This window comes from Crocuta crocuta, unplaced genomic scaffold (genome assembly GCF_008692635.1).
Source record: "Crocuta crocuta isolate KB4526 unplaced genomic scaffold, BGI_CrCroc_1.0 scaffold24, whole genome shotgun sequence".
Taxonomy (NCBI): domain Eukaryota; kingdom Metazoa; phylum Chordata; class Mammalia; order Carnivora; family Hyaenidae; genus Crocuta; species Crocuta crocuta.
In genome coordinates, this window is record NW_027530974.1 from 9,030,901 (window position 1) to 9,175,079 (window position 144,179).

General features: G+C 43.6%; 2 protein-coding genes and 2 long non-coding RNA genes across 7 annotated transcripts; all 4 read left to right on the forward strand.

Annotated features, from left to right (window-relative positions):
* The first annotated feature begins 1,472 nt into the window (after nucleotides 1-1,472).
* On the forward strand, nucleotides 1,473-16,255 carry LOC144236388 (uncharacterized). Of its 3 annotated transcripts, XR_013336513.1 has the most exons (4): nucleotides 1,473-1,630; nucleotides 1,972-2,064; nucleotides 6,808-6,928; nucleotides 16,023-16,255. It is a non-coding gene; the product is annotated as an uncharacterized LOC144236388 (long non-coding RNA). The 3 variants fall into 3 exon arrangements; XR_013336514.1 differs by lacking the exons at nucleotides 1,473-1,630; nucleotides 1,972-2,064 and adding an exon at nucleotides 6,582-6,627; XR_013336512.1 differs by lacking the exons at nucleotides 1,473-1,630; nucleotides 1,972-2,064 and having other exon boundaries at nucleotides 6,669-6,928.
* Nucleotides 16,256-21,956: 5,701 nt separating this feature from the next.
* LOC144236369 (uncharacterized) lies at nucleotides 21,957-74,846 on the forward strand. Of its 2 annotated transcripts, XR_013336495.1 has the most exons (3): nucleotides 21,957-22,054; nucleotides 24,546-24,721; nucleotides 73,506-74,846. It is a non-coding gene; the product is annotated as an uncharacterized LOC144236369 (long non-coding RNA). The 2 variants fall into 2 exon arrangements; XR_013336494.1 differs by lacking the exon at nucleotides 73,506-74,846 and having other exon boundaries at nucleotides 24,546-24,956.
* A 32,249-nt stretch (nucleotides 74,847-107,095) lies between these two features.
* LOC144236444 (N-acetyllactosaminide beta-1,6-N-acetylglucosaminyl-transferase-like) lies at nucleotides 107,096-132,892 on the forward strand. Its single transcript, XM_077770092.1, has 2 exons — nucleotides 107,096-108,079; nucleotides 132,637-132,892. Exons 1-2 carry the CDS (start codon nucleotides 107,155-107,157, stop codon nucleotides 132,681-132,683), a joined length of 972 nt encoding a protein of 323 aa, XP_077626218.1. The 5' UTR covers nucleotides 107,096-107,154; the 3' UTR covers nucleotides 132,684-132,892.
* Nucleotides 132,893-136,654: 3,762 nt separating this feature from the next.
* LOC144236344 (N-acetyllactosaminide beta-1,6-N-acetylglucosaminyl-transferase-like) lies at nucleotides 136,655-137,745 on the forward strand. Its single transcript, XM_077769978.1, has one exon. The coding sequence runs from the start codon at nucleotides 136,717-136,719 to the stop codon at nucleotides 137,743-137,745; it is 1,029 nt and encodes a 342-aa protein (XP_077626104.1). The 5' UTR covers nucleotides 136,655-136,716.
* The last annotated feature ends 6,434 nt before the right edge of the window (nucleotides 137,746-144,179 follow it).

Genomic DNA, 144,179 nt, shown 5'->3' on the forward strand with positions numbered 1-144,179 from the left:
AAGGGGATGAATCTTGGTTCATCTAAGAATTAGACTATTCACTGATTTCACTGCTTTCCCTTTTGTTCAGAAGTTTTGTTTTATTATTATTTTTGTTCTTATTGAGGTATAATTGACATACAACACTATATTAGTTTCAGGTGTGCAACTATAACGAAGTTGTACTACGTATGTGTATGTATTATGAAGTGATGATCACAGGTATAAGGCAAGCTAACATTCAACACCATGCATAGTTAAACATTGTTTTTTATTTAAAAAAATTTTTTTTATTTGGGAGAGAGACTGTGTGAGCAGGGGAGAAGGGCAGAGGGAGAGAGAAAGAAAGTCATAAGCAGGCTCCAAGCTCAGCGCGGAGTCGGATGTGGGGCCCAGTCCCGCAATCCTGGAATCATGACCTGAACTGAAATCAAGAGTTGAATGCTCAACTGACTGAGCCACCGAGGTGTCCCAAGATTTTTTCCTTAGGTCGATAACTTGTAAGATCTACACTCCTAGAAATTTTCAAATATGCAATGCAGTATGAACTAACTATAATCTGTACATTATATTACCATGACTTATTTCTTTTATAACTGGAATTTAATACCTTTTGACCCCTCCATCTATTTTCCTAACCCCCAATCCCCCTCTGGTACCAATCTGTTCTCTGTTTTTTGTTTGTTTGTTTGTTTTTCAGATTCCACATGTAAGTGGGATTCTGTGGTATTTGTTTTTCTCTGTCTGATTTCTTTCACTTAGCATAATGTCCTCAAGGCTAATCTATGTTGTCCTAAATGACAAGATTCCCTCTTTTTTATGGCTGAATAATATTCCTCTGTGTGTATGTATATACACATACCACAATTTCTTTATCCATTTACCAATTGATAAATTGGTAAACACTAGGCTGTTTTCATATCTTGGCTATTGTGAAAAAATGCTGTAGTTAATATAGGGGTGCATATCTTTTTTTAACATTTATTTATTTGAGAGAGAAAGAGAGAGAGAGGGAGCAAGCAGGGAAGGGCGGAGAGAAAGAAGGAGTCACAGAATCCGAAGCAGGCTCCAGACTTTGAACCGTCAGCACAGAGCCCGACGCGGGGCTCAAACCCACAAACCACAAGATCATAAACTGAGCCGAAGTCAGACGCTTAACCGACTGAGACACCCAGGTGCCCCACATATATCTTTTTGAGCCAGTGATTTCATTTTCCTTTGGATAAATACCCAGAGGGGGAACTGTTGGATCAAATGGCAGTTCTATTTATAATTTTTTGAGGAACCTCGAATACTGTTTTCCAGGGCAGTTGTGCCAAGTTACATGCCTGTCTGCAGTGCACAAGGGGTTCTTTTCTCCACATCCTTGCCAACCCTTGTCATTTCCTGTCTTTTTGATACTGGCCATTCTTTTTTTTTTTTTTTTTTGAACATTTATTCAGTTTTGAAGGAGAAAGAGACAGCGAGAGCAGGGGAGGGTCAGAGAGAGAGGGAGACACAGAATCTGAAGCAGGCTCCAGGCTCTGAGCTGTCAGCACAGAGCCCGATGCGGGGCTCAAACCCAGGAGTGATGAGATCATGACCTGAGCTGAAGTCGGACGCTTAACCAACCGAGCCACCCAGGCACCCCTGATACTGGCCATTCTAACAGGTATGATTACTCCTCATGGTTACTCAGAATTTTCTGGGGGGCTGTATAAAAATACTGATGCTTAGGCCCCACTTCGGAGAGTGTGGTTACTTGGTGTACAGATTGATGGGTTTTGACAACTCTCCACATGATTCTAGTGTGCAGCCTGGGTTGAGAATCACTTACCTAAGCCAGTGAGGATTATTCCACTCCCCTCTTTGGTAATTACTTTAGGAATGAACACATGATACTATTTTTAGCCTCATAAGGAGAAATCTGCTTGGAGTGGGACATCTAGGACAGTTTGCCTCACTCTTAGAAAGGAAGAGAAGATGAGGTGATGTCTTTATTTTCTCTTCTAGGTTTTGGTTGTTACCCTCTGAAGACGTAAGGAGTGTGATGTCTGGAGCTGTGGCAGCCACCTTGTGACCATGAAGGAAGCTCCCATGTGCAAGGTACAGCTGAGTGGGATGACATAAATAATTCCGGTCTTTGATGATCTTGCTAAGCTGCTGAATTAACTGACCCCATAGCTGTCCTACCTCAGGACTTAATATGTAGTAAGTAAAAGCCATTTAATTTAGTTGGAGCTGTAATCATCCTGATATACTGATAGCTCTAAAAACAAGTAGGAACACTTATTTTATTTTATTTTATTATTTTTTAAAATGTTTTATGTATTTCTGAGAGAGAGAGAGAGAGAGACAGAGAGACAGCATGAGCAGGGGAGAGTGAGAGAGAGAGGGAGACAGCCTAAAATAGGCTCCAGGCCCCGAGCTAGCTGTCAGCACAGAGCCTGACACAGAGCTTGAACCCACAGACCATGAGATCTTAACCTGAGCTGAAGCTGGACGCTTAACCGACTGAGCCACCCAGGCGCTCCTATTTTATTTTATTTTTTTAAATGTTTATTTTATTTTTGAGAGAGAGACAGAGCATGAGTGGAGGAGGGGAGTAAGGGCAGGAGACACAGAAATCCGAAGCAGGATTTCCCATAAGAGGGAGGCACAGAATCCGAAGCAGGCTCCAGGCTCTGAGCTGTCAGCACAGAGCCCGACGCGGGGCCCAAACCCAAGAACAGTGACCTGAGTTGAAATCAGATGCCAACCGACTGAGCCACCCAGGCACCCTGGCACACATATTTTAAATGGGGTTCCTGGAACCATGCACAATGGATCATCCTGGGATCCTAAAGAATTCTGCGAGTATTCTATACGGATGTTTTATAAATAAGATTCTGTAATGGGTGTATATGTGTTTATGTAGAAAAAGTGTGAAGATACAATTCCTTTCATCTGTTTAAACTAAAGCAGTGCATTCATTTGCACTGAAATTTGAAACAAATTTCATTTTGTTTCAAAATGAATTTGAAACTGAAATTCATTTGAAACAAAGACTGGGGCAGACTTAACCTTTTCTACCTGGAAAACTTCTTATTTGTCTTGGATAAGATTGAACCTAAAAATAAGGACATTTTTTTTACAGTGTGTACAAAATCCTTAAACTGTCGTAAGATGTACAATTGGAATTTTTTACAACTCTTATCTTCTGAGTGATTATGAGTGCTACGAACTTTATTACCCCTTGCCTTGAAGATGTAAATCATTAAAATGTTACCATCATGTCAAGGTTGGCCGATCGTTTCTTAGAATTGTTCAGCGTTAGTGGCTGAAGTGTTTGAAAACTCCTGTACTCCAATCCGTTTTTCTCTGAAAGAATCCGGCCCTCCTTTTTACTGTTAGCTGTTGTGTTCATTTTGGGAGGTCATTTTCATCATTAATGTACACATCACCACCTGATGTACCATGAGGCCCTTTCACTCTTTTTTGCCTGTCTTACTTGTGCACCTGAAACTTTCACACCATAGCTATAACTCTAGTGCACAGGATTGCAAGTCATATTCAGGTTTAGGAGCGCTGCTTTGAATATCATATATTAGTGCTAGAATATTCATGTGCTGGCATACTATGCTTGACAAAACCATGTGATAAGTGATCGCACTCGTGGTTGCTTGCAGGAACTTGATTTTGGTCTAACATTCTTGTGTTTCCTAAGCATTACTGGCATATTAGTAAAGCGTGTGTCATATGCATCTGTTTCCTGGCTTCAACATGTGCCTACGTCTAAGAGAGGTATTACTTTTAGCCTGATCACCATTATTACAATGTGAAATTTAAAAATTCAAAGCCCCAAAGGCATTAAGTGTAACATTTCTGGTTAACTTAGGCGGATTTTCAAACATTCTCTCCATTACCAGATGGTTTAACATAGAGCTGAATAGAAAACAGGCTTACGGTGTAGGAAATATTCATGTGTTCTTATCTAAATAAGGAGGCTGCTATTCAGCTTCTTCTTCGGTACCAAGAAACCAATGAGATTTATAGACGTTATTACCAGTCGTAACCAGACGTGCCTTGTGAGAGCCACAGATGTAATATGTGTCCTCAGAGCCAAGTGCAGAGTGACAGGTGCGAAGTAATCACCTTTAGAGCCACAGCTCAGTTTGGGGGAGGAGCAGAATGCCAGGTCCAATTGCAGCCTGCTCTGCATCACGAGGGTTTCTGCAGTGCTTCCCAAATGCCAGTCCCCGTTCCTATGCCGTGCCCGTTGTTTTCCAAAGCTGCATGATCTGTTTAAATACAGTATACAGCCTTCTAAAAACCACTACTGTCGCACGTAGGGTCGTGCTCAGTTTGCAGTGGGGCGGAAGGTAGATGGGTTTTCCGAGCAGCAGAAGATGAAGGAAAGAGGCTCAGACTGGCATCGGAAGAACAGGACGCTAATGTCAGCCTTGCCACAGGCCACCTGCCCCATGTTTCTGGGTCTCCTCTCCTGCCCTGGAAAGCAAGAGTGTCACCCCGATGATCTCTGAGACCCCCTTCTAGGTCTAAAAGCCCCGTGAGTCAGATTCCTGTACCTGTCAGCTGAGCTCCCAAACAGCAGGCTGGACACTGTGGTTCAGGAAGGAAAACATACAACTGAGAAACACTAACACCCTTTAATGCATTCAGTCACTTTCATAGGAAACTTCTGTAAACGGTTCGGGACCCATGATGGTCCATCCTATTTTAGATTCATCAGTTAGTAGGCCAAACATTTTCATCTACTGCTTTCTCACTATGTACCCTAACTTACAAAGTCCATTACGTTCTCCTGACATGGAGATGATATACCGCTCCGTCTGATTATTGACACTGTTGAAGGGAGCTATATAAACACAGGCCAATAATATTCAGGACATAATAAAAATTATGACATTTCCTCAAGGGAACTGATTCATGCAAGCCTATGACTATATTACATATAATAATCATCAGAGTTAACTCTGCTGTTGGCTTTTTTTTTTTCTGTTATATTTTTAAAAATTTTTTTAAATGTTTATTTTTGAGAGAGAAAAAGAGAGAGAACATGAGTGGGGATGGGGCAGAGAGAGAGGGAGACACAGAATCCAATCGGAAGCAGGCTCCAGGCTCTGAGCTGTCAGCACACCCGATGTGGGGCTCGAACCCGCAAACCATGAAATCATGACCTGAGCTGAAGTCGGTCGCTTAACTCACTGAGCCACCCAAGTGCTCCTCTGTTGTGTTTTTTATAAAAAACAGAAATAGTCAGGGCACATGCCTGGCTCAGCCAGTAGAGCATGTGCCTCTTGATCTCGGGGTCATGAGTCTGAGCCCCACACTGGTGTAGAGATTGCTTAAATATGCTTTTATTTTTTAAAGATTTTTTTAAATGTTTACTTATTTTTGAAGGAGAGAGAGACAGAGCGTGAGTGGGGGAGGGGCAGAGAAAGAGGGAGACACCAAATCTGAAGCAGGCTTCAGGCTCTGAGCTGAACTCACAGACTGTGAGATCGTGACCTGAGCCAAAGTTGGACACCCATCCGACTGAGCCACCTAGGCGCCCCATTAAGTAANCTCTCTCTCAGAAATAAATAAAACATTTAAAAAAATTAAAAAAATAAAATAAAATAAAAAAGTTTATTTATTTATTTTGAGAGAGAGAGAGAGAATGCATGAGCCGGGGAGGAACAGACAAAGAGGGAGAGTAGAGACTCCCAAACAGGTTCCACGCTGTTAGCCCTGAGCCAGATGTAGGGCTTGACCTCACAAATCTTGAGATCATAACTTGAGCCAAAACCAAGAGTTGGATGCTTAACGGACTGAGTCACCCAGGCATCTCTTCACTAACCTTAAAACAAAAAAATCTTTAATAAAAAAATAAAAACAGAATTAGTCTTACAAAGCTATTTGATGTCTGCACAATCCTTTGTGCACGTAAGAATGCTGCATTTGAATATTAAAACGCACAAAGGTCAAATACAGAATACATTTATTTCTGTTGTCGGTACGGGAGCCTGGAAGGCCAGGAAGAGCCAGCCAATTCCCTCTCTTGCCTCGACACACAGCGGTGGTGAATATCATCAGCAAATTTAGCAATGACTGTATTTCCTAGTGTCTTTGGAGATTTGATTGTCTTTCTTTAGAGCTTATTACAATAGTTAAGAATCTTCAATATCTGGTCATTTTATTTTATTCCAGATAATCCTTTATGTTAGTGGTTTACATCAGTTTTTGCTTGTTTTCCCTGTGTGAGATGTAGAGAGCTGGTGGGAATTTTTGGTACGATAACCTTTGTCATCGTTAGTAATTATCTCCGGGTGAGGCAACATGGTGTGTTCTTTCAATTGTTCAACATATAGTCATAGAGTGTCTTTGGTGTGCCATGCCCTATTCTAGATTTGGGGAGCAGAACAGTGAAAATAAAGGACAGAAACCCCTGCCGTTTGGAGTTTATATTCTAAAGGGAGGAAACAGACGATAAACAAGATAAGTAAGTAAAATATATAGTGTGTTAGGCAATGGTATGGGCTAAAGGAAATCTAAATGAAGAAAGGGAGTTAGGAAGTCCTGGGAGAGTGCGTGATTTGCAGTTTAGATAGTAACATCTGCATCACCAAGGAAATCAGCAAGTGCAAAGGCCCTGAGGCAGAAATGTGACTGGCTTGTGTCGTTGGAGTAAGTAGGCAAAGGAAAGAGTAGTAACTGATCAGGCCAGAGAGAAATTGAGAAATGGTGGAGGCCTACGGGCTAGAGGTGCTCATGGCCAAGGGCCTCCTGAACCACCGTAGCTACGTCAGCTTTTCCTTGAAGGGGTTTGTGCCAAAGAATGACGTGATCTGACTCTTATTTTAACAGGGATGTCTTGGCTGCCGTGTCTCCAGAGGGGACAAGTCCGGGAGCAGGGAAACCAGTTTGGAAGCTGTCGCAATTACCACGAGCCCGAGCCCGGCTGAGATCACCTGGGGGGTGCTTTCAGGTAAACAGGAAGAGGCCTGAGTCGGAGCCCTGGGGTTCTCTGGTGGGTAGCCTCAGGGGTGTGCAGAGACGCCTACACGGCACTGCCTGAGAAAGGAGCCACCAAGGAAGTAGGAAGAGGCCACTGAATGTGGGCTCTGGGAGCCACATTTTCAGAAGAGGGAGGGAACGCCTGTTTTCAACGCTGCGGGTAGTCGGAGCAAGATGAAGACCCTCTGTGGTGGCATCTGAAGGCATGTCGCAGTCAGAAAGCCCCACAGTCGAGCCAGAGTCTCCCTGTGAAGCCTGGATACCTTTCAGCTGTTACTTAGCCCTCAGTGTCCTCACCGGTATGGAGGTGTGAGACTTCCTGCCTCAGAGTGGGAAGAACCTAAGAAGGTACTGTAGGCGCCTGGGGGCTCAGTCGGTTGAGCGTCTGACTTCAGCTCAGGTCATGATCTCGCGGTTCGTGAGTTCGAGCCCCGCGTCAGGCTCTGTGCTGACAGCTCGGAGCCTGGAGCCTGCTTCGGATTCTGTGTCTCCCTCTCTCTCTGCCCCTCCCTCGCTCACACTCTGACTCTCTCTCTCAGAAATAAATAAAGATTTTTTTAAAAAGTTGAAAAAGTTAAAACAAAAAAAGAAGATGATGCAAAGAAAGCATGAATGCATGGGCTCTGGCTGCCATACAAAATGCCATAGACCAGGGGGCAGAACAGAATCTGGAGGGAAAAAAATACCACAGACTGTGCGGCTTAAATCACAAAAAAATTATTTTCTCCTAATTCTGGAGACTGCAAGTCCAAGATCAAGGTTCCTGGCTGCATCCTGCTGCCTTCACGTTGTGTCCTCAAATAGGCTTTCCCTTGTGGTCCTGCAAAGAGAGATCTCTTGTGTCTCTTCCTCTTCTTCTTTTCTTTTTTAAAGTTTATTTTTATTTATTTTGAGAGAGAGATTGAGAGCAAGCAGGGGAGGGGCAGAGAGAGAGGGGGAGAGACAGAGTCCCAAGCAGGCTCTGCACTGTCAGCACAGAGCCCAACGTGGGGCTTGAACTCACAGACTGTGAGATCATGACCTGCTCTGAGATCAAGAGTTGGACCCCCAAACTGCTGAGCCAGGTGCTCCATCTTCCTGTTCTTATAGGGACATCAGTCCTAGTGGATTATGACCTCATTTAATCTTAATGATCTCCATACAGGCCCTGTTTTCAAATGCAATCATTCTGGAGTCAGAACTTCAACATATGAACCAGGGGAAGGGAGAGACACATCTCAGTTCATTATGAAAGCCCTTAATACTTTTAGTACTCAAAAAACGTTAATTCATATCTTATTTATTGTTGTTTATATTATTAACAGTTAAGTTTTTCTTATTTTTACAGTTTAGAGCAAATATATAATAAAACACACACTCAATTCTTACTTAGAAATTAAAAAAGTAATCTATCTTGCCCAAACAAGGTTTAATTAATGGTTTAAAAAACAACAATAAAAAACAAACCAAAAAAGAAAAAAAAAACTGTAAGAAAAAAGTTGGCCAATACTGCCATCTATTGGAATTTTGTTCAAAGCTCATTTGTGGGACTTAATTTATTCATATCTTATACGGTACCTTCCTCATTTTTCTCTTTCTAATGAGTGTAAAATTGGATGCTTTTGTTCTCGGTTTAATCCCACTAAAAGTATTCTGAGAAATACATACAGTTTCTAACATGATAAATTTGGTCTCTTCCTATTTTGAGGATCCATTCTGAATGAGACAAAGGTAAAGTTTAGATGAGAAGGTATAATAGAAACATCTTTACTTTTGGACACAGCTAAACATTTCATTAATATTAGTTCTTAGTTTTGTTTCTAAGTTATAATGTGTTTGGAGTTCTGGCTCACTTAATCCATGAACAAAGCAGGCTAGTTTCAAGAGCCTGGTAGTAGACAATGAAGTTTCAGGTTTTGAGCTGATGAATATTTGTCTGCTGATTCCAAGGACCAAGTTCCAATACTGCAGAGTTGATTCAGAAAGGACGCATGGCTGGGGAAAGGGTGTAGCTGGCATCTTAGCACAGTACCTTGGTAATATCAGTGTCCAGGGAGAGCGTAAATTGGCATTCTCTGCCTTTGCTAGGAAGAGAGTAATATAGGTATGGCTCCTATGTGAAATTTACCCAAACAGATGCGTGCATACCCTTTAACTCCGTGATTCCACTGTTAGGAATTTATCCTACAGATGTAGTTCCAAGTATGTGAAATGATGGGTAGATAAGTGTATCATTTTTTTTTTCTTACAGCAGAGATCGGAAATGATCTCAAGGCCAGCAGCATGACACTTTAAGTAAATCATGGTATAGTCATGTAAAAGGAATACCATTATGGTATCAGGATGAGGCAGTTTTCTGTGCTGAAATGGATGAATCCCCAAGATAATATTGTTAAGGAAAATAGTAAAGTACAGAGCTGTGTGTAAGTTATACACATCTGTTAGGAATTCTGTTTTGCTGTGAATAATCGTAACCTCCTGACAGTGGCTTAAGCTGCTTCTCTTGCTAATAAAAGAAAATCCAGACATAGGCAGGTTATGGCTTGTAAGACTCCCTGAGCCTCAGGACCCAGCTTTCTTTATTGAGTTGACCATCAAACCGAGTGGGCTGCTTCATGATCCAAGAAGGCTGCTCAAGCTCTAGTCATCCAGTACACAATCTCACTGGCAGAAAGAAAACTTTTGAGAAGTCTAACATGCACTTGGGTTTCCATTCCAGCATCTAGAACTTAGTTACATAGCCAACGTGATTAGCTAAAAGAAAGGATGTTAAGGGCACCTGGGTGGCTCAGTTGTTTAAGTGTCTGACTCTTGGTTTTAGCTCAGGTGGTGATCTCACAGTTTGTGGGTTCAAGACCTGCATTGGGGTCCAAGCTGACAGTGCAGAGCCTGCTTGGGATTTTCTCTCTTTGCTCCTCCCCCAGCTTGCACACGTGTGTGCTCTGTCTCTCTCAAAATAAATAAATACACTTAAAAAAATAAAAACAAGCCCCTCTGGAAAACATTGTGGAGGTTCCTCAAAAAATTTACAATAGAACTCACCTATGACCCAGCAATAGCACTGCTAGGAATTTACCCAAGGGATCCAGGAGTGCTGATGCATAGGGGCACATGTACCCCAATGTTCATAGCAGCACTCTCAACAATAGCTAAAACATGGAAAGAGCCTAAGTGTCCATCAACGGACGAATGGATCAAGAAGATGTGGTTTATCTATACCATGGAATACTACATGGCAATGAGAAACAATGAAATCTGGCCATGTGTAGCAACATGGATAGACCTTGAGGGTGTTATGCTGAATGAAATAAGTCAGGCAGAGAAGGACAAATATCACATGTTTGCACGTATAGGAGGATTAGGAGGAACTTGACGGAGGAACAAGGGGGAGAAGAAGGGGGGAAATAGTTGGGGAGAGGGAGAGAGGCAAACCATGAGAGACTCTTGAATGCTGAGAACAAACTGAGGGCTGATGGGGGTGGGGAGGGGAAAGAGAGTGATGGGCATGGGGGAGGGCACTTGTGGGGATGAGCACTGGGTGATGTATGGAAACCAACTTGACAATAAACTTTTTTTTTTTTTTTAAAAAAAGAAGCGTTGTTAAGTGCAGGTTTTTAGATGGACAGTAATGAGCAGCCATAAGTGAATTTGGGGCGCTATTGGAAGAAGTGGGAATGACTGTCGGGACAGGCACACGCTGTCTCCGTCGAGCTATGCTAACTTTTATGGGGTGGGGAGGGGACGTAAATAATATGTATCTGTATTTGTTTGGAAAGGGTTAGAATATCTAGAAATACACAAGTACCTAGAAACAATATCCTCTTTGCAAAGACCTAAATTGACTGAGGGAAAGGCCAGGAACAGAGGTACTTTTTGTGACTTACCATTTTGTATTTTTTTGAATTTTATGGTATGTCCATTTTTCCTATAAGGAAACTTTGAATGCAAAAAGGTGTCCGCTAATAACGCTAGGAAGTAACCATACTGCAATATACAAATGTTTCAAACGTTGCACACCTTGAACTTACACAGTGTTATGTCAATTGTATATCTGCTACATGTCAACTATAGCTCAGCAAACAGAGAACACATTTGACTTTGAGATTTTGCATCGGACCTACTTTGTTAGCTAGAGTTTCCCAGAAGGAATAAAGTGGGGGTGGGGTGGGGTGGAGGAGAGATGAAATCCCCTGAGTGGAAGAAAGACGAAGAGAAACAGGATTGTGTTTTCATTATGCCCACTGGGAAGGAAAGAGCTAACCAGACTCCGGTTGACTCACACCGCCCTTCACATGACTATGTGGCTGGCACACGTGTTTCTCAGCTGAGATGAGGCTTGATAAGAGTTTGCAAGAATGGACAGAAATAAAAACTCCGTGGGGGGTGGGGTGGGAATGAAATCATTGTTCTTTAGCACAGCAAACTTTTCCTTTCTGATATACCTGCACTCTGACACTCTCTGATCCATTTACAAATGAAAAATGCACGTTTGAACTTTGGAATCAGACAACCTGCCCAGAATGCTCTGATGCGTTGAATGCATTAAATGCACGCTGATATTTTCTTTCCTCCCAGAGGAAGATTTCAGGAGCTTGAGGAGTTTGCCCAATGCATCAGCTCCCTGCCTGGACTGGCCCCTTACCCCACTTGCTTGCCGATGCTTGAAATTCTTTAACGGGAGATAAAACCTCTCATTCTGCAATTTGGAGATAAATCTTAAAATCAGAGGGTAAGGTAAGCCACGTGAAAATGGGGCTGAAATGGCAAGCCATAGAATACGAAGGAGGCTGACAAGGGACAGCCAGCCTGTTGCCGTCCCCACTGAGAGAGAGGGAGTGTGGTATATGGAAGGTGCAACAGAGAGTGTTATCACACAACATGGTTATCTCTGGGCTCATGGGGAAGACAGCCAGCCTAAGCGCCTGTGATAGAAAGAAACAGAGTCTCTTAAGGGAAACCTCTGTGACCACAGTCAAGAGGCATAGGGGAAGAAAGGGAGCAGTTCCAAGGGAAAAAAGACCTGCATTCCATTCCTGAAGGAATATCCATTGCCTCTGGGGAATAGGCTTAACAATTTATGTAGTCAAAAGGTACAGACTCCCAGTTATAAAATAAAGAAGCTCTGGGGGTGTAATGTACAGCCTGGCATCAGTAGTTAATAACACCATATTGTATATTTGTTTTTTTGTTTTTTTTTTTAATGTTTTATTTATTTCTAGGAGAGAGAGAGAGAAAGAGAGAGAGGTCAGAGAGAGAGGGAGTCACAGACTCTGAAATAGGCTCCAGGCTCTGAGCTGGCAGTCAGCACAGAGCCCGACGCGGGGCTCGAACCCACGAACCGCGAGATCATGACCTAAGCGAAAGTCGGATGCTTAACCGACTAAGCTACACAGGCGCCCCCGTATTGTATATTTGAAAGCTGCTGAAAGAGTAGATCTTAAAAGTTCTCATCACATGCAAAAAAGTGTAACTCTGCATGGTAGATACTAACTGGATTTATCATGGTGATCATTTTATGCGATGATATTTGCAATATATGCAAATACTGCATAATTACGTTGTACCCTTGAACCTAATGTTATGTCAATTATATCTTGAAAACAGTGATACAGGTTTAGTAATGAAAGTGTTTTCTACCAGTGGACACTGGCTTAGGGCTTCCATTAACCAATTTAACTTTTTTCTCTCCACTGTGTTATGTAGATAAATATTCACACAACGTGTGAAGAATGTTGAAATAATCAGCACTGATAGATCTCCATATTAGTGTTTTTCTTAATTTAAATATATCATACTTTAATGTTTTATCCATTTAAAAATGGATTTTGAAAAGGGTTGGCAGTATCTTACAAAGCTGACCAATTTATCTAAGTTATGACCCAGTAAACCCACCCTTAGGTATTTACCCAAGAAACAGGGATGCATATGTCTTTGGAAAGAATTCCTGAAAATTTTTCATAGCTTTATTCAAAATAGCCCCAAACTGAAAACAACCCAGCTGTCTATCAATAGTAGAATAGATTAACCAATGGTGGGAAATTCATAAATGGAATATTGCTTAAGCTAAAGAGGGGATGAACTGCTGAGAAATACGGCAACGCGGATGACTTTCAAAAGTACCGTGCTGGGGCGCCTGGGTGGCTCAGTCGGTTAAGCTCCGACTTCGGCTCAGGTCATGTTCTCACATGTTGTGAGTTCGAGCCCTGCATCGGGCTCTGTGCTGACTGCTCAGAGCCTGGAGCCTGCTTCAGATTCTGTGTCTCCCCCTCTCTCTGCCTCTCCCCTGCTCATGCTCTGCGTTTCTCTGTCTCTCAAGAATAAATAAATGTTTAAAAAATTTTTTTAAAAAGTGCTGTGCTGAGTACAAGAAGCTTTATACAAAACAGTATGTGCTATCTTCTTGTGAGATAAGCAAAATTATAATCTATAGCAGGAACAAGGGAATCCATTCAACGGCTGCCTCTGGGAGGTTGGAGGTGGGGGTATGGGTTGACTGGAAGGTGATCTGCAGAATCTTTAAGTAACCTTACTCTACTGTACCTTGACAGAGGTTTGCACAGATGTATGGTATTCCTTGTAACTCCTGCATGGCCCACTTCAGAACTGTGCATTTCATTGTATGCAAATGTTACCTCAAAGGAAAAAGGCAGCAAACCAAAACTAGACTTGAATAGATGATGTGCATGTTGGAGAATGTGGGGAGAAGTGTATTGCTTTCTGAGACTTACTTTGATATGCATCAGAAAAAATAAATGAATTGGCGAGTGGATAAAGGGATGGATAGATGGATAAATGTGTAATAAAGGAAGTATTAGTAGAATGTAATTGTTGAATCTCATTGGAGAATATATGAGAGTTCATTGTAAAATTCCTTCATTTTTTGGTATGTTTAAAAGCTTTTATAAATAAAATGTTGACAAGGGTGCCCGGGTGGCTCAGTTGGCTCAGGTCATGATCTCACGGTTTGTGGGTTCGAGCCCTACCTCAGATACTCCGTATTGACATTGTTGAGCCTGCTTGGGATTTTCTCTCTCCCTCTCTCTCTCTCTCTCTCTCTCTCAAAATGAATAAACTAAAATTCAATTGATCTTGAATTTGGAGTTCTAGTAAAGAGCTTGAGCTCTGACCTTACATTATCTATGTTGGAGGCATTTTTGTGAGATTGGGGGTGGCCTGCAAGGAGATCTCTTGGCAGCTGTGAGACCTTTCATTGTGCTTTTTTGTTCTGTTGAAACTGGCACATACCAGAGCCTCAGAAAGCTTTTGAATGAATGAAATGAATGAATAGTCTGGCTTCACATCATCACAGGGGAAAGGGGAAAGGGGCTCATTCTAAGATATGGAAGTTGGGGCACCTGGCTGGCTCAGTCGGAAGACCATGCGACTCTTGTTCTTGGGGTCATGAGTTTGAGCCCCACTTTGGGCGTAGAGATTACTGAAAATAAAATAAAATGCAGAAGTTTGGCAGAAGGACAAATGGATCAAACAAATGGTGGGGCTGATGTCTTGCAAAATAGTAACTAATAGTAGCAATGTTTATCGATCTTTTTTATTTTTAAATATTGTTTACATTTATTTTTGAGACACAGAGAGAGACAGAGCACAAGTGGCAGAGAGAAGGAGACAGAATCTGAAGCAGACTCCAGGCTCCGAGCTGTCAGCACAGAGCCCGATGCGGGGCTCAAACTCACTAACCTTGAGATGATGACCTGTGCCAAAGTCAGAGGCTTAACCGACTGAGCCACCCAAGTGCCCCAACCAATCTTTTTAAAAAATTTATGGGCGCCTGGGTGGCTCAGTTGGTTAAGCGTTCAACTTTGGCTCAGGTCACAATCTCACGGTTCATTACTCTTCCCCTAAATGCATTACTTCTCAAAAACTTGAAAGTCTATTATCTTTTATAGGTTTCTATATAAGTAGCATCAAGACTGCCAAGCAGTTAAAGCTCTTTTGTTATTCAATATCTTGGGTATTTAAGGTTGTGTTTTCTTGGTTTTGCAATATCTTAGGATTGCTTCTTTAATAACAGAGTGGAAGTCTATTGTACAAGAGAGTTGGGGAGGCAAAGGTGTACCTACGGACAATGGGCTGGGGCAACTCAGAAAATCACGACGAGATTTTTTTCTCCTGGAAATCTCTAATTTTTCTTTATTTTAAATGACTTCTGGTTCAAATTTGACACCCCACTGTTAGGAACACTTCCTTCCCTCCCTCTTTCCTTCCCCCCATGTCACCTTCTCTCTCTCTCTCTCCAATCAAAGGAGATTCTTAAGTTTAAAAATTATTTATTAGCATTGGCCATGTGTCAAGCATTTGTGACACATTAATTAAGAAATAAGACAGAGGCGCCTGCGTGGCTCAGTGGGTTAAGCATTCGACTTCGGCATAGGTCATGATTTCACAGTTCACAAGTTTGAGCCCTGTGCTAGGCTCTGTGCTGACAGCTCAGAGCCTGGAGGCTGCTTCAAATCCTGTGTCTCCCTCTCTCTCCACCCCTCTCCTACTTGCTCTCTCTCTCTCTCAAAAAATAAATACACATAAAAAAAATTTTTTTTTAAAGGAAATAAGACAGACTCCAGACACAGCACTTTCTTCTCTGACCTCACACTCAATCAAGTCAATGTTTCTCCCCCCCAAGTTTTAAAAAAGTAAACTCAAATCATCTGAAAAGCTGGAAAATAGTATGCAAACACCAAGTATTCCTCATTTGAACTTAACTCTTGCTTATTTCTCAGATGATAGATAGATAGATGATAGATAGATAGATAGATGATAGATGATAGATAGATAGATAGATAGATAGATAGATAGATAGATAGATAGATAATGATAGTTGATAGGTAGATAGATGATAGATAGATAGATAGATATAAGATAGATACATAGATAATGCATAGATGATAGATGATGTGTGTGCATATGTGAATGAGAGAAAGAGAGAGATTTATACTTTTTCTAAGTCATTGAAAGTAAATTGTAGAAGCCATGATACATAACCCTGATATTCTTCAGAATGCATCTCTTCAAAATAGTACATCAAGGCTAGATCTTGAGAAGAGAAAATATTGTGTCTTTTTTTTTTTTAGCTAGACTGGATCATTGAAGGAGACTGTGATCTGAGCAGAGAATACAAGGAGAATGTAGGCTGGAGTTCTGGTAGCCATGGAGCCTGCAGTTTGGACCTGGATCGGATTTTCTAAGTGGCCCAACAAAATGGCAAAAGCCCGGGAGTAATGGCTCATTTCTGGATGAAGCATGTTCAGGCATAAGAGTTTCTTGTCAGGCTGGATTTGATGAATGAAGTAAATACATCTAACTAGCTCTGTCCATGTAGTGTGTACTCCAACCTCCCTTTAACTTCTCACAGTGAATCAAGAGTAATTTTGCACACCAGACAACTGGTAGAGCATCCACTATATTTTGGACCCACTTGAGTATCTAAAATACTGTATAGGGACGTTGTCACAATATAAGGAAATCTTCCTTGCATCTTTCCCTCTTTCCACCCCACCATTACATCATCGGGTAGCAACAGGGATTTTCAGCAATAGGTTTAGGAGCACTCTGATGTGGGGTCATTTCCAGGAATCAATTTGCTACAAATTGTAATTCTGTCCTCGGTTCAGTACATTGGTTTCCAGTGAAGTTATATCATCCATTGGTCAAGTATTGCCAATATTTCTGTTTAATGTACAGTATGATGACATCAAAACCAGTTCTAGATTTAGTCCAACGGTTTAAAATGTATTTTTCGGGGCACCTGGGTGACTCAGTTGGTTAAGCGTCCAACTTTGGCTTGGGTCATGATCTTGCGGTGCATGAATGTGAGCCCCATGTCTGGCTCTGTGCTGACAGCTCAGAGCCTGGAGCCTGCTTCGAGTCTGGGTCCCTCTTTCTCTCTCTTTGCCCCTTCCTCACTTGTGCTCTGTCTCTCTCAAAAATAAATAAACATTAAAAATAAATAAATAAATAAATAAATGTATGTATTTTCTTGTATAAAATTTTGGGGAAAATAATATTTTGAGATAAAAAACATCTTTTAGTTACACAGACTTAGATTTTTGTCACATTTATATGCCTTAATGTTCAATGTGTGTATTTACTACATTAGAGACTCAAGGCACAAATACAATTGTTCCATTTACTGCCACAATAAGCAACATGGAACATGAAAAATAATATGTATTCATAAAGAAGAGCAAAGATGGTACGGCACTATAAAATTAAGAAGGACATTACAATTGGACTGTATGGGAACAGCCTGACTGATTTATTCCAAGCGATGCATTTTCATCAAAACTCATACATATTCAGCGAGACAAATAGCACGCCGATGAATTCAACGGGCCGCCACTGAAACCGAAACATCTATTTCCTAGCATCTGTTTGCGGGAATTATGTAAAATATTTAATGCAATGTGTTTTCACTGCAATCCTATTTTTGTTTCCCAACCAGTGAATTTTCATTTAAATCAGTATGTTTACCTGAGCCCCGTGTGCGTGCAGTTATTGGAACTGAAATGCAGTTACAGATACAGACTACATGTCGGCGGCCAAGCCAATGCATGTTGATGCAACTGAGCCACTTTTCCAGGACGTGTATTCTGTTTCTCTAGAGAGAAACAGAGAGCCCCCTATGATGGTAAATGATCTTGATCGTGAGGGAGGGCGAGAAAGACTGGAGTCCTGGGCTGGAGGGAAATACCACAAGAGCAACAGCTCTCTTAAAACTTTGTTACTCAGGGCACCTGGGTGGCTCAGTCCGTTGAGTGCCAACCTCAGCTAGGGTCATGAACTTGCAGTTCATGGGATCGAGCCTGGTGTTGGGCTCTGAGCTGACAACGTGGAGCCTGGAGCCTGCTTTGGATTCTGTGTCTCCCTCTCTCTCTGCCCCTCCCCTGCTTGTGCTGTTTCTCTCTAAAATAAATAATCACTTTAAAAAATTATACAAACAAAACCAAAAACCCTTGTTATGCAAAGGGTGTCCTGTGGTCCAGCAGCGTTGGTACCCCTGGGTGGGGGTGGGAGTGGGGGGTTTGTTAGAAAGGCTGAATCTCGGGCCTCACCCCAGACTCACAGATTTGGAACCTGCATCTTAACAAGATCTCAAGAGAATTTGTTTGAACAGTAAAATTTGAGAAGCCCTGTTTTAAAACAAACTCTTACGGGGACCCAGGTGGCTCACTTGGTTGAGAGTCTGACTTTGGCTCAGGTCATGATCTCTTGGTTCGTGAGTTCAAGCCCCGCGTCCAGCTCTGTGTGGACAGCTCAGAGCCTGGAGCCTGCTTTAGATCCTCTGTCTCCCTCTCTCTCTACCCCTCCCCTGCATGTACTCTCTCTCTCAAAAGTAAATAAAAGTTTAAAAATAAAGTAAAATAAACTCTTTTTAAAATTTTTTTTAAATACTTTTTAGTTTATTTCTGAGAGAGAGAGAGGCAGTGTGAGCAGGGGAGGGTCAGAGAGAGAGGGAGTCACAGACTGAAACAGGCTCCAGGCTCTGAGCTGGCAGTCAGCACAGAGCCCGATGCGGGGCTCGAACCCACGAACCGTGAGATCATGACCTAAGCGAAAGTCAGACGCTTAACCGACTAAGCCACCCAGGCACCCCAAGAAGTGGTTTTCATAGTGTTCTCAGACATCATCACTACCTGGGAACTTGTTAGAAATGCACATCCTCAGGCCCTGCCCCAGACCTACTGAATCAGAAACTGTCAGGAATAGCACCCAGGAATCTGTATTTGAACAAGCCTTTCAGGCGATTCTTTTTTTTTTTTTTCCTTTTTCTTTTTCTTTTTTGGTTTTCCAATATCTTTTTTTTTTTTTTTTTTTTTTACAAATAGTTTATTGTCAAATTAGTTTCCACATAACACTCAGTGCTCATCCCCAAAGTGCCCTCCTCCATGCCCATCCCCCCTCCCCCCCACATCCATCAGTCCTCAGTTTTTGTCAGCATTCAAGAGTCTCTCATGGTTTGCCTCTCTCCTTTTCCCCCACCATTTCCACCCTTCTGAGAGAGGGAGACAGATTCTGAAGCAGCCTCCAGGCTCTGAGCTGTCAGCACAGAGCCCGATGCGGGACTCGAACCCACGAACTGTGAGATCATGACCTGAGCCCAAGTCAGATGCTTAACTGACTGAGCCACCCAGGCGCCCCTAAAATAAACTCTTAGGTGCACACAGTTATTTTTAGGGTGATGCTCAAAGTTCTAAGACAAGCCCTTTCTCCAGGGAACAAAGAGTTTGGTGGCACCAGCTTCCTTTACCTGCAAAGGCAGCCCCAGCTTCTTCTTTTCAGCACACACGCCAGACACATGTGTATTTTCTTTGTCAAGGCTCAGGCACCGGAGTGTGCAGAGCTGTCTTCTTTCGCCAGAGTTCACCACCATCACTAGTTTCTCTTCCTTTTATTTTCTCTCCTGTGAATTTATGGGCATATATATGTGTCAACACATTATGAAAACATACATGAGATATATATGTGTTAGACATCATGTGTGCTCTTTCCATTTATCTACATGTTTCTACTATCTTTCCTTGTCCATGTATGCTGGATGGCTTCGACCTTCGAAACAACCGCATAGTTCTCCCTGCTGTGGATACCCCATAATCTGTACAGCCCATTCCCCATTAGTGGACGTTTGGATCGTTTTGATTTTTGTTTCTACCAGAAACAGTGCCTCATGAACCTTCTTGAACATCTATTTTTGTGGCCGTGTTTGAGAATTTTATTTTATTTATTTATTTTTTTTGCTTCTGTATTTTTTTTTTTTTTTACAAATAGTTTATTGTCAAATTAGTTTCCACATAACACTCAGTGCTCATCCCCATAAGTGTCCTCCTCTATGCCCATCCCCCCTCCCCCCACATCCATCAGTCCTCAGTTTTTGTCAGCATTCAAGAGTCTCTCATGGTTTGCCTCTCCGTGTTTGAGAATTTTAGATCAGATTCCTAGAAATCTTCAGAGTCATGAAAAAGAGATAGAATAGCCTACTAGCACTATGCTGGCTCTCAGTAGTGATCAAATGAACGCAAACCGAATAATAGGGCCCCTCTCCTTTTCAGGCTAGCCAGAAGGTTAAAGACTGATACATTTTTGGTAGGAGTGCAAATTGGTGAAGCCTTTGAGAAAAACAGTTAAGCAACCTCCAATCAACAGGTTTAAAAAAATTTTTTTTAATTCTTATTCATTTTCGCAAGAGAGACAGAACATGAGCGGGGGAGGGACAGAGACAGAGTGAGGAAGATGCAGAATCTGAAACAGGCTTCGAGCTCTGAGCTGTCAGCACAGAGCCTGACGCGGGGCTCAGATTCGGGAATGGTGAGATTATGACCTGAGCGGAAGTCGGACGCTTAACCGACTGAGCCACCCAGGCACCCCTCTAATCAAAGTTGATGATGAAGGTCATGTGCAGGCTGCGTCCAGAGCTGGGGGGGGGTTGATTCTCAGACACCCAGGGAGGCCCAAGTCCCATGTCTTACAACTCTTAAACCTCTTTCATTTCCTGCCTGGGTTACTTCCCCTCTCGGAGGCAAATCCCAGGAGGGATCAGAAGAATGTGCTAGGGTGTCAGTGACCCCAATGAACCCACACTTCTACTGCCTCTTCCCAAAGTCTCCTTGATGCCAGGGCTAGCCTATGGTCCCATTCTTCTTGTGCATCGGGGTAACTTTATTCTGGTCATCTTGTTGCCTTTCCCAGAACCTGGCCCTTCATTAGAGCTGCTCAGGCCCTCTTGCCAGAGAGCCTGAGGTTGATTCCTAGGGAACAGGGGTTGAGTGAGTGGGTCCTAATCTCTCAAAAGGCCTTCATCTCCTTATGGGCACAGCTCATCTCCCTTCTAGAACCCTGGTCCATATGTCGTTTGTATAAGTAACAGAGAAGTGCACTCAATAACCTCTCACTGGGCATAACAGATCAGCCTTAAAAAAAATCCTATGCCTGGGGCGCCTGGGTGGCTCAGTCGGTTAAGCGTCCGACTTCGGCTCAGGTCCTGACCTTGCAGTTCATGAGTTCACACAGTTCCTGGAATATTCAAGTTCCCTGCTGCCGGACTGGAAAAAACTTCATAACACACAGGGCATTGGGTAGCGGTACTCAGAAGGGCACTGCCTCAATTGTGGGGAAGAACTAGCTCCAGATCAAAGGCTGTTCTGGTCTCACCTACAAAGTTAAAAGTAAGGCTCAGGGCAATGGGGCGGGGGGTGGGGGACTCGGTTAAGCATCCAACTTCGGCTCAGGTCATGATCTCACTGTTCGTGAGTTCGAGCCCCATGTCGGGCTCTGTGCTTATAGCTCAGAGCCTGGAGCTTGCTTCCAATTCTGTGTCTCCCTGCCTCTCTGCCCCTCCCCTGCTCACTCACGCTCTCTCTCTCTCTCTCTCTCTCAAAATAAATAAATATTAACAAAAAAACCTCTTTAAAAAATACTATGCGTTAGTGTGCTGAGACTCAGAGAAAGGGCCAAAAGGAGCCACATATGGCCCCTCACAGGTGTCCTTCAGCACCACCGGGGCTCAGCCGAGCATGGACGCCCTTGATGGGAAGGCCGGCCATGTCCAAGGAAAGTTTTTCCCCCAGAGCCAGAATAGGCGCCTACTCTCCACCGTGAGTCAAGCATGCAATGTCTCTCTCGCTTGTTGCCTCTCATCCCTGGGAGTGTATACACTTTGCTGTTTCTCCCTCTCTTCCCACTTCTTCACGGGGCACTTGCTCTATGCGGCAGAGACGAGGGCCCTCTTGAATTGGGAGAGTGGTTTCTGCCATGCCACGAGCAGCCCCTTTCGGGCCCTGACATCTGGGACATTTGGAATCACTTGTTACAGGAATGGTGCCCTGGCCGGGTCCTCGGGGGAGGACGGACAGGCAAGAGTGGACACGCTCCCATTCTGGGGCGATGACCGTAGGAAGCCAGGCAGGAGAGCAGCCTGCGAAAGTCTATTCGGTGAGCCTTGTCCGTGTCATTAACGGCACGTTATTGTGAAATAGACTCACGTGCATCAGACATGCCCTGTGCCCTCCTAACTCCGTCGGTGATCTCCTCACTGGCTTCAAAACGGAGTCCAAATTCTAAGCCAAGGCAAGGATGTGAAGGAGCGAAGGTGCCCATTCTCGCACAAGAGGTAGGAGAGAACGTCAGCTCTGGGTGCTGGAGGGAGGTGGGTAGCAGGTCACGGACAGGGGCAGCGTGAAGGGTGGAGCTCAAGACCTGGTCAATCAGCCCCTTTCCTCCAGGATTTGGGCGCAGCTGACATTGGATGAATGGATGAATAAATACCAAGGCCCATCCTCAAAGCCACAGAAACCTCCAACGGCAGGTATCAACGTGTGAGTGTGTGCAGAGGCTGGGGGGAGTCCGTTGCAGCCATTTGCTTTCATATTAATGGCAGTGGTGTGTGTGTGTGTGTGCGCGCCCCCGCACACGCACACATGTGTTGTGGGAATTCAAGGTAACGGAAGGACTTCTTTGCTGCTAATCAATCCACTTGTGGCTCTAAGGGTGTCATACACTTTCGTTTGAATGTATGACCGAGGCCTGTTTAATGGTAACCGATGCAAAGAATAATTCAATGGTATTAACCTTGGTATTGATAAATTAAAATTGATCTCCTGAGGCTTCTGAATCCGTAGACTAGCAAAAAGTCACGATTGCAACTTTGTAGTTGTGCTGTGTGCATTTCCAGAGTAGATATTTTGAATTCCAGCAGTGGGAAAGGATACTTTTTAGCTAGTGACAGGCCACCGTTATCCTGAGTTCTTGTGGCTCTGTGTGAGGGCTGTTTTTGTTGTTCAAATTTTGGTCAGAATTGGTTATTAAGGGAAGCCCTGTTTTGTGTCTATCAGTTTATTCCAGTGGATCATGCAGTAGTGTCTTAAACATAATATGATACATGTAAGTCTCCTTTTTTTTAATTAGGGGAGGTAAAAGCCTAGCATTAACAGTTTATTTTGATTTATGAATGTAGTTTATTCTTGAAACTAATGTCTCTTCAAATGGAAAGGTTTTTTTTCCCTTTATGGGAATTGTAAGTAATATTTAGTGCCTGAGAATGTTCTCTATAAAACCCAAGACAGAACACATAACAATGGCTCAAATGAAAATAGTTACATTAAGACAGAATTTGATTTGCAATTTTAAATGCCTTATAATTGGGGTATCAAAATGTAGTAAAACATTTGGCAAATATAACTTTTTAGGTGCCTTATATATTGAACAAGTTAGAAAGTGTTTATATTCACTATGTATTTCATTAATTATATCTACCTATATTCATATTACTTAAATGAATACTTTTAAAAAATATGTAATGTTCATTTATTTTTGAGAGAGAGAGAGAGAGCGTGAACAGGGGAGGTGCAGAGAGAGGGAGACAATCTGAAGCATGTTCTAGGCTCCGAGCTGTCAGCACAGAGCCCGATGCGGGGCTCAAATCCACGAACTGTGAGATCATGACCTGAGCCGAAGTCAGACGCTTAACCAACTGAGTCACCCAGGCTCCCCAAATGAATACTTTTTTAATGTTTATTTATTTTTAGAGAGAGGTAGGGGAGGCGGAGAGGCAGAGAAAGAGGGGCCGGAGGATGGGGAAGTGGTCTCCTCACTGACAGCAGACAGTGTCATGCAGGGCTTGAACTCACAAACCATGAGATCTGACCTGAGCTGAAGTTGGGTATTTAACCAATTGAGCTACACAGGCGCCCCTAAATTAATACTTAAAAAAAAAAAACACTTTTAGTTTTATTAAAAAGTAACACTTCTGGGAAACAAACAGGAATGATTTCGCAGGAACTGTAAGTAGCGGAGAGATGTCACGGAAGCGAGGGCTCGTCAGATCAAGTGTCTTCTACCTTCTCCGAGCGGCGACTTGCATCCTGTCCTCTGATCATGTCACCTCTCCTCCAACCCATGCAGAGCCAAGAGTGTAAAAGTAAAAATGTCCGTTAATAGTACTTTACAAAAATGTCTTTCATATACAACTGTGTGTGTTTTAAAAAATTGATTTTCCCACGGCCAAATCGGAAGTGCTATATGTCTGAATGTGTTTTTTAAAAGTTCTTCCGGCCGTTCTCCGTAAGCTGTCGGCAGTGACTAGGCACTATCAAGATGACGGAGAGTTAACTCCTTTTGTGGCATGAACTGGCTTTAGAACCCTGGCTGGATCTCAGGTGCCACGTGGGGAGCTGACCCCCAAGGGGCCCGTGGCTTCCCACCCTCCTGGAAGAGAATTTTGAGGCCCGAGGCTGTTGTTCATCTTGGCAAGTGAGCAGAGGTCAGGGCAGGAGGAAGGCCCAGGAAACCGAATCTCTCCTCCTTCCCCCCCATTCCATGTGCCCTCGAAAAAGAGGTAATCCAGAAATTGAGCCAGCTTGTCTAAAATAAGACATTTGGTCACCTCTGTGCATGGCCTTCTTCAGCAGATTTATGTCCACATCTAGTACGTAGGGCGAAGTTATTCTAAGCCAGTAGTGACTTTTAATTATGCAGTGTTACTGGTTTTCTTTGTCTTTATCAATTGACTTTGTAGCGTGCTGTTTGGTTAACCCTACAATGTGCAGCAAAACATCTGTCTATATTTCTTTTTTTAATTTTTTAATCTTTTTTATTTTTCAGAGAGAGAGAGAGAGAGAGAGAGACAGAGCACAAGTGGGGGACGGGCAGAGAGAGGGAGACACAGAATCCGAAGCAGGCTCCAGGCTCCGAGCTGTCAGCACAGAGCCTGATGCGGGGCTTGAGCCCACAAACTTCGAGATCGTGACCTGAGCCAAAGTCAGATGCTCAACCAACCCAGGTGCCCGTCTATATTTCTGATTTGCACTTTCTAGCAGCTAGACTAGAAGATAAGTTGTATGCATTACTGCTTAAGTAGAAATAACCCGTGCCCCTATTGCTAAAACACATATATTATCAATTTTCAAATTGTGGTAAAACATGGACACTTCATGGCTGATGAGCTGCTTACATACGTGTGTGGTTCATTTTCAACGCCATATCAAAATACGTATAATAAAGCTACTTTTAAAGTTTATGGTGCATTGTTTTATACTATCATGTAAACAATATTTTACATGTTCACTATGTTCTGCTATAAATATTTGTCGAAATATTTTGTCAAAAAGTGGGGTGAGTAGGCTAAATGGGCTGAGGAGTATTTGGGCTGGTTAAGTGAATCATCATACAAAGGCTGGAGAGCCGTTCATTATGGAATGCGCTTATTTGGTAAACTTTCAGGCCAGATCACCTCATAGGCAACTGAGGTGCAGATTGGTGGTTTTTGCATAAGTTTTGCATAAGTGCAGGAGTTGGGGATGTGATAGAAGAGTCACCTGACCCCGAGCACACTGACGGCCAGAAGCTACACTACGGAAGACACCCGGACCTTAAATTAACACGCATCCTCACTACAATAATGGTTCCTGTCCAACAAACAGGCATTTATTCAGCACTGTTGGGCACTGTTTTATAATACTTATCCATTGTGTTTATAAATAAGTTTTTTCGCAGGGGCGCCTGGGTGGCTCAGTCAGTTAAGTGGCTGACTCCGACAAAGGTCATGATCTCACAGTCCGTGAGTTCGAGCCCCGCATCAGGCTCTGAGCTGACAGCCCAAAGCCTGGAACCTGCTTCAGATTCTGTAGCTCTTCCTTTCTCCTCCTCCCTCGCTTACACTCTGTCTCTGTCTCTCTCTCAAAAGTAAATGAACAAGGGCAGCTGGGTGGCTCAGTTGGTTAAGCGTCCGACTTCGCCTCGGGTCATGATCTCATGGTTCGTGGGTTTGAGTCCTGCATTGGGCTCTGTGCTCACAGCTAGTTCAGAGCCTGGAGCCTGCTTCAGATTCTGTACCTCCCTCTTTCTCTGAACCCTCCCCTGCTCACGCTGTTTCTCTCTCTCAGAAGCAAATAAAACATTAAAAAAATCTTTAAAAAATGTAAAAAGTAAATAAACATTAAAAAATTTTTAAAAATGTTTCTTCTCCTCTAACGTAACTAATAAGCAGTGCTTATTAGTCTCTTCTAAGTAACTAATAAGGTGAAGGGGGTTGAGAGACCTCCAGTCACAAGGAGCACTGAGTAATGTACAGAATTGTTGAAACATTATATCGTATACCTGAGACAAGTATAACACTGCATGTTAACTCTACTGGAATTAAAATTTAAAAACAGTGAGCAGTTCACTATTTTCTGCTCCAAATCTCCATTATTATACATAGAGGCGCTCCTTACCACCAAGAAGCTCATAATGTATGAGGGTGGCAAGCTTTTTATAAGCCATCTTAGTAAGGATATATTAGCAAACACAATCACAAGGATCAACTAGAGAAGCAGGGTGAAAGCAGGAAGTCTGGAGTCAGGCCACCTGCATCCGAATCTTGATTCTGACACTTTCTAACTTACTGGCTGTGTGATCTTGGACAAAATACCTAACCATCCTGTGCCATTTTCTCATCTGCAGAAAAATAATTTTATAAGAGTTGGTAGTTATGAAGCACTTAGAAAAGCACTTGTGCTTATTAGTTGTAAAATACTGTTTCCTAAATAGAGTTAACATTAAAAAGACTATGTGGGACAAAGAACAGCAAAGGGTTAAGATTCTCACATGTGGATCTGGGAAATGTACCCCTCCCCTTCCTCAGCTATGGAGTTTGGGGAGGATCAAGCTCTTCCTGTAGCTCCAGGAATGGACCCTGATTGGTTCATCAGCAAATAATGCCTTTCTTCTCATTGCACTGATTGGTTAAGGAATGGGCAAATGACCTATGTTAGACCAATGAGAGAAAGGCTCTCGGGAATTGTAAGAGGCATGCCAGGGTAGAGTCTTTTTTCTTCTTGGGATGTTATCTTGTAGAGTGAAAATGCAAAGTCTGGACTCCTGGCAGCCATTTTGCTACCACAAAGGGCAAGCCGGGAGTGGAAAGCACCCCTACCCCTGGGTGTAGCCTGATGATGAAGATGACACCATGAGAGGAAGAGTGAGGAACATGGAGAATTTGTGTCTTTGATTATATTGCTTGAACTGCTGGATCGAACCTTACTTGAAGGCAGTCCCTTTGTAGATTTCTGAATTTTAGGAATCCATAAATTCCCCCTATGCTCAAGCAAGTTTGAGTTCGAGTGCTGTCACCGGCGACTGAAAGAATCCTCACTGCTTAAAAATATTGACTTTGTGGAGCAAGCAAAAGTCGTGATTCAACTAAGTTCTAGAAGTTTATCTACCTCTGCAGCTATGGAATTTCCAGAGAGCAGTGTGTCTCTAAGTGTGGTCTACAGACCACTAGCTCGACAGATGGTCCATGCAAAAGTTCTCCCGTCACACAAATTTTGGAACTGCTACCTACTGTAAACCCCTTTTGTAAATTAATGGTGATATGATCGTTTTAAAGGAGAGGTCCCCACAGAACAATCACTAACCAAACAGTTTCATGTTGTTTATCCTAGCATTTCCAGAACTTACTTGACCCACGATTACTCACACGATTGTCAGTAACACTTTAGGAAAGGTTGGGGCAAAGACCTCACATGCAAAGAATGTACAGCTTTAGAGAGAAAGACAGCTCCATGACTAAAATGGCCCCATTGTAAAAGGTTTGAGACGAGCCTGAAGGACCATACTGTTCGCATGTGGGGAACTAACCTTGCAAGGAACCCATACGGGGATTGTACAGCCACTCCATGGTCTGTAGAAGGACTGACGGACTAGGGGCAGATTTCTACTTTAATAGGAGCAGTGTGGAGGAACTGAACGAGCCTGGATCTTGGACTCTGATTCCTGGTCCTGGAAGTTGTTTGAGATAAATGTAGTTAAAACTTTCTGAGCCTGGTACCTCATTTACGTAATGGAGCTAGTTTTATCCTTTCTTTAAGCATTGCCATGAGAATGCAATGAAATAATATATTCAATAGATGGCAGTTGTTATTAATATCTTAAGAATGTTTTACGACAAGTGGGCTACGGGGTATTTTGCCGAGGTATCCTGAGCCTTAATTAGAACCAGTTAATTCTCTTTGGCTTGTTTTTGTTCTTTATAACATCTAGCATTATATTTATATATATATATATATATATATATATATATATATAGTTTGTTTGTTTGTTTATTTATTAGCTTACTGTCTTTATCCCCTATTAGAATATAAGCTCCTTAGGTGGCAGTATTGTGCGGAATAGGGACTCAACACGATATCTGTTGAATTAAATAATGAGTACCACAATCCGTCATGTATTGAGTGCCTATTATATGCCAAGACTCTTACTATTTTAAATAGAATTTTTTATGGTGTCATGCAATATTTTTATTAGCCCTATGAGATGGCTATTATTATCCCTATTTTGCAAAAGCAAGAATTGAGAGTAAAATCAGGCAACTGGCCCCAAATTACACTGTTAGCAAGTGGCAATCCAGATTCAATCCTAGGACTCTCTTGCACTGCGGGTGGGCATGCAAGCTGGGGCAGGCACTCTGGAAAACAGAGTGGAGGTTCCTCAAAAGCTAAAAATAGAACTACCCTAGGATCCAGCAATTGCATTACTATGTATTTACTCAAAGGATACAAAAATACAGATTTGAAGGGATACACGCACCCCCATGTTTATAGCAGCATTGTCTACAATAGCCAAATTATGGAAACAGCCCAAGTGTCCACCAACTGATGAATGGATAAAGAAGTAGTATCTATATACAATGGAATATTACTCAGCCATGAAAAAGAATAAAGTCCTGCCATTTGCAATGACATGAATGGAACTAGAGAGTATTGGGCTAAACAAGATAAATCAGTCAGAGAAAGACAGATACCATATTATTTCACTCATACGTGGAATTTAAGAAACACAACAAACAAGCAAAGGGGGAAAATGAGAGAGAGAGGCAAACCAAGACACAGACTCTTAACTACAGAGAATAAACTGATGGTTACCAGAGGGCAGGGGGTGGGGGTGGGGGTGAGTGAAATAGGTGATGGGGATTAAGGAGGGCACTTGTGATCAGCACTGGGTGATGTATGCAAGTTTGAATCACTGTATTGTGCACCTGAAACTAATACGACACTATGTTACTAACTGGAATTTAAAGAAAAACTTGAAACAAACAAAACTCGACCCCGAGTCTCAATTTACATTTCAAATCATTCACTACCTGACCGTATTAGTGTCCTGTGGCTGCTGTAACAAATGACTGCAAACTTGGTAGCTTGAAACCATAATTTACTCTCTCACAGTGCTGGAGACCAGGGAAGTCAGTATCAGGGGATCCATATCAAGGTGTTGGCAGGGCCGCACTCTTCCAGAAGCTCTGGGGGGAGAACCACTCCTTAACTCTTCAAGCTCCTGGTGGCTGCCAGGCTTCCTCCACTTATGGCCCCCTCGCTTCAGTCTCTGTCTCTGGTCACTTTGCCACCTCCTTTTCTGTGTAAAATCTCCTTCTTAGAAGGACATTGTGATTGCCTTTTAAGAATCACCTGGAGGGTTGCCTGGGGCAGGAGGGGGACTCAGTGGATTAAGCATCTGACTCTTGATTTCAGCTCAGGTCATGATCTTACGGTTGGTGAGTTCAAGTCCCAGGTCAGGCTCTGTGCTGCCAGTGGAATTCTCTCTCTCTGTTTCTCTCTCTCTGTTTCTCTCTCTCTCTCTCTCTCTCTCTCTCTCTCTCTCGCTGCCCCTCCCCTACTCACTCTGTATCTCTTTTTCTCAAAATAAATAAATAAGCATTAAAAAAAAAAAGATCTATCTGGATGGTCCAGAACAATCTCTCCATCTCTAAGTCCTTAATCACATCTGCAAAGTCCTATTTTGCTATATAAGGTCACAGGTTCCAGGAATTAGGATGCGGATATCTTTTGAAGGGGCCATTGTTAATCTACTGTTCTCATCTCTTAAGGAAAGAATTCTGAGTCAGGTCCCCGGGACCAAGACAGAGGCCACTCTCCAGGACAGCACGCCAGTTATAGCCCTCAGGCAACATCTGGATATTGGGGTAACACCTGCAGCAAAGAGCCCAAGGGGTGAGGGGAAACTTTATGAGATGCAACACTTTTTGGGGCACCTGGGTGGCTCAGTCAGTTAAGCCTCCAACTTCGGCTCAGGTCATGATCTCACAGTTTGTGGGTTTGAGCCCTGTGTCGGGCTCTGTGTTGACAGCTCAGAGCCTGGAGCCTGCTTCAGATTCTGTGTCTCCCTCTCTCTCTGACCTTCCCCTGCTCATACTCTATCTCTGTCTCTCTCTCTCTCTCTCTCTCAGAAATAAATAAAACATTAAAAATTAAAAAAAAAAGATGTAACACCTTTTTTTTTTTTCCTCTGGGTCTGGGGGATGTAGGCCAGGCTCAGTCCAGGAAAAACTGGATGGGTCAGATGCCAGGAAGGTTAAAAAGATAAATGCTCATCTATCAGATAGGCAGTGATTTGTGTGTGTGGATTCTCTGAAAATGGAAGAAAGAGGGGAAGGAAACAGATATCCCATTAATATGAAAAGAACATGAGTAGTCACGTTAACCAAATGATCAAGCGTAGAATCACCAATAGTAGGAAAACCTGGTATTATGTGCCTTCTGATGTGACGCAGGAGACACATGACGTTGTCTATGTGGTATTCTTAACAAAGGGACAAAAAGGTAAACATATAGAAACCAGCAGACAAATTCAGAATGTGGGATGTTTTATAAAAACAAGCAAGCAAACAAAAGAAAAGAAACAAAACAACTGCTCTGGACTCTTGAAACAATTCCATACATGAAAAAAATTCTGAGATCGTTCTAGATTACAAGACACTAAAGAGACATAAAAACTCAATGTAACGTTTGATCCTCAATTGAATCCTGGATTATTAAAAAAAAAATCCACTATTGGGGCGCGTGGGTGGCTTAGTGGGTTGGGCATCCAGCTTTGACTCAGGTCATCATCTAGAAGTTCGTGAGTGGGAGCCTCGCATCGGGCTCTGTGCTGACAGCTCAGAGCCTGGAGCCTGCTTCAGATTCTGTGTCTCCCTCTCTCTCTGACCCTCCCCTGCTCACGCTGTCTCTGTCTCTCTTAAAAATAAATAAACATTAAAAAATTTAAAAAACTAAAAAAACAGCTATTAAATTTTTGGAGCTATTAGGAAAATGTGGATATGGGCCAGCTTATTATATGTTGCTATATGATATGATATATGATATCAACATGAATTTTCCTAGACAGTAATGCTCTTTCATATATGTCAGAAAATATTTTTAATCTAGAGGGCAACATGCTGAAGTATTTAGAGAAGTATTGTGGTGTTTGCAATATTTGATAAATTCAAGCAAAGGGTATGTGGGTGTTATACAATTTCTCCAACTTTTCTGTAGGTTTTGAATTTTTTTGCCAACTCAAAAGCAAAAAGTTAGGAAAAAAAAAAAAAAGATTGTATGGTGACCTAGTGAGTCGGTGGTGCTCATTACCAATGGTCACAGAAGGTCAAATAAACTTGGAATTGCGCAACTCTGTTTTTGGATTATTCTCTTTTTGGTAACAATCAGGATACTGAAATGGTGTAGGAGATTCACCAGGGGTTCGTATGCCCTGTCATTGTTACTGTGCCATTTTTCAAAATTGCAGTCATGACGCTGACTAATATAAATGGATTATTTGTGAGGTTTTCTTTAAAGATTCTATTTTTTGAGTAATCTCTACACCCAATAGGGGGCTCAGACTTGTGATTCCAAGCTCAAGAGTCGCATGCTCTACCCACTAACCAGACCGGGGACCCCCATTTGTGGTTTTCCACCTATCTGGGTGGTCGATCTGCTATTCTGTTCTCGCCTGGAATGGATAATAGAGCGCTGGTTATTGACTTAACTATTCCTTGAGCATTTGATTCTGAGCATTTGTTCATTCAATAAATCTGCACTGAGCACCTACCAATGGCCAGTTGTAGGCACAGAGGATTTGGCGGACAAGACACGGCGCCTGCCATCATGGAGATCATGTCCTAAACAGGAACATTAGAAATACTTTACAAGTCTAGAAAGAGTTATTCTGCCTATTCTCACACCTACCAAGGCACAAGCTGAACGTGATCGTAGCTCCATAGAGGGCTCATTTCAAGATGGCCCTGAGGTCCACCATTGTTCCTTGCTTCCGGGTATCTTTGCGCTTGTATACTCCTCCCCGCTAACAGGGTCCTCGAGAAATGCCAGGGAAGGGACAGCCCAAGGTGTTGGAAGGACATTGAAATCACCCAGAACTGGGACAGGTATGGCATTGGATAGAGTGGCAAAGTGCCTCTACAGGGAATGAGGGTGTGACCCCAGGGTGGGCAGGTGACTGCCGGCAAAGAGGAATAATGAATAGGATCGTCTGATCATGGCGTGAGATTTCTAGCTGGAGGTATCCATGAAGAGGAATGAGAACGCACCTTGGAAGTCGCAAGGAAGAGCCAGGGGGAGGTTGACTCCATCCCTAGACTCAGTGGCACAAACGTTACAGAAGAGAAAGCAGTCATTGGAGAAACTCAGGGAGAATGGGGTCCTGGGGGGAGGGGAAGCCAGATTAGTTTAGAAGGCAGCTGATCGAAGATGAATTTGAAGGAAGAGGTTCTCTCAGAGTCCTGGCCAAATGACAGCTTGCCCGGGGTTGTTCTGACATCACATTTTAGCTGATTTAGCAAACACAATTATTTAACCAACAGTAAGGATAGGTTTTTTTGTTTCTTTGTTTTTGTTTTTGTTTTGCAAGCTTCTTTTTGTGTTGCCATTAGATACAGAAAAAGCAAATTGCTGTTATCAGAGAATGTGCAAGCAGCTGGTAACTGGAAAGCTCTATGTTGTGAGGGTTTCTTATTATTTGAGAAAGACACAGCCCTCGACCCTGAGAAAAACTGACTTGTTGGCTTTTGATTGAGCCTAGAATTTGTTACCCCTGCACAAGATCTCCCCTACCAGCCAGTCTTTCTCTGATCTCCAATTTATACCACTTGTCTCCACCCTTCTCACCCCTTTCTTGGCCCAATTTTTCTCACAGTACTTATTTCCACCTGAAACGTACATTATTTGCTTATTGCCTTTTTCATTCCACGTTTGAAAGCAGCAACCTTATTTGTCCACTGCTTTATCTCGGTGGAGCCTAGATGAGCATTAAACCCATGAGATTATTGAATGAATGGATAGATTAATGCAGTGCGACCATTGAACAACAGGCCATGAGATGTAGTTCAGAGCAGGGGAGAAAATGGTTTTGGGGGCAAAAATCCTTCAGATAAAACCTAAGCCTGGTCTCTGAGCCTCAGTTTCCTCATCTCTAATACAGAGGTGATCCTATAATCTCTCACAAGTATCTTGAAGACTAATGAGCAATCACATGTATGGTGAACATATTATGCAGTGTCTTCTCAGCTCCTAAGGACCCTATAATTGAGTTGAGTTGGGTGGACCAGGGGTTGACACCTCCAGATAAGGCCAGTCAGGAGCTCTCTCCTGGGAACTAGGTATGGGGATTACAAGACTCCAGTTCCATCTGGAACACGTTCTTATAAACCTAAGAGCTCTAGAGCTCCAGACTCCTTTTTAGACCCTTTGTTCTAGTATCTTCCAAGGCTGATTTTTAGCTTTGAGCCTCGATGAGATATATTTGTAGACTTATTGTAAAATTCCTTTTTTGCTCAGACTGAATCAGGAAGGCTTACTACTTGCAAAAAAGAGTGTGATGATAGAATGCAGTTATTCTGGCATGTAGTAAAGTAATGGTAGCTGTCAGAAAGAAGGGAAGGAAGGGAGGGAGGAAGGAAGGGAGGAAGAAGGAAGGAAAGAAAGAGGGCAAGAGGGGCACCTGACTGGCTCAGTCAGTGGAGTATGCTATTTTTTTAAATGTTTATTTATTTTTGAGAGAGAGAGAGACAGAGAGACAGAGCACAAGCAGAGGAGAGGCAGAAAGAGGGGGAGACACAGAATCTGAAACAGGCTCCAGGCTCTGAGCTGTCAGCACAGAGTCCAATGCAGGGTTTGAACTTGTGAGCCACGAGATCATGACCTGAGCTGAGGTCAGATGCTTAACTGACTGAGCTACCTAGGCACAGGGTGTGACTCTAGACCTTGGGGTTATGAGTTTGAGCCCCACGATGGGTGTAGAGATGACTTAAAAATAAAATATTAAAGGGGCGCCTGGGAGGCTTAGTCGGTTAAGCGTCCGACTTTCGCTTAGGTCATGATCTCGCGGTTCGTGGGTTCGAGCCTCGCGTCGGGCTCTGTGCTGACTGCCAGCTCGGAGCCTGGAGCCTGTTTCAGTCTGTGACACCCTCTCTCTCTGGCCCTCCCCTGCTCACGCTGTCTCTCTCTGTCTCCTAGAAGTAAATAAAATTTTTTTTAAAAAAATAAAAAATAAAATATTAAAGAAAAAAAAAGAAGGGGCACCTGGGTGTCAGTCGTTTGAGCTTCCAGCTCTTGATTTCCAGCTCAGGTCATGGTCCTCGGATCACCAGATGGAGTCTCGAATCAGGCTTCGAGCTGAGCTCGGAGCCTGCTTGGGATTCTCTCTTTCTCTCTCTCTTTCCCTCTGCCCCTCTCCCCCACTCGTGCTCTCTCTCGCGCGCGCGCACAAATAAAAAAATAAAAATAAGGATAAATTTTTTAAAAAGAAGGAAGGAAAGAAAAGGAAAGAAAGAAATAATAGCTATCGTTTTCAGCACTTTTAATGGTTTCTTTTATTTCTTTAACTGACCAGAATTGAAAACCAGATGTCAGGTGGGTGAAAGAAAAGGTCAGAAGGGGTTCGATCTAGAGAGTGAACCCTGGCAGAGCTTTGTATTGGGGGTGGGGGAGAAAAACAGCTTGCGGGTCCTGCTTGCTTTGGAGATGTGTATGGAAATAAGAGTTTCAAAGGAAGAAGGGTGTGGGGGTGGGGATGGGAGTGGGGGTTGGGAACACTACTGTTACCTGCTCCACAGCTCCCCCTGGAGGGAATCTTCCTTCCAGGATCGAGGTACAAAACCAAGAAGAAACCATTTAATACATAAATGCTGTGGCCAATACTTAAACTATTAATATTCACAGGGAAAGTATTTTAAATCTAATTCTGATATTCCAGTATTACTATTTTTTTCCTTGAAAATTGTCTTTATTTTTTTTTATATGTTTTATTTATTTCTAGGAGAGAGAGAGAGCGTGAGCAGGGGAGGGTCAGAGAGAGAGGGAGTCACAGACTGAAACAGGCTCCAGGCTCTGAGCTGGCAGTCAGCACAGAGCCCGACGCGGGGCCCGAACCCACGAACCGCGAGATCATGACCTAAGCAAAAGTCGGACGCTTAACCGACTAAGCCACCCGGGCACCCCAAAAATTGTCTTTAAATCATGAAAAGGCCTCCAAACTCCAAAGCAGTCTTTAATGTAGTGGCATCCTTCTCATTATTATGTGCCTTGCAAAGGTATAGATTTCACTTTTTTCTCCTCACTATGACAGCAAATTTTGCTGAATAAACTTTCCTTCGGACACTTCCTGAGCCCCCTTTTCTCAAGGGGTGCAGAGACGCAGAATATTTGCATTGTTCATCTGTCCAGCCTCTTTACCTACACATTCTGCAACCCACCCACACACACGCACACACACACACACACACACACACACACACCCCTTGCAGCCTTCCAAATAATGTCATATTCACATTCCAGGTGGGTGTGAATAATTTTGGAAAGGGTTATTCAACCCACTCCAGGCTTGTCTACTAAGCTTCTAGGTTCTGGTGACTCCAAACTCTCCTGTTTGTTCCCCCAGCCCTTAGAGGAAGGAGTTCAATCAGTGTGGGGTTTTTTTATTGTTGTTTTGGGGGTAGGGTTGTTTTGGTTTTTATCCTCTTTCAGCCCTTCAATACCTGTAGTACCAATTCCCCTTCTTGAATCTCATCTGTTGAAATACATTATGTTGTTTCTTTTTTTCCTGACTGATCCTGACTCAGGATCTTGTTACCAGGAGTGGTTCCAGGAAATAGAACATCAAGAGTGAGATTCAGGGTAAGATTGGAAATATCCCCTGCATAGAACACAGTGCCGAGTTCCTTGTAGATTGGAATGCCAGTAATCCATACATGCTGTGGCCCCATGATAATTACATTATCATCTCTTGTGGTTATGGTATGCTGCCTAGGGAAGCAAGTGCTGGGACACCTAGTAGGAGCTGCACTTCCCTAATTTGCTAGCCGTGGTCATTACAAGGGCTATGGGCTGGTGTATTAGCTTTCTTTTGCTAAATAGCAAAGTACCACACACTTGGCTTAAAGCAAAATTCATTTATTAGCTCATGGTCCAGTAAGTTAGAAGTTCAGACATGGCACAGCTGGGTTCTCAACTCTCGACTGAACATGGCTGACATTAAGGTGTGGCCTGGGAGCCATCTTTACTCTTACAGACCACTGACACTGCTTGCCACATGGTCCCTTCCTCTTTAAGCTAGCAGTGGAGAATTTCCTTTACATCAAATCCCTCTCATGCTTCAAATCTCTGACTCCCATTTCTCTGACTTCTAGACACGATTTAGAGGGCTGCTATGATTAGGTCAGACCCCCCTAAATAATCCCCCCCCTTTGATAAACTCAGTGTTAGCTGATTACCGTCCTCTATTGTCTTTGTAAAATTTCTTTTAGCATGAACTATAACATAGTCATGATACTCCTATCCCGCGTTATTATTTTACGCCCACTCAAGGGGAGGAAATTATACCAGATATATACGCCAGGGAGTGGGATTCTTGGGGGTCATCTCAGAACTCTGTCTAACATGGATGGAGTAATTATTTCTGACCACCCCAGAGAGCTTACAGGGGAAGGGGTTTGGGGAGACAAATTCAGAACTGAGCACTCAGCTCGAGTCAGAATCAGAGAGTCAGAGCCCCCCCCAATCTCTTATTTTCTGTAGCTTCAGGCAGACTTCACTGTAAATCAAAGTTTAATTTTGCGGGTTACAGAATTACAGTGTAAGTTGGCTTCACAGACATGCCAAGTGTCTTACATTGGAGAGCTTTGGCTGGGCATGAATGAGACCTCTGGGTGAGCTTCGACAGAGCTGAGAGCTTTGAATCCCCAAGTCTTGTTTTCACCAGCAGAAGCAACTTTTTCATATATGTGAGGTGATCAGCTTTCTCTTGCTTGAAAATCTTGCCTCTCACCTGAGGCAGTTACCTTACAAGAAGATGCCTATACCTGCCTTCCCAATACCGGGCTCTTTCATTCCTTACTGCTTTTGCAACCCTAACTGGAGTCAAAACCCAGGTTGTTTCAGGGAGAAAAGCACAAAGTATGTCCTAGGAATAGATGACTTAAATTGAAAAAAAAAAAAAAGGCAAGATTTAGGGTGCCTGGTTGGCTTAGTCAGTAGAACATACAACTCTTAAAGTCAGGGTCATGAGGTTGAGCCCCATGTTGGGCATAGAGGTTACTTTAAAAAAAAATTGGAACGTTTTGCCAGTATACATTGGCTGAAATCTGGAAAATATGTATAAGACTGGATTCTAAGGATGTTAGAACAGACTCTAATATTGCATCAGGTCACTTTATGATGCGAGCACTTACTGGGGATTCTGAATTTAATGTGTTTGCTTACACAGCCGGGATTTGACTTCAATAATTGCATTGGTGAGTTGGGTAAATTTTGGATTCAGTGGTAGCCTATGTTCAACAAAATTAAGATGTAAACCTTCCTGGTGTAATGCAGAGAAAGGAGTCTGAAGAACGAAGGAGAAAGGAACGTCCCCATTAATCATGTGCCACCACTGCCCCACCCCCAACACACACCCTGAGAGGGTCCCAGAGGACCCCATGTTTTACTCTGAACTGTAAGATATCTCAGACGTTACCCACGTCTGTATTTTTGTATTCTGCGTACAGTGCAGTTCTGTAATTTGCGTACTTGAATACAACAGAAACATAAGGCACCTGAGTTGGGGAAAGCAGCTCTTTATTGATAGGATCAGAGCCACAGCCCAAGTTAACACTGCAGAATCATTCCCCCACACCTTATTCCTGCAGTGAGAGGAATCTCATGCAGTGAGAGCTGCTGGCAGCTTTCTATGTGGGTGATGGATTGCACCGCATAGACCAAGGATGGAGAAGAATGATTTTCTTTTTAGATATAGGAGAGAGAGCCATTCCCTCCCCTCCTAAAAGGAGAAAAATAATAATTTTTGTTTTTTACTCCTCTGAGACTGGACAGAAAGGGCCTTAGGTTCTCATTCTGACCTTTTGGAATGTACATGTGTTTTTCCAAGGACCAGTTGTACCTATCCAGGTGAATCTTGCTGTTACAACCCAGAGATGGCTCTAAATTCTAGGCTTCATCCCTTCTGACTTGGAAATTCCTAGCTGACTAGTGCTTCAGTTTTCCTAGGACCTTAGGGCATAGCCCAGGGACAGAGTCTGGGCTGTAACCATTTGGCCTCCTTGGGGAGATAAGAGAAGTTTTATTATCTTTTAAGATCAGTGTGTGTCTTTTAAGATATGTGACAAGTAAAACATTTCTTAAGGAAGTGAAAAAACCCTCATATTGTATAGTTTTCTGTTTCTAAATAGGCTAGGGCTTGTGCAGAAGCACCAAGAAATCTAAAGATATTTTCTTTTTCTTAATGTTTATTTATTTATTTTGAGAGTGGGAGAGAGAGCACATGCATGAAAGAACAGGGGAAGGGCAGAGAGAGAGGGAGAGACAGAATCCCAAGCTGACTCCGCACTGTCAGCACAGAGTCCCACGTAAGGATCGATCCCATGAACCATGAGAGCATGACCTGAGCCAAAATCAAGAGTCGGACACTTAACCAACTGAGCCACCCAGGCACCCCAGACACGGGCTTTCTGATTTCAGTGGGATATGTGGTATGAGAGCCCCCTTTCCTACCAGAATCAAAGTGGCTACAAATGATATAATAGGCAACAGAAGGTTTTGACCTACAGAGACCTTTGGTGTTGACAAATTGTTCACATTGTCCTTAGGATAACAAAAGATGATGGCTTACTGAAGTATTGCTTAATCTATATCACACACAAAACTCTAGGTCTGGTGACCAGACACCTGACTTGAGTTGCCACAGTGGAGTATCATAACCTCTCACTCAGTTTCCAGATCCAAGCCAGTTATTAGACCTGGGGCCCTTGCTGAAAGAGGAGGCTGAGTCACTTTGAGAAAGACCCAGAAACACTGTCATAAGTAAATATATTTCCTCCTTCAAAACTTCTGCAAATAGATCTGTGATCCTTTCTAAGGGTATGAGGCACACAGAAAGAGAAATACCCAGTTTTATTATCTTGATCTTTTGTAGATTACTAGATACTAACTTTGACTTGTTGCTAATTCTAGGAAATATAATGTACCATTATGATCCACAGTTCGAAGTGGGGGCTTACAGTGGTAAATGGAGTTTTTGACCAACCATCTCACCACGGGCATCAACTTTGTCATTATTAGTCTAACTCTGGAATGTATAATTCAAGGGTTGGCAATTACGCAAATGCTCTTATAGTCAGAAATGTAAATATTTTAGGCTTTGCAGACCATGTGGTTGAGACTACTCAATTTTGTCATAGCATGAAAGTAGCCATAAATAGTATGTAAATGATGTGTCTATGTTCCAATCAAATTTAATCTACAGAAACAGACAGTGGGTCAGACTTGAAACACCGGCCAGAGTTTGCAAAGTCCCATAAGAAGTAGGTCACTTTCACCTAGCAGCACAGTAGTATATTTTCATGTTTTGCTATACCGTGTTTATATCGATTCTCTTATTTGCTATACTATGTTTATATCAATTCGCTTATTAGTATCTAATAAAATGGTAGACTGGCCTACTGAAGACCCAGTCATGATACTAATTTGGAGACAACACACCAAAAAGATAGGATTCTCTCTTACAGGATATAGTTTGTGCTTTAAATTAGTAGCCAGATTATGATACTGGTTTTTTGACAGGACGTATAGGTTCAATAATCAAGAGGTGGACAAGAAACTTTCTCTGTGATGCTTAATAATCCACTCACAGAATTTTTGCTTCCCATCTTCACAACTTTAGACTGCTGATCTGGAGGTCTTAGCTCCCAAGATTGAGGAATACATGTTTAGACCACCCCACTAAGTAAATAACCTCAACCAGTTGAGGCACTGACTGAAAGCAAAGGAGACATTGAATGCTGATGGAAAAAGAAAATTCAAACTATCAATTACAGTCTCAATCCCAGTTACAAAGATGGAGGCTTCAGCTATGTCTCTGGAAGTAGACACTGAATTTGACAAACAGGTTATTTGTTAGGATGTTTATTTATTACCTCTGGGAAAAATGGGGAGAAAGAAGGATTGGAAAGAGGAGAGGTCAAATTGCATTGCAGGTCTGAAAAAGCCTTGGTCAGTCCCATGGGGAAATCTGGTTCTTAGATAACGTTTGGCACTGGGCCAAAGCGGTTGGGCCCTTATATAGTGATCAGTCATGGCAAGTGAGCTGCCCCAGGAAGGACATGACCTTGGTCAAGGCAGCTCTTGGCAAACAAACTTTCAAGGATCTGGTGGTTGTAGGCTGTCTGCTCACAGCATTCCCAAAGCTGAATCAAGTCTTTCCTTGAATGGGAATCTCCATGTCCACCTCCATGTGGTCCTCCACCTCCTTTGGGTCACCACCATGCTGCTCAAATCCACTTTTTCACTTCCATTTGGAGAGCAGCTCCTCCAGCATTCGGATGAACTTCTCTTCTTGGGGAGAGACTTAAAAAAGAGGGTTTAGAAGACTGAGCTACAAACCCTGCTTCTGCAACTCTTGATATCCGGGTTGTGAGTTCGAGTCCCCCACTGAGTGCAGAGACTACTTATAAATAAAATCTTTAAAAAAAAAAAATGAACAAAGGACCTGAATAGACTTTTCTCCAAAGAAGACATATAGATGACCAATGAGCTCAGGAAAAGATGTTCAACATCACTAACCATTAGGTGAGTGCCGATCAGCATCACAATGAGCTAAGCTTCGTCCCAATTAGATGACTATTATAAAAAAAAAAATCCAGGAAATAAAAAGTGTGGATGAAAATGTGCAGAAATTGGAACACTTGAGCGCACACTGTTGGTGGGCATGTAAAATGGTGCAGCCACTTTGGAAAACAGTATGGCAGTTCCTTAAAAAATTAAAAATAGAATTATTATTATGATCCAGCAATTTCACTTCAGGGTATACAACCCAAGTGGATTAAAAGCAAGGTATTGAAGACATATGTCGGCACCTGTGTTCATAGCAGCATTATTCACAATAGCCAAAAGTGGAAGCAATTCACGTGTCCACCGATAAATGAATAAATAAACAACACGTGGTGCATCCGTACAGTGAAGTATGATTCAGCCTTAAAAAGGATGGGAATTCTGACACATGCTACAACATAGGTGAATTTTGAAGACGTTAGTTGGTGAAACAAGCCATTCAGAGAAAGACAGACACCCATTTATGTGATGTACCAAAGCATCAAATTCATGGAGATGGAAAGTAAAATAGTGGCTTCCAGGGGCTAGCCTGGAAGAGAAGAAAATGGGGAATTCTTATATAATGGCCATAGAGTTTCAGCTTTGCAAGATAAAAAAGTTCTGGAGGTCAGCTCTATAACCACGTGAATGTACTTAATACTATTATATTGTGCACTTAAGAGCAGTTAAGATGGGGCACTGGGTGACTCAGTTGGTTGGGCATCTGATTTCAGTTCAGGTCATGATCTTGCCATTCTGAGTTTGGGCCCTATGTCGGGCTCTGTGCTGACAGCTCAGAGGCTGGAGCCTGCTTTGGATTCTGTGTCTCCCTCTCTCTCTGCCCCTCCCCCACTTACACTCTGGCTCTCTCTCTCTCTCTCTCAAAAAAGAATAACCGTTAAAAAAAAAAAAGGAATGGTTAAGATGGGGCATCTGGGTGGCTCAGTCAGTTAAGCGACCGACTCCTATTTCAGCTCAGGTCATTATCTCATGTTTCGTGGGTTCGAGCCCCGCGTTGGGCTCTGTGCTGACAGTGCAGAGCCTGCTTGGGATTCTCTCTCTGTCCCTCCCCTGCTTACTCTCTATCTCCCTCTCTCTAAATAAGTAAATAAACATTAAAAAAATGTATAAGGATGGTCAATTATTTTCACCCTAATCCTTTCTTCCATAAGAAAACAAAAAATATACCCCAATCAAGTTAGTGGGGAAACATGCAAAATAAAAATCAATAGAGGCCACTTGTGATCTTATCAAATTTAAAGCTTAATGTGAGGATTATACCTCATTAAACAAGTTTAATTTGGGGTGCCTGGGTGACTCAGTCAGTTCAATGTCCAACTTTGGTTCAAGTCATGATCTCATGACTTATAGGTCTGAGCCCCACGTGGGGATCTGTGCTGACAGCTCAGAGCCTGGACCCTTCTTTGGATGTTGTGTCTCCCTCTCTGTCCCTCCTTCACACAGGCTCTCTCAAAATAAATAAATAAACATTAAAAAAATAAATTAGTTTTAATAAACAGTGGAAGGTGTGGATTTGGTCTTTAGGGCAAGTAGATCTGAAAACATAGTCACTCAAAGTAGGCATGTGATAAGAAAGTTTATGGGGCACCTGGATGGCTCAGTTGGTTAAGCGGTTGACTCTGGCTCAGATCATGATCCATGGTTCATGGGCTCAAGCTCGTGTTGGGCTCCATGCTAACCATGCAAAGTCTGCTTGGGATTCTCTCTCTCTCTCTTTCTCTCTCTCTCTCTCTCTTTCTTTCCAGAGAGAAAGCAAAAGTAAGGGAGGATCAGAGAGGAGAGAGAGAGAGAGGGAGGGAGAAAGAAAGAAAGACAGGAAGACAGAAAGACAGAAAGGAAGGAAGGAAGGTAGGAAGGAAGGAAGGAAGGAAGGAAGGAAGGAAGGAAGGAAGGAAGAAAGGTAGGAAGGAAGGAAGAAAGAAAGAAAGGCAAGTTCAGATTCTTGTTCATGTCTGGGAAACACACCTTCCTTAACCATACTAAACAAAAAAATCTTCTAAACTTTATTTATTTTTAAAATGTTTATTTTTTAGAGAGAGAGAAAGAGAGAGAACACAAGCAAGGAAGGGGCAGAGAGAGAGGGAGACACAGAATCTGAAGCAGGCTCCAAGCTCTGAGCCATCAGCACAGAGCCCAACACAGGCCTCGAACTCAGGAACCAGGAGATCATGACCAGGGCCAAAGTTTGATGCTTAACCAGCTGAGCCACCCAGGCGCCCCAAAAATCTTCTAAACTTTAAAGATGACTTCTTTCTCTCTTTTCTCTCCTCCTTTCCCCCCCTTTCTCTTCTTTGTCTCTTTCTCTCTCTTTTTTCCCCCTCCTTATGCTGCATTTTCACTGGGAACTGGTCATCACCCTTTCCAATGCACAGCTACTTTAATGTTCAAAGTCTAGAAAGGGACCCAAGTAGCTAGAGAAATTTTAAGGGTTTGGTATTCACCAAGTAACTGGAAGCGCGAGCACAGGAACAGAAGATTCTGGAAGCCCGTATCATATCCCTGCCCCAAACCTTGATTTCAGCGGCAGCTCCTATGGACAATTTTGTGAGAGTTACATCCCTGCTGATGGGGGCCGTGCCTCCGCCCTCCATCTCTTTGAGTTTTTGCCTTCTGGAGAGTGTGGGAGTCTTCGTGCAGCTCTTGAAAGCACAGCCCAGAAGTGCATGGAAGTTCATGCATCTGCTGGCAACCCTCCAGGAAGCAAGGGCGGAGCCGAGGACAAATGCTCCGGCCTCAGCCTCAATGCTGGGAAGGGTTTCGTATGCCTCTTAAACCTATTGCCTACAGCAGCAGCCTTGATAATGCACCCTTACTTTGTGTTTTCCTCAGACCCTCCCTCAATTTCCTGCTCCCTCACTCCTCCTTTCGGGGCCCAGCTCCCTCAGCAGGTGCTAGGAATGCCCTGTCACTCCCTCTCACGCTTGGAAGGTGCTGACTGTGGGCACCTTGCACTCCCAGCCCGAGGACCCACCAGCCTCAGGGGGTGTGGTCAACAGGCAGCCTTCAGCATCGGCCCCTTCCGTGCTGTGCTGAGGCCATCTCACCCGGGGTATGGTCCCCCTGGGGCAGACTCCATCTGGTGACTGATGGACGCATGATATGAAGACCTGATGGGGTGCCTGGGTGGCTTAGTCGGTTAAGCCTCTGACTTTGGCTCAGGTCATGATCTCAAGGTCTGTGGATTCGAGCCCCACATCGGCTCTGTGCTGACAGCTCAGAGCCTGGAGCCTGCTTCGGTTTCTGTGTCTGCCTCTCTCTCTGCTCCTCCCCTGCTCACACTCTATCGCTCTCTCAAGAACAAATAAACTTTAAAAAAAAATTAAAAAAAGAAAGACCTGGTTATTCTGACTCAAGGTGGGATAAAGCCCACAGGCCATTTTAACTCCAGAACTCTCCGTGCATTGGCTCAGGTCGTGGACCTGCAATTGCCCCTTGATTTCTTCCTGCGCCCTAGCCTGCTCCCGTCTCCTCCCTTCCACAAATAACGGATCCTGACAACGCTCCATAAAGAACACCCTGCACACTGAGCTCCATCTCAGAGATGCTTGCTGGAAGACGCGATCTTCAGCAGAAGGTCTGAGAAAGGCTGTGATCCGATGTGGTTTTATTTTATTTTTCCCCTTTTTATTAAAAAAAATGTTTTTGAACTTAAGTATCTCTTTATTTTTAAAAAAAACTTAAATCCAAGTTAGTTAACATATAGTGTAATAACGATTTCAGGAATAGAATTTAGCGATTCATCACTTACATATAACAGCACCCAGTGCTCACCCCCAACAAGTGTTGTCCTTAATGCCTATCACCCATTTACCCCTTCCCCCACCCCAAACCCCTCCAGCAACCCTCAGTTTGTTCTCTGCATTTGAGTCTCTTATGGGGGTGCCTGGGTGGCTCAATCGGTTTAGCGTCTGACTTCAGCTCAGGTCATGATTTCACGGTTTGTGATTTCAAGCCCCACGTTGGGCTCTGTGCTGATAGCTCAGAGCCTGGAGTCTCCTTCAGATTCTGTGTCTCCCTCTCTCTCTCTGACCCTCCCCTGCTCACGCTGTCTCTCTCTCTCAGAAATAAATAAAACATTAAAAATTAAAAAAAAAAAAAGCATTAGAGAGACCTTACACCCATTAGGATGACTAGATTTAAACAACAACAATAACAACAACAGAAAGTAACAAAGGTTGGCTAGAATGTGGAGAAATTGGAAATGCAAAATGGCACAAATGCTGTGGAAAACAAAGTGACAGTCCCTCCAATAAATGAAAATAGAATCACCCAGAGATTCCAGTTCTGGGTCTGTATCCCAAAGGATTGAAAGCAGGATCTTGAAGAGATATCTGTGTACCTATGTTCCTGACAGCGTTATTCACAATGGCAGCCCAAGCATCCGTCAATGGATAATTCAATGAACAGAATGGACAAAGGAATATGTTTCTGCCTGAAAAAGGAAGGAAATTCTGACACAGGCTACAACATGGATGAACTTGCGGACATTATACTCTGTGCCATAAACCAGTCACAGCAAGTTCATTTACATGAGGTACCTAGAGTGTCAATTTCACAGAGACAAAAAGATTGGTGGTTGCCAGGGACTGGGGCAAGGTGGGATCAGGTAATTGTTGCTTAGTGGGTATAACGTTTCAGCTTTGCATGATGAAAAGGTTTCAGAGATCTGCTGTAGGGTGTTTCGAATGTATTCAGTACTGCTGAATGATACACTTCCAAGAGGTTATGATACATTTTATGTTATGTGCATTTTACCATATTTTTAAAGTGTGGGAGCAATCCTAACTGTAAAGACAATGGGATGGAATGGCTGTAATGAAGCTCTTTTCACTCTAGGAAAAGATAACGGAAGGGTGAAAGCAATTACTAGGCCATTGAAATCAAAGTGCGAAAGCCAGAGCCTTACAGAGAGACGCTCCTGTGCATGGAAGACCAGAGAATGCTGAGTCCAGGCCCAGGAATTAATCACGTGAACCCAAAAAACTCTAAACTCCCAACCGAGACTGACTGGCTCTGCCAAAGTCAAGGCCTTGGCTAGGAAAGCAAGGGGCTCTGACATATGGCAAAGGAGACCTGTGTTGATGCCCTTTCCCCCATCTGGAGTTTCTAGCTTCCTCCAAGCCCACAGACGTGGCGCATCCCTCCATATTAAGAGCCAGCACCACTGCCTGTCTCTCCTCCGCCTGTTGCTCAAAGACAATGTAGAGGCCTCTTCCCTTGGACACAGCGTGTGTCTCCCCACCCTGAGGATGTGCCCCACCTCCCCTCCTGGCTACCAGGCATATAACTAGATTTAAGCTGAAGCGTAACCCAGCTGAAGTCATTCAGGGCCTTGGGAAGGAAGAAGGGCTCAAACTCCCTCAAAGCCATACCAGCCAGCCAGCACGGGTGAGCAAGCGGTGGGGGAGTAAGCGTGGGACCGGACTCCGAGGCGGTTTGATCAAGGGAGCCAGGCCAACCATGTGGATAAGGTGGAGTTCCCTGACTTGAGGACCCTCCTCAGAGATACGGGACTTAACCTGCCAGCCAGGACCCCAGGAGATGGTGTAACTCACTCCTGGGGTGGATGAGTGGGTTGAATGGTGCCCCTTCCTCCCCAAAGATACACCTACATCTTAATCCCCAGAACCTGGGGATGTGACTGTATTAGTAAAAAGCGTGTTTGTAGAAGAAATGAAGTTATAGATCTGAAGATGAGATCATCCTGGATCAAAAAAAAACCCAAAAAACAAAAACAAAAAAAAAGGGGCACGCCAGGGCTTCCCAGTTATGTCCCTATTGAATTGAACTCATTTCGCTCCTAAAGAAGCCAGGCACATCCTGGAGGGGAGCAGTCAACACCGGAGCTCAAACAAGTGGCCCCAGATTGGGCCAGATGTAGTATCCTCACTAGAGCAGACTCATACACCCTCGGGTACACGGAATGCATAGTACATGGTTTGACAAATGTGTCCTTTTCTTATCTGTGTCAGAAAAACAGATCAGAAGCAGTTTGCATTTGCATTGTATATTCACATTATGCACAGTTTTGCACCAGGGCTGTATGAACTATGCCTGAAGGGCTTGTGACATCATACAGCACATCACAGTCATTCGCTATGCCAGTGTCTGACTTTCTGTCCCAGGGTCAGAGTCACAGCACCCTGGACCAGGGGACTCACTCAGTAATGGATGAAGTGAGCACCCAGTTATAGGATCTGCTGGTCTATATACCACATCACCCAGGTCTGCTGACCTGACGGGAGGTTGGAACCAACTCCCAGGACGCAGGAAGGACTGACTCCAGCTTGGGGTGACCTCCTGCGGAGGCTTCAACACATGGAATATTCTGTGGCCTTTATATGGCTCCAGAGGGTTTCACTGATACTGAAGTGGAAACAGGGGGCTAGAGTCTCCCTCTAATATCTCCATTTTGTTAGTCTCTAGTGGTGATTTTTCCAGATCACCTCCCAGCAGAAACGTGAAAGACCAAGTCAATTAACTTAAAATAAATCATTGTAATTCACAGATTCACCTGCAGATGGTGCCATTTTACAGCTTTTCCCCTTTTTCCCTTTGCTTTGCTTCATTGTTGTGGGTCAATATTGTGGGTCACTATCCATCTGGGTATTATAAACTCAATGAAGAACGATCTCTGTCACGGAGTCTCGGAAAGTTTGGAGTTGATTTTTTTTTTTATTTTTAAAAATGCTTAGTTTTGAGAGAGAAGACAGAGTGTAAGTAGGAGAGGGGCAGAGAGAGAGGGAGACACAGAATCTGAAATAGGCTCCAGGCTCTGAGCTGGCAGCACAGAGCCTGACACGGGGCTCAAACTCACTAACTGTGAGATCATGACCTGAGCTGAAGTTGAACGCTTAACTGACTGAGCCACCCAAGTGTCCCTGGAGTTGATTTTAATTTCATACAAATACTGTCTGATGTGCAAACTTCCTTCAAAAATAAAATAGATGCTGTCACTAATAAAACAGATCATAGAGTGGTAGATGTTAATGAATTGAAGGAGCCTTTTGTCTGACTCTGTTATTTCCAGATAAGAAACTTATTTCTCTAAAATATTATAGCCAGTATCTATCAGAGCCTAGGTTGTTCTTCTAACCTTCCATCCAAAGCTAGTCTTGTTACTTCATTATTGCCTTCTCATGGGATAGAATAAATATTATTTCAGAATTTGAGAACATCCTTATTGGAGATACTTTTTAAGGCCAGGTTGGCAGTAATTATTACTCTTGGATGGGAAGTAGGTTGTACAACCATCACATGGAAAAAAATCAGTGTCATCTGGAGGCACCTGGCTGGCTCATTTGATGGAGTGTGTGATTCTTGATCTTGGGGCTATGGGTTGGAGCCTTGCAATGGGTGTAGAGATTACTTAAAAAAAAAAAAAAGGGTCACCCAAGACAATGAGGAGGGAGGGGGAGGAATAAAACTCTTCTGGATTGGAGGAAACTGGGCAACCAAATGTAATGTCTGACCCTTGATTGCATCCTTGGGTGCTGGCTTGCAGCCTTGCCCCATGCTCCCCAAAGAGCCTATAAAGCCTTTTGGAGACAATTGGAAATATTTAACATGTTTTGTGTATTAGGTGATATTACTGTATCAATGGGAAGTTTCTTGTGATAATGGTGGCATGGGTAGTAGAAGAATGTCTACAGTTCAGGAGGTAATGGCAAAGTATTGGAAGGTGAAGAGTCATGATGTCGGCAGCTTACTTTCAAATCATTCAGAGGGGGAAAGCTGTAGATAGATGCAGACATGGCTACATGGCTACTCACATGCATCTACAGAGAAGACAGAGAAAGAGAAAGACAGTGAGCCATGTTGTTAAATGGTGAACCTGGGTAAGGGGCACATGGTTTATGGCACCATTTTTTCAACTTTTCGCTCTAGTTTCAATTTTTTTTTTTTCAGATAGAAGATGAGGACACAAAACTATGAAAGTCAAACGTTAACAACAGATTGGGGGAAATATTTGCCATTCCTATTCCGGGAAAAATTGATGATTTTCCTAAAATATAAAGAGCTTCTGAAAAAGTTTTTTTAATTAAAAAAATGTTTTTTCCTTAAGTTTAGTTATTTTGAGAAAGACAGAGACTGTGCAAGCAGGGGAGAGGCAGAGAGAAGGAGAGAGAAAGAAACCCAAGCAGGCTCCGCACTGCCAGCCCAGAGCCTGACCCCGGGTCCAAACCCATGAAACCATGAGACTGATCTAAGCCAAAACCAAGATTTGGATGCTCAACCGATTGGGCTACCCCGGCACCCCAAGAGCTTCTACTTCTAAAATTAACAGCAGAAAGATGAACTCAGTAGAAATATGGGGAAGAAGATGACAAGCTGGGCCAAAAGAGAAGAAATGTCCCTTTAACATCTGGAAAAGATGCTCAGGACCACTCATAATAAGGGAAATGCACGTTAAAACTGCACTAAGTTCACATTTCTCATCTATCACATTGGCCAAAATCCAGAAGTCTGGATCTAACCGTCTGCTGGGTGGGGCTGTGGGGAAATTGAGAATTTTAAACTTTGTTGAGGAAATACTTATTGGTGCAGCTCCTAAGGAGGGCAAGAAGGCAGTAACTGTCAAAATTACAAGTTGTAGGCACTCTCGAAATATGCCAGCACATGTGTAAAATGATAAACGTATACGGCTATTTATTTCAGCATTATGAGAAGTAGCTAAAGATAATAATCTAAATGTCCATCAATTGGATAATACATTGGTAACATTAATTGTATACTACATCCAATGGTCTATTCTTACGACTGAAATAGGAGTAAAGAGGCTCCTTTTGTACTGATACAAAAATATCTCGGGGCGCCTGGGTGGCTTAATCGGTTAAGCGTCCGACTGTCGCTCAGGTCATGATCTCGCGGTTCGTGGGTTCGAGCCCCGCGTCGGGCTCTGTGCTGACTGCCAGCTCGGAGCCTGGAGCCTGCTTCAGTCTGTGACTCCCTCTCTCTCTGACCCTCCCCTGCTCGCGCTGTCTCTCTCGCTCTCTCCTAGAAATAAAAAATATATATATATCTCTAAAAGATACTGTTAGTAAAAAAGGCAAGGTACAAAATTCTGTGTGTAATATCCCTTTATGTAAAAGAGGCAATATAAAAATATTTACTAATTATGTGCTAATACTAGTATATATATATATATACACTAATATTTGTTTATATCTAATTTCAGAAGGACACCTATATTTATTGTGGGGAAAGGTTTTTTTTAATTTTTTTTCTTATTTTTAATTTATTTTTGAGAGACAGAGAGAGACAGAGCGAGCAGGGGAGGGTCAGAGAGAGAGAGAGTCACAGAATCTGAAGCAGGCTCCAGGCTCTGAGCTAGCTGTCAGCACAGAGCCTGACGCCAGGCTTGAACCCATGAACCATGAGATCATGACCTGAGCTGAAGTCAGAAACTTAACCTACTTTGCCACCCAGGCACCCCTACGGTGGGGGAAGTTAAATAGACGAGAAGTAACCCTGGCAGGAATTTTTTAACTGTATATCTCTTTAGTTTAGTTTTTATAAAACATGTGAATGTATTACTTACAAAAAATCAAACATAAAACCATTTTAAAGTAATACATATTCATCAAAAAATCATTTAAAATATCAACATGTATAATGTTATAGATGACTACTATGAAAAGTCGGTGTGGATATAATTCCAGACTAATGATATAGATACCAATCTATATCCCCACCACCACAAATGTTCACCGCAGGGGGAAAAGGAAGAAGTGACTTTTATATGCTCACACACACACATACACACACACATCATATAAATGCAGATATAGATATATAGGTACAGATATATGTTTCCTTCTATGGCAGTATATAAAAATCTACCTCATTTTTAAAATAATTTTTTAAATGTTTATTTATTTATGAAAGAGAGAGACACGGAACGAGCACTGGGGGTGAGGGGAGACACAGAGTTCAAAGCAGGCTCCAGGCTCTGAGCTGTCAGCACAGAGCCCGATTCGGGGCTCGAACTCACGGACTGTGCAATCATGACCTGAGCCGAAGTCAGACGTTTAACATACCAAGCCACCCAGGCACCCCCACCTCATTTAAAAAAAAAATTTGGCTGCTTGGAATTCTAGAGAATAGATACGCCACGCTTGTTTAATCTTTGCCCTATTAATGAATACTTGGGTATGGGGTTTTTGTTTGATTTTATTCTTACAAATGATTGTCCACGGCAGTATGATTAGCCTTGCAGCATCTGAAGCCAGACTGCTTGGCTTTTTTATTTATTTATTTTTTTGATTTATTTTTTAATATAATTTATTGTCAAATTGGCTAACATACAGTGTGTACAGGGCGCTCTTGGTTTTGGAGGTAGATTCCTGTGGTTCATGGCTTACATACAACACCCAGTGCTCATCCCAATAAGTGCCTTCCTCAATGCCCATCACCCGTTTCCCCCTCTCCACCACCCCCATCAACCCTCAGTTCTTTCTCCCCATTCAAGAGTCTTTTATGGTTTGGCTCCCACCCTCTCAGTTTGTAACTATTTTTCCCCTTCCCTTCCCCTGAGCGCTTCTGTTAAGTTTCTCAAGTTCCACATATGAGTGAAAACATATGGTATCTGTCTTTCTCTGCCTGACTTATTTCACTTAGCATAATACCTTTCAGTTCCATCCATATTGTTGCAAATGGCAGGATTTCATTCTGTCTCATTGCCAAGTAGTATTCCATTGTGTATATAAACCACATCTTCTTGATCCATTCATCAGTTGATGGACATTTGGGCTCTTTCCATGATTTGGCTATTGTTGAAAGTGATGCTATGAACATTGGGGTACATGTGCCCCTATGCATCCGCACTCCCATATCCTTTGCATAAATTCCTAGTAGTGCTAGTTCTGGGTCATAATGTAGTTCTATTTTTAATTTTTTTTAATTTTTATATTTATTTCTGAGAGACAGAGAGACAGCATGACCAGGGGAGGGTCAGAGAGAGAGGGAGACACAGAATCGGAAACAGGCTCCATGCTCTGAGCTGGCTGTCAGCACAGAGCCTGACGCTGGGCTCAAACCCACCAACCATGAGATCATGACCTGAGCTGAGGTCGGACGCTTAACTGACTTAGCCACCCAGGCGCCCCTAGTTTTAATTTTTTGAGGAACCTCCACACTGTTTTCCAGAGCGGCTGCACCAGTTTGCATTCCCACCAACAGTGGAAGAGGGTGCCCATTTCTCCACATCCTCGCCTACATCAGTTGTTTTCCGAGTTGTTAATTTTAGCCACTCTGACAAACTCACTGATGTTTACACACAAATGGGTGATAATCCCTTAAAATGCTGTCTCCTCTGTCAGCCCATATTTGACAAGAATCCAGTTATTCAAGCCACTGGGTTTTTTCAAGGCCTGAAAAATGGGGACACATACTATGCTTCACAGTGAGAAGATTCAACAATCTTCATAAACTATGCATTCAAAGCAATACTGAATTTTTAAATCCCATCGAGATTTTTAAAGAACATGGCAAGTTAATTTAAAAGTTTGTCTTAAAGATTAGTTGGCCATACATTTGTGGGTCCAATTCTGGGTTCTCTATTCTGTTCCATTGGTCTATGTGTCTGTTTTTGTGCTAATACCATACTGTCTTGATGATTACAGCTTTGTAGTAGAGGCTAAAGTCTGGGATGGTGATGCCTCCTGTTTTGGTTTTCTTCTTCGATATTACTTTGGCTATTTGAGGATTAGAAAGTTGGGAGGGTGCGCTTGAGTGGCTCAGTTGGTTAAGCATCCAACTTTGGCTTGGGTCATCATCTCGAGGTTCATGAGTTCAAGCCCCACATAGGGCTCTGTGCTGTTAGCTCAGAGCCAGAGCCTGCTTCGGATTCTGTGTCTTTCTCTCCTTTTCTTTCTCTGTCCCTCCCCTGTTCATGCACTGTCTCTCTCTCAAAAATAAATAAACATTTTAAAAAAGTTGGATGCTATCTAGGTTGATTGGGATTTGGGAGTAAGGGTACTCATATATTGTTGATGATAATATAAATTATAAACTTCTTGAAGTAGTAGGGGAATATTTATCAAAATATTACATGCTTATACTCTTTGTCCAGTAATTCCACTTGTTTTGAGAGAGGGAGAGAGCAGGGGAAGGGCAGAGAGAGAGGGAGACATAGAGTGAGAGAGAGAGGGAGACAGAGAGAGAGAGAGAGAGAGAGATTGAAAGAATTCCAAGCAGGCTCTGAGTTATCAGCACAGACTCGAATTCAAGACTCAGACTCACAAACCGTGAGATCATGACCTGACCGATATCAAGACTGAGCCACCCAGGCGCCCCTTAAGTGTTCTAAACTGATCTCCTTTGGTCTGTTCTTGATGCAATGTTTTCTCTGCTTGTCTTGATTTTATTCTTCATCTGAAAAGATAAACTGAGGCACATTAAAAATTTTAAGAGTTAATTTGAGCAAAAATCCAGTGGAAGCAGACAACACCAAAGTGGAAGTAGTTATGAGCACATCACGGGCAGGAGCAAGGGAAAGGCCTTATGAAGAAGAGGTGGACAGGAAGCAAGGAAATTGCTTGTCTGCCTATACCTTAAGCGGTTACATTATTTGAGAAAGCCCAGTGGGCGGTTAATGACTGGTTGGTTGTCCTTGAGCTTCAACTTCTTAACCTTGAGGCATTTCAGATTTAGGTTTGGATTTGCTCCTGGAGGCTACTCAGACTTTAAAGCCACTTCAGTCTAATGGCCTCCTTGCTCAATTTATTTAACATTAGCGTGCTTGAAGATGGTGGCCAGCATTCAGGAAGGATTTTGGATTGCCCTGGTCCTTCATATCCATTTTCAAGGGATTAGTTAGCTAACTTTTCCACTTTGCATTTTGAAGTGTATCGGCAACACATTTCTTCTGTTTTTAAAATTTTAAATGTTTGTTTATTTTTGAGAGAGAGAGAGAGAGACAGAGCACGAGTAGGGGATGGCAGAGAGAGAGAGAAGGACACTGAATCCGAAGTGGGCTCCCAGCTCTGAGGCGTCAGCCCAGACCCCAAGCCGGGGCTTGCACCCATGAACCGAGCAACACATATCTTTATCATCTCTGTCCTCACTCTTACCTTTACCATCAGCAAGCATTTCTCAAGGTTTAGCGCAATGGATTTGATTCCCCTGAGCCATGGAGAAGAGTAAGAGGAATACATTATGGCTGCTGCACTTAAGAACTTCAGATCATAAAGATATACTAACAAAGAAGAAAAACCAAAGAGAGGTTCCCCCACAGGATAGAGTCACCCCAGAGGAGGACACCGCCATTTTGGGGGGTGACTGTAACGGTGCAGGTACCTGTTGAGATGGAGGGGAAGGAAGGGGAGAATGGAGTTTCAGGTGGAAGGTATGGGTGTTCCACGGTGGAATGGATGGTATGGATGTGACATGGAGATGTTAAAAGCAAATGTTTCTAATTCACAGAGACAGAGAATAGAATTATGGTTGCCAGGAACCGGGGAGAGAAGGCTGTGGGGAGTTACTGTTTAATGAGCACAGAATTTCTGTTTGGGAAGATGAAGAAATCCCGGTGGTGGATGGTAGTGATGGCGGCACAACCGTGTTAGTGTGCTTAATGCCACTGGGCCGTACTCTTAATAATGACTAAAATGGTAAATTTTATGTTATGCATTTTTTACCACAATAAAATTTGGATCTTTAAAAAAAAAATTAAAAAAAAACAAGAACACTGTCTTAATGAATGGGAATATTAAAGGTTGATAGCTACAAAGAGAAAACAAGTTAAATCTTGCTGGGATTTTGAATACATCCAATAACTAACTCTCTCTTTTCCTTATCTGCACTGTGATCTATTTGAATAATTAGATAAGAGTCTAATTAAAATCCATCTATGTTTATTTGTTGATAAAATCCCATCCTAGTTATTTGATTTGGATTTTATGGGAACTGTGTAACAGCCCTATTAAGCTGTAGATAACTGTCCACAAAGCAAAACAGTTCTTTTCCACAGACAAAATAATATAATAACTATTATTGCTTTTGCTTATAGACATGAAAATAAATTCTGTCCAGTGCCCACTGTTGGAAAAAAAAGTTTTACCTCCGTGTGCACATTTATTTAAATAATCCCGATCTATAAATGTTTCTCTGTTTTCCTTTACCTTTGATTTGGTTGTAACACTTTACTGGCTTTTTCATTAATGGGCTAAATAAAATCTTTAGTTCAGGTTCATTTTCATATCTCTATGAGAATTGTGATTTTATCTTTTTGGGAGGGTGCAGAGGGGAGGTTATCTGTTACTAGTATCTAGTGTACTGTGAGAATCAAGTGGGCCTGCTGACTGAATTCACAAATTAAGTGAACAAGCAATTGTCCAACCTGGGTAAGGGGTTAGTTCAAGGCAGACAGGGGGCATGGAGCAGAGAAGAACTCACACTCTCTAAGAGCAGATTTGGGTCCGACGGAAGAAAGGAAAGGGTTGCACCAGGTACACCCAGTTCATTTTATCTAAATTTACTAATTGGAGGGGCACCTGGGTGGCTCAGTTTGAGTGCCCAACCTTAGCTCAGGTCATGATCTTGCAGTCTGTGGGTTTGAGCCCGGCTTCGGGCCGTGTGCTGACAGCTCAGAGCCTGGAGCCTGGTTCGATTTCTGTGTCTCCCTCTCTCTCTTCCCTTCCCCTGCTCTCTCTTTGTCTCCCTCTCAAAAATAAACAAACATTTTTTTAAAAATGATTTACTTATTGGATACATCGCATTTCTCCTGATACAGATGAGGAAATCATTGTAATAACCAAGTTCCCATCTCACAAAAGGAAACGCAAGATCAGGAAGTCTATTTCCTCCAATAAATCTGTTTTGACCCATGCAATTTCTCCCAGAATATAGGACACATTAACATGTGCCACAACTTTGGGTGGTATAGGTGCATAGAATTAAATAACACAGAATTTCAAAAGAAAAAGAGGTATCTCTAACAAGAAACAAACCTTAGCTTGGCTTTCTGCTGCAGTGCTTTTTTTTTTTTAAGTTTATTTATTTTGAGAGAGAGAGAGAGAGAACCCAAGGAAGGGAGGGGCAGAAAGAGAGAGAGACAGAGACAGAGACAGAGAATCTCAAGCAGGTTCCATGCTATCTGCACAGAGCCCCACATGGAGTTTGACCCCATGAAACGTGAGATCATGACCTGAGCCAAAATCAAGAGTTGGACTTTTTTTTTAATGTTTATTTATTTTTGAGAGAGAGAGAGAGAGCATGAGCAGGGGAGGGGCAGAGATAGAGGGAGACACAGAATCTGAAGCAGGATGTCAGAACAGAGCCCAACTCAGGGTTGGAACTCATAAACTGTAGGATCATGACCTGAGCCGAAGTCAGACACTTAACCGACTGAGCCACCCAGGTGCCCCCCAAAAGCTGGACTTAGTCACCCAGGAGCCCTGAAATGTTGCCTTTTTGATAAGGCCCATGTTAACCACTTTATAAAATGGTAGTCTGCTCCTTGCATCAGGACCTCTCCCAGCCACCCTTACTCTGCTTAACCTTGCCTTCTTCTCCACGGCACTTAGCATCTTCTAATGTACTCTCACTTATCTCCCTTACTGTGTTTGCTGTTTACTTTTTGTCTCTCTTCTCCCCAAAAGTAAACTCCATGAAATCGAGGAACTACTGTATCTAGCACATAGTAGGTGTTCAGTAAATGTTTGTCGTATGGGTGAGGAGACATGTATTATGAGAACAAGAAGAAGGTGAGAAGGATCCTGGTTTGGGATGTGGCAGCAGAAAAGGAGAAAAGGGATGAAGGGGAGGAGTTGTGGGGGAAAGGAGCCCAGCTCTTGGAGGTTAACTGGAAAGGAGAGCAGATGGGACCATGGATGAATGGGAAGGGCTAGACCTCCACCCGCTGGTGTATGACTGTGGTGGAAGGCACCAGTCAAGTGAGGGGGGGCACTGACCAGAGGGATGGTGGCGTTTTATTCCTATTAAGCTTGAAGAGGTAGCCAGAAACCCCAGGGCCGTATTCTCTTCTGGAAACATAATTACACACAAAATCTTCTCCCAACCCAGAGAACCTCTCCACAGGTAGGAGGGAAAGAAAACACTCATATGATGTGTATCACAAGCAATTTGCTGAGAGATCACAGACACAGAAAGAAATCTACTCTTTATTTTTTTCAAGGTTTATTTATTTATTTTGAGAGATAGTGTATGAAGGGAAGGGGGAGAGAAGGAGACAGAGAATTCCAGGCAGACTCCATGCTATTGGCACAGAGCTTGACGTGGGGCTCCAACTCACAAAGCATGAGATCATGACCTGAGCCAAAATCAAGAGTTGGATGCTTAACTGACTGAGCCACCCAGGCACCCCAAGAAATCTCACTCTTTTATATCACCAAACAACTACAACCCATTCCATACATGTTCTCAAGATAAACAATGGTTAGTCTTCCAGAAAAAGGACTGGACTGTTCTGTTTGTTATATGTAGTTTGTTCTAAATTTACCTGGTAGGTGGGGTCGGTGTCTGGGTAATGTTACTGGCATTACACAAAGGAAGAACAAACTTCTCATATCTTTTTAAATTAAATTAAAATTTTTTAGAAGACACAGAGGGGCAGAAGGAGAGAAAGGGATACTCTTAAGCAGATTCCACACCTAGCATGGAGCCTGACGCAGGGTTCAGTCTCATGAACCGTGAGATCATGATCTGAGCCAAAATCAAGAGTGGGTTACTTAATCGACTGAGACACCCGGGCACCCCACAAACTTCTCATATCTTTGTGATTAGAGGTAGTTTTGCAATGTGGATCCAGGAACCCAATGAAGATAGGCTCCAACCCTCTCATAGACACTAAAAAGTAAATAGTAAAAAGAGAGACAGAGAGAGAGTCAAGGAAGGAAGCTGTAATCTAGCATTTCTCTGCTTAGCTATGCTTAGAAGCTAAGTTAGTTATGATGTGACTGCTGTCATGAAAATTGAAGACCACAGGCTCAAACCTTTCAATTGAGTCTCTGCCATCTACTGTTAATCTGCCCAGAGGAAGAAAACTTGGGAGAAGCACATACATGACAAGGAATTAGCTCTCCAACCCACCCAGTACCTTGATGGTACAAACATTCTTTTACTCTGCTCTACACAGATCTAGCTTGGTAGCTTCAGTGGACTCTTAGGATAACTATCTCTTGGGGATACAGGAGTGCTGATGCACAGGGGCACACGGACCCCAATGTTCATAGCAGCACTCTCAACAATAGCCAAATTATGGAAAGAGCCTAAGTGTCCATCAACGGACAAATGGATCAAGAAGATGTGGTTTATCTATACAATGGAATACTACATGGCAATGAGAAAGAATGAAATCTGGCCATGTGTAGCAACGTGGATGGAACTCGAGGGTGTTATGCTGAGCGAAATAAGTCAGGCAGAGAAGGACAGATACCATATGTTTGCACGTATAGGAGGATTAGGAGGAACTTAACGGAGGACCGTGGGGGAGGAGAAGGGGGGAAAATAGTTGGGGAGAGGGAAGGAGGCAAACCATGAGAGACTCTTGAATGCTGAGAACAAACTGAGGCTGATAGGGGTGGGGGGGAGGAGAAGTGGGGTAATGGGCATGGAGGAGGGCACTTGTGGGGATGAGCACTGGGTGTTATATGGAAACCAACTTGACAATAAACTATTTAAGAAAAAAAAGAGAATAACTATCTTTTGGGGGCCAGAGAGCTCTTTTCCACAGAGCTTCCTTCTCTGTCTCTTTGGGCAGGAGTTTTTTATGACACAGGAAAGCTGTGTGTGTGTGTGTGTGTGTGTGTGTGTGTGTGTGTGTGTATAGGGATGTTTTGGAGTCCGGGAGTATTTTCATGACACGAGTAGGGATGGAGAGTATCTGGTGACCCAGTGTACTGTGTGGCAGAGACAGGCTGTGGAGAGAGAGGTCAGGAAGCAGAGTTTTAAATGGGATTAGGGGCGAGAGCACCTTTGACTCTTGGTATCAGCTGTACTTCCTGCGTTAGTCAGAGTGTCTACCATCTACCGTACCCTCTACCCTCCAGGCAAGGCCAGAGGTGGGAAGTCTGGGATGCCAGCCTATCTGATTTGCTCCCCGCCTTCTCTCTCTTTTTTATTTCCTATCATTCTAGAGTCAGAGGGCATGCTTCTGCCTGCATGAGGTGTTCCTCTTTCCTGACTCCAATGTCATAGCTGTTTTCTCTACACGTTCATAAATGGGGATGAAGGGAAAAGTATCTCACATAAAACCTGGCTTTCCCATCTGTTGTTTTTTGGCTGCATGGCAGAAACTGGAAAATGCTCACTATCTTTCTTTCCAATTCTTCAGTAACAGATGCTAGCCCAACACCAGGAAATGAGGGCCTTGGGTTGACAAAAGGAAAATAAATCATCTACATGGAGAGATGAAAAAAACAGCACAATTATAATCTTTTTAAACATTATCCTCATTAGGGGCGCCTGGATGGCTCAGTCGGTTGAGCACTGACTTTGGCTCAGGTCATGATCTCGCAGTTGGTGAGTTCGAGCCCCACATCGGGCTCTGTGTTGACAGCTCAGAGCCTGGAGCCTGCTTCTGAATCTGTGTCTCCCTCTCTCTCTCTCTGCTCCACCCCCATTCATGCTCTATCTCTCTCTCTCTTTCTCAAAAATAAAAAATAAAAACTTAAAGAAAGCATTATCCTCATTATAACGTTTTATAAAGAGATTATTAAATCAACTGGTTTTTCAGTGAATTGTTTTCATTATCTGAGTGATTGATTGATTGAAAGAGAAAGAGCATGAGCAGGGGAAGGGCAGAGAGAGGGAGAGAGAGAGAATCCAATATGGGTGCATAGTGGTGAAGGCTGGTGATCGGCGTCAGGTTGGGGACTTTCAGGTGCTTGGCTGGGGGTGGGGGTGGGGGGCTCGCTGCATGTGAGCACAGCGGTGCAGGACAGAGCCAGCAGACAGGACCTGACTGGGGTGCACAAGAGGCCATGGGAACCCTGGCTATTGGGTGTGCTCTCTGGGGATTACACAGTCTCCTCTGAGGCAAGTACGTCCAGCCGTGCTGGTGAGGTCCATGTTGGCTAGATCCTGGCCTCCAGCTGCCGTGGAGGAGGGGGGAGTGGGGAGGGACCCAGGTGGCTGGTGTCAGTTGGTGAGATCTGCAGCAGGGGTCCACGGGGAGCTGTGCTGACCATCGGTTATTTCTTCAGTGGCAAGAATTGCTAGATTCGACTGTACAGTGGCTCGCCAAAGCCAATCGTCCCCACTATGTGGACGCTACTGGTACCCACTCCTCTTCTTCCGTGTTCCCTACCATCTCCGTATGTCTCTGCTTTGCCGTTCTGGCGAGAGTAAGGTCAGAAGGGGACTTTCATGCGGTGCCTTGATAGGTTGGGGAAGCTGGTCACTCACCTTGCTCTCCCTTTCTTGGTGAGGGGCTTTCTAACTAGGAGGCACCCTCCTGGCACTAAGATGTGCCTGCTTGGGGGAGGGATAGATGCAGCTAAAATGAAGCTTTTCTTCTTTCTTTCTCTTTCTTTCTTTCTTTCTTTCTTTCTTTCTTTCTTTCTTTCTTTCTTTCTTTCTTTCTTTCTTATGCGGTTATTCTGATTTTTTTGTTCTATGATGTTGCGGAGGTTCTTAAGTAGACCTAAATGGACTTCAGAGCTCTCTGTCTTTGTTTATGGATAGCTGTCTAATTATTGATCTCTGTGGGAGGATGGTGATGGGATTCTCCTATGCCGCCATCTTGATGACGTCACTTTTTGTTTTGTTTTGTTTTTGTTTTTTGGTTCAAGAATGTCCATAGCAGCTTTATTCATTACAGTGAAAGACTGGAAAAACCCCAAATATCCAACAATAAGAGAATGGATAAGCAAATTGTATCATATTCATATAATAGAGCACAATTTTAGTGATAAACCCAAGTACTTAGAAAGGCAGCAACATGATAAATCTTAAAACCACTACCTGAGTCTCAACTAACACACCATCGCTTACCGTGCTTTCATTGACTGATCTAATCTCATATCAACCCTATAAAGGAGATACTAGTATCCATCCGTTTTAATAATGAAAAAGATTCACAGAGGAAAAATAATATCCAAGATAATATTGATTCATTCATTTGTTCATTCAATATTTACTGAGATTATACAGTTTGCTAACAGGTGGTGTATTACATGCTAAGGATATAATGTTAGCAAAACTAGACACACGTGGGAGCCCACCAGAAGAGCCCCATCCCCGGTTCAGAAGGTGATTGGCACCACTAGGAGGCCCTGTTTCTGTACTCCCCTGAGGTGGGCGCCTCAGTCCATAAAACAAGCAGACATAGGGTGTGATGCAGCAATAGAAAGGTGCCCTGAAGCTAGACATATTCCTCGTGCATTCACAGAAGGCACAAAATAACAACGGGAACTGTTGTTGGCTGCCAATGGCTATGGGGCAGATTCCCAGTTAAGAGAGTCCCACATAGAGCTGGCAAATGGGTTCCACTAGACTGATGCCAGTAGCCCCCGCGGCTATAAATGGGTCCTAACAGGAATAGATACTTACTCTGGACTAGCTTTGCAAACCCAATGCTAGATGCAAGTGCTCCAAATACTTCCAAAAATTTGGAACAGACAATTCTGCATCAATGTGAGCCGCCAAATTACATTTCTTCAGACCAAGGGATACACTTTATGGCTCATAATGTCTACCAGTGTCCATTATCAAATGAAAAAAAATCAGGTTGCATATCCTCCTTAGAGTAATAGTTTAATAGAGGATTGGAAGAGGCAGTTGCAACATGTGTTCTCTAAAACGGTGTGGGGGAGGGGCGAGAGGAGCCTGGGTGAAGGGAGGGTGCTGGAAAGTTATAGAATTCTTTCCCTCACGTGCTCAACTTTATTTTTTCCTACCTGATGCAGTGGTCTCAGGACTGGGGATGTGACTGAGGCTCCCAGAACCAGGGGTGATTCTTAAGCAAGAAACTGTAACTACACTTTTACATCTTTAAGGCAGAATTCCTAAGGGCCTAATAGGGTGAATTGTGCCTTCATCCCATCTGGCAAACTTGGAGTTGACAGTGAATACGCCATGTTGCCTCGTGGTCAGGACAGCCCGCTGGTTCTGCCCTGGGATCATCCTCCCCTATGCGAATGGAAGTGAACCGAGGGAAGGCATTTCCTGGAGTAGCATTGCTGCAGCGATCTGACCCGGCACAGCAGCCGAACCTAATGTCCCTTCCAAAGGTGGAAAAGTCTGGGTAAAAATAAGTGACAAAGGGAGAGAAGACATAGAAGCTGAGGGTAAAAGGATCAATAAGTGGGTTATGCAATGGGGGGAATTGAACATGATGTGAATGCTTCAAGAGAGCTCAGAGCAGAAGAATAATATCTCTTAGCACAATTATGCCAGATGCCCGGAAGAATGAAGCTATGTTTGCCAAGACACATCCTGCTTCTGAAACCTGGTGAGGTTGAATAGCAGCCTGCGAACCTGAGTGACATCGGGAATGCAAACTGGTGCAGCCACTCTGGAAAACAGTATGGAGGACCCTCAAAACATTAAAAATAGAACTGCCCTACAACCCTACTACTAGGTATTTATCCAAGGGATCCAAGGGATACAGGTGTGCTGTTTCAAAGGGACACATGCACCCCAATGTTCACAGCAGCACTATCAACAATAGCTAAAGTATGGAAAGAGCCCAAAATGTCCATTGATGAATGAATGGATAAGGAAGATGTGGTATGTACACACACACACACACACACACACACATACACACACACAATGGAGTGTTACTCAGCAATCAAAAAGAATGAAATCTTGCGATTTGCAACTACGTGGATGGAACTAGAGGGTATTATGCTAAGTGAAATTAATCAGTCAGAGAAAGACAAATATCATATGACTTCATTCATATGAGGACTTTAAGAATCAAAGTGGATGAACATAAGGGAACGGAAGTAAAAATAATATAAAAACAGGGAGGGGAACAAAACACAAGAGACTCTTAAATACGGAGAACAAACAGAGGGTTACTGGAGGGTTTGGGGGGGGATGGGCTAAATGGGTGAGGGTTATTAAGGAATCATTGTTGCAGTATATGCTAACTAATTTGGATGTAAATTTATAAAATAAATGAAATAAGAAATTTGGGGGAAAACACTGAGTGACATCACTCAGAGAGGCATTCTGGTCCTAAGAGATGATGAACCAGATCGATGATTCATGACTAAATGCAACTCTACTAATGTGCTAGTGTCTTTTGACTTTTCCTTTTTAGGCTACATCTACTACAAAGAATTTTGTTTGAAAAGGAATTTCCAAGAATTGCTTCTTTCTAAGACTTTAAACTGTGTGATGCGTGACCTTCAGCAGACTGATCACCAAGTAACTATGAACTTTGATGATCAAATACTTAGAAAGGTCTTTGATGATCATGAACAAATGTAATGGCAGCATGCCAAACATGCCACGGCGTACTAAACACAAACGCACGCCTCCCCTGTTCTTGTGGATGGGAAACTTTAAAGCAGAATCGGGATAAACAGTGGGTCTCTGATGTTATTACAGCAGAGGTTTATTGAGTTCCCCTGGGGAAGAACCCCAATCTGAAACCAGGAAGGATGTGGGAGGGTATGGCAGGCTTAAACTAAATCACATCGAGCTATAACTACCAGTCATCCGTCGCTGTTTTCTTTTGTTTTGTTTTTTGGTGCAAATCCTTTGACATTTAAAAAAATGTATTAGCTAACATGCAGTGTATACAGTGTGCTGTTTGTTTTGGGGATAGAGTTCCATGATTCATCGCTTACATACAACACCCAGTGCTCATCCCAACAAGTGCCCTTCTCAATGTTCATCACCCATTTCCCCCTCTCCCTCACCCCTTCCCCACCCCATCACCCCTCAGTTTCTTCTCTACATTCAAGAGTCTCTTATGGTTTGCCTCCCTCTCTGTTTGAAACTTTCTCCCCTTCCCTCCCCCCCTTGCCCTTCCCTCCCCCCCGGTCCTCCATTAAGTTTCTCAAGTTCCACATATGAGTGAAAACATGACCTCTGTCTTTCTCTGCCTGACTTATTTCAGTTAGCATAACACTCTCCAGTTGCATTCACGTTGCTGCAAGGATTTGATTCTTTCTCATTACCAAGTAGTATTCTACTGTGTATATAGGCCACACCTTCTTTATCCATTCATCAGTTGATGGACATTTGGGCTTTTTCATCAGTTGATGGAAATTTGGGCTCTTTCCATAATTTGGCTACTGTTGAAAGTGCTGCTAGAAACATTGGGGTACATGTGACCCTATGATTCAGCATTCCTGTATCCTTTGGATAAATTCCTAGAAGTGTCATTGCTGGGTCATAGGGGAGTTCTGTTTTTAAGTTTTTGAGGAAACTCCATACTGCTTTTCAGAGCAGCTACACCAGTTTGCATTCCCACCAACAGTGTAAGAGGGTTCCCCTTTCTCCACTTCCTTGCCAACATCAGTTTCCTGAGTTGTTAATTTTAGCCACTCTGACTGGTGTGAAGTGATATCTCAGGATGATTTTGATTTATATTTCCCTGATGATGAGCATCTTTTCGTGTGTCTGTTGGCCATCCGGATATCATCTTTGGAAAAGTCTCTATTCATATCTCCTGCACATTTCTTCACTGGATTATTTGCTTTTCAGGTGTTGAGTTTGGTAAGTTCTTTATAGATTTTGGGTACTAACTCTTTATCCAATATGTCATTTGCAAATATCTTTTCCCATTCTGTCAGTTGCCTTTTAGTTTTGTTGATTGTTTCCTTTGCAGTGCGGAAACTTTTTATCTTGATGAGGTCCCAATAATTCACTTTTTCTTTTAATTCCTTTGCCTCCAGAGATGTGTTGAGCAAGAAATTGCTGTGGCTAAGGTCAAAGAAGTCATTGCCTGTTTTCTCCTGTAGGGTTTTGATGGTTTCCTGTCTCACATTTACGTCTTTCATCCATTTTGAGTTTATTTTTGTGTATGGTGTAAGAAAGTGGTCTGGTTCCATTCTTCTGCACGTTGCTGTCCAGTTCTCCCAGCACCATTTGCTAAAGAGGCTGTCTTTTTTCCATTGGATACTCTTTCCTGCTTTGTCAAAGATTAGTTGGCCATACATTTGTGGGTCCAATTCTGGGTTCTCTTTTCTGTTCCATTGGTCTATGTGTCTGTTTTTGTGCCAAAGCCATACTTTGTCTTGATGATTACAGCTTTGTAGTAGAAGTTAAAGTCCGGATTGTGATGCTTTCCACTTTGGTTTTCTTTTTCAACGTAACTTTGGCTATTTGAGGTCTTTTGTGGTTTCATACAAATTTTAGGACAGTTTGTTCTAGCTTTGAGAAGAATGCTGGTGCAATTTTGATTGGGGTTGCATTGAATGCATAGATTGCTTTGGGTAGTATAGACATTTTAACAATATTTGTTCTTCCAATCCATGAGGATGGGATGCTTTTCCATTTCTTTGTGTCTCCTTCATTTTCCTTCATAAGTTTTCTATAGTTTTCAGCATACAGATCTTTCACATCTTTGGTTAGGTTTATTCCTAGGTATTTTATGGTTCTTGGTGCAATTGTAATGGGATCCATTTCTTGATTTCTCTTTCTGTTGCTTCATTATTGGTGTATAAAAATGCAACCAATTTCTGTACCTTGATTTTGTGCCCTGAGAGTTTGCTGAATTCATGTATCAGTTCTAGGAGTCTTTTGGTGGAGTCTTTGAGGTTTTCCTTGTAGAGTATCATGTTGTCTGTGAAAAGTGAAGGTTTGACATCTTCTTTGCTAATTTCAATGCCTTTTATTTCATTTTGTTGTCTGATTGCTGATGCTGATGTTAACACCAATGTTAAATAACAGTGGGGAGAGTGGACATCCCTATCATGGTCCAATGTCAGGGGGAAAGCTCTCAGGTTTTCCCCATTGAGGATGATATTAGCTGTGTGTTTTCTTTTTTTAATTTTTGTTTTTGAGAGAGAGAGAGAGAGAGAGGGCGCACAAGTGGGGGAGGGGCAAAGAAATTTGAAGAAACAGAAACTGAAGCAGACTCCAGGCTCCAAGCTGTCAGCACAGAGCTTGACCTGGGGCTGGAACTCAACAACTTCAAGATCATGACCTGAGCTGAAGTCGGACACTTAACCGACTGAGCTACCCAGGCACCCTGGTTTGTTTTTAACAAGGAGCAACATTCAGAGGAAAAAGATTTATTATCTGGAATAGGCAGATTTCAGGGAGTTCTCTCCCAGGAGGAAGGCAAAGGGTGAGAGTCAGATGATAGGGCTTTAGTGAACTGGGTCATGTGGAGTCAGCAAGCAATGCTGGATGATGCTCTAACCCAGTGTTGGGAAAAGGCCTGCACCCTACCTGACAGGGCCTCTTAACCATTCTAATACGAATATAAACTGAGGCCACCATGAAGGGGTTTTAAGACTTCCTTCCTTTCCTTCCTTCCTTTCCTTTCAGAAATGTGTTTTCATGCAGTTTTATTTTTTCTTTAGAATCTTGGTAAGTCTGAGTTAAGTTGTTTTATGCACGTTTTTTGATGGCATCTTTGACCATTTCTGGCCTTTTGTATTTTTCAAATTTCTAACTAATTTCATTGCTCATTCATTTCTAACTCTTCTACACATTTTGGCAATGTTTCCATTAATGTTTATCTAGAATCTTCCCTATTTCTAAATGACTATTCTGGAACCTAGTCCTCAGTAGTTTGAGCATCTTTCAGGAAGACTTTATAAATGTTTAAGCATTTCAAACAATTTCAAATGCTTTCTTTCTTAAGTTTATTAATTTATTGTGTGTGTGTGAGAGAGAGAGAGAATGAGTGGAGGAGGGGAAGAGAGAGGAGGAGGAGGAGGAAGAAGAGAGAGAGAGAATCCCAACCGGGCTCTGTGCTGCCATCATAGATCCCCATGTGGGGCTCAAACTCATGAACCGTGAGATCATGACCTGTGCCGAAACTAAGAGTCAGACACTTAACCGACTGAGCCACTCAGGTGCCCCTCAAATGCTTTTTAAATAATTTTCCTTTTTAAAAATCTTTTAATAAAGGGAAAGATTTAGTAAATCTTACAAGTAAAGTGTAAGCCACCAGAATAGGGTTATGTAGTGGACCATGTGTCGTGTGCTTAGGGGGAAGGTACAGTAATGCCTGGCTCCCAGAGTGTTGCATAATGTGAAATGTTCTAAATAAGTACATCTTACCCCTTTATTCTAATGTCAAAATAGCAGTTTAAATGTAATACTTTCCCAGCAATGTCCACTTTTAAGTGCCCATTCTTTCATTTCTGTGAGAACTTCATTTTTAATTTGAATTTTAATAAAATTTAACTTATTTTACTGAAGCTACCTATTCCGTAAAGTTGACAGATGAATAAATAGCCTGAAGTGGCTTAAAATCTGAAGTAGCATAGCAACATCAGAGAAAGACCTGAGGTCTGTTCACATGACTATGGTCTTGCTTGCTCCCTCAGCTCTTAGAAGTCTCATTGATGTGTAAAGGTGAATGTTGCCACAACTTGAATGGGTCTTGGAGGAATCCTGGGCTGGGTGAGTGCTGTGATCTGTGACAAGGGCAAATACTTCAGAGAGTATGTAAAACGTGAGCCTTGGTGTACTGCTCAGCAGGTGCCAAAAACTATGGCAGCCTTGGGAGAGTCTGGGAAGGTCACACAGCTAACAAATGTGGGAGGTAGAGATTGAACCTTGAACTCCTGCCTCCAGTTCTGGTTCTCCTTCTCCTGTATCATATTCTTCTCAGGTGGCTTTCCAGAACAAGAGGCCAAGGGCATAGACCCTGAGAGAACTGAGAGAAGGTCAGTGGAAAGCTAAAGACATAGTAGGATTCCTGGTCATGAAACCCAAAGGGATACTGACTGGGTTAATAACATTACTAGTTGGTGGGATAAACTTTCCCATTAGAAGCCAGAGGAGAGTGGGACATTTCCAAACACACCGAGCAAGCATGAGCAGGAAGAAGGTGATATTGAGTGGAAATAGGGTAAAATGAGTCTATATGGCCCAAGGACTGAGGATAAAGACCTCGATGACCAGTTAGATGGAAACTCTTGAAGAGATTGTTCAATGATCCAAGTTAAAGGAGTAACATGAAATCTTGCCTCAGCTTCCCTGTTTGTGTAGCATCTTCCTGTCATGGGCTTAGCACAGTGCCTGACAAACACAGGGCCTGACAGCTTGGGAGCCACCCATGAAATCCTGGTAAAGAGTCTGAGTCTCAGATTTGCATGCAGGAGGTTTGCGGGAGTGAGGTGAGGGCCCAGGAATGGGCAGAGGAAGGAGCCGGCTACAGTACTGCAGTCGGATTGCAGGTACCACAGCGACCTCAGCCCAGCGGAGACAGGGGCACCGAGTTCCCTCGCAGAGACTAGTCACTGAATGCAGGAGACCCCAGGAGAAGGGTGTAACCTCAGGGCACCCCGCTTCCCCCAGCTGAGGGAGGTCCTCGGAGAGAGCTCAGGTGTGAGCAGCCACACACGCAGCAGCTTGGAGTGGGGGTGAGCACCCAGGTCCCACAGGGACCATCCACTATTTTCCAGTGATCTTCTAACTTGATCCTTTTGCAAAAATGCTTTTCATAAGAATTAATTTGGATAGGAAGAGAGGTGGATACTTTCTTTAATGACTTTTTAAAGAGCAATTTTAGAGTTACAATGCGATTGAGAGGAAGGAACAGAGATTTCCCATCCACCCACCGAACACATTCCTCCATATATCCACACATGCATGGCGTCCCCCGTCACTGCCCTCACTCACTGGAGTGCTACACTTTCTGCCAAGGATGAGCTTATATTGACACATCATAATCACCTAACATCCATGGTTTATGTGAAGGGTCAGTCTTGGTGTTGTACACTCTCTGGGTTTGGACAAATATGTAGTGACATATATCCATTCTTACATATCATACAGTATCTTCACTGCCCTAAAAGGGATACTTGTTCCTAGGCAGCCATTTTCATCCAAATGTATGCATCTCCTAACACTGAACTACAGTTGGAATACAGATACTACTATTTTTTCTTTCTTTTTTTTTTTTAATTTTTTTTTTTTTTTTTAATTTTTTTTTTTTTTTTTAATTTTTTTTTTTTTTATTTCTAGGAGGGAGAGAGAGAGAGACAGCGTAAGCAGGGGAGGGTCAGAGAGAGAGGGAGTCACAGACTGAAACAGGCTCCAGGCTCTGAGCTGGCAGTCAGCACAGAGCCCGACGCGGGGCCCGAACCCACGAACCGCGAGATCATGACCTAAGCGAAAGTCGGACGCTTAACCGACTAAGCCACCCAGGCGCCCGTACTACTATTTTTTCTCTCGATGCTTTTTTAAATTCTTTTCATTTATCTTATTATCTTTAAAGTTTTATTTATTAATTTTGAGAGAGTGAGAGTGAAAATAGGGGAGGGGCAGAGAGAGAGAGGGAGAGGGAGAGAATCCCAAGCAGGCTCTGCACTGTCAGTGCTCGAACCCACAAACTGTGAGTTCAGGACCTGAGCCGAAGTCGGACGCTTAACCGACTGAGCCACCCAGGTGCCCCAGACACTGCATTTCTAACAAGTGCCCAGGCGGAGCCCCTGCTGCTGGTCGGTGGAGCCTGCTGTCAGAAGTACCTCCGTAGAGGTTCTATGTTTCTCCACAGAAGGCTGGTGCTTCCTCAGAAATAAACCCCACGGTAACTTGGAACACAGAAAACTGAGTTGGAGTTAATTAGAGAGACTTCTTGTCCTGTGATTTCCCAAGATCTGTGGATCCACAGATAAATCTAATACCTTAACACCATTCAATCGGTGTCAGAATTTTGTCATCCTACACCCACAGGGATGTGATTCAACGTTCTTAAGTAGGAATTTTATGATCATTCAAGTACGGTGAGGCCAACAGATCAGGAAACACTGGCCATTGGAAAGATAGTTTATTACTCAAGGTTCATGAGTGGAGGGGACATGCCATGCATGGGTTAATGGGTGCACAGGGAATCACCAAGGTTCATCAGGAGGCAGAGGGAGTGGAGGGGGTGTGCAAGATGTCAGCAAGAGCCCTTACTGTGGCTTCAGCATGATTCGATTGAATCATCAGGGGCTAGATTAAGAAGCAACCAGAAGGAAAATAGAGTTTATTAATTTATTTTAATTTTTTAAGGTTTTTTATTTATTTTTGAGAGTCAGAGAGAGACAGCTGAGCAGGGGAAAGTCAGAGAGAGAGAGAGAGAGAGATACAGAATCTGAAGACAGGCTCCAGGCTCTGATCTAGCTGTCAGCACAGAACCTGATGTGGGGCTCGAACCCACAAACTGTGAGATCATAACCTGAGCCGAGGTTGGACACTTAACTGACTGAGCCACCCAGGCCCCTCTATGTATTTATTTTTGAGAGAGACAGAGAGAGAGGAGAAAGAGGGAGAGAGAATCCCAAGCAAGCTCCACACTGTCATCACAGATCCCCACTTAGGGCCCAATCCCATAAACCATGAGATCATGACCTGAACCAAAATCAAGAGTCGGACGCTCAACTGACTGAGTCACCCAGGTACCCTACAAGGGACTTTTGTAATGTGCCTGTTTCCCTATCCACCACTGGTGTCTGCCTCACTCCCTACTGTCTCCCACTTAGATCTGCTCTCTTCCTGGGCCCAGTACCTTGGTCATCAGAACCTGGTGACACTCCCACCCTCAGAATTCTCTTTAGGGTGCACTGAAAATAGGAGAGCAGCTCAGGAAGACTGCTGTATTCGGAATTTGTCAGATGTTTGTGCAAACTTCTCTCTGCCTGTGCAGACTCTCTGGCATCATCAGGATTCAGTGCCCTGCCCCTCACTGTGGAAAACAAAATGGGGAGATCGGACTCCCCCTCCATCAGCCAGAGCCCAAGCCAGTGACCTAAGCTCTGCCATTTAGAAGCTGTGGCCATGTGTTTGGATTCTGAAGAAGTGACACAGTGATGCAAAGACAACTCAGAAAACATTCACGGCATCAGCACTGATATCCTGGGCCAATGCACTTACCCAATCATCTCTGTCATGTAGCCTTGGCTGTGATGCCTGTTGGCTGGCCTCCCTTGAGCCCCGTCTTGTTTTAAGCCTGGGTCCTCAGATTTCCTGTCCATTCTGTGAGCTTGCCAGTAGTCTATCAATGAATTCTTTCTCTGTGTGTGTTCACAAGCATTGTTTTCTGCTGCTGCTGAGCCAAGACCTCAGCTCATACAACCACAGGAAAGATGTCTGTGTGTGTGCTGGGCTGGCCACCTTGCTGCCACATTAGTTCACTGTTGCTGCTGTAACAAATCCCCGCAAACTTTAGTGACTTATTATCTGCCAGTCTCGAGGCCGGATGTCTGAAATGGGCCTTATGGGCTAAAATCAAAGTGTCGGTTCCTTCTGAGGGTTCTAGAGGACAATCCGTTCCCTTGCCTTTTCCAACTCCTGGAGGCCACCTGTATTCCTTGGGTCCTGGACCCCTTCTCCGTCTTCCAAGAGCATCACTCCAACCTTATCACATCTCTTTTCTGACCCTGACCCTCCTGTTTTCCTCTCGTAAGGACCCTTGTGATGACATTGGCTAACTAGGACAATCCAAGATAACCTTCCCTACCTGAAGTTTCTTAACTTCATCATAGTCACAGGGTCCCTTTTGCCATGTAAGGTAAGCTATTCAAAAGTTTCTGGAATTAGGACATGGAAATTTTTAGGGTGACAACTGGTGTGCCCATCACAGAATTCTAGGGAAGCTTTGGCTCCAGAATGTGCTCCCTGGGTGTGGTTAGAACAGGCGGCACTAAGTGCATCCCAGAGTGTGTGCAGCACTTTGATCCCAGCCTGACTGAGTTCATTCCCCTCCTGACTTCTCACTGGTGAAGTTGTTAGAGAAGCCATCACTCACACCAATGGGCAAGAGGGAGGAGACACAGAAGAAATGACGACAGTGGCACTCATGCAGGCCGTGCCAAGTAGGAGTGACGCAGACTTAGCGCAGCAGCTGGAATATCCGGCCCCTCTTCCCAGGCCCCAGGGAAGCTCCCAAGAGCTGCCTGCCAAGGCCAAGGAGCTCCAGAACCATCTCACAGGCATGGACGCCAGTTGGCTGTTAGTATGAGCACTTGGGACAAGGCTAAGATACCATGACTTAAAGAATGAGGCAACCAGCCAGTGTATCAAAGGTACTTTCTGCCTCTAGAGGGGAAAGACATAGGAGAGAGCCGGAGTTTAGGGATGCAAAAATGCTTCTCTTTAGCTCTGCTTGTGCAAAAGGAATCACACCTAGTAACAAAAGTTACAGCCCGTCATGACGTTGTGGTCTTGGGAAGTTTAGAGAAGGATCTGGGGAAGGTGCTCAATAAATGTTTCTTACAGAAATGTACGTATGAGTGAGTGGGTATGTGAGTATAAAGTTGTGAACTGGGCTATATACCGGATGTGGCTGCCATCATCTGTCCAGTGGTGGCATCTTTGAGGAGGGACCATGCTTCACTCATGTGGGCCGACAGGAGCCATGACTGGCCTTCCAACAACAATGTCGTGTGGCCTGTCTTGAAAGATAAGCTGGACCAGTCAAAGTCTATTGAAAAATTGGAACAGGGGTATTGAGACAGCAAATCAATAAGTCATAAGTGCTACAGTTGGAAGAGCTAATGAATCTAGAATCAAATCCTTATAGTTGGGAGGTCTGGGGGGCTTAGTTGGTTAAACGTCTGGCTCTTGATTTCAGCTCAGGTCATGATCCCGCGGTTCAAGAGTTTGAGCCCTGCATTGGGCTCCACGCTGACAGCGAGGAGCCTGCTTGGGATTCTCTGTCTCTCTCTCTCTCTCTCTCCTTCTGTCCCTTCATATCTCTCTCTCTCTCTCAAAATAAATAAATGAACTTAAAAAAAAGAAACAAATCATTTTAGCCACGTTTAAGGTAACACTAAGAGGAGATAGGCAGGAGACAAGACATAACCAAACTTCCAGACATGCTCATTTCTGCATGGGCGGTACATTTTCCTCTCGGAATACTCACATTGTGCTTGTATGTGGTTTCTGATTTCTTATTGTTTGAGTTTGCCTACAGCTTTCCTTGCCCTTGTCCCAACCAAGCTCTCCACCACCACCATTCAAATGCCCCTGCTATTTGTCAAAACCTCTGTGCTTCTTGGTTCCATTTCTCTGTTGCTCTCCCTTTGTGGACCAGCTATGGACAGGGAGATGGGGGTCACATAGTCCCTAGAGCTGCCCCTTATGGGGGTTGCAGGACCAGGAGAAGTTAAGTAAGAAGAAGGAGTTTGGTCTCACAGATAAGTTAACTGGAATGTTCATCATAACCCAATTAGCAGGCTCACTCAGGAATTTCATTCTCTTTCAGCCCAGAAGACTGAACTTTTGTGATTTTTTTAAGTTTGTTTATTTAAGCAATCGATACACCCAACATGGGGCTCAAACTCATGACCCAGAGATCAAGACTGCAGGCTCTAACAACTGAACCAACCAGGTACCACTGAACTGCTGCAATTCTGAAAGACACTATAGGGACTGGTCCTGCCATGTTTACTGAATTTGGAATTCTTTGGGATTTTCTCTAAGTCTACCACTATGCAGCACCTTCCTCTATACTTCCACCAAACCTCCTCCCATCAAGTTGAGCTATCATTCCAGAGTTGCTGTATTTCAGATTTAAAGTTTGATGTCTATTTTCCCCTTTAGGTGAACATGGTTCCACGGTGAAGAAATCAGAATATGACAAGATGGCCAACGTGTTCCGGGTAGTACTCGGAAATGACCGTTCCGCTCAAAAACTATGGTGGATTGCAAGCTGCCTGCAAATTCTTTCCCATGGGGACACTGCATGCAACTTTACAGTGTGGCTCTGCAGCTCCTCCCCCACATCAAGAGTCTGTGTCTTCGTCCCTGAAATCCGGACTCGGCCTTGTGACTTGCTTTGGCCAATTGGACAAGCAGAGGTTTGAAAAGTGCTTGTATGTTGAGATCCACCTTCTCTTGCTGCTGAAAACCCTTCTGCTACCACATGTAGGAGTCTTGGCTTGCTTCCTTGAGAATGAGAAGCCATGTGGAGAAAGACTTCCATCATCTCAACTCTTCCCTAATTGAGTGAGACCACCCTAATCGATGCAAGCCTAGACAAGAACCACACAGTCAACACACAGAATTGTGCAAAATAACTAAGCTGCTAAGCTTTTGGGTGTTTTGTCATGCAGTAGAAGCTCCCTGATGCTGATGCCTTCTGGGGGGACTCTGTAGCATCCTGCTTCTCATCCAATCCTTTGGCTCCAAGGTGAGGGCCCCGGTCTTTATAAGATCTACTATCACATGATCTAGTGGCCATTGTTAGACTTCACTTCCTCCAACTGCCTTCAGTCCCCATCAGCCCAGTCTCATGGTGATTTTCCCACTGAGAAAATCACAACTCTGTCTTATACACTAACGGCCTTGGCACATTTTGCTATTCTGTGATTCTTCTTTGAGCCACTTATTGAGAGGAGGAAGGGAAGGTATTGATGGTAGAGAAGGAGGAGAGACTTGCTCTGGCTGTAGGACACAGAGCGAGGTCGTACGTGGGAAGGAGCGCCTGGTTGAAGCTGTGCAGGTTGATGACAGGAAGGGGAGAGGAGGCCACCTGTGCCCACCCAGATCGTGCCACATGAGACGTAATGGAGCGCACTGGGCAGACGCACTGGCTAGGCCGTCATACTGCTGCGCTTGAGTCCTCACTCAGCCTTTACCTGCTGCGTCATCTTTGACGAAAGATACTGCTGTGTTCGGGACACCAAAGAGTCCCAAAAGCTCCAATATCAGTTAGCTATTGCTGCATAACAAAGCTGTCCAAAATGTAGTAGCTTTTAAAACAACAACATTTATTATTTTACACAATTTGTGCCATCTTCGGGAAACTTGACCTCTCTGTATGACAATTTCTTAATTTGTGAAATGGAAAAATGCCAGGATGTACTTCATGATGTAAACCTCTTAGAACGCTATGTAGTGCTCTGTCATAGTGGAACACTAAAAAATGTTCGTTCTTAAAAAGTCTATTTATTTATTTTGAAAGCAAGAGAGCATGGGTGGGGCAGAGAAGTGGGGGGAGAGAGAATCCCAAGCAGGCTCAACACTATCAGCACAGAGACTGACATGGAGTTCGAGCCCACGAACCATGAGATCATGACCTGATCCAAAATCAAGAGTCAGACGCTTAACTGACTGAGTCACCCAGGCACCCCTCCCACCATCAATGCTCTTATTATTACCCCCAGGCTCTGGTAGATTTGTACTTGAGTCACTGACCCGCCCGCCTGCTAAGGGAGTGAGGGTTGGTGTCTTGTTAGGTCCAGGCTTATATCTTCTATGAATCATTTTGAGGCCTCAGCTCATGGCAGTCATGCTGTGAATCAGTTTCCTATTCTCAACAACAGAGAGAAGATGCTATCTAATGGGGTCATGAGATTCTTGGAGAGTATATACCGAGCTTACAGAAATTGATATGATAGAACTAGTCAGTTAAAGAAAATGGGGTGCCTGGGTGGCTCAATCAGTTAAGCATTCAACTTCGGCTCAGGTCATGATCTCATGGTTTGTGGGTTTGAGCCCCACGTTGGGCTCTGTGCTGACAGCTCAGAGCCTGGAGCCTGCTTCAGATTCTGTCTCCCTCTCTCTTTGCCCCTCCCCCACTCATGCTCTATCTCTCTTTCTCTCTCAAAACTAAATGAACATTAAAAATTTTTTAAAAAAGAAAAAGGAATCATGTTTTCTCAGGTCCTCTTAGATCTGGTGGAAACTGCAAGGTCAATGTTACTGGCCTGGTGTATACCATCGGGGGGGGTGCGGCTGAGGGGAGAGGGGTCCCCTCTTCAGAGTCCACTTCTGGTCATCATCTAGACTCAGCCCCATGAGTTGTTAAAAAATAAAATAGAAAATTCAGTTGCTAGGTCACACTAACCATACTTCAAGCACTTGAGAGTTACTTGTGGCTGGTGGCACCCTGTTGGATAGTGCAAGTGAAAACTACCTCCCCTGTCTCAGGATGATCTATCCAACAATACTCTTAGATCTAAGATTCCTTCACGGATTCACACCCTGAGCCCAGCTGGCAGGTGAAAAGGAAAGAATATCTCTGGCACGCTGTAATTCAAGAGGACTCTTTTGAATTACAAATCTATGTTCCTTACTTACAAAAGAAAGTATCTGAGTGTTCATTATCCATTTCTTCAGATGAAAGCACCTCTCCATAAACCTTAAAGACAATGCAAATATTTCAGCAATATGATATAGCCATCAACACCTTAGTTTATCTGCTACTTTATTATTCTTTCAGCAAGTATTTGTTGAGCATCCAATGTGTACCCGAATGCTGGAGGGATGGCCTATATTTTGTTGTTGTTGTTTTGGAAATGCTTCAGAAACAACCCAGAGTTCCTTTATTCATAAAGCTAAATATACACATAAACAAACTTATGTATAACACTTCAGTTGCTATGGAGAAAATCAAAGTAGAGTAGAGGCATAGAGTGTAAGGCACCAATGGGGAGTATGTGCTATGTAAATTGAGCAGTCAGAGGAGCTTATTAATTAAGGTACAACAGGGAACTGAACAGAGAATTGAATGAGGTGAACAAGGAAGCCCTAAGCATCTCTGGAGAAAAAGCAATTGAGCAGAGACAATAGCGTGTGCAAAGGTCCTGAGGTGGGATTATGCTCGGCACTGTCAAATAACACACATGGCAATGCGGAGACACATGAGTGAAGGAGAGCAAGGGAGGGGATGAGCAGAAGAGAAGATCAACAAGGAGAGGTAACTGGGGCCGTATCAGCAGGCACTTGTTCGCCATTGTAAATTTCACTTTTATTCTGAAACAAGCCATGCAAAGCCTTGAGCAGACACGACCTGATTTTGATTTTAAAAGGATCACTGTCTGCTGTAATGACAATTGACAGTAGGAAAGCCATTTGCCACACGTGACTGTTGAGCATCTGCAATGCAGCCAGAGTGACTGCAGACAGTATCAGTAGAGGAGCAAGGGCAGAAGTGAAGTGGAACCCAGCAAGGAATATTAATCCAGGTGTGAGACGATGGACCAAAGTGGAAGTGACGGAGGCAGTAAGGAGTTGTCCATTTCTGGATACGTTTTGAAAATAGAGACAAGAGGGGCGCCTGGATGGCTCAGTGGGTTAAACATCCAACTTCCGCTCAGGTCACAATCCCACAGTTCATGGGTTCGAGCCCTGTTTTGGGCTCTGTGCTGACAGCTAACTCAGAGCCTGGAGCCTGCTTCAGATTCTGTGTCTCCCTCTCTCCCTGCTCCTACCCTGCTCTCTCTCTCTCTTTCTCACTCTCTCTCTCCGTCTCTCAAAAAAATAAACATTAAAAAAAAGAAAATAGACAGAAGAGGAATTTTCTGGTGGATTGGTTGTGGAGATTGGCAATTTTAATTATAAGTAGAGATTCCTATTAAAATATAGGCCAACGTCTCTGATAGTCAGTCGGGGCAGAGCTTTCTTCTTCGGCCAGCCAGTGAGTAACAGGAGAGTATTGGGTGCTCAGGCAGAGGGGATGCAAGCAGGAGTGTGGAGGCTGCTAGAAGGTGGGAGGGCGAATAAAACACATCTTGCTCACTCGTGATTCATCAGCGGCTCTGCCTGGCCAGCTGGTGACAGGAACATCACGGTTCCACGCTGACCTTCCAGTGGAGTGGTTACGCACACAGAGTTGGAGTGGAGAGAGGGAGACACGGAATCCGAAGCAGGCTCCAGGCTCTGAGCTGTCAGCACAGAGGGCGACGCGGGGCTCGAACCCATGAACCGTGAGATCATGACCCGAGCCGAAGTCGGATGCTTAACCCACTGAGCCACCCAGGCGCTCCCTGTCCTCAGATAAGTTTCTTAACCTTTCTGAGCTTCAGTCCTTTTATCTGCAAAACGGGGATACGGAACTTCTTCACAGAGGTTTTGTGAAGACGCATCTCTCCACAGGTGATTAATTTCCATTTCCCACCATCTTTACCGCAAGTACTATGGATAAACATGTTTTTGGAGTGTCGAGTAGGGGGCAGAACTTATCCTCCTTTGGAAGGGTCAGCTAATAAAGTACAGCCGAATCTTCCAGTTAGATGTCTATTAGGGCAGCCCTTCCGACTCTCACTCACGGAAAGACACAAATGCAGAACGCAGCGCCATTTTCTGGCTCTTGGGCACTGAATAGGCTTCTTAATATCGGAGTTTCGATGGCCTCATCATCCAAATGTGGATTAGACCATCACCTCGCACTCTCGGGTTAAGGTAGAACGAGATGGCGTTTGTAAAGTGCGCACGTGAAGGTGCCCCATGGACGGCACCTCACTGTGGCAGCTGCCATGGTGCAGGAAGCCAAGGCGAGTCGTCGGGGCCGAAGCCACCCAGCGAGGGCTTCCCCTTCAGGCCTCTGCTGCACAACACCAGGGGCTGACTCACTCTCACGCTTCCCAGGCCGGCAAAAAACCCCATTCCTTGATGAGAAACCGGGTTTAGCTACTACCGGCAGACGCAAGGGGTAGTTAGTCACCGGATGCCAGAGCGCACCTGGGAACTCAACAGTGCCCTTCAGAGGGGCTGGAAGTGCTGTAGGATGATGACAGAGGCTGCGGCCAATGGGTCCTCCGGGCTGCCACTGACGGTGCTGGTGAATCTTTCAAGTGGGCTGAGATCCTCTCCTCCACTGCAAAGTCTACAAAATATGAGAACGCTATTACAGAAGTTTTGGGAGGGAAGAGCGAGGTTCCAAAAATCACCTCCCAGCCCACTTCCCCAGATGCACTTCAAACACCAATTCCAGGCACAATGGAATATTTTACGGCTCCCCAAGCCGGCCAAACACACACTCCTGTTCTGTGCTCCTCCCATGCCACCATTTCTTCCCGCCATCTTGATTCCTGCACATCCACTGAGGCCCAGTTCATGCTTCCTCCTCTGTAAAGCCTTTCCTGACTCCCTTGTGGTCAGTTGCTCCATATTCTGTTCCAAAAGCACTTGATTCTTCCATTATGATACACACCACATGTTATATTATTTGTGCTAACGGTCAGGATCATTGAGTGACCTCCTTGGGGCTGTACCTCTAGCACAATGCCAAGCACATCATTGTTTCATAAAAAGCTTCTCAGGGCACCTGGGTGACTCATTCAGGTGTGCATCTGACTTTGGCTCAGGTCATGATCTCACAGTTCATGGGTTCGAGCCCCGTGTTGTGCTCTGGGCTGACAGCTCGGAGCCTGGAGCCTGCTTCAGATTCTGTCTCCCTCTCTCTCTGCCCCTCTCCCATTCATGCTCTGTGTGTGTGTGTGTGTGTGTGTGTGTGTGTGTGTGTGTCTTTCTCAAAAATAAACATTAAAAACATTTTTAAACTTAAAATAAGTAAAAAGCTTCTTTAATGAAAACATATGTTTCACTTAGAGAGCTAAAATAGGTTGGTTGCCTATAAGATTTCTAGGACTCTCATAAAGAATATAGACAGAAATGTTATTTCCAAATATTACCAAATAAAATCTATTCATTTAAAAAATACACCATGGGGATGCCTGAGTGGCTCAGGTGGTTAAGCGTCTGATTTTGGCTCAGGTCATGATCTCACGGTCCGTGAGTTCGAGCCCTGCATTGGGCTCTGTGCTGACAGCTCGGAGCTTGGAGCCTGTTACAGATTCTGTGTCTCCCTCTCTCTCTGCCCCCCACCCCATGCTTGCACTCTGTCTCTCTCTAAAATAAATAAACATTTTTTAAAAAATACATCATGGAAGGGTGTATGCATGGCTCAGTCAGTTAAGTGTCTAACTCTTGCTTTTGGCTCAGGCAGGTCATGATCTCACAGTTCTTGGGCTCGAGACCCACATCAGGCTCTGTGCTGACAGCTCAGAGCCTGGAGCCTGCTTCCGATTCTGTGTCTCCCTTTCTCTCTGACCCTCCCCTGCTCACTCTGTCTCTCTTTCAGAAATGAAAGAAAGAAAGAAAGAAAGAAAGAAAGAAAGAAAGAAAGAAAGAAAGAAAGAAAGAAAGAAAGAAAGAAAGAAAGAAAGAAGGAAAGAAAGAAAGAAAGAAGGAAAGAAAGAAAGAAAGAAAGAAAAAAGAAATGCAGTGTCTGGCTCTGCCCAAGACTCCTGAATCAGAATGTGCCTCAAAAACAGACACAGACCAATGGAATAGAATTGAGAACTCAGAGCTGGACCCAAAGGTGTACAGCCAACTAATCTTTGACAAAGCAGGAAAGAATATCCAGTGGAAAAAAGACAACCTCTTTAACAGATNTGCCTATTACTCTCCCTCCACTACGTAGTCCTTCCCCATTCAACAGTGATCTATTAATCTGTCTTCTATTAATCCGTGATCATGTCTTCAGTGTCCAGGGCAGGATTCTTATGCAGCTGACCACCCTCCTCACCAACAAGGTTTGTTCTTTCTCCGGTGCTATTCTCTGAGCCCCAAATCTATGTCCTTGAACTCTACGTCACTCCTCCATCCCAGCTACAAGGGATAATAGCTACACAGTTCAGGATTTAGCAGGGTGGCCCCAGTGTGTGGTCGAAGATGTTTCCTCTGGGGCAGAAGCCCCACCCATTCACTTGTGACTTTCTTTTCCTTCTCCTTTTTATTGTGGTAAAGTATGCATAACATGAAATTTTTCATTTTAACCATTTCTTAAATGCACAGTTCAGTGGCACTTATGTATGGTCACACTGTTGTGCAAATATTCCCACTGTCCCATGTGTCTTTACTCTTCTAGCTAGAACATGACAGAAATGAACATCTCCGTGAGTGGTAATGCTATGTGGGGATTCCTGCTCCCTCTGTGGCTTCTAAGATCCTTGCAGAAATCTCTAATGGGAATGGAAAGCATAGCCTAAGCCACACCGAGAAGATATTTCCCAAGAGATTTAACAGGAGGGTCCTCTCCTATGATCCAGAAGTGGTTCCTCAGCAGCGCAACTTCAGAATCCAGTTTGTTAGAATGTCGAGAGCAAATATACCTCTTGGGAAATGGGCACTTATCAAACCCTCGAGACTGACACGGGATCAGAACACCACGTACATATCGTGTGCATGAGAACTGCAGGTTCCTCCTGGCCAAAGCACATAGACTGAAATATCACGTGGAAAACGAAATGTAACCAGGAGGTGATTTGATGAGCATACCTTCAAAACAAGAGGCACTACTAGATCTGAATATCTAATGTCCCAGCCTGCCGCTCCATCTCCTCGCGCTGACCCTAGTCCTTGGCCAAAGCACTAGCTCCCCAGGACAATTCTTCGATGCCCCTTCCAAGACTTCGCCACCCTGTCTTCTCCCCTTGGGAACATTAATATCAACGGTTATGGTCAAGTTCTGTCCCTTGCAGCCTAGGCTGGTTTCACAGTCTCTCTCTCTCTCAGGGAAATATTTTATTTCCAAGTTCTTAGAAGAAGCTCATGGAAACTGATACCAGCCCTATTATTCAATGGCTTCTTCTTTTCTTTCCCTTCTGTGGTTTTTATTTTCACTTCCTGGGTTCCATTAGTGCCTTTACTGAGGCTTTCATTATTAATGTACTTTTGCTATGAATTGGATTTGCTGGGGGAGGGGGGCATGTTCGGCATTGCTCAACCCTTGGTGTTTTTTTGCATCAAGGCTGTTTTTCAGAGATCAGTGAATGTGTCTGCCTTCCACAATAACTGTTCCGCGCAATCGGTGCGATCATCACCTCTTCCTTTACGCACGTGCTCATTATTTCACATTTAGTGGTTTTCAAGCAGAGTAACACCTTTCAAGTTTGGGGTCTGTTTCCTGTTTTGTTTGACACCATCCTGCTCCTTGTGCCCTGCAGACTTAGCTCCTGTCCCCCACCCGATCTTTGGAAGCTTTTCTCCTGGATCTCAGCCCTGGCTGCTCTGTTCACAACCACCTGGGGTGCAAGGGGGAGGGGGTGGAGGGCTCTGGCAGCCCCAGATGCCGGGGCTGCATTCACACCATTCTGTTTGGACTTTCCAGGGCGGGGCCCCAGCTTTGGTACTTTTCCAGTCTCCAGATGATTCCAGTGTGCAGGCCAGGTGGAGTAATATAGTGACCCAAGGGTCTGTCTCCACCAGCTGCCTCCAGGCTCACTCTCAAGCAGGGTTTGTGTTTGTGCTTTAAGTGAAATATGTTTGATGCATAATGTTGTGTTGGTTTAAGGTGCACAACACGTTGATGCGATACATTCATATATGATTACTCACAGAATTCTTTCTTTTTTAACTTTTATTTTTACTTTTAAAAAATTTAAATCCAAGGTAGTTAACATGGAGTGTAATGATGGTTTCAGGAGTAGAATTTAGTGATTCATCACTTATGAATAACATTCGGCGCTCATCCCAACGAATGCCCTCCTTAATACCCATCACCCATTTAACCCACCCCACACCCACCTCCTCTCCAGCACCCCTCAGTTTGTTCTCCATATTTAAGAGTCTCTTATGTTTTGTCCCCTTGCCTGCTTTTATATTATTTTTGCTTCCCTTCCTTCATGTTCATCTGTTTTGTATCTTAAATTCTTCATGTGAATGAAATCATATATTTGTCTTTCTCTGACTAATTTCGCTTAGAATAATACCCCCTAGTTCCATCCACGTAGCTGCAAATGGCAAGATTTCATTCTTTTTGATTGCCAAGTAGTACTCCATTGTGTGTGTGTGTATATATATATATATATACACACACACACATACACATATATATGTACATTGTATATATATATATACACATTGTGTATATATGTATATACACATTGTACATTGTGTGTGTGTATATATATATATATTCACCACTTCTTCCTTACCCAGTCATCCAGCGATGGACATTTGGGCTGTTTCCATACTTTGGCTATTGTTGATAGTGCTGCTGTAAATATTGGGTGCATGTGCCCCTTCGAAAGAGCACACCTGTATCCCTTAGATAAACACCTAGTAGTGCAATTGCTGGGTCATAGGGTAGTTCTATTTTTAATTTTTTGAGGAACCTCCATACTGTTTTCTAGAGCAGCTGCACCAGTTTGCATTCCCACCAACAGTGCAAGAGGGTTCCTCTTTCTCCGCATCCTTGCCAACATCTGTTGTTGCCTGAGTCATTGGTGTTAGCCAGAATTATTTCTTTCTTATGGTGAGAAAAAGAAATCCTTCACCTGGCTCTCCAGGGATGAACTCTGAGAAGTCCATGGACCCCTAAACTTGTATGGTCTTAAAGGGAGTGCTCACAGCTTTTACCCAATTCTAAAAGGGGTCTGTGTCTCAAAAATAATAAATAAATAAATAAATAAATAAATAAATAAATAAATAAATGGAAATTGTCTTGAATACTCTTTATTTCCAGGCAAGATCTTAGCCCAGGGGCTTTCCAGCTTTTGTAGCATGGAAGCCCTTTCTTCTCTCCTGTATGCATGGTGGACAGCAAAAGGCAGGGCCAGCTATAGCAGGTGCTTTTCCTCTGTGCTCGTAATTCTTCCAAAGTCTTTGTTGTTAATTTGTTCCTCTCATATTTGCTGCTGAATCTCCTACACCACGGGTCTGTGTATCTGCTGGCCCAAGCTTTCCCTTTGATGTCATAACGCTTTCTTAATTCAACCTGCATGGGCATGGTTTTTTCATTAGCCTTCTTATTAGGTATACATGTATCTTTCTGGGTTTGGCCCTTTTCATTGTTGTGATATTTGTATTGTATGGGATGGATTTCTATATGAGGTAATACCTTGAAATTTAAAAAAAAATTTTAATGTTTACTTATTTTTGAGAGAGAGACACACACAGAGTGTGAGTTGGGGAGGGACAGAGAGAGAGGGAGACACAGAATCTGAAGCAGGTTCCAGGCTCTGAGCTGTCAGCACAGAGCCTGACGTGGGGCTCGAACCCATGAACTGTGAGATCATGACCTGAGCTAAAGTCGGCTGCTTAGCCAACTGAGCCACCCAGGCACCCCTTGCACTTTCTCACAGAAGAGGAAATCCTTCTGTGCCCTTTCTTTCTGTTGTCTTTCTGGAAGTAGGGGACAGGAGGGTCAGTGATACTTAGTGAGTGCTAAGGTGTAACTGGGGGCTGGGCTTCAGCTACTCACTCAGGCCTAATAACCCCCCCGAGGAAGCCAGCGTTTTTTGCTGATGTGTAAGTTCCTCTTAAATTTTTTATTTATTCATGTTGATAAATCATTTTCAGGGGAGGATGCGCTCCATTCTGTACCATCCCCCAACACACACAATCCCATATACCCTTTCTCACCTGCTTCCCTATTCGGCGGTGAAGCTGTCTGAATGAAGGTTCTTGTTCCTTGCTATGTTGTTGAACTCTACCCTTTTCCTTATTCTGTCCCTGTAGGACCTAGCAAAGTGCCTCTATGTGGTAGGTGCTCAGTCAGTATTTGCTGAATGATTATTAACCTCCAAGTACCGCCTATTTAAGAACAGAAAAGTACGTTCATGGGACATGGGCCCTGGGTTTTCTTTCTTTTTTAAAAAAATATTTATTTATGAGAGATAGTGTGTGAGCAGGGGAAGGGAAGAGAGAGGGAATGACAAAAAAATCCAAAGCAGGCTCTGCGCTAACAGCAGTGAGCTGATGTAGGGCTCGAAGTCATGAACCATGAGATAGATCATGACTTGAGCCAAAGTCAGACGTTCAACTGACTGAGCCACCCAGGTATCCCAGCCTTTCAAAAGAGTCTCTGAAAACCAGTACTTTGCTAATACTGTTAGTACAGCCTCCTCATCTCCATGCCTTTTTCTTTCTCGACCCAGTTTCAAATAACTTTAAGATTCTGGATCTTTCTTCCACCTGTCCTCAGACTTGGTGACTCCTTTGCCGATCCCCGGTGCTCGATCTCAGAAAAAAACCTCAAGATTCTCACACACTCTGCTCACGCCTGATGTGGGTGTCCCACCTCTGCGCCTGCCGTGTGACAGCTTCCTGAGCTAATTTCCAACCTGTGGTATCATGTCGCTTCTGCCATTCTGGAAGGACTCTACGTGAAACCTGTTCTGTTTGCTGCTTTAGTGAGATAGCGAGTTTACTCCTTGCTAAGCCAGGCAAATTTATAAAGAAGATTCCCCCAGTCATTGGCCAGAGTATGGAAAGGCCAGCGAATAACAGCATGTTGCTCTGAGTCAGACAGCCACCATCACAAGGCTTCACCCTGAAAAGGAGTGTGGTGTTGGAAAAGTTTTATGAATGATGTTTGTCTATTGATGAAAATGTGGGGAGATGTGTAAGACAGCATATGACTTCATGAGGAGCACCCATGTTCTGGGAGAGACAACACTGAATGTCTCCTGAGATGTATGACATTCAATGAGGATGACGGACGTAAGCATTTATTGAGTGCTTTCAGCTTGCCCGGCACTGTGCTGAGCGTGTGATCTTACATACTGTCATGGTAATCCAGGAAGGAAGGCACTGTTTTGGTCCCTATATCAGTGTGTTCAGGCTGCCATAACGAAATGCTACGGGCTGATTGGCTCAAAACAGAAATTTACTTTCTCACGGCTCTGGAGGCTGGGAAGTCCAAGGTCAAGGTGCCAGCAAGGTTGGTTTCCAGCGAAGCCTCTCTTCCTGGCCATAGATGGCCACCTTTTCTTACTGTGTCCTCACATGGCTTTTTCTCTTTGCATGCGCACGTGTGCGCACAGACACACACGCATTCTTGGTGTCTCTTCCTCTTCTCATAAGGACACTGGTCATAGTGGATTAGGGGCCATAGCCTTACAACCTCTTTAACCATAATTTTCTCTTTAAAAGCTCTATCTCCAAATATCATCACATCGGGAGTGAGGGCTTCAACGTGAATTTGGAGGGACCCACTATAATCCATAACAGTCCCTCTCCCAGGGATAGCGAAAGTGAGATGGAGAGAGGGTAAACCCCTTCCTTGCTCAAGGTTGCAGTGAAGATGTGAAAAACAGAGATTTGAAACCACATTTGTTTGTCCTCAAAAACTGCACTCTTGGACAGCACGCCACATGGCCACGGGTGTCAGAACAGAGGTGGCCTCACCACCGGCATGAAAGCTGCATGCACTGTGGGCTACCCCACTTCTGTGGGCAGGCAGACAGCCGTGTGCTGGGCCTGCGTCATCTTGTGCCGGGATGAGGCACTCTATGTTCTGACCGGCTTAGTGAAGCGGATTCTAAGCATGATGACTGTCCGCCTGTGGACATGTGTCAGGAAGAGAAGCCTTTCCAGCCCTGGAAGAGAAGCCTGGTTGCAGTGGACACAGAGGCCAAGTATCCCTGTGCTCAGCTTGTCCTTCAGCTGTTCATCAACAAGGCTCCCCGTTTATCAGTGGACGGGACACTTGTGTAAGTCAGTATTTCTATCCACGTCTTCCTGGACCCACAGTGACAATGGTGTAGACTATTGCTTCTGGTGGTGACTTCCACCAGGATTTCCAGTTACTCTGAGTTCTTTTAAAGTCTGTGCCTGCCCTTCAGATGCTGATCACCCAATGTCTTACACTTTGCTTTTTCACAGGTGTTATATTGAAGACATTTTTTCTCTTTCTTCTTCTTCTTCTTTTTTTTTTTTTTATTTATTTATTTTGAGAGAGAGTGAGAGAGAATGAGCTGGGGAGGGGTAGAGACCGGGGTGGGGAACAGAGAACTCAAAGCAGGCTCTGTGTTGACACCAGCGAGTCTGAAGGGAAGCTCCAACTCATGAACTGTGAGATCGTGACCTGAGCTGACTTCAGGCGCTCAACTGACTGAGCCACACAGGCGCCCCTGGAGACATTCCTTTTTTTTTTTTTTAATATAATTTATTTCTGAGAGAGAGAGAGACAGCATGAGCAGGGGAGGGTCAGAGAGAGAGAGAGGAAGAAACAGAATCTGAAGCAGGCTCCAGGCTCTGAGCTGCCAGCACAGAGCCTGACACGGAGCTCGAACCCACGAACTGTGAGATCATGACCTGAGCAGAAGTCGGACGCTGAACTGACCGAGTGGCCCAGGCGCCCCTACAACTGTCTATTTGTAATGCAAACAAAGTTGAAGGGTGCAGAGTGATCAGCCAAGTTTGATCTTTCCCCAGTTTGAATTTTGCCTTGAGAAAACCATGGTCCCTCCTTAAATTCCCTCCTTTCAAAATGGCCGAGAGATTGTCTCCTGTCTCTTAGGGCTGGGCGGCCATTGTGGAATCCTGGCTCTCCCTCTCTACCAGTGATGTAGGGAAGGAGTGCCGCAAAGGGCTCTCAAAGCTTCGCCAGTCCTATTCTCCATTGCCATTAGTTCTGGAAGCGTTGATCTTCCTTCCCATAGATGTCAAGTGAAAGGGGCCCTCCCAGCACCTGCATCAATAAAGGAAAAAGTCTGAGCCTGACTGGGCCCACTTAGGGCTTCTGATGCCCCAGTGGCTCAGTTGAGCCTCCCAAGGGCTGGAAAGCTTTGGAGCTGCTGCCTTGACTTCCTCGGTGGAAAGCCGTGTAATCAGAGGGCCATGCCCAGTTCCGCAAGGAGAGCAAGAAGGTGGCATCAGGAATGAATCACAGCCCTCTTCACTGCCCAGTGAGTGCGTGTCAGGAAAGGTAAAGAAGGTATCACTGAGCTCTGAATCACAGTGGGTCACTACAGCAGCCTGCTCTGAACCATTTGTACAGATTCTGAACATTTTATTTTGCCTAGATTTAAATATATACATAATAGGGTCTCTGCATGAAAGCGTTAGTCATGGGATAGGAAAGTTAATGGAATGAAATGAAATGGTAACTCAATCTATAGTAACTTCTCCTAAGAGCATCTTGATTATCATTAAGGTCTCTGGCCAGCCTTAGAAAGTGCCTATTCGAGCAGCTGTCACCTATTTGTGAAGTCACGTCCTGGCTGCTGAAGCTCCTCACGTTGGCTCATCACTTGGCTATTTTAGAATCACCATACACATGGCTTGAGTCTGTGATATCATTGTCGGGGCTGGCTGGCTCCACCAGGTTGGTACCAAATGTGATATACTAGCGCTAATGAATTCTCGCAGGCGATGTTCGCTAGTAGCAATCACTTGTGCTTTTGGGCAATGAAAGCAAGCGATATCTGGATTCCTTAGAATATGAACATGCCATGTTTTCTCCAGAGCATACACACATATATATTTCTCTGTCTCTGTGCACGTAAGTGTGCATATGATCCGCTCTAGAGCATTGTCTCAAGTGAGTTGTTTTTATCGTGTGATTTATTGACTGCTTTTGAAATGAATTACATATGCACAGCATCTGACAGGGAACCCACCCCCAAGCACACACAGCCCTCATTGACCTACTCACCCAAACTTATGTTTATTCAGAGCTCTACAACCTATCTACTGTTCCAAGAGGGACAACTCTTAGTACTAATTAACTTAGAATAATGCTGCTTACATTTTTTTTAAGTTTATTCATTCATTTTGAGAGAAAGAGAGAGAGGAAGAGAAAGAGAATCCAAGCAGACTTGATACTGTCAGCGTGGAGCCTGATGCAAGGCTCGAACCCACGAATGTGAGATCTTGACCTGAGCCAAGATCAAGAGTCAGTTGTTTAACCTACTGAGCCACCCAAGCACCCCATTACCATTGTAGCAACCCAATAAAGCCCAGACAGGTTTTTTGTACTTTACTCCAAACTTTTCTAGAATGTTATCAAATCAGATTATCAATGGATGCCACAATTAATGAAAGAACACCCACCCTTACTCTCTTTATGGACACAAAAGACCCGAGGTCAATTTTCTACTTAGAAGCTGTCAATGTTTAAGCTGCCCCAACAGAATATTAAATGTCAGCCAATTGGCAGGCCCTCTCTGGACTTGGGGCTTGTCCTCATAGACCTGAGTGCGGGACCAGAGGATCGTCACGGTGCTGAATGGTCTGAGCCAGGCTGCATCCACAGTGCCCCTAAATATCTCACATCACAACAAGGGTCCGAACTCTGCTTTTGCCTGAATAAGAGCTATCAATCAGATTTTTAAAAAAGAAATTCTAGTTTGGAATGACTTCACATTTACAGAAAAGTTTCAAAGAAAGTAGAGAGAGTTCCTATATACCCATCACCTGGTTTTATTTTTCCATCCATGTTATCATAGCATGTTATGTTTATGGTACATTTGTCAAAACTAAGAAATTAACACTGACACGTGGCTACCGAACTCCAGACTTTATTTGATTCTGCCAGTTTTTCACTATGTTTTTTTGTTGTTGTTGTTGCTGTTTTGTTTTGTTTTGGCCCAGAGTCACCTCAATCATACCATCATTGCATTGAGTTGTCTGTGTCTCCTTGGTCCTCTCTGGTCTCAGAGTTCATGTTCTGCCATATTTTCATGACCTCGATAGATTTGAAGAATGCTGGCCAGGTGTTTTCTAGAATGTTCCTCAATTTAGATTTGTCTGATGTGTTTTCCCTAAATTATCCTGCAATTCTGAGTTTTGGTGGGAAAGTTGAAGGGAAATGCCCTCCTCATCACAGCATATCAGGGAGTCCCTGACGTCCACACAACAGCACTGAGGTGTTAATTTTGATCACTTGGCCAAGGTAGTGCTTGCCAGATTTCTCCACAGTAATGATTTTTCTCTTTCCATACTCTATAACTTGGAAACCAGTTACTCAATCCAGCCTACCCTCAGAAATGAGAGTTTAATTTTTTTTTTTAATTTTTAAAGTTTTTTATTTATTTCTGAGAGAGAGGCAGTGTGAGCAGGGGAAGGTCAGAGAAAGAATGAGACACAGAATCTGAAGCAGGCTCCAGGCTCCAGCTGTCAGCACAGAGCCCGACGTGGGGCTCAAACTCAGGAACCTTGAGATCATGACCTGAGCCAAAGTCGGAGGCTTAACCAACTGAACCACCCAGGATCCCCTGAAATGGGAGTTTTAAACTTAAGCTTCTGAGATGGGAATAATTAAATTGGGCTTTTTACGAGAAGTGGGGATCACTCTCCTCCATCTTACCTTCTTTATAATTTGCCACTTATTATTATGTGACAGAGAATGTGTCTAATATTTCAGAGCTGACTTAGGGAAGAAATCGGGCATGTAGGACATAAAGATGAACATAAAATAGACTGGTGAACATTTGTATTATATCCACTTTTTTTTGCTATTACAAATAAAAATGCCCCACTCAGCCATACCCTGAACAGACAGACAATGCATGAAGACACACTTTGATTTCTCTTCATTATTATTTTTTATGTTTATTTATTTATTTTTACTTTTTTAATGTTTATTTTTTTGAGAGAGAGAGCAAGTGCACGTGGGTGGCAGGGGAGGGGCAGAGAGAGGGGGAGACACAGAATCTGAAGCAGGCTCCGAGCTGTCAACACAGAGCCCGATGTGGGGCTCAAACCCATGAGCCATGAGATTATGACCTGAGCCAAAGTCAAAGGCTCAACCGATTGAGCCACCCAGGTGCCCCTAATGTTTATTTATTTTTCAGAGAGGGAGACAGAGTACAAACAGGGGAGGGGTGGAGAGAGAAGGGGACACAGAATCTGAAGCAGGCTCCAGGCTCTTAGCTGTCAGCATAGAGCCCGACACGGGGCTCAAACCCATGAACTGTGAGACATGACTCCAGCCGAAGTTGGACGCTTAACCGACTGAGCCACCCAGGAGTCCTTGCTTTCTCTTCATTATGAATGGGCTTGATATTTGCAAATTCACCTACTCACTAAAATTTGTAGCCTCAAAATCAGTACTCATGATCATTTGCCCACGTGTGCGGAGCTGCAAAAATGTGAGTCTCCAGACTTGCACGTTCCCAGCCAGAGTGAAACAAGACAATGCTCTGAACCTCTGCTTACTTGTTTCTGCTGTCAGAGACCACCAGAGGCATGGAACGTAAGGGGGTGGTGCAGAGTTGTGCAAAAAGCTCCAGGCTCTGGGGCCAGTTGAATAAGGATTGAATCCCCACCAGGGCACCTGGTAGCGGGGTAGTCTCAGTCAATTCACTTAACATTTCTGAACTTTGTTTTCTCTTTTGCAAAATAAAATAGAATCTACTGGGGTGAGTTGTCTTCAAGATTTAAGATTATAATCTATGTGACTGATTTTATATATATAATATGTATCTCTTTATATATTTTATATATAATATATGTATTTCTTCAAGGAGCAGTGACTCACTGTTACCTAATTCAGAGTTTGTGGTGCCTTTATGGAAATAACTACCTCCAATAATTAGAATTTACTGTACTCTAGGAATGGAATGGGTGGGTATTATAGATGTTATATATTTAACATTTTGGAAACTCCCCGTGTTGCTGACTGGCTCAGTCAATAAAGTATGTGACTCTTGATCTTGAGGTTATAAGTTCAAACCCTGCATTGCATGTGGAGATTTCTTTAAAAAAAAAATCTTTATAAAGGAAACTCTCAAATAGTTGTCCAAAGTGGATGTATGATTTTATAGTTCCAACAGTTTAGAAAAGTTCCAGTTGATGGATATCCTCACCAAAACTCAGTGTGATCAGTTTTTTCTTTAAAAAAAAAAAAAAACAAGAGTCTGACGTCAATGATTTTTTCTATTTTCTCACTGGACTTTCTCTATTTTTGTTTTCTGTTTCTACTTTAGTGGTTTCTGCTCTTTAGTATTGCCTTTATTTTGCATGTTGCAGGTTGAATATGACTTTTTCCCTTAGTTTGTTAAAATCGAAACTCTAACTTGGACACTTTTCTTCTTTTTTAATGTGTTTTATGCTACACATTTTTCTCTAAACACCTCTTTAGCTGTATCTCATAAATTTTGGTATGTGTGTTTACATTTTCATGAAGTTCAAAATAGTTCTAATTTCCCTTATGAGTTATCTTTTGGGGAATGGATTACTTAGATGTATGTTCTTAAATTCCAAAATAAATGGGTTCCTTCCTTCCTTTCACGTTTTTGTTTTTTTTTTCAGGGTCCTACTCCTTCCCTTTAAATTCCAAGTAGTGGGGAATTTTCTAGACATCTCCCTGTCATTGATTCCTAGGTTGTATACATGAAAAGAATATGTATTCTGATAATGTTGGATGAGGCATTCTTTCAACGTCAGGTCAAACGTTGTTCAAGTTTTCTACATCTGTATTAACCCGTTTGTAAGTGAGCGAGCTCCAATTTTGCTGAACTAATGAGAAAATCCCCTTTTCAGTACTCTCTCTGATGTACTTCGGGTTACCCGGTTTTTTACTCTAGCAGGTAGGAATACTTAGTATTGCCAGCCCTGTGTTAGTGTTAGCGGTTCTTCTCTTTAATCCTTTTTTGTTATTTTTTCCCCTGGCATTGGATAGTTTTCTTATACCTATTTCCTTTTTTCCCCCCATGTTTTATTTATTTCTGAGACAGAGAGAGAGAGACAGCGTGAGCAGGGGAGGGTCAGAGAGGGAGACACAGAATCTGAAACAGGCTCCAGGCTCTGAGCTGGCTGTCAACAGAGCCTGACGCGGGGCTCGAACCCACAAACCGTGAGATTCATGACCTGAGCCAAAGTCGGACGCTTAACCGACTGAGCCACCCAGGTGCCCCTCATACTCTCCTTTTTTAAACACTGTTTCCTGTGATGACTGTGGCCTTCCTCGAACTCCCAAATCTGTCTGCACAACTCAGGAATATGGCTTCCACTCGGTGATTAGGAAACTCGCCCTTCTCAGTAAGCTGGAAATCACAAGCTCCTTGCATGTGACCTCTCTCTCAGGGTTCATTGTCCTATCTGTCTGATGTCCTATGTTTGAAAGCTGTTAGCAATAGTAAAGATGAAGTATAACTGTGTCTTGATTACTGAAAGCTCTCCTCTTGAGCTGTCATTTTGTTTTCATAACTTACTTGAATTATTTTGGATAACACTAGAATATTCCTTGATTCTGAACCCACATATCCTAGTAGTGGGAGAAAAGAAGACCACTGTGATTTGTGACCTCAGGAGAACTACATGACATGGGGAACAACTTCCCTGGAAAGGAAGTGGCCTCTTATCAGAGCAGATTAAAAAAAAAACAAAACACCAAAAAACCAAAAACAACAATTACAGTTCTTCCTTGAGGAGATATTGTAAATGACATTGCAGTTCCTTCCAAGGACAGTGGGTTTTAATTTCCTGATAGTCCACAGGCTGTTCGACTTCCCTGACTAGTTTGAATTCAGGTTCTCCTGATTTGTGCACTTCACTTTCTAGGCCTGGCCCAGCTATGAGACCTATAACTACAGAAGAGTGAAGTTCTTTAAAGTTCGAATCTCATATCCATTCTTCTGGATTTTAGTCGAATCTGATGTAGTGGAAACTTTTCTCTCCAAATCAGAGAGGTAATTATCCCTTCACTTATGCCCCCTTTTAAAAAGAATCTGTTCTTGGGATGCCTGGGTGGCTCAGTCGGATAAGTGGCCGACTTTGGCTCCAGTCATGATGTTGTGGTTGGTGAGTTCGAGCCCCATGTGGGGCTCTGTGCTGACAGCTCAGAGCCTGGAGCCTATTTTGGATTCTGTGTCTCCCACTCTTTCTGCCCCTCCCCCACTCACGCTGTCTCTCTCTCTCTCTCAAAAATAAATAAACATTAAAAAATGTTTTTAAAATGAAAGGAATCTGTTCTTTCCAAGAGGGCATGTGACCTTTTGTACCCCCCCCCCCACCGCCTCCAGCATTCCCAATCAAAACTATTTGGATGGAAATCTCAAATGAGGTTGATCTAGCACATCCTCCCAGGAATTTCTATTAAAATCAGCATTTCCTTAGCACCTTAGTTAGCGGGGAAGCTGAGCCAGAAGTTTCTGTAGACTCGTTTGAGGGGCCCATGATTTGGGGACAGCCAAAGGACACCAAGTGCAAGTGGCTGAGTGAGCAGAGAAGGGGGTCTCCAGATGCTCAGAGACGGGGAAGACAGAGTGGTTGTCCATATGACCCAACTACAGCTCTCGTAGTTGAGCAACTTCTTTCTCATCGAATTTCCTTGAGTGGTTTTCTATTCTTGGCAATCATGTGCTTCCCAAGATCTTTACCAGCTGGGCTAGCACCTGACTCTGACTCTGGGAATCCTTTATTCTTGTCATCACAGACCTCTGGTCCTTATACTGGCCTTGTTCTTCCTGATTAGGTATTGTGTTCATCTGCTAGGGTGACAGTAATAAAGTATCATGGGGAGGGGGTATAGGGGGAGGGGCACCTGAGTGACTCAGTTGGTTAAGCATCCTGACTCTTGGTTTTGGCTCAGGTCATGATCTGGTCATGTGTGGGTTTGAGCCCTGCATCGGGCTCTGTGCTGACACCTCAAAGCCTGGAGCCTGCTTCGGATTCTGTGTCTCCCTCTCCCTCTGCCCCTCCCCCACTCATGCTCTGTCTCTCTCTGTCTCTCAAAAATGAATAAACGGTAAAAAAATAAAATTAAAAGAGAAGACATGTCTGACATTTTCTAACTACACTCACTTCCTCTACAGGAATGTAACGTATCACACTTGCTGAACGGACCAGCCAGCACTGCTCCAGTGCTTTCTATGTGACACAAACTAGTCCCTTGGGTCACAGAGAGGATTCCTGTAAGGAAAGCGTTCTGTGCCAAAATGTGTTTGGCCACTCCTCCATTAGGGTGGCTGTTACCAAAACAACAAAATGTTACCTGTTGATGAGAATGCGGAGACATTGGTGCATTGCTGTTGGGAACATAAAATGGTAGAAGTCATGGAAAACAGTGTGGCAGTTCCTCAAAAACTTAAACGTAGAATTACCATATGAGCTAGCAGGTGCAGTCCTGGGGGTGTGTGCAAAAGAACTGGAGACAGGGTCTTGAAAGGGAAATTGTACACCCGTGTTCATAATAGTATTATTCACAATAAGCAAAGGTGTGAAGCCACCGACATGTCCATCAACAGATGAATGAACAGACTGAACATGTAACATGTATACCACAGAAGATTATTCAGCCAAAACTGACATTCTGATACATGCTACAGTATGGATGAGCTTTGAAAACATTATGTGAAGTGAAAGAAGCCCAACCCCGAAGGACAAATATTGCAGACTGCATATGAGGGATCTAGAATGGGCAAATTCATAAAGACAGAAAGCAGAGTAGAGCTTAGCAGGGCCTTGGATGGAGATGGGGAGATATTGTTCAATGGGTACCGAATTTCTGTTTGGGATGATTCCAAAGTTCTGGAAATAGTGGTGATGGTTGAACAGCGTTATGATGTTATCCAATGCCACTGAATTACACATTTTAATGTTATGTATATTCATACAATAAATTAAAAATTACATTGCTAAAAAATGAGCTTGGACAATACTAAGTTAAATAGAGTGGAGCAGGCTTCTTTACCATACAGCATCTCAGAGCCTTTTTTTTTTTTTTAATTTCTCTTTGTTTATTGAGAGAGAGCGCGCGCGCGAACAGGGGAGGGGCAGAGAGAGAAAGGGAGACACAGAATCAGAAGGAGGCTCCAGGGTCTGAGCTGTCAGCACAGAGCCCGATGTGGGGCTGAAACTCACAAACCATGAGGTCATGACCAGAGCCAAAGTCGGACATTTAACCAACTGAGCCCCCCAGGCATCTTGGAATCTCAGAGCCTATAATAGGTTAGTTAGAATTGTCAGTCTTGGAGGAAGGGAGTTAGCATTTCTCAAATCACCTGTTTTTGCAGAAGTAAATCCCTAACAAAAGTTGATAAATAACTAGTAGGCATTTAAACTTGAAATATAAGACAGCAGAACAAAACAGAACAAGCATTGATCTTGAACACTGTTTTAATTAACCAGTCCAGGGTTCTACTCTATAAGCATTTGGCCAGGAAGGATATAACAGGTGGCCTGCGTGCCTGCACTCAGTGGCCAGGAGGTCAAAGTCAATGAGAAGGCAGATGGAAGAACTAAAGGAAATGAACACTTCTACCCACCTCTCCGCCCCCCTCCCCCAACCAATCTTTCTTGGCTCTGGAAAGAATATGTAGAAAGAAAGACTGTTTTATTTCTTCCTGACTAATCTCTTAATTTCATTAAACTGAATCAAATTATCCAGGACACAGAAAAAAACTTAATAAAAACATCAGATACTACTTCTTTTTCTTCTTATTAATGGATGCCACCAGAAGTCTCTGGGTGTTTCTCTTAGGTATTTCAGGTCCACAATAATTTTGAAAAACTGTTCTTTTTCAGGATGCCCACATTTAGTGCCCTGTGAAACTCACCACCACTTTGATATTTCTGGATTCCAGTATTTACCTCTTAAAAATGAGACTAAACAAGGTAATGAGTAGGCTCCATTGTTGCAGGATTCTCACATACAGAGTCATGACACTGAGGCTTTTCTTTCCAGGAAGCAACTTTATTCGTGCCGGCACTGCTCAGTTGGGTTCGTACCCAAAGAACTGAGCGGCCCTCATCACGTGGCATAGTTTTTTAATGCATTTTCTAGTTTTTGGTCTCCCATATATGGTAACACACATAAACATGCAGTCTGATTAAGTTGTCTCAGTTTACAAGGCCATGGGGGATGTAGGCACCTGGGCGCATATCTAGGTGACCTTGAAGTCTTCTCTCCTCTTTTTTTCTCTCTCTAGGGAGGGGTTCCTACCACACCATAGCTCAGTGGTTAGAGCACTGGTCGTGTAAAAATGAGACTAAACAAAATATTTCCTCTGAATAAAAGCAATGTGTACTCTGGAATGGAGTGAAAGTAGCAAAAATAATCAGTAATCCTATAACTCAGAGATAACTGCAGTTAACATTCCAATGTGCTTGTGTGCATCTGTGTGTGTGTGCGTATGTGTTTGTGTGGCAAGAAAGGGTCTCTCTCTCACCCTTGTCTCCCAAGCACTGAGCACATGTTGAACATAATCCCCGGTGTGGAGAAGGCGTCCAGTAAATAGAAATAAATATTCTTGCATAAATGATCATAAAACTATACACATTAAATTTCATATCATAGTCTGTGACACTTAGAGCATAAGCAAATCTATAGAATCAGGAAGTAAATTAGTGGTTGTCGGGCTCTGAGCTGGGGGGGAAGGGGGGTTAGGGCAGTGACTGTTAATCAGTATATGATTTCTTTGTGAGATAATAAAAATATTGAATTAGATAGCGGTGATGGTTGTATGACCTTGAAAATATAGTAAAAATCATCGCAGTGCACACTTCAAATGGGAGAATTCTTGGTGTGCACACATCTTAAAAACCTTACAAAAAATTTATATCATAATAGCAATGACTTGTATATGTAGTAAGTTTAAACTTTCAGGGGCGCCTGGGTGGCTTAGTCGGTTAAGCGTCCGACTTTCGCTTAGGTCATGATCTCGCGGTTCGTGGGTTCGGGCCCGCGTCGGGCTCTGTGCTGACTGCCAGCTCAGAGCCTGGAGCCTGTTTCAGTCTGTGATTCCCTCTCTCTCTGACCCTCCCCTGCTCATACTGTCTCTCTCCTAGAAATAAATAAAATAAAAACATTTAAAAAAAATTATTAAAAAAAAAACTTTCAGAGGACCTTCCTTTTCTGATATAATTTTAATCTCATTATAACCTTATGAAGGACACAGGGCAAGTTTATTTAATCTCCTTAACAGGTGGTGAGATTGAGGCCCAGAGAGGCTGACTCAGCGATGTTGCCAATATCACACGGCAAATTAGAGGTAGAGCCTAATTACATGCAGAATAAACACCTATCTGGTGACCCCTATTTGTCCAACGTCACATTCATGAGTTATAATCCATATCCAGCCAATCATTTTCATCTCTTTTTTATAACATTGTTATTAAATGATGACTCATTTCCTAGGTGTCTGCTGCTTGCCAGGTAGCTTCATGCAGCGTTTACTAGTCGTTATACAAATCTCGTCAAGTGGGTAACATTAGCTCCATTTTACGGCTTTTAGAAATTAGCTTACGAGGGGCGCCTGGGTGGCTCAGTCGGTTAAGCATCTGGGGCGCCTGGGTGGCTTAGTCGGTTAAGCGTCTGACTTTCGCTTAGGTCATGATCTCGCGGTTCGTGGGCTCGAGCCCCGTGTCAGACTATGTGCTGACTGCCAGCTCAGAGCCTGGAGCCTGTTTCAGTCTGTGACTCCCTCTCTCTCTCTGACCCTCCCCTGCTCACGCTGTCTCTCTCTCTCCTAGAAATAAATAAAACATTAAAAAAAAAAAAGCATCTGACTTTGGCTCAGGTCATGTCTTGTGGTTTGTGAGTTCGAGCCCCACGTCGGGCTCTGTGCTGACAGCTGGAGCCTGGAGCCTGCTTCGGATTCTGTCTCCCTCTCTCTCTGCCCCTCCCCCGCTTGCACTCTGTCTCTCTTCCTCTCAAAAATGAATGAATATTAAAAAAAAAAAAAAAGGAAATTAGCTTCCTTGTCCAAGGTTGCCCCACCCAGGACACTTGTCAGTGTTGAGGAACATTCCCGGTTATCACAGCTGGGGGTGTGCTACTTGTAGCTAATGGAGAAGCCAGAAGTTTTATGCATCCCGCAGTGGTCAGGACAGCCCCCCACACCATAGAATTATCCAGCCCCAAATGTGAACAGAGCTGAGATCGAGACACCCTGCTTTAAATGATAACATGGCATAATGTATGCAAAAACACTTTATGAATCCAAACCGCTCTGTTTGTTGTTTTACAAGTAGATTTTTCAAGTATGACAGTGATTCCTGGGAACACCAGTATGCAACAGGCCCTCACCTCATGATTGTGGGATAGATTGCTGCCTGTTAAAATGTGTCAGCCAACATTACCTAAGAAGAAAAACCAGTCTCAAAAAGACAGATACTGCAAGATGTCACTTACCTGTGGTATCCGAAGTAGTCACGTTCATAGAAACAAAAAGCAGAATGTGGTTTCCAGGTGCTGGGGGAGGAGGGAGATTTGGAAAGTGTTCAGTGGGTACAGAGTTTCAGTTACATAAGGTGAAAGTTCTAGACCTTTGTTGCACAATATACGTAGAGTTCACGCTACCGTACTGTGAGTTTAAGGTGGTGAAGAAAGTAGGTTTTATGTCGTGTACTTCTGTATAGGGAAAAAAGATGATGTGGCGAGTCTTCAACGTCAGTGACCAGGGATAGAATTTGATTTTTAAGATTTCGGACGTCAGTACTGGGGGGTTAGAAAAGAACGCTGCATCAGATTTTCCTGTGACAGTAGCTACACCTATTCCAGCCAATCAGACAGAAATGTGAGTATTTGCCAGCCGTGGGAGGACGGGGTGCAGGTGATGGAGGGAAGAGGGGTGGAAAGATCTGCAGTGGGACCTCATGGGGGAGACACCGAATATAGGCTTGCAAATAGGCTCATGTGCTGGGTTGATTCTTGTTTTTGTGAGAAATACTCTATGGACAGAAGATAACTGAGCAGTTAAAGAACATTCATAAACATAAATGTCATTACAGCTAAGGGCCTCTAACAGGAGCTTTGAAGGTGCTTGTTGGCTTTGGGCACAAAATTTCCAAAATCATTGTCTTGCTGTGCATATATTTTCCTGATGCTGATATGACTAGCGGGAGCAGTTTATCCCACTGTACTTCCAAGCGCAAAGATTTACCAATCTCTTTCTCTAAAAACATTTTTTTAATGTTTATTTTTGAGAGAGAGAGTGTGACTGGGGGAGACGCAGAGAGAGAGAGAGGGAGACACAGAATCTGAGGCAGGCTCCAGGCTCCTGAGCTGTCAGCACAGAGCGGGACACGGGGCTCAAACTCACGAACCCTGAGATCATGACCTGAGCCAAAGTCAGATGCTTAACCGACTGAGCCACCCAGGCGCCCCTACCAGTATCTTTTATTTTTTAAATTATTTTTTTAAGTTTATTTATTTTGAGAGAGAGACACACAGAGAAAGAGAGAGGAAGCGTGCACACACAGGCAGGGGAGTGGTAGAGAGAAGGAGAGACAGAATCCCAAGTGGGCTTTACACCATCAGCACAGAGCCCTATGTGGGGCTCGAACTCATGAACTGTGAGATCACGACCTAAGCTAAGATCAACAGTCAGGTGCTTACCAGCTGCATCACCCAGGCGCCCCCCCCACCAGTCTCTTTTAAAACACAAATGTTACCTTTAGCTTGGGTTTCTTAGGGTAGAAACTGAATATAAGAACAAATCTTATGAAGTGAAGATCATCTCAGCCCTTGTTTAACTGTCTTTCTGTTGAATAGTGAGTTAGGATAGGCAAGCGCTTGTGAAGTGTTGTTTTTTCTTTCTTTCTTTTTTAATTTATTTCTGAGAGAGAGAAAGAGAGAGAGAGAGAGACAGAGACAGAGACAGAGAGAGAACTTAATTGGAGGAAAATTACCAGAGATTGGAGATTGGAAGAAGAGGCACACTGTGCTACCTCTATTTTTTAAAATGTTTGTTTCTTTGTTTTTTAATATTTGAGAGAGAACATGAGCAGAATCGGGGATGGGGGGGAACAGAATGTCCGAATCGGCTCTGCACTGACAACAACAAGCCCGATAAAGGACTCAAACTCCCAAACCTCAAGATCATGATTTGAGCTGAAGTCATAAGCTCCACTGATGGAGCCACCCAGGTGCCCCTAGTTTCCTCTCTTTGGTCCTGAGAGCAGTGTACGATCCTGTATGATTGTACCATTGTGGGCTGCCTTTATGTTGTATATTTCCAGAACCTAGCACGGTGCCTGGCATAAAGGAAGTACACAAATAATGTTGACCGAGTAGATGAGTCATTTGATAGTGGTACATGGAATTTCCATTCCTCAAGTTTTTCAAAGAATAGCTCAGGTTAGCGTGTTGTTTCATTATGTGATGTTCTTACTGGGGACTGTGATTTTTCATTTGTCTTGTTCAGTCATTAGTATTCATATATGTTTAATTACAACTTTAAACTTTTTATTAAAGGACAATGTTCATTTCTAATTTAATGGTTTACATTATGTTCCTCAGTTTCCTTCAGGCAAGGGGAAAATGTTTCCAGAATTTAATAAAATACTTGGCACTGTCTGGTGGTTAAAATGTACTTTATTTAATTAGTCTTCCACAACATTCCTGTGAGGTATGAACTTCAGCTGAGAATAAGGATCTCTGAAATGAAGCACCGGAAAACGCTAGAAAAAGAAAGTAGTTTTGCAAGCAATTTCTATGAAAATCCATCTCCCAGAACTACAGATGGATTTACTCAGTAAATCCAGGTTTTGCCAAAAGCAGTGTTACTTTTATATTTTTCTTATTTTTTCAATCAGTGCCCGTGGTAAGCACCTTATGAAGGTGCCTACTGAGGTTGTGTCTTTATACAATGTTGGCTTTATTCAATCCTAACGCGAGGTTAACATACTTGTAAAGCAGGTACAGGATTCTAAACTCCATGACGTTTCACTGTGCACAAAACAAAGCACAATACAAAGTCATGCAACAAACAAGATACAATAAGGAGTAAGAAATTAGCGAACCAAATGCGAAGTCAATCTGCGGGTGTGCAATTGGGTTGGTGCCTGGGTCTGGTCTGGGTCAGTTCTTGGCAGGCACCGCAGTGAAGGATCTCTGTCGTGTTCACATCAACGAGGCATAGCCTTTGGTGGCCGTTGCCTTTCAAATGTGCTCAGACTTGTAAGAGCCACCGTGTGAAGAATTTGACAATTTGCTGCATGAGTCCTTCCTTTTCAAGAGTTCAATCAGTCTTGGACCTTTGCAGGTCTCTTCTGATTCTATTGATTATCAGCTCCTGGTTCCTCCAGGTTCATGTGGCTTTAAAAATGAACAGTCCTTAGTCTTGTCAGTCTGTGCTGTGTTGGGTGGCAGCTGATCTTGGCTGCAACACCCTTGCCTGCTTTCCTGATTATTTCACTACTTGACATGAGTGACTCCATCTTGTCCTCCACAGGGCCTTTGAAGTCCTGTAAAGAAGGTTTTTGTTTTGTTTTTGATTTTCAAGAGAGAGCATGCACAGAGAGGGGGTGAGGGGCAAAGAAAGAGGGAGAAAATCTTAAGCAGGCTCCACGCTCAACACAGAGCCCAACGCAGGTCTCAATCCCATGACCCTGGAGATCAAGAGTCAGATGCTCAACTGACTGAGCCACTCAGACGCCCCAAGGTTTTTCCCACCTAGTGGTGTATTGGCCAAAGAGGGAATAGGTATTAAAGAGTTTATTGTAGACTGTGGGCTTTGGGGAGAAAAAGTGGGGGCATTGTAATTCCAGTGCCTGGGGGTCCTACAGATTAGAAGATCACTTCTTTGCACTCTGTTCTGATCGAAAAGCCTACTGCAATCGGCAGAAGGGAGGCTATGTTCTTTCGGCGTGTTATTCCCGGTGATCAGAAGCTCAAGATCTCCTCTGTAGTAGGAGCACTTGCTGCGGCAGAGACCTTATGTGCCTATAACTTCAAAATCAAATTGAGGACTTTTTGAGGAATAGAGTGGAAAGAGGAAAGCATATAAATCTAGAAAGGGACCGGGATTGGACCCCTGTTCCACTTTCTCTCCTGACACCCAACCTCTAAAATCCAGCCAGAACTCAAACCTGAGGATTTTCTGAACTGGGGGAGGTCAGACCATTCAAACATCTGAAGTTCATGGGCTCAGACTCCTCCTTTAGCCCTTGGCATTGGAAGTAAGGGTGGCTCATTATCTGTTCCTGTGCAAATGAGCTGGAAAGCGCTTTGGGCTCACAGACTCCACTTAACACTATTGAAGTGCTGGTCCCTTTTCAGCACTTTTCCTCAGCTCTGCATTGTCCCAATGATATTTAATTGAGTGCTTGAAAAGACCCAGCTTTTCCATGCCTTTCCACAGTATCCTACGTCCAGTTATTCTGTGTGAAACTACCACAACCTTCCTCATGTCCTCTCTGCACCCTGCTTTTCCAAGCCTTTCCCTCAAGGTCTGATGCCTCTGGCCAGCCCTGAGCTGGGTTCTGTATTCCTTCTAGAATCTTCCCAGCTCCACCAGGAGATTGATGTCGCTTAGACTTGGGAACTGGAAAGCCACGATTCAGGGTGTGAGTGACCTGGTTAGGAAGGAAGCAGCTGTTGGGAGTTAGAATAACTGCAAGGATGTTTTCTCAAATTTACCCACAAGGAAGCTGTGAGATGTGAGACCAAACGTCTTGATCAGGGGCTCCAAGCTGTCCACACTGGCGTTGGTCCAACTAGAGACTTTCTGACACGCAAACCAGGGCTCTTGTCTATTTTAAGCTCTGTTGCTTCTGGCTATTTCCTGTGGTTATAAAAAAGTACTGATGAGGATGAAACAGGGTACTGAATTTAACAATAGTAAATCCGTAAATAAATAGAGGAAGACAGAAGAGGAAGGGAGGGGAGCCAAGGCAGGGAAAGAGCTGAAGGAGTGAAAAAGGACAAAATGTCAAGTGCATGTAAAACCAACTTAATCCAAGACGCTTGTTTCCTGCGACCTCACGCAGGCTTTCGTAGATTCGAGGAAGTCTCCATGTGACTTCCCTGGTTTTTCTAACTCGGTCGCAGAGGTGATGTCACTATGATATTATGCAGAAAGGGCTCTGGGCAACATGTGGCCCCAAGAATAAGTAAGGTGAAGATCACGGGCAGCTTATCCACCTCTGTAGAGATGAAGCCCTTCTGCTCCCTTTGGAGTTTTCTTAGTGGAACAAAGATTCACTCAACGTCCAAGGGTAAGAATTTACAGTGTGTATAATCTAAGAAGCAAGCATAGGTCGAACTGTGGGACATAAATATACACCCTGCAATTTATTGAGTGACCAAGCCACAGGTCAGTACTGGTTCCCAGTTTTTTCAGAACTCCGTCCTACCTGATTGCTGCCTCCAACTTAGAATTGGGGATATGAACGTCGACCGAATGCTCAAGATGCGTTGAAGAATCACCTGTTCTTTTTGTTCACCCATTACCATTCCCTTCTATTATTTCGTGCAGATGCAAATGCATAGCCCTCAGGATTTAAGAGAATGAATAGTGGCACCTTGCACGGGTCTCAGGAAAACCAGGAGAATCAGAACCAGCATTTCCCACATTTCCTACGTGAGCACCAAGAAGGTGAACATCAGATAGACTGCGTTGATGAAAAAAAGACAAAAAACTGATTGGTACTAGTTCTTCATTTCTTTTTTTTAAATGTTTATTTATGTAACATTTAAATGTTTATTTATGAAAGATAGAGTGTGTGAATGAGCAGAGAAGGGGCAGAGAGTGAGAGAGAGAGAATCCCAAGCAGGCTAGAGTCCAACATGGGGCTCAAACTCATGAACCATGAGATCGTGACCTGAGCCGAAATCAAGAGGCAGATGCTTACCCAACTGAGCCACCCAGGAGCCCTGGAACTAGTCTTTAAAAATGTTTAGCATTCTTGAAGATTCTATTTTAAATAACTGTGAATGTTTCTTGGCATCAGAGGATCTTTGCTGCAGTCTAGGTGAGGTGCAATTAAGGATTCAGCCACAGCAGAGCACTAAATTATAAATGTCCTTTGCTCTGTAACTATAAATTCAAGGAGCTGTAGATTCAGAGAAAAGCCAGCCAACTGTTAGAAATGTTGCACTACTTAAGTATTTATCCGAGGGATACAGGTGTGCTGTTTCGAAGGGGCGCATGAGCCCCAATGTTTATAGCAGCGCTATCACCGAGAGCCAAAGTTTGGAAAGAGTCCAAATGTCCATCAGTGGATGAATGGATAAAGAAGATGTGGTATATATATGCAATGGAGTATTACTCAGCAATCAAAAAGAACGAAATTTTGCCATTTTCAACTACGTGGATGGAACTTGAAGGTATTATGCTAAGTGCAATTAGTCAGAGAAAGATAAATATGTGACTTCACTTATATGAGAACTTAAGACACACGAACATAAGGGAAGGGAAGCAAAACTAATATAAAAACAGGGAGGGGGACAAATCATAATAGACTCTTAAATATAGAGAACAAACAGAGGGTTACTCGAGGGGTTGTGGGAGGGGGGATGGACAAAATGGGTAAGGGGCTTTAAGGAATCTACTTCTGAAATCACTGTTGCCCCATATGCTAACTAACTTGGATGTAAATTGAACAATAAATAAATAAATTAATTTAAAAAAACATTTTATCATACAAGTTTTCAGTGAATTTTTATTCACTGAAATAACACATCCAAGGAAACACAAGCCAATAAAATATTTGAGGAACAAAAAGGGAAAAAAAAAGAAAGAAAGAAATGCACTTCTGGGGGCACCTGGGTAGCGAGAGATAGTTATGTAAATAGGTATTTGGGTTGACTCAATTCTATTTTGTGTGGTATAGACAAGACTGTATGCATCTGAGTCATGCTCTAGAACTGGAGTCAGAAAACGTTAAGACTTGACTCATCTAGTTCTGGAGAATTTCCATAAGAATGGTCTTATTATCATTTCCTGCTCCTGAGGTTTACACAATAAAGTTGGCCATCACCTCATTTATGCGTTAGCTTTCAACTGGGGTGGGAAAAACAACATGACATACTAACTCCAGTCCTGAGTTCTAAGGTGATGATTGTGAAGACAATGCCCCGTGGGGACCCAGCGGCACCGTGGAAATGTTAGGCGATGATGGTAAATGCAAGATACAGAGTACACACTGGCATTGGGCCGGTGTTCTCAGTAAAAGTCAGAATGCATGGGCAAGAGGTAAATAGACTGCCAGACACGAAAACACTGTGTTTACAGTCTGAAATATCGTTGTCTTAAAAAAAGTTTTAAAAAATGTTTATTTATTTTTAAGAGACAGAGAGACAGAGAGCGCACAGGAAAGGCAGAGAGAGAGAGAGAGAGAGATGGAGATACAGAATCTGAAACAGGCTCCAGGCTCTGAGCTGTCAGCACAAAGCCCGACGCAGGGCTGGAACCCACCAGCCATGAGATCATGACCTGAGTCGAAGTCAGATGCTTAACTGACCGAGTCACCCAGGCACCCCTATTATGTTGTCTTTATAACTAAGATGCATTGAGAAAATAGATACGTTGAATGTACCTACGTCTAGATACACAAATAAAGAAGAGAAATCCTCAATACTTGGAATCTCACACTAACGTGATCAGGGAAACAGAGAAATGAAAACTAGAGCTCTCTCGATCAATAAATATTTGATTGTCTGGCATGTGCAGACGTGTGGAGCTAGAAACAGATGAGGGACGGGAGCACAGTGCTAACACACCACATTTGCAAGTGGGCACAGAGTGCTTTCATACCCATATGCAGCAAACTACCAAATAAAGTCAAAGTGATCTGTGTTGACTTTGACAGATCTTCTAATGGGATAGGCTCACAGAGAAAAGAATAAGGAAACTGTCAAAAGGTCGCAAAGGAGAGGTGGTGATTGTGTCATTTTTTTGACTCACATCGGGGAGTGACTTTTGTTCACTCTTCTCTCTACAGCCCTATTTGCTGCTGGGCATGGCCATGAGCTGTTTATATATGTTATCTCATGACTGACCTGTGAAGGTGGTAAAATTCAGTTTTTACACAGGGACACTCCTCTGGAAGCACTTGTCCACTTGTAAAGCCTCTCTCCTTGAGTTCTGGAACAATCCAGGCTGAGATAACTTTTCTCTCCTACCTCGAGAGGGTAACCAACTTGGGCTGTCGTGAAATCGACCTGACATTTCACTAACTTCAGTTCTAGCCTTAACAAAATTTTTGGGTAACCACAACCGCTCGGTTTGGGGGTATTTTTTTTTAATTAACCTTTATTTGCCAGGTGCCCCAGTCACTTTGTGTAGTGAGTTAGGTGGTGACGTAAGTTTGCTAATGTGCCTTTTAAAGGACCTCACCTAGCAGCAGAGAAAATTAAACCCTGGAAAGAATTTGGCTCAGCACCCAGTCATATGCCTTGCTAAAACAGCACCCCCGGCCAATATAGGGAGGGGAGTGTGTGTGTGGAAAAAGACAGGGTTAAGCAATTAATTTTTAAGCACTAAATATTTATTGACAGAATATCTCTCCGGGCAGTGCTCACATGCTTAGAACCGAAGCTCTTAACTTGGCAGTGCTGTTTAAGCAAACAAAGTCAGCCAGTTGAACGCAATGATTAACAGGAAGTTGGGGAGCTGACAGTTGGCCAACCTTTGGCTGGGAGAAGAAGCGAGGGCAGAAATCGTACGGGGATGACTTGCAGAATGGTGACCTCACCCTTCAGTGATTTCAGTGTGGGGATAGGTGGACACATCAGAATCCGAGTCTTCCTGAGACGGCTTGTTTTTATGTGGTAACAGCTTACAGGTTCCCTGGAGACAGAGCGAAGCAGATCCCACCCCCCCCCAACCCCCCCAGGAGCTACTTCAGAAATGTGTCACAGAGAAGGTTGAAATGAAACACAGCCGTGAATGAGCAGGAAAGAAGAAAGAAAAAGGACAAAACCGTCGACTGGAAGGGCACAGAGCAGTCGATCAGAATTGCGACTACAGAGAGCTTGATTTATGGATTCTGGAAGCCATGTAAGTTAAATATATCTATGCTCTAATCGGATCTCAAGAGACATTTACTCACTTTCTGGCTTTGAATGATGATGCCCTGGAAACACTGTCTCTTTAGTGTGTCTCTTATCATGGCCCTGATTTTTGTATTTCTTTACAATAACGAGTTGTGGGAGGAGAGACGTTTTCTGAGGGCATCTCTGTCGAATGCTTCCCTGTTAGCAGAAGTCTGTCATCAGGTTTTTAAGGGGAAGGTTTTTTACCCAACAGAGAATGCCCTGAAAACTACCTTCAGCGAATCTACCTGTCACGACTACGTGGCTCAAAGTCACTATATAACAGAAACTCTCTCTGAGGAGGAAGCCAGGTTCCCTTTGGCTTACACAATGACCATCCACAAAGACTTTGTCACTTTTGAGAGACTCTTTAGGGCAATTTACATGCCCCAGAATGTCTACTGCATTCACATGGATGAAAAGGCTACAGTCGAATTTAAAGGTGCGGTGGAGCAATTACTAAGCTGCTTCCCAAATGCTTTTCTGGCTTCGAAGATGGAGCCTGTAGTCTACGGCGGGATTTCCCGGCTCCAGGCCGACCTGAACTGCGTCAAAGACCTCGCGGCCTCCAAGGTCCCATGGAGGTACGCCATCAACACGTGCGGGCAAGATTTCCCCCTGAAAACCAACAAGGAGATAGTTCAGTATCTGAAAGGATTTAAAGGGAAAAACATTACCCCAGGGGTGCTGCCTCCAGATCATGCTATTGGACGGACTAAATATGTCCACCAAGAACTATTAAACCAAAGAAATTCCTATGTGATTAAAACAGAAAAATTAAAGCCACCACCTCCTCACAACATGACCATTTACTTTGGCACTGCGTACGTGGCCCTCACAAGGGAATTTGCCAACTTCCTCCTCCAAGACCAGCATGCACTTGACTTGCTTTCCTGGTCCAAGGATACCTATAGCCCCGATGAACATTTCTGGGTGACGCTCAATAGGATTCCAGGTACGTGTGTTTCTTAGCCTTTGTTCTTATGAGTAAACATTGCATGATCCATAGTGAATAAACTGCTTTAAAAAGTAGTAAAAATAAAATGTTAATATGTCGAAGATCGTTACCGTTTTAAATGTCAATTTAACAATAGTGATAGCAGTTCTGCTCATGATAAACTCATCTCCACTCCACAGATGAGAGAACTGAGGCACAGTGATTGTCAGGGCAGAGGTAGAGCTCAACCATCTGACTTGATTTGGCCGATGGGCCACGCTGCCCTCCTGGGTCCACAGACCCAATTCAAATATGCGCTACAGTTTTGAGACATGGCAAAGAATTGAGGGGAAACAGGCTGTGCATATGAAAGGATTAAACCCAATTCTCCTTTAAGTGTGATGTTCTTTACAATCAGGAGTATATCTCATAAAGTAAACTTGAGTGGCAGTTCGAACATTTTAATAATTCTTTTGCTTCGGTTGAAGCTCCAGGAGCTACATTCTCATCCTTCAAAATGGGAGCAGGGTATGGCTTTAAAATATTTTATTTGCAAATTCTTTCCTGAAATCAAATCAGAAATTTAGAGCACCTTAAAGCAATGTGATTGCATGATGTGCTCAAGCTACCCAGCTAGTAAACCATCCTGACAATTACATAAATTAAGTCTTGTAAGCCTGGTATTCTTTTTCTTTCTTTTCTTTTTTAACGTTTGTTTATTTATTTATTTTTATTTTTATTTATTTCTAGGAGAGAGAGAGAGAGACAGCATGAGCAGGGGAGGGTCAGAGAGACAGGGAGACACAGACTCTGAAATAGGCTCCAGGCTCTGAGCTGGCAGTCAGCACAGAGCCCGATGCGGGGCTTGAACCCATGAACCGCGAGATCATGACCTAAGCGAAAGTCGGATGCTTAACCGACTAAGGGACCCAGGCGCCCCAACGTTTGTTTATTTTTGAGAGACAAAGCATGAGCAGGGGAGGGGCAGAGAGAGAAGGAGACACAGAATCTGAAGCAGGCTCAAGGCCCTGAGCTGTCAGTCAGCACAGGGGCTCTGAAATAGGCTCCAGGCTCTGAGCTGGCAGTCAGCACAGAGCCGGATGCGGGGCTCGAACTCACAAACCATGAGATCATGACCCGAGCTGAAGTCAGCTGCTTAACCGACTGAGCCACCCAGGCGCCCCAGCCTGGTATTCTTTAAAGCTGATTTCAATTAGATCTCAGTGGTTACTAAATTAACTGCACCTTCCCTGTGGTCTACGTTCTAAATGATTTGAATTATCTCAAGCCGTTTACAGTGAACTGATGCAGTCTGGCAAGTTCAATTCAAAATAGGAATTCAGATTTATAGTTCAAGGGAAATGTAACTGGAATCAATATGATGATCAGATTCATGGTTTCTGGACCTTATTGGTTCAACCCTGGATGCCTACTACATTCATCTGGAGCTTTTAAGACGACATTAAGGCCAAGTACCATTTCCCAAAGGGCCTGACTTCTTGGGGGGACCTTGATTTAGGTGTTCATTCATTTAGTGTCCAGGTAATTCTCAGAGACAGCCAGGGCTGCGAACCATTCCAGATGCTTGTTTTAGATGTTGTTATACATAACTTCATAGATGTAGAATGCTTTTTTTTTCTCCCAACCACTTGAAAACAGCCTCTTTAGTTATTTTTAAGATTTGTTTTTAATTGAAATATAATTGATATGGAACATATTAGTTTCAGGTATAGAGCATGACTTGCTAATTGTAGATCTTGCAGAATGATCACCACTATAAATTTTATTTTTCTTGAGAACCTGTCTGTGTGTGTGATGAGAACTTTTAAGAACAGCTTTCTGAAGAGTAATTTTCAAATATATTGTTGGAGAGGAAAAATTTACCTCTTCTCTTCAAAGTTCTTCTGGCTGGTCTAAGAATTCATGTGACATAAGGGGACTTAACGGGAGGGGGAAAAACCCCCAAAATTTAATTACGTGCGTGCGGAGACACAATAACGAAAGCAAGACCCCGAGAAATGAAGACTTCCAGCTTTTATACATTTTAGACAAAAAGACATAAGTCTGTGAGAAATTGACAAGACAAGATAAACTTATTTTGGGGAGCTTCAATTAGTAAGAAATTCTAAACAGGATTTGGGCTGAGGTAGTAAATTAATAAAAGTACCAAGGTTTGTTTATATATTCTTCTCTCTCTGAATTTCCTACCTCTGTTGATACAGGGAGAGTAGCTTTCACATGGGAGATTTATTTCCTGCTTTCTGGAGACAAAGGGGAGACGGGAGGGTCAGGATGTTGTTTTTGCACTGGCTCTTTCTTAAGTGACTTTTATTCAAAATAATCAAAATGCCAAAATGGCCCAAAGTGGGCTGTCCTTGACCCTCACAGTACAATACACTATTATTAACTATAGTCGCCATGCTGCACATCCCCAGGCCTTATTTATTTTAAAACTGGAAGCTTGTAACTTTTGACTACCCTTACCCCTTTTGCCTACCCCACCCCCCACCTCCCACCTCTGAAAACCATCAGTTTGGTCTCTGTGTCTATGACTGTTTTGCTGGTGGTGGTGGTGGTGGTGGTGTTTTTCCTGGATTCCACATATAAGCGAGATTATAAAGTATTTGTCTTTCTTTGTCTGACCTACTTCATTTAGCATAATGTCTTCGAGATCATCCATGTTGTCATGCATGGCAAGATCTCATTCTTTTTAAAATTTTTTATGGCTGACTAACATTTATATGTGTATCACACACCTTACTTATCCATGTTCCACTCATGGACACTTGGGTTGTTTCCATGTGTTGGCTGTTGTAAATAATGGGGCAGTGAACATGGGGGACCCTATCGTTTTCATCTAGTGTTTTAATTTTTTCAGATTATATCCAGAATTTCAGAAAATATCCAGAAGTGGGTTGTTGGATCATAGGAGAGTTCTATTTTTAATTTTTGGAGGAACCTCCATATTGTTTTTCCATGGCGGCTGCACAACTTACATTCTTGCCAACAGTACAAGAAGGTTCCCTTTTCTCCACACCCTCACCGAGACTTCATATTTCCTGTCCTTTGATAATAGACATTCTAACAGGTGTGAGGTGATATCTCATAGAATGCCTTTTTAAATGTGGCTTCCCGAAAGCTGGAAGGGATGATGTTATAGTGATAAAAGAAAGCAGGACTCAAGAAAGTGAGTTGTGCGATGTAGACCGTTCAGGTATAATCACCATGCTTTAAGGAAGGCATTGACAAAGCAGCTTCCAAAGATAGTGGCCAAGAAGGATAAAGGGCCAAATCCCATTTTTTTTCTCTACAAAGGACCAAGACAAACAAAAAGGATATTCGATCTGAAAAAGATTTGAAGAAGAGTCACTATCTTCACATAATGAAAAGATTCGTGCACTTGGAAGAAGAATCCAGGGTTAGTGGTGGGAGATATAAAAACCCATCAATCTGGGATCAGAATGGGTAGGTTCCTCAGTGGTGCACAAGCCCAAGAGACATGTAGAAACAGAGAAGGAGAAATGCTTTACAGGTGGCTCATTTATCAAGTGTTGGACAAGGTGGCCTTGTCTTTTCCACTCTGAGGGTCTGTGGTTCTTTTTTTTTTTTTTAAATCTTTTATTTATTTCTAGGAGAGAGAGAGAGAGACAGCTGAGCAGGGGAGGGTCAGAGAGAGAGGGAGTCACAGACTGAAACAGGCTCCAGGCTCTGAGCTGGCAGTCAGCACAGAACCCGATGCGGGGCTCGAACCCATGAACCGCGAGATCATGACCTAAGCGAAAGTCGGCCGCTTAACCGACTAAGCCACCCAGGCGCCCCTGAGGGTCTGTGGTTCTAAAGGATGATTCTAATTAGACACTCTGCCTTCTCAACCTGATTTATCTATTGTAAATGGATTTTTTTTTTTTAACATTTATTTATTCTTGAGAGAGAGTGTGAGCAGGGGAGGGACAGAGAGAGAGGGAGTCACAGAATTCGAAGCAGGCTCCAGGCTCTGAGTCATCAGCACAGAGCCCGATGCGGGGCTCGAACTCAGGAACTGCGAGATCATGACCTGAGCTAAAGTTGGCTGCCTAACTGACTGAGCCACCCAGGCACCCCTGGAAATAGATTTTTCACCTACGGTTAGCAGTTACAGATCAGTGAAGCAATGGAAAACAAATGTACTGCTCCATGCTTTTCGAAAACTTAGAAGAGTGAGCCCTTGAAGTATTTTCTGTCTTCCAGAAAAGAAAGCCAGTGCCCCCTCCCTGGTACAGCCAGCTCATGCCTGAGTATAGGGCTTGGTCATGAGGAAGAAAAGGAACTGAAACCTTAAGTGGCTGTCTTGTTTAACTACTGCTCCTGCTGTGTGCAAATCTGAGTCAGTTCTGGTTTGAGGTCACTTCTAGTTGACGTATGAATCGGCTGATTGGTTGTTTAGGACATTTCAAGATTGTTGTAGTTGACTGTAGTGATGGGGGGCTTATCAGGATTCTCAAAAAAGTAATAGGTCAGGAAAAAAAATCTCACAGACAAAATGGCCTCATGGGGAGCTAGAGCAATGCTATCCCATAGAAATATACTGTGAGCCATAAGTGTAATTTTATTTTATTTTTATTGTTTATTTTTTATTTATTTTTGACAGAGAGAGAGAGAGAGAGAGAATGAGTGGGGGAGGAGCAGAGAGAGAAGGAGCCATAGAATCAGAAGCAGGCTCCAGGCTCTGAGCTGTCAGCACAGAGCCCAACGTGGGGGCTCGAACCCATTGACTGTAAGATCATGACCTGAGCCAAAGCCGGATGCCTAACCGACTGAACCAGCCAGGTGCCTCTGTAAATGTAATTTTAGATGTTCTAGTAGCCACATTAGAAAGCAAGAAAAACAAACAGGTGACATTAATTTAAGTAATATATTTGATTTAACCCCGTATACCCCAAATATCATCTGCACAAGTGGCTGGTAGCTACGTACTGGGTATACATGTACCAGGTGCCCTCCTTGCTCTGGGTGAAATGGTTGGATGAGAGTAATGCCATCCAAGCAGCATTGAGAAGTCAGCCATGCTTGTGTCTCAGCATCTTCATCCCTGTTTCCTTTGCTTCTTTTTCCTCATCTGAAATTCTTACCCCTGCTTCAGAGCATCCATTCGTCTATGGTGCTTCCCCTGCCCCCATGGCTTATACTTTCTGCATCTTCCCACTCTGCTAACAGATTCTGTGCTGTTCTGTTGATACCAATGTCTCACTGCGGCCCCTTCAGATATACGCAGAGTCTTACTTGGGGTCACATAGGGACGGCATGGTGAGTATCTCTGTGCTCATTTCCCATCACTTCATAGGGTGCTGCTGCCTTCTCTGTAGATGAATGACCTATATTTGGGTCTCAAGTTGTTCCAGTCAGCGTGTGATCAGGGTGGCAGGGTCGTGTGGCTTAAAGCACAAAAGGAAACATGGCCCCCTGTACGTATAGTAAGTTCCTTAAGAAATGGCAGGTGCTCTTCAGATTCTGTGTCTCCCTTTCTCTCCACCCCTCCCCTGCTCGTGCTCTGTCTCTTTCTCAAAAATAAAAACTTTTTAAAAAAAGATGAAGTGGCAGGTCCTCTGGAACGCCTCAGAAGATAAGAACTTGTGCCGAGTTCTACAGAGGAGAAGGTGCCCATGAAGACAAAAGGGTCACAGAAAGGGGGTTCGCATATGGTCTTAAAGTGATTGCTCCCACCCCCGCCACCCCCAATAAATAGAAATTTAAAGAAATAAAGAAGTTGCCTAATCAACTTCACTAGCTGTTATGAAATTAGGGCTTCCCAGTCTTCCTGCTTCCTCTCTCTGCCTCCTTCTTTCCCCCCTCCTCTCCTCTGAACCCTCTCCTCCTCCTCCTCTTTTCTTTAATCCAATCTGCAACGAGATGGCAGATTCTGACATTTTCTTAATCTTCTCTCATAGTTGGGCACGATTTCCAATTAAGGAAAAGATCCATTTGGAGGCCCCCATTTATAGATCCATCTGTAGACACCGCCATTTTCCTTCTGAGTTATTCATCTTGTGCTCACCTGGGTTGCATGGTTTTGCCTGGGTTAGGGACTCTTAGTGGGTGTTTCTTTGGTTGAATGTTCCTTGGACTTAAACATTTAAACACTGACCAACAATTTCTGCCTCACTTGCTACAGAGGAGCATTTGCAATATGGTTCCATGAGAGTTTCATGGGAATTCATATTAAAATATGAATGAGTGGAAAAAGAAGGCTGACAGCAAGTTTTGTTGGCCATAAGGTGGGGGCTGGGGGGCAGAAAGGAATGCCAAGGTGGATGTCTGGAAGGATGAAACAGAGAAAGGAAGGAAACTGGAGATCTTGGACCTGGAAGACAGACTCCTTGCTTCTCATCCCCCCCCCCCCCAAGCCAGTCTGTGGACCACCCCCAATGGTTTTCTGTGTCATACATGTACCCCTGTGCCCTAGGTAGGGGAGGCCTGTTGCTGTAGAGTTCATCCAGTTGACTCTACCACTATCTGATGTTGGCTGATCTCTTTAGTTCCCGTCTTTGCAGAAATGTAATGCTGAGATGCCAAGCTCTTGAGAGAAGTAAATACGGGAGTCAGGGAAGAGCAGATCCAAGTCACGATGGCCCTGGGAACTCATGCTTGTGGCCCCAGTGATTGGGCTGGGATCTTACTAGGCCCAGAAGGAATTTATGTTCCTCAAATGCATTATGCTCATGTAGCTTCCAAGACCCACTGGGCATATGGGCAGACTTGCAGAGAAGGAAAGTTTGGGGAGGTAAGTCCTACTATTAGCTTGAACAATCTCTTCATGTGTCTGCTAGAAAATACCAATTTTTGTCAACTTACAGGAAAGGGAATCGGTGAATGGGGCTCCTGTGAGTTCTTCTCAAGGAAATGTGGTATTTTGAGAAAGTGATAAATGACATGACAGACTTCACCTTTATGTAGCTAGATTATCAAGGAAGTGGTAGTATTAGTTTTATTTCTCCAGAAGAAATGGGGGCAGGCCAGGAGGAAGTGGTTCGTAACCTGTGAATGATCTTTTCTGTGCTATTTTCATCTGCCCTCCTTCCCTGATCAATGGGTTTGTTCTTGGGGTAGTCTGTGGCTCATATTCTATCCTTAATTTCCTCTTTATCCTTCCTCATGAAGTTAGACTATTTTTTCCGGGTTCTTTTCTCTCAAGAGGATAATTCAGACCTGTGTCATCTTGCTAGTTACACCCTAATAGGAACAGGGCACCTAGAAATTCAGTGTCTTCTAGAGTTTAAGTTATGGAATAGCAAGTTTACTTGTTTATGATGACCCGGCAGAACCAGGGACTAGTAGAGATTTTGACTTTCTTTTGAGTTTTTAAAACGATTATAGGGGCGCCTGGATGGTTTAGTCGGTTAAGCGTCCGACTTCCGCTTAGGTCATGATCTCGCGGTTCGTGGGTTCGAGCCCCGCGTCTGGCTCTGTGCTGACTGCCAGCTCAGAGCCCGGAGGCTATTTCAGAGTCTGTATCTCCCTCTCTCTCAGCCCCTCCCCTGCTCACGCTGTCTCTCTCTCTCTCTCTCTCCCAGAAATAAATAAAAATAAAAAAAATAAAAATAAATAAAACGATTATAATTTCTGCCAATCCAAAATTGCCCTAAGATGTAGTTTAGCAGGCTAATGTGCATTTTACATATCCACAAATATTCCTATCAAAAATACTTGGCATGGTAATGATGATGTACATGAACAAGTTTGCCTTGTTAATTATGCCATCTTCTGGGATTTCTGGGGAATAACCAGAGACACGACCCTAAATTCATTAAACTAAGATATTAATATTTGGATTTAATTATTCGATGAAAATATTAATACTTAATATTCAGAAATTACATCTCTTTCTTTGGTGACCCATCTTAATTTTATACTGAGGAAGATAAAAGTAGATTGAAGAGAAAGAAAAATTAAGGACCAGGCCTAACTGAACTGGAGTCAGCGGTCAATTAGAATGCCATTCAGACTTAAGTGGTCTGTGGAGTGTGTTGAATGAATGATCTAAAGGTCTGTTTACCCCGGGGAGTCAGAGGGTGGCTTCTATTTGCTGGTGGGATTTAAAGCAGACCTCTTGGCTCCTTGTCAGCCCTTGGAAGGATCTGGCACATTGTAGGAACTGAATGTTCAAAAAGAGGGGAAACAGAATAATTTCTTAGATACTGAGTTTTGAAGTTTTAGTGTTACTATCCTAAAACTTCTGTGTGTGACAACAAACAAACAAACAAACAAACCCCATGAACATTTGGTTTGGAAGGTGCAGGGATACTTTGCTAGAAATGGGGTACGTGGCCCATGAGGTTACCACCCCCCCATCCCCCTCTGTAGCTTTTCTTAGCCATGTCAAATGTGTACAGCCTTAAGAAGTTGGTTTCTCTTTCCTCTTATTAGGAAGGAACGTTCTGGGGCACCTCGGTGGCCTCGTCAGTTAAGCATCCGCCTTTGGCTCAGGACATGATCTCACGGTTCGTGGGTTGGAGGCCCATGTCGGGCTCTGTGCTGATAGCTCAGAGCCTGGAGCCTGCTTCAGATTCTGTGTCTCCCTCTCTCTCTCTGACCCTCCCCTGCTCACGCTGTCCCCTTCTCTCTCTCTCAGAAATAAATAAAAAAAATTAAAAAATTTTTTTATAAAAAGGAAGGAGCGTTCTATGACTGGTTGAAAACCTCCCACTCTGCCAGGCTTCTGTCACTATAGATGGGTCCAAAGATAAATGGTCTCTCCACCCTTGCTTGTGCTGTCCCCTTATTCTGGAATGTTCTTTACTTTCCGTGCTCATTCTCAGAACTTCTTCAGATCCAGCTGAAATGTCACCTCTTCAGAGAAGACGTCCTTTCTCCTTGCCTCTCCCACAGAGGCAGCCACCCTCCCCACCGACTCTACACCTAGATGGATTCTAGTGTCTCTTACGTGCATTTTAACTATATGTGTGGATCTCCATCTCCCACCGACCACACGTGCTCCAGATATGAGAATGTGAACTGAATGATTGGCTCCAGGACTGAGACATATGCCTAGCCCTATCATTCTGTGGGGTTCCCGTATAAGGTTGAATGAGGAGCAGATGGTCGGACAGAGGAGCCCTATTGTGCTTGTCTAATACAAGATTTTCTACAGATGAGGACAATTCTTGAGCTTTGCAGAAAGTTTATTTTCTTTTCAATTCTGGTTCAGCTTTGAAAGCAGTCCACAAGGCAGGGGTCCTGTCCCCCAGCTTCCTACCTCCTTTTCCAAAGGATACACCAATTCTCAATCCATTGGAAAACACTCTTGGAGTGTGGTTGGCCTGTGGCGGTTCTTAGCCATCGGATTGCTAAGGTCAGCATAATTTACTTACATATTTTGGAGATTGAAGTTGGACCTTTCAGTTCAAGTCTGGGGAAGCAAAATCAACAATTAAGGGAATTTGCCGGGGTCATTTTGGCCTTCAGAGGCTTTAAAATATTCAGAAAATAGGGACACCTGGGTGGCTCAGTCAGTTAAGCTTCCACCTTTGGCTCAGGTCACAATCTCGGAGTCTGTGAGTTCAAGCCCCACGTTAAGCTCTATGCTATCAGTGCAGAGCCCATTTAGGATCCCTCTCTGCCTCTTCCATGCTCTCTCTCTCTCTCTTAAAAATAAACTTTAAAAAATAAATAAAATATCCAGAGAATATAGGTAAAGTAGTTTATTTGACTACAAGTTGAAGTCTCTGTATAATCACGAGGCCGTAAACAGATCCTTTGACCTTTATGCTAGGTCCTCCCCTGGGCCCTTCTTTTCCTGGAGAAATTCTGATTTTATTTGAAGGGTGGAGCTGAGTTTACTGTCTACTGTGAACCTTTGACCAGCCCCAGCCCCAGGCTGAATCCACCTTTGTCCTCTCTGCCCCAGCTACTCTGTTTTTACCAAATAGATAGCCCTTATCTTCTCTTTCAGTTTTGTTATTTTTTGCCTGGCCTGATGGAATGCAGTCCTGGGGGTGCCTGAGAGCTTTCCCTTTTGGCCAGCCTCAACCCACACAGAGCTTGGTGCCGGACTGAATCCGACTCACCTTACGTTGTCTCTACGAAATAAATAGGCTGTTGCTTTCAGGCAAATCCAGAAGGTTCCTACCATCCGTGTCCCCACAGCATCCAAGAGGCTGACAGCATTGCCAGCTGCTTGGTCACCCCGGGTGTGGGTGCTGTAAAGCCTTTCTAGAAGGAATGAGTCCTTATAAGGTCAGGCACTGGACAGATGACCTTTCCTTTCCCCCTACATTCACAGCTTTGTTGAGGCATTATTCACATATCGCAAAATTGAGGTATGCAATTCAGGTGTCTAGTTCACACACCAAATTCCCCCCACTTCAAGTCTTCAACTCAATGAGTTTCAGTATATTTACAGACTTGTGCAACCATGACCCTGTCTAGTTTAGACTATTTTTATCCCTTCAGGTGCATTCACAGCCACTTTTTATTTTCACACCCAAACTCGACTTTTCTGTCTGTCTGGACATTCAATACAAATCAAATTATATATGTTTTTTCATGTCTGGCTCTTTCTACTTTGTGTGATATTTTGATTCAGTGCTTTCCTCTTTTATATGGGTGACCTACTATTCCATAATAGGGTTGTAACACATTCTGTGTATTCGTCCGTTGGTGGACATCTGGGTTGCGTCCACCTTTTGGCCACTAGGAATGATGCTACTGTGAACACCTCCTGAGGGAGTCTTTGTATAGACGCGTGTTTTCTTTCCTCCTGGGTAGATTCCAAGAGTGAAACTGCCAATCCGTATGGTAACTCTCTGTTTGGAACTTTGAGGAACTGCCAGCTGGTTTGCAAACCAGGTATAACATCTTCACGTTCCCACCAGCTGTCTGCAAGTGTTCCAATTACTCCACATCCTCACTGACACTTCTTACTACCTATCCTTTTTATTTACACCATTCGAGTAGGTGTGAAAATGTGCTGGGATTTAGATTTGCACTACTCAGATGAACAACAACGTTGAAACCCTGTACGTGTACTTGTTGGCCTTTGGTGTATCTTCTTCGGAGTGGATGAACTACCTTTTGAACATTATTTCTTTGAATCTCGGTATTACGGCAATCCTTTTTTTTTTTTTAATGTTTTATTTATTTCTAGGAGAGAGAGAGAGACAGCATGAGCAGGGGAGGGTCAGAGAGAGAGGGAGTCACAGACTCTGAAACAGGCTCCAGGCTCTGAGCTGGCAGTCAGCACAGAGCCCAACGCAGGGCTCGAACCCACGAACCGTGAGATCATGACCTAAGCGAAAGTCGGCCGCTTAACCGACTAAGCCACCCAGGCTCCCCTTACGGCAATCCTTTTTTATAGACAAGGACATGAAGGTGTGGAGAATTTGTGGTATTTGCCCAAGGATTGCACTACCCAGCCTGGAAGTGCCAGAGTCAAGATGGTTAAATCTGTTTTGAAGATGGACTGGATTAAGAGACGAAATTGTCCAACACTGAGTTAAGGACACAAGGCTTGGCCAAAATGTTAGAGTTTCTGCCTTCTGAATCCTCTGACTAAGCAACTGGCTAAGACTTCTTTAAAAAATAAATAAGGCAAGGCATCTGGCTAGCTCAGTTGGTGGAGTCAGGTTGATTCCCCTGGTCATGAGTTCGAGCCCCATGTTGGGTATAGAGACTGTTTAAATACACATAAAAAAAATCTTTAAAAAATAAGTAAAGCAACTCTTGTAATTGAGACGTTGTTCTAATATGAGGTTGCGGTGAGATGAGACGTTGTTCTAATATGCGGTTGCGGTGAGATGACCCTTTTTCTCTGGGGTTATGCAGACCGTAATTCCTCTTCTTTCTAAGAATCGAATGACTGCAATTCCTTCCTTTCTAATAAAACCCTGTTGGTTATTTCATCCATGTCCTTATCTTTGCTCTTCTTTATAAGGGAGAGGAAGGGTGTGTGTGGGAATCCTAGTTAGTGTTTCTACAGCTTTGAGTTTTCGTTCCTTCCATTTCTCAAGAGTCACCCCATGGTTGTGGTCTCCATTTGGGGGGAGGGGGCGTGTACTGGTCTCTGCCGGCTGCATTCGACCACCAAAAAACCAAGGAAGGGTGGTGTTTAAATCCACATCAGTTTGCTGCTTCAAATACTAATTCTTGTGTTACTGAACTTGACGAGTTTAGGGCAGTGTCTGACAGGGTTTCACAATCATTTTTTACCTCGGAGGATTCATAAATGTGGCTCTGTAAGTGGTCTTCTCCTTATTAGGAATGAAGTGAGCTTCAAATTCCTACAATCTGTGCAATGCTGACTAACCTTCTTCTAGCCTTGGTGAAAAGTCGTAACCATTTTATGGAAGGTAGAGCCACCCTTGTAGAATTTTCCATTCAAATGCTAAGCCACGTGCAGATGTTTTTAGTTCCTCTGGGGACTCTACAGGGCTCAGTCCTGTTCTGGGAGACTCCAATGTCATGTCTCATGAATCAGGCAAAAGCTAGGTTAAGGCTCCCATTTTCTCACTCTGAAGCCATAAAAAGGAAGGTTGAGATAGGAGGGGAAAGGAAATCAATGACAAAGCAGGATTGGGGACGAAATTACTCACAATGATAAGTCACTGTGGCCAAAACGTGGGTCCTGAGAGTAGAGACCTTGACTCGTTCTGAAGGTCATAGGGCCCAGCATGGCCGAATGCAAAGTGCAGCTGGAAACAGCTCAGCCTTTTTCCAAGGTGTTTAGAATGCTTTTAGCTTCTTCCCCAACTGTCTCCTGTAACAGCAACCTCTTTCCTTGTTATATTTGTGCTCACAGCTGTGCCTGTGTGTGACACTGTGTTGGCAATGGTCACAGACAGGCTGCATGTGGATGTCACACCAGCATGTATGGCACACAAGACCCCGGGCCGGATACCTCTTGCTGAGAGAGCAATATATATGTATATATATATATATATATATATATATGTTTTTTTACTGGTGCCAGACAAATGATTGCTTTCAATATATGTCATGGGGTAAAAACTGGAGGGAAAGTATTCCCTTAATATACCATCCCACAGTAGATCCTAGATTTCAGAATCTCAGAGGGGCAAAGTTTCCATTTGCTCATAAAATGTAGGGAAGAGCTGAACCCAAGAGTGGCACATCGATCTTCAGGTGGCATCATAATCCTCTGTTAACTCTATAAAATGGGGATATTCCCACATTCTAGACAGCCCCAACATTGGCAGTCTGGTTGATGTCAGTAATGCACATTTTATCAAAGAAAAAATTCTGTAGAACAAATGCTTTCTCAAGGAGAAAGCAGAAGCACTTGATATTGATGCTTCATTGAGTGAGTCATTTATTTTTTTTCAAATTTTAATGTTTATTTATTTTTGAGAGAGAGAGAGAGAAAAACAGAATCCGAAGCAGGCTCCAGGCCCTGAGGTACCAGCACAGAACCTGACGTGGGGCTAGAACTTGCAAACTGCGAGATCATGACCCGAGCTAAAGTCAGATGCTTAACCGACTGAGCCACCCAGGCACCAGAGTGGGTCATTTAAATGTCACAAAAACCCTCTGAGGGAGATAGATATTACTTCCTCCAACTTGCCGATGTGGAAACTGAGGCCTCAGAAGGTAAAATGACAATCTGGGTTTGTTTGACCCCTAATTCAGGACCAGTCGAATCCACCATGTTGCCCTGCAAAAGCTCCCACAGCTGAAGCAGTGTTTAATGGAAGCATGACGNGAGAGAGAGAAACCAAAAGCCAGACTCTTAACCAAAGAGAATAAACTGATGGTCACCAGAGGGGAGGTAGATGGGAGAATGGGTGAAATGGGTGATGGGAATTAAGGAATGCACTTGTCATGATGAGCACTAAGTAAAACCAGTGAATCGTTGAATCACTCTATTGTACACCTGAAACGAATACAACACTCTAGGTGAACTCTACTAGAATTAAAATTTTAAAAACCTAACCACAAAGATACTCTCCTACATGACTGTAGCGCAATGAGCCAGTGACACATCACCACTCTTTCAACCACAGATCCCATTCCAGTCTTACTGGTTATACTAACAATGTCCTTCACGATCAACGCTCTCCAACTGCCCTTAGCTGTCCTACCTCTTGAATCTCCTCAAATTTGAAACAATTTCTCGGTCTCTCTGTGTCCTCCCACATCTTATCATTTTTGAAGAGTGTAGTCCTGCTGTTTCCTTATGATTAATTCAAGTTCTGCCTTTGGTAGAGATACCAAAGAAAGAATGCTGTGGAAGCAGGGAAAGTTAATTTGTTCTAGTAGTAGTGATGTTAACTTGTGTCACTGGGTAAGGTATTGCCTGCCAACTCTCCACTCTAAAGTCAATAAGATTTTGTACTTACTACTAAGTAACTGATAAGTATTTGTGTGGAGACAGTTCGAGACTACTTAGAGATCTGTTCTTCATCAGACGTTCACTTCCCAGTTCCACCACCCACTGATGGCTCTTGCCTGGCTCAGTTATTGCTGTGTGGTTGCCAAATTATGATTATCTTTCCAATTCCCTCCTTGTATGTTTATTAGTTGACATCCATCTATAAGGTAGAACCTTCTCTTCTTCCCATGTGTCTGTTTGTTCATATCCCTGTGGACATGGATTCCCATTTTACTCACTGGGTTTCAATCCATTACAATTTTTAGTTATTTTTCTGCTGAAATTAACCTGGGCTTAGCCACTGGGGGCTCCTTCAAGCTGGCTTTTGTGTCCCTTCAACATGTCGCCATTATTCTTTGAGAACTTCCTTACTTCTACTTAACCTGCCTTGAGATCAGTCATTTTCTTCAAGGAAGCCTGGTTCCCTTTCATAGAGAATAAATTTAGAAGCCAGGGTCTGGACATTCAAGTGCATTATGACTTCTATGTTCTTTCAGGGCTCCGAGCTAGCAAAAAATACACATGTATGTGTACACATAACGTCTGTATACACATATGACACACTCTCACATGTGTGCATTCTCAAACAAGTACTCCAAATCACTCACACATTCACACACACATACCCATCTACATTTCAGGTTTTCAAATAGATATTACAACCACAAGTTCACACTGAGATCTCTAGTTCTAGTCCAGCAACTCGGTTTATTCCCTACACTTCTCCCCTAGCAGTGAGGAACCCAGCTCCAGTTCACCTCAGTGTCTTCACTGATTTCCTTGCTTCTGCCCTGTGAAGTCTGTCCTCCTCAGAGTGCTTAGCTCAACCCCCCACCCCACAACCTGCCCCCAGCATCCACCTCCCACCAGCCACAGCTTTGGCTCCTGGGAGAGACCAAGGAGCTCTGAATGAATTTTGACACTTTCATAAACGGACTCGTATTGGGAGGCAGTTCAATATGTCAATATGTAAAATACAAAGTTTGGCTCCAGCTCTACCTGATGTCATGACCTTGGGTAATCTGTTGGGCCTCTCTGAGTCTTACTTGCTCATCTGTAAAATGGGGGTAATAATGGTCTTACTTCACAGGGTTGCTGTGAGCCTTGAATGATGCTCTACGTGAAGGTGACAGAAGATTTGGCGCCTGCCGACTATTATCTCAGTGTTAACTTTTATTAGTGTTGTGTGGGTTGGAGTTCCAGCAGGAAACCGACAGCGTACTTATAAATTAGGCTAATCAAGAGAGACTCACCGCAGGGACTATTTCTGAAGGTGTGGGCAGAGCGGAGGGAAACTCTAAGGGGTATTACAATACCCAGGGTGAATAATAGTGGAACTTTTACCATTTCTGAACCTGAAACGGGTGGTTGGAAAAAGTGCTGTGGCCAGGGGCCCTTTGAGAAGAACTTCAGTTCAAAGGAGTCAGTTCTGCTATGGTTGGTGAGAAAGGAGCCGGGGAGCCAGCACCTTGGGCCGGGTCTCACGGGCAAACCCAACAGGAGCCAGAGCTGCCTGATACACTCCCTCTGTGTCAGCCCTCCTGAAGGGTGGAGAACAGATGGAGGGATCTACAAGGGCCGAATGGAGGGTGCTTGGCTGGCTCAGTCGGTAGAGCATGTGACTCCTGATCTCAGGGTTGGTAGTTCGAGCCCTACATTGGGTGTAGAGATTACTTACAAATAAAATCTTAACATATATAAATAGGGGCGTCTGGGTGGCTCAGGCAGTTGACTGTCCAACTTTGGCTCAGGTCATGACCTTGAGGTTCGTGAGTTTAAGTCCCACATTGGGTTCCCTGCTGTCAGCTTGTCAGTGCAGAGCCTGCTTCAGATCCTCTGTGTTTCTTTCTCTTTTGCTCCTCCCTGCTTGTGTTCTGTCTCCCTCACCCACCACCAAATATATATATGGACACCTGGGTGGCTCAGTGGGTTAAGCGTCTGACTCTTAATTTCGGCTCAGGTCATGATCTCATGGTGCGTGAGATCGAGCTCCATGTCAGGCTAGGCACTGACAGCGTTGAGTCTGCTTGGGATTCTCTCTCTCCCCCACTCTCTGTCCCTCCCCTGCACACATTCTCTCTTAAAATAAATAAATAAAAATAATATATATAATGTATTATATTATATATAATATATAAATATTATTTTTATTTATATATATTATATAATAATAAAAGGGCCAAATGGAAGATATTCAACACCATTATTCAAGTTGCAGGGTAGGGGTATGTTTTGGTAAAACTGGTAACTGATTCTGATGGAATTCTTTCAATAGTGTACCAAACCCTTGTCAATATATCAGTCATGTGGATGACCTCAGACCTAGTCTTCCTGAGAAAGGAACGCTTAAAAAAAAAAAAAAAAACTTAGCAAAAGACACAGGGACAGCAGGTATCTGAGGACTGTGAAGGGCTGGGAATCCAGGAAACATAAGACAAGATCTGAGCACCTGGTGTTCCCAAGTCAGAATGGAGGAGGAAGAAGTGCCTGGGCTCGGGAAATTATTCTCTGCAGAAAGAGAAGAGAAAGGGATGGTTCACAGGGCCTCTAGGGCTCCAGATTATTACCAGGTACCTGGTAATTCATTGAAGGGCCAGGCCTCGGGAACCCATTTCATCTGGGCCAGAAATTCCCTGGATCAAGCCTTCTGCTTGTGACCAGTCAGAACATGTAGAAATGTGGTCACCTGAAGAGGGGACTGGAAAGATGGAGTTTAGAAGTCAATCGTGATATAAACCATAAGGGAAAGATTTGCCCAGATGGTTTTCCTGAGCTATAGGAAAAAGGTGTTGAAAGGAAAGGAAAAGAATTGTCATATTGTTTCTGGCTTAGGTGCATTTTCAATACTCCTGACCGATTGAATGCAAGAGTAAAAACAATTGTTGGAGAAGGGAATGCATGTGTCTTATTGGAAATGAACCCACCTCCCCTTCATTCTCATGATCTCTCCATGAAGCCCATCTGAGTGCTGATGCCATTCCTGGACCTGCCTAATAATCCAGTCCAGGGTCACCCCTCCCTACTGAGTGACCCTGGGCTTAAAGGTCCCTGAGTCTCAAGTCCTCGTCAAGCAGGTAGGGGTGATAGCCCCAAATGCCAGCTACCTGCTCAAGTATGTCATTCATACTTCTTGGTGCCCCAGTATAATATACATTCTGCTTGTCTATGTGGGTCCCCCCTCCATCCTCATCTGCTTCACATTAAAAGTACCTTAAAGGCTGACATTCAGTTGTGTGCTGATGAGCACAAAGGGGATGTGAATTATTGACCTCCTGTTCTGTTTTCCCTTGGCTCCGTTTCTTCTGGACATTGTTCACTGGTAAGAAGAAGAGGCGATTGGTTGGGTCATAGCTGAGCATGGCTGGTGTCAGGAACCAGAGGGGAAACACCCTTAGCAGTCAGGTTGCTTAAGGAACAAGTAAGTGAGCTCCAGTACGTGGTACTGCGGAGTATTTGGTTACAGGTGATGATAACTCGTGAATGTTCATTATACCAGGACTCCTGGTCCCCACTCACCTGGAAGATTCCCTTGGCAGAGTTTTTCTGGGGGGAGGACCATGATTCATTTCATTCATTCATTCATTCATTCATTCTTGGTGAAGAATTTTATAACATAGGAAAGTGCACAGATCAATAGTGTTCAGCTCAACGCAGTTTCCCAGTTGAACACACGCAAGTAACAGCCACCGAAACTGAGAACATGACCAGCATCCCAGTCACTACCCTGACGTCTAACCCCATAGATGACTTTCACCTGTTTTTGTCCTTTATTGTTGGGAGCTGTTTCTGACCTCATAAATTGAGAATGCTCCTTGTGAGGTTAAGGCAAATTTGCACGGTCTCTTGCCATCAGATGGAGACCGATATCCACCCCCACTCAATTATTTCTGCTTGAGCACTGACCCCCAAGGTACCTTGTTGATTGATATCGGAAGTAACTGTCACCTTATTCTGGCCCTGGTATGATGATTGCACCCCGTGAAAGAAATTATTGTAGGAACCTCTCCCTTTGTGATTATGGGAACAGACATCTGTCTCTGGCAGGTCCTGTTCTCCATGATACTTCCCTTGATCTATTATCTTTGTTTCTCCTTCCCAGGTAGCAATGTCCTTACTAGATGGACTGCATAATGTTGTCAGTAATTATAGCTTCCTTTTCTTATAAATATCGGTCTGATCCTTGGAGCCATGTTAATTGTCCTTTGTCTCTTTATTATATATTCTAAAAATATATAATAAAAAAGGGGGAGACGTTGGGAGCCGCACCGGCCTCGCTGGGTGACAGTCACAGCGAGGAAATGGCAGCGTTTGCACAGCTCCGGCCATGAGAAGCGAAACTGGTATCTCCTTCTGCCATTACTGGCTCATGTTGGAAATGAGTCTGCGGGTATTGACCAGGCCTCACAATGTTCCAAATCAGACCAATATTCCCCACACAGATTCCTCATAAGGAAAAGCATATTCCTGTTGCTTCAAATGAAATTTTAGATGAAAGCACTGTGGATGATTGTCAAAAGGCTCCTCCTAGGGGCCTTGTAGATCTAAGACTTAGATAATAAAGGGGGTTAAGAACACAAGAGTTACAAAGCCTGGCCCTGAGACAAAGAGCCTAATTTAGAGTTAAGGAACAGATAAGGGCAGAACTTAAGTAATACTTATACCTTTTCTAACTGGTGATGTACGGCAGTCCCTTCCCTGAGGCCTACTTTCCACAAACACCCTCCCTTACACTGGCAGCTGGGATGAGTATAGATAAAGAGTAGCTAAAACATAACCCAAAAACAAAGGCTGACACATTTAGGGCCTCCATGGGGTTTACATATTCAGCATCAAGTCAAAAACGTTTCCACAAACAACTTATTAACCAGCTCAAAAACATTCATCCTCTTGTGAGGCAGACAAAATGACTCCTGGCCTATCTATATACAACTTCACCTATGTCCTAATCCTAGCGGTATTAACTTAGAACAAATATGTATTTATCCTGTTTTTCACTAAGAATACCCTCTTATTTCTGTAGTTGTAAGATTTACTCAGCCTCACTATGACTGGAGTAGTTCTGCAAGAATACTTCTGTAAAACCTGCTTCTGTACACTTTCCAAAGCACCTTACCACAAAGAGTTATCCATTGTAAAATTTCCTTTTTCTGATNAACATAGGAAAGTGCACAGATCAATAGTGTTCAGCTCAACGCAGTTTCCCAGTTGAACACACGCAAGTAACAGCCACCGAAACTGAGAACATGACCAGCATCCCAGTCACTACCCTGACGTCTAACCCCATAGATGACTTTCACCTGTTTTTGTCCTTTATTGTTGGGAGCTGTTTCTGACCTCATAAATTGAGAATGCTCCTTGTGAGGTTAAGGCAAATTTGCACGGTCTCTTGCCATCAGATGGAGACCGATATCCACCCCCACTCAATTATTTCTGCTTGAGCACTGACCCCCAAGGTACCTTGTTGATTGATATCGGAAGTAACTGTCACCTTATTCTGGCCCTGGTATGATGATTGCACCCCGTGAAAGAAATTATTGTAGGAACCTCTCCCTTTGTGATTATGGGAACAGACATCTGTCTCTGGCAGGTCCTGTTCTCCATGATACTTCCCTTGATCTATTATCTTTGTTTCTCCTTCCCAGGTAGCAATGTCCTTACTAGATGGACTGCATAATGTTGTCAGTAATTATAGCTTCCTTTTCTTATAAATATCGGTCTGATCCTTGGAGCCATGTTAATTGTCCTTTGTCTCTTTATTATATATTCTAAAAATATATAATAAAAAAGGGGGAGACGTTGGGAGCCGCACCGGCCTCGCTGGGTGACAGTCACAGCGAGGAAATGGCAGCGTTTGCACAGCTCCGGCCATGAGAAGCGAAACTGGTATCTCCTTCTGCCATTACTGGCTCATGTTGGAAATGAGTCTGCGGGTATTGACCAGGCCTCACAATGTTCCAAATCAGACCAATATTCCCCACACAGATTCCTCATAAGGAAAAGCATATTCCTGTTGCTTCAAATGAAATTTTAGATGAAAGCACTGTGGATGATTGTCAAAAGGCTCCTCCTAGGGGCCTTGTAGATCTAAGACTTAGATAATAAAGGGGGTTAAGAACACNATATTCCCCACACAGATTCCTCATAAGGAAAAGCATATTCCTGTTGCTTCAAATGAAATTTTAGATGAAAGCACTGTGGATGATTGTCAAAAGGCTCCTCCTAGGGGCCTTGTAGATCTAAGACTTAGATAATAAAGGGGGTTAAGAACACAAGAGTTACAAAGCCTGGCCCTGAGACAAAGAGCCTAATTTAGAGTTAAGGAACAGATAAGGGCAGAACTTAAGTAATACTTATACCTTTTCTAACTGGTGATGTACGGCAGTCCCTTCCCTGAGGCCTACTTTCCACAAACACCCTCCCTTACACTGGCAGCTGGGATGAGTATAGATAAAGAGTAGCTAAAACATAACCCAAAAACAAAGGCTGACACATTTAGGGCCTCCATGGGGTTTACATATTCAGCATCAAGTCAAAAACGTTTCCACAAACAACTTATTAACCAGCTCAAAAACATTCATCCTCTTGTGAGGCAGACAAAATGACTCCTGGCCTATCTATATACAACTTCACCTATGTCCTAATCCTAGCGGTATTAACTTAGAACAAATATGTATTTATCCTGTTTTTCACTAAGAATACCCTCTTATTTCTGTAGTTGTAAGATTTACTCAGCCTCACTATGACTGGAGTAGTTCTGCAAGAATACTTCTGTAAAACCTGCTTCTGTACACTTTCCAAAGCACCTTACCACAAAGAGTTATCCATTGTAAAATTTCCTTTTTCTGATGTCATGTTATCATTTGACCTATAAGTAAAGACACCAAAACTGACAGGACAGAGATGCCTGCCTGGTGATGAGAAAGAATCTCGGGGCTTTCTCACTCTTACTCTCGCCGACACCGTCCATCCTTCAGGGACCCCTGGACTGGCTGGAATGGGTCTCCAGCACTTTCCAGACATGGAAATATACAACATGTACTCTTTTTCTGTCTGCCTTTCTTTTTTGCTCAATGTTGTGTTTGTGAGATTCATTCACTTTGTGTGTGGCAGGCAGTTATATATATATATTTTTTCAGGTAGTTATATTTTTTCATTCCCATTGCTGTGTAGAGAATAGGAGGTGTACGAGGTAAGGAGGGATGATTTTGCCCCCCAGGGACCATTTGGAGATACCTGGAAATATTTTTGGTTGTCATACCTTGCAATGGGGTGGGGGGTGCAAGGAAGCTACTGGCACTTAGTGGGTAGAGGCTAGAGATACCGCTAAATATCCTACAAGGCAAGGGACAGCCCCACAACAAGGTACATTCAACCCAAAATGCCAGTAGTGCCGAGGCTGAAAAACTCTGACGGCATTTGGGTTGGTGGGCATTTGGGTCTATTGTGAATATGGCTGCCATAGATACTGAAATGCATGTCCTTTGATAAACATGTATGCACTTCTGTTGAGGAAATCTCTGAGAAAGACCGGCCTGGGTCATAGGACCCACCTGTGCTCAACTTTGGTAGATACTGCATTTTCCAGAGTTGTGTCCATTCACACTTTGACCAGCAGTACATGAAGTTCAGGGTGTTTAGCACCTGCACCAATATTTCACATTTTCTGCCTTTCTCTCTCTCTGGTTGTTTTTTTTTTTTTTTAAGTTTATTTACTTAGAGAGAGAGGGCATGTATGTGTGAGTAGGAGAGAGGCAGAGAGAGAGAGGGAGAGAGAGAATTCCAATCAGGCTCCACGCTGTCAACACCAAACCCAACACAGAGCTTGATCCCACGAACCATGAGATCACGACCTGATCCGAAATCAAGAGTCGGACACCCAGTTGACTGAGCCACCCAGGTGTCCCTGGTTCTTGTCTTTTAATCTCTTTTCCTACAGCCTTCCTCTAATTCAATTTATGGCATGTTAGATACCCAAAACATTAGTGTTTGTCAGTAAATAATCCTGTTCCATATTTTGTGGAAGACTAGGATTATGCACAGGTGTGCTTGCTGTAGATGGTAAATTAGACAAGGCATTTGGGGCAGGACTCCTCACAGTTAGGGTTTTTCTCACTTATGTAGCAGTACCAACACCTTTCTGTGCATCCATGTTCTTCCGTTCTTCCTGGGGGTGCTGATACACTTTCCATAGGAAGTTTCTCAAAGGATCAGATCATTCACCATTCCAGTTCCTATTTATTAAGTTTTCTCAAATCCTACAGTATTGTTTTTCCCGAACATAGGCTGTTTGTTTTGTTTTACAGCGTATTGCTTTGTCACAGGCAAACAGATCAGGTAGCGTCATGGAGGAAAAACAAAATCAAAGAATTCTAGTGTTTGGGCCATTGGTTCTCAAAGGTTGGTCCCAAGAGCTCGCTAGAAATGCAGATTATTAAGTTCCTCCTGGAAGTTACTGACCTTTTGCAAGGCCCTGCAGCCTCTATTTTAACCACCCTTCCAGGTGATGGGATGCTTGAGGGAAGTTTGCATACTTTCAATCTGACAATCCTTATCCCCAAACCACTAGGCACACCTAGTTTGGGCTGAATATTTTTAGAAACAAATGCTTTGGTTTTTCCAGAGTTAAGCAATTCACTTCCACATGTAAATTCAGTGGTAAGTTTCATCGGTGGTCATTGGCTGTGACTTCTTTGGAGTCATTTATTTTTCATGGACTAAGCCTCCAAATTCCAGGCTCTTCATATTTCTAATTGTTACATTCATGCGACGGGAAGATTGCCTCCTATCGGCGCATGCTTGGACATTTGCCTATTTGAATGTGTATAGACTGTCCTCTGCAAGTATTTGCTTAGCACTCATTAGCATCCAGGAAGTGTTTTCATGATACCTTCACTCCATCAAAATCAGATGCAGATAATTTCCCCTTACACCACTGTGATATGGTCTATCTAAGATGACCATCCGCTGCACCTGCTTTCTAGGTTTTAAGATTCTGCATATTAAACTTCTTCCCTCCTCTGAAATGAGAGTTTTAATAATGTTTTGGGTTCCATGATCCAGACAACAGCTTCTTCTGTTGCTAATTAGATGAAGGGTATAGAAAGCAAAATGATTGGGTCTCAGGAGAAGGTGGAGTCTCCCCAGTGAACCCCATCAGAGGACTCTTCAGTTACGGGAGAATTGTTGTTTTAAAGATGTGCTTTGGAAATGTCTCCTTTCTTCTCTCTGACTTCATGATCATTATGAAAAACACAAACAAAAACCTCCATTGACAAACTCTCCAGCCCCCCAGTACAGAGTTATGTAGTCGGCTGTCCAAAGTGAATTGGATTGTCTACATTCTCTACTTTCCTGTGAATTACTCTTAGCCGTAGGGAAAAACATAAATCTCTCCATTTTCTTTTTTTAAAGTTTAGTGATTTATTTTGAGAGACAGAGAGACAGAGAGAGAGAGAGAAAGAGCAGGGGAGGGGCAGAAAGAGAGGGAAAGAGAATCCCATGAACCATGAGATCATGACCTGAGCCAAAATCAAGAGTTGGCCGCTTTGCCAGCTGAGCCACCCAGGTGCCCCCCACTTACATTTTATAATTAAGAATGAATCCCTGAGTCATTTGGCCTGCTTCAATAACAAAGGAAACCACACAAAAATGACCTTCCAAAGGACAGCCATCAGCAAACCCAAGAAATATAATCTCACCTCATTCACCTAACCTTTTCTGCCAGTCTGACTTAGGCTCCCAGTGTTAGCTCAACAACCTTCATTCTGCGTTACTTAACACTTTGAATGTAGTATGCCTGCTGCTCAAGCCTGGATCCCCTCAATGTCTTTCCCAACTAAAGGACACAGTTAATTGAGAATGGAAAAACAAGTCCCATAACAATCATGAGAGTATAATGAAGTTTGCATAAGTACATGCAATTAAACAAAGAAAAGGTGTGTGAGGAAGTGCAAAAGCAGCCCACTGCTGATGTGGTACATTCAGACGTAGGTCTCTCGAGGTGTGTGCTGAAACTTCAGAGTGAAGAAAGGACTATCAGAACAGAAAAATCACACGTCTGGGGAACTAGAACATCTACTTAAAAGAAAAAATCATGGAGAGCTCTCCTAGCTTATGCTGTTCTAATAAATAAATTAAAACAGTGGGTATAAATTAAAATAGAGCTAGAAGTAGAAATCTATATTATACGTTTTAACAGTCTTTTCCCCATCACTAGATCCTGGACCTATTAAACAAGCATTGAACACAACGTGTGCCAAATGACCCACTTGCTGGGACACAAAGGGAAGGCTCTTAGAGTTGCTGGACCACAGGAGGAACAGAGGGAGAAAGGAGAAAGCCCCTGCTGTCCTTCAAGTCACCTTCTAGCTACGACTGGTACTCTGAGGTCATGGCTCACTGATAGGAAGGTTTTTATCTGCTGCTACGTCAGTGAAGTTCTAGATTCACAACCCTGCCTGGGAAATTTCTCCACATTGGGCTTTCTTATTTTGGTGTCCTTGCTCCCTCTTGTAATTTCTCCAGCTGGAGTGCCTTCTCCGTATTCGGAGTGTGGGATACACGCATTGGAAGCACTTTCTAACCATCCCATCTTCAAGGGAGTTTTTTTTTCCCTCCTCTGAGCTCCCATCGCATTCGGCGGATGTCCTCTTGTTTGGAACTGATCCACACTCTTCTGTTTTGTTGGTTATGTATTTTCAGCTGAATGTATTTTGAATCCTAGTGAAGACACAGTTTCCTGCAGGACAGGGGTCATACTCCACACTTCCTGGATTTGTCACTGCTGCTCGGTGGGCTCACCTGACACGTCCTGAATTACAGCCCGTTTTCGCCAGAAGGGACCGTAGAGAACATCCTTTTTTTTTTTTTTTTTTAAGTTTACCTATTTATTTTCAGAGAGAGAAAAAGACGGAGAGTGCACACACGTCAAGTGCAAGAGTAGGAGAGGGGCAGATAGAGAAAGAGGGAGGGAGAGAATCCCAAGCAGGCTCTGTGCTGTGCGTGCTGAACCCCATGTAGGGTTCGATCTCGCAAACCTTGAGATCATGACCTGAGCCCAAACCAGGAGTCCGATGCTTAACCGACTGAGCCACCCAGGCGCTCCTATTAATATCATTATGAATGTGTGTAATATGCATTTACGGGCTGACGCATACTTTGTCACCATAGTTTATTTTGCTCTTACCTTTCCTCCTGTTCCCCTATTGCCACGTGTTGCCCAGGAGGGCTCCTCCACCTAAATATGTCTTTGGTGGTGCTTTTTTTGCAGTAACATGAAGGCCAAGTTCTTCGTGCAAGGTCTTCTACGACTGCCTGGTTAGCCACAATTTCTGTTGTGCCACCGCCTTCAACTCTTGAGATCTTGGGTCGGTGGACAAAGGCCACCCTGCCCCTTCACATGAGAAGCCTAATGGTACTGGGGTGTCAGAGGATAATATGCTTTTGCCCCTTTGATTATTTCTTTATTTCATAGAGATTCTGAGTCTTCCATTATTTCCAGTAAGGGTTACTGTCTTTCGTTTCGGAGCTGGGTTCTACATAGCTCCATCACCAAAAACATTCTTGAATAATGTACAAAAAAATAAAAAACTTCTGAGCAGAATGAAGAGCCAGCTTTGAAGGTGGCCCAGGGGAGGGTAAGCACGTCTAGCCCGATTAATTGGCTAGTTCAGGAATAACTACTTGCCAAGGGAATCACGAGATTTGGTTGCTAGGCCTGCGGATGCCAAACTGGTCACTGCCTGCAGTCAAAGGCACGTAGGGAAGGACGGCTGAGCTGTCCAGTCTCAGTAGTGAAAAAAAACACCCGGTGTCTGTTCTGGGTTAACAGGTCTTATGGCCTATTAGGAGATTAGGAGCATAAGCTAATAGTTACAGGCTTTCCCTGTTGCAACATGAAGTTTCTTAAAAAGTTCTTCTGTGGGTTTTTTTTTTTTCTAAATACCAGAATCTGTGAGTGGGGAACATTGGCCCAAGGACAGCCAGAAGGGCAGAGAGGAAAAACAGCTATATTTTTAACACACAAACAATGCCATTCAAGGTAATAGATTGAATACAGAAACATTGGGATAGCTCCTAATTTGGCTGGTGTGCATTTATTTCTTAATATGATGGCATTATAATGTCAGTCCCCTACGGCTGTGTAGATCTGAACCCTGTGTTATTGGCCAGTTGGAAACAACAATGTAAACAGACTCCACTGGCCTAATTAAGTTATGCATGTGTACCCTGAGCACTTTATCAGACTGCAAATATATTAATATTCATTCTCAGCCAAAAGGCTTTGCCAAATGAGATACCGAAATTACTGTCTGTTGTTTTGAAATAAAATATACAATAAGCTCATATTTAAAGGCATTATTTGGAAAAAGAGAAGCTTGGGATTGAGTTTTCCATTATCGTGCACTCTCCATCATTTCCTTTGCTCTGTTCTGTGGAAGACACTAAGAATTAGATTAATCTGCTTTGCCGGCATAACGGTTACATTTTCTTCTTTCTACTTTGCCTAAAAATCTGAAGGTGGGTTCTACACGGAGTTTATTTGTGGCAGGTCTTAAAGAATGAGGAGAATTTAGCAAAGGAGAGAGGAAAACAAGGTATAAGTTGGAAGAATAAAAAAAATGGGAACAATGGAAACTAGCAGAAAGAAAAACTACAAGGGTGCCTGGCTGGCTTGGTTGATGGAGCATGTGACTCTTGGTCTCCGGGATTGTGAGTTCCAGTCCCATATGGGGCGTTGAGTTTACTTAAAAAAACAAAAAATATGGTGTGTTCAGGAAGTGATGTGTCATTCACCTGGAGCAGGGTGCCTCGGCTCACATTTGTTTTCCTATCCGTGCCAAAGCAAGGAATCAGCATATTGTCTTATTAGTTCCATTAATAGCAGGGTAGAGGCTTTTCAAAAGGAAGAAGAGAAAGCATTTTGAAAGACATTATTTCGTCTCGGGGTGGGGACTCAATCTGCACTGTGAGTTAATGACATAGGGCGGAGGGTCTGAGGTATTGAATCCAGAGAGTGAGGAGAAATGGGAAGGCATTTAGTAGTTGAACTGGCTTTTAGAAGTCACTTTAAATAAAATACATTCGTCTTTATTTAAAAAAAAGAAAATAGCTGGTGGGAAAGTGAAGGGTTGAAAGTGAAAACCTTCTAAGTCAAAGAGCTTGATATTCTTTATCCAAAACACTACTATTTATAGGTAAGGGGAAATAGCATCTATTTCCTAGGTGGTCAAATATCCGACTAGGCCGATATAAAGGACTTCTCTGAGAATTAGATGATGCTCTCCGGGTGGGTTTAAAACCTGAGTGCCCCCAGCCCCCGGGTCCCTGAATCGGAACATCACTTGTGGCCAAGGATTCAGGTTCTTTCCAATGGAGCTCTGGGGCCTTAAGGAAATCAGGGGATGTAGCTTGGGACTCGTTCTTGTGACGCCAACACTCTGACAAACCACAGTGGATGCTGTAAGGCGGGGTCAGGGGAGGGGGGGTCTGGCACCTGGACTCAGAGTCAGAGGACCATGAGCCTGAGCTGTCAGATCCCCTAGGACTGGAAGTTCTGTGATCTCTTGTTTTAGAAAAGGGTAGGGTGGGGCCAGAAAGCCTCACAAAGGAGCCGAGATGGATGATGTTGTTTTCTCACTTTAGATCTCGGTCACCTTAGTCACTTTTGTCATTAAAGCATTTTTTTTTCATTAAAGCATTGGAACTTGGAGGCCGCGTTACATGCTGTGGATTGTACTGGAAGAGTGGGGGGTCCGGGGGACTGCCATGAGCGACAAGAGGGGCTAGTCCGCAGCCTGCAGACGGCTGGCAGGAAGGCAACATGCCTGCCAGAGCGCATTATTTCAGCTCTGCCTTTCACTGGGCTAATTCCCTGAATGGCAATAACAAGCGGGGGTGGGGTGGGGCGGGAAACACATGGGAACTGAAAGAAGGGATCTGAGAAACTAAATCTGCAGGGGAAAGGAGTTGCCGGTGTTTTAGGGCAACAGCCAGCAGATGCCGGGCAGGAAAGCCGAGGGAGGGAAAAGGCTGGGCTTCTGGAACTTGCCGCCGGGCTTTAGACAAAGGCGGTTTGAGAAGCAGAGAACACGAGGTGGGACCAGTTGCTCATATCAGCACTGGGGACGGAGCCAGCAGCTGCACGCCCGGCATGAAACGGAATCGATTCCCAGCATCTCCTTGAGGCTAGGAATGACTGGAGTATGTACCAAACTAAGAGCTCAGAGGAGAAAGTAAGTCTGGGGGAGGACTCGCAGATTTTGCCCATCTTTGAAAACTTGCGCCTCCGTGAGGCATGCTGCCTTCATCCATGCGTTACCTCTTTATAGTGTCTGTTTCTTGTGTCGTCCTTTTTATCGTGCTCTACGCGTTTGGTTTTGGGGGAGAGCAAGGCTTCCAGAGGCTAAATAATTCAGACACTTGGATGCTGACTCAAATCTGCACATCCTTTATCAGAGGCAAAACGCCTTTCCTGTGGCGAAACAAACTGAAGATGCACGAGATGTCTTCTTGCCGAGAATACCTGGCCCAAAGCCACTACATCACAGCCCCTTTATCTAAAGAAGAAGCTGAATTTCCTTTGGCATACATAATGGTCATCCATCACCATTTCGATACCTTTGCAAGGCTCTTTAGAGCTATTTACATGCCCCAGAATGTCTACTGCGTTCACGTGGATGAAAAGGCTACAGTCGAATTTAAAGGTGCGGTGGAGCAATTACTAAGCTGCTTCCCAAATGCTTTTCTGGCTTCGAAGATGGAGCCTGTAGTCTACGGCGGGATTTCCCGGCTCCAGGCCGACCTGAACTGCGTCAAAGACCTCGCGGCCTCCAAGGTCCCATGGAGGTACGCCATCAACACGTGCGGGCAAGATTTCCCCCTGAAAACCAACAAGGAGATAGTTCGGTATCTGAAAGGATTTAAAGGGAAAAACATTACCCCGGGGGTGCTGCCCCCCGCCCATGCTGTTGGACGGACTAAATACGTCCACCGGGAACACCTGGGCAAAGAGCTTTCCTATGTGATCAGAACCACAGCGTTGAAACCTCCCCCGCCCCATAACCTCACCATTTACTTTGGCTCTGCCTATGTTGCTCTATCAAGAGAGTTCACCGACTTTGTCCTCCGTGACCCACGGGCGGTTGACCTGCTCCGGTGGTCCAAAGACACTTTCAGTCCTGATGAACATTTCTGGGTGACACTCAATAGGATCCCAGGTATGTGCGATTCTGTGTTTCAGGGGACAGCAACGGGTTCCGCTTGGAAAGGCTTTTCAAGAGCCTGCTCCTTTTCAGTAGACATACAAGATGAAAGGGAAGTCTAGAGTTCTCTCTGATCCTTTCTAGATGCAGAATCAGGTAATACCAAGTAGCACCTTTACAACTGATCACGTTCTTTTGCGTTCGTCTTGCTAAATGTTTACCCCAATAGGTATTACTGCTGTCAGTCCACAGTGGTGTTCTTTCTCTCCCCCAAATTTATCAGACCCTCTCTTACCCCAAGGGCTTTGCTTCCAGCCTTCTCCCTCTGACCCTGTCCATCAGCCAGATATCAATAGCTCAGAGGAGCCGAGTTGACCATTCCCCCTATTCTTCCTTCAAAGAGTTTGTCACTATTTGGAATAATCATATTGACTTATTTGCATGAGGTTGTTCTTGGCTCCCTCCCCATCATAAGCTACATGAAGTTGGGGTCGTCTTTCTATCTTGTTGACTGCTGCATCCTCCGTGCTGAGAACACATAGTAAATGGTCAATAAGTGTATATTAGATAAGTGAGTGAGTGAATGAATGAATGGCCAGGCATGAGGCTTTGCACCACAGTGTTGTTTCTCTAAGACTCAGTGAGTTGAGAAATATCTGGATTTGTGCCTATTCTGTATCATATGCGTAGGGTTTCTTTGGGGGGGAAAACGCATTTTACTTTAGATCAAGAGTGAGATTTTAGGAACAGCTCCTTTCTCATCAAAACATTTCTCCCTTTCCTAATGGACCAGATCAATGATTTTTAAAACTACGTAAAGCATGCTAGAATTTCTTCGGAAGGAAATCTCATGCTTTGGACTCCATGAAAAATACAAAATGGATCTCTGATGAACTCAACGGCATTATTATAGCGAGAGAAAAACAATCATTGTTCTGGTTTTGGGGTCCTGCCAAGTTGGAAACACTGGTAGGTACTCTCGGGCTGCAGGGCAGGGCCTGCTGGGCAATAAACATGCCAGCATTCTCTGGAAAATGCCACGTTTGGGCTCTGAATCCCAGGGCGACTGGCTTGTGGACAGGTTTGCTCTTGTACTGTGCACACTGGCTTTCCCGGCCTCCCTCTCCATGTGGCCGCCATCTTTCCACCTTCTGTCTGTTGTTTCTATCCTTGTCATATAATTTGGGAGGACTCAGTACTTAGAGGCTGATTTTCACATTTAACTATTTAGTCCCTTCCTTTTTTCACTGTTCCCTTTTGATTTATAACATTTGGTACTTAGCCATGTGGTTCCTTAAGTGTGGTCTGAGATGAAGGCATTTCATAACTTAACAAAAGCCTGAATCGTGACATTCTAAACGAGTCAAAACATGGATTTAGGCTGGTGTTAAATGTCTGGTTACTGTGACAGATGGATGATCAGTCTTATATATGATCAGTCAGATCAATATAAGAAAACCAAGGAGGGGCGCCGGGGTGGCTCAGTCAGTTGAGTGCCCATCTCTTCGTTTCAGATCAGGTCATGATCTCATGGATTCATGAGTTCGAGCTCCAGGGCTTCTTGTGGACAGTGCAGAGCCTGCTTGGGATTCTCTCTCCTCTTCTCTCTCTGCCCCTCCTCCTTTCATGTTCTCTCTTTCTCTCTCTAAATAAGTAAAATAAAATAAAAATCATCAAATGCTCTAGCCCATGTTGGATGTCTCCATCTTCAAAGGCAATGTAAAATCCAATCACACACTCAAGTCACTCCAGGATTTCATACTCAAGTATTCTTTGGGACTTAAGATTTGGCATGTGAATCTGGTCCTTCATTACCAGATAGCTTTTAACCATATTAGCTTTTTTTTTCTTTTTGAGAGAGAGAGAGAGGGACTGCATGTGAGCACGGGAAGGCAGAGGGAGAGGGAGAGGGAGAGAGAGAGTCTTAAGCAGGCTCCATGAGTGTGGAGCCCCATGCAGGGCTCTATTTCACAACCCTGGGATCATGACCTGAGCCAAAATCAAGAGTCGGGCTCTTAACCAACTGAGCCACCCAGACATCCCAGCCCTTCTATGTTCAATGTCATGTTATAAGAGGAAAAGTCCTTCAGTAAGCATAGCATCAACATCGCTTTTGCAAAACGTGCAAGTACAAAAAGTGTTCCTTTCCTCTCTCAAAAGTTCCTTCTCTCTTGTACCTAACATCCTAAATTAAAGTGGTTGTATTAGAAAGACCGTGCACAGGTACATCAGGTTCCCCAAATCACCCACAACAGTCATAGGACCAAGGAAATGACTAGCACCCTATAGTTGTTACATGGCATCAGAAAACCAAGTGAAAATAGTTTATGAGACTCAATAGAAAGAATATTCACAGAGGTGGCACCGAATTGCATAGCTTCACCTGGCTTTTTTTCCCCCATGTTGTATTTCTATTGAGAAAATGATTTCTCTCTTGGTCTTCAACGCCTCAGCCTTTTCCATTCTGCATTAGAATTAGAAATGGTGCTGAAATAGGCCAGAAAGAGTCCCCTGGGTAAGAGGCCCCAGTCTCACATCCTTCTTCAGGGGAGGCCTGGCAGAGTGGCTGTCAGCCCATTCCGTGTGGCTCTTGGACAGACAGATGGTCTAGACCTCTCCCTTCTGGCCGTATTCTCAAAGGAAACTTGCCAGGAGCACAAATTGAGAGCAATAGTCCACCTTGAATTCTGGTGCATGATTAGATTTTCTAACGGATCAGATCTTTATGATCATTTGTCTGTGTCTCCTTAAGAAACCACCATTTTCTCTAGCTTTTCTGGTTATTCCTGTAGCATTGTCTTTGGCCTATCTGCCCCATGGTGGAATGCCAGAGGCCGTTCAATTTTTGCTTTCAATCTTATGAAGTGGCTTAGTGTCTGCAGAAAGAGCTGCGGGGCTTGTTTCTTGCAGTCCGTTCTCATGGCTAAATTGTCTTCTGGTCCCACTTCAGGGCCAGTCCATCCCTAATGAAAGGCAAAAGGCAAAACTGTTACTTTTTTCCCCTAGCTACTTCTGTCCCCCCCGCCCCCCCCCCCCGCATAAGTTTGTTCTTTTGAATTTTTGCTTGTGCATTCATTACTCTGACCTTTCTCATGCCGTGAGGTTTTTTCCTCTATACAATGTTTTCATTTGCCTCTCTTCCTTTTTCCATTTGTATACATTTTTTTCAGAGCCCCTTTTCAAATAAATTATCTCAACCTCAGAAGTGACCACACGATCACATTTCCTCATTTTTAAGATCTAAAAATAGCATGTTTCCTACTTCCATTTATTTTGCTTTTTTAACTTTGAGTTTTATTTATATACGCACATTCTTTGGGAATGTGTACAAGCGACAGAAACGCAACTCAAAGTTGCTTAAATAGACACAAGAACCTACTGGGTCACAGAAATGAGATGCCCAAGTAAGGACTCCAAAAAAAGCTGGATCAAGAGTGAAAACAACATATTTGAGACTCTCTGCCAGATGGTCTCTCTGTGATGTGAAAAAGTGTCCCTGTTTGTTCAGACTCCCAGGGCTACAATCAGGGGAAGTCCCAAGTGAACTGGGCCAAGTTGGCCACTCTCTCTCTCTTCCTGTGGTGGCCCCATTCAGACGCACTGTCCCCACCTGGTGTTGAAGATGGCCACAAGTACCTCTAGTTACTTGGTTCTGACAGTTGGCCCTCCTGGGGGACAAGAAAGTCTTTTTCCTGAGAGTTCTAGCGACAAGCTTAGGGGAGACCTCAGATTTATCTTGTCTGGTCCAAATCACTATCCCTAACCAAATCAAGGGGGTGAAGAATACTAACCAGACTTTACTGGGTCACTTTTCCAAGGGGCAAGCTACAGTAGAAGATGGCTCCTTAGGGTAAAGCTGGTCAGACTAAAGCACACTCCCCACTGCAAAAATGGTTCCTTGTCTTGTGCATAGTTAATGAGCATCTCCATCTGGCATTAGAAGGGCAAGATTTAGATGAGCTCTAAAGCTTTAAGCCCTTGAACAATTGTAACTTGGAGAATACCAATTAAATTACTTTTGTGGAAGTGGTGTGATCTCAATAAACATACCCCTTTGGCCTCATAAAAAACATTTTTAATAATGTTTCTTTGTTCCGTTTGGATAGTACTTATTTTGCAAAAGTACTTATACCCTCTCTCCTTTAAGCCTTATAAGACCCCTATAAAAGGAAGACTACCATTCCCATTTTGCAGGAGAAACTAAGATTAAAATATGTGACTTACCCAAAGACAAATATTTCGTATAACCTAGGAAGAAAGAAAAGAAAAAGAAACTTCTAGAGGAAGGAGCGGCAAGATCTGTGTTATACATTTAGATTAAATTATACCTGGTTTCATGAATCCTTCATTAATCATTGCAAAAACTGCAAGTGTCCAGAAGATGAACCTGAGCTAATTCCGAGTCTTGCTGAGTTTGAGGAATGATGTACAGTGGGACCCACCCAAGAATATTCTCTCTTGTTCCTTAAGTCATCTGAATGATTAGCCCATCTTTCTGGACCTTGGGGCTTTTTTATGTGAGCAGGAGGTCCAGGAAAGAGGAGGGGACTGTTCTCTGCCCATCTGCCCCATCTGGGTCTGCGTTATCGCAGCTTAATCTTTTCAAGAATCTTGTCTGGTCAGTATTAAAACGCACATTTTGCACATTTTACTGAGAGGTGAAAGGGAATCAGAAGGGTTGAGTAACATGCTTTGCTCCAAAGCAGGAGGCACAGTGAAGGAGAGAGTGGATATGAGGAGCACCTCAAATCCTACACTTACACAGTCGCCTTTGTGTGTCCTTGAATCCCGTACCGTCTTTTCTTAGCTCTGCCCTGAAGGCAGAGTTTTCTCTCTGTGTGTTGTTCTCGCTGCTGCATCCTGGGAGATCTGGCTTTCCCTGGAGGTTGGCTTCCAAGAACTGGGGATACCCAGGTTGGAATCCTAGCTCCCCCATCCCCAGCCACATGACCTGATATTTAAACAAAAGCTCAGTCTTCAAGTAGGAAAGCCAAAGTGTTGAGAGCATGGAGCCTGGAGCCAGACTGCCTGCATTTGAATTCCTGCTTTGTCTGGGTGTCTGGGGGGCTCAGTCAGCTGAATGTGCGACCTCAGGTCATGATCTGCTCGTGAATTTGAGCCCTGCATCGGGCTCCGTGCTAACAGCTCGGAGCCTGGAGTCTGCTTCAGATTCTGTGTCTCCCTCTCTCTCTGCCTCTCCCCTGCGCATGCTCTGTCTCTCTCTCTCTCTGTCTCTCAAAAGAAGTAAACACTAAAAAAAAAATTTTTTTTAATGAATTCCTGCTTTGCTCTTTACAAGCTGTGTGACTTCGGACAAGTAACCTGAGTTTGGGGACCTCAGTTTCCCATCACTAAAATGGGGGAAATAATAATATTTATATCAAACATGTGAGGCTTAAATGAGTTGGACTGATGCCCAGCACATATTTTAAGCATTCATTTTCATTATTGTTATTGTTGTTATTATGGCCTTCATCTACAAAATGTCAACTATAATAAACATCTATAAGATGTCATCATTTAATAAATATTGAGCACCTAGATACTGTGCTAAGTACTGGGATATAGTAGTGAATGAGACAAATAAGACGCCTAGTCTTCTGGGGCATATATTCTAGACGTGGGACATGGATAATATAAAGCAGACAGATAAGGGGCGCCTGGATGTCTCAGTCAGTTAAGTGTCCAATTCTCAATTTCAGGACAGGTCATGATCGCATCGTTCTTTAGCATGAGCCCCGCCTCGAATCTGCACTGTTGATGTGGAAACTGCTTATGATTTTCTCTCTCTCAAAATAAATGAACATTAAAAAAAAAAAGCAGACAGATAAGATAATTAGAGTTCTGTTAAGTGCTCTGAAGAACACACAGGCTGATACAGAGAAGGACCTACTTTAAATGGGGTGAGTCGGGGAAGCTTTCTTGGTGAAAGTAGTACATGAACTGACTTCCTAAATGAGAATGAGCCAGCTGCGTGGGGAAAAGGTGCCAGGAAGAGGTAACAGAGCTTGCAAAGGTCCTGGGTGAGCGGGAATTCCGTGTGTTCACCAGCCAGAAAAGCACCAGCATGGCTGTGGCCAAGTGATTGATGGTGAGGGCTGGAGCTGACATGAGGTGGGCCGTGGGATGATGTGACCTGGCCGCTCTACCTTCATAGGGTTCCTGGCAGAGGAAGGAAGGCGATGTGTACAAGTGTTTGGCATAGCGCTGGATATAGACTCAACAGTCAATAAACTGAACGTGGAGATCGGCCTCCTCTCTATTTCTGGTGCCACCATCTGTTTTCTCTTGTCTCCTACCATAATCTCATTTCTTTCTCTCTTTTTTTTAAGTTTATTTATTTACTTTGAGAGGTAGGGGGAGAGAGAGAAAGAGAGAGACAGTACACATAAGTGGGGAAGGGGCAGAGAGAGGTAGACACAGAATCCCAAGCAGGCTCCACACCATCAATGCAGAGCCCAATGCGGGGCTTGAACTCACGAACCACAAGATCATGACCTGAGCTGAGATCAAGAGTCAGACGCCTAAGCGGCTGTGCCACCCAGGCACCCCTAGT

What these genes read in the sequence shown, in the direction of transcription:
- LOC144236444 (XM_077770092.1), top strand. Translation starts at nt 107,155, where the DNA reads ATGATGATGCCCTGGAAACACTGTCTCTTTAGTGTGTCTCTTATCATG. An exon ending in GACGCTCAATAGGATTCCAG is followed by an intron (nt 108,080 to 132,636) that starts GTACGTGTGTTT and finishes CCCCATCACTAG; the next exon opens with ATCCTGGACCTATTAAACAA.
- LOC144236344 (XM_077769978.1), top strand. Translation starts at nt 136,717, where the DNA reads ATGCTGCCTTCATCCATGCGTTACCTCTTTATAGTGTCTGTTTCTTGT.